Source organism: Lynx canadensis, chromosome B4 (genome assembly GCF_007474595.2).
Source record: "Lynx canadensis isolate LIC74 chromosome B4, mLynCan4.pri.v2, whole genome shotgun sequence".
Taxonomy (NCBI): domain Eukaryota; kingdom Metazoa; phylum Chordata; class Mammalia; order Carnivora; family Felidae; genus Lynx; species Lynx canadensis.
Genome location: NC_044309.1, coordinates 95,514,238 through 95,642,981, shown reverse-complemented (window position 1 = coordinate 95,642,981; position 128,744 = coordinate 95,514,238). Strand labels below are relative to the sequence as shown.

Genomic DNA, 128,744 nt, shown 5'->3' with positions numbered 1-128,744 from the left:
AACAGAATTGTCAAAACATTTTCCATTTTAAGCATCTAGTACTAGTAATTAACAATAGAAAGAGGGGCACCTGGCGGGCTCAGTTGGAAGAGCATGGAACTCTTGACCTCAGGGTCATGAGTTCAAGCCCCATGTTGGGTATAGAGATTACTTAAATAAATAAAACTTAAAAAACAAAAGGACAATAGAAAGAAAAATTGTTCTCTCCTGTGAACTTGCTATAGACTAAACCCATTTGTTCCTCCATTTGCTCATTCAACAATCTTTGCAGAGTGTCATGCAAGATGTCTCTGCCTTCATGGGGCTTGATCATATTTTAGTGTGGGAGGCAACACAGTTACAGTAATGTGTAGTGGCCATGTTTGATGCCAACCTGGCATCCATACCTCCTTCTGCTTTCAATCAGAATCTGGTCCTTGCTCAGGTATCTTCTCCTCTTGTGCAGCCCATATGCCCCTACCTTCTAGCTGGCTTTCTTCCCATTTTCCTGTGGTTCTTTCCAGCTTTAAGAGGCAACTATTCATGCATCTGAAGCAACAGTTCAGAGGCTTCGCAAAGGCAAACAAAACTGAGCTGTAATTGTAAGCAGCGGCCACAAAGGGGCACAAGCAGCTCAATGAAATTTACCAGGTTGGCTAGAGCACACCCAAGACTAACTCAGAAGTGCCTCAACATGAAAAAGAAAAAAACCATTGGGAGATTTTCTTCTGAGTTATAGAAAACGAGAATATTCTAAGAGACATGTAGTCTAGGAGAAGGGAGGAAGGGACAGTTTCCAAGGTATTTATCCCTAAGGTGACAATATTAATTAAAAGTGTCGCAAAAAAAAAGTATCTTGAGATATATATTTTTGTCAGAGAAGGAATTTAAGGGGCGCCTTGGTGGCTCAATCAGTTGAGCATCCAACTCTTGTTTTAGGCTCAGGTCATGATCCCAGGATGGTGATATTCATTCTCTCTCCCCACCCCCACCCCCTGCCCTGCCCCTCTCCCCCTTTTGTGTGCGGTCCCTCTCTCTAAAATAAAAATTAAAAAAAAAAAAAAAAAAGAGAACAAGAAGAAGAAGGAATCTAAGCCAAACTTTGAGATTCTTACAACTTACCAATTTCCACTAAAAACATACACTCTCAATAGTTAAAAAGGTAGGACAAGAAGCCACTTTGTTTACTTGTGATGTGTATTTTATTTTATTTAATGTTTATTTATTTGAGAGAGAGAGAGCAAGGGAAGGGCAGAAGGAGAGGGGGACAGAGGATCTGAAGCAGACTTTATGCTGACAGTGGGAAGCCCAATGTGGAACTCAAACTCACAAACAGAGAGATCATGACCTGAGCCGAAGTTGGATGATTAACTGACTGAGCCACCCAGGCTCCTTTGATGTTTATTTTATATTTACATTTATAAATTGTATTTTGAAATAACCAGAACGTGAAGTTGTATCAGATGAAAGTGTTTGTTTGTTGTGATTGGCAATAGAATTGTGTACCAGCAATTTCTAAATTACTGAAAAGGTTCAGTTCAGAATGTTAGAAGTCTTGTTGAGTCAGGCCAGTTTTCTTACTTCTTAAAACTAAATATCAGTAGTTATATAGAGCTGAAATTCTAAAGAGACTTGTCCACTTCAACTAGGCCTGAATGACTATACTTTTCCATTTTCTTGAGTAATAAATCAGTATAGTGATGGAAAAGTCTCTTACCAGAGAAATTGTTTTGCCCTGGTGAAATAATTTGAGTGCTCTTATGAGAGATTTGTGATTTTGGAGAGCTTTCCAATGGCCATGGATACTCTAATGGGAAGTTTGTAAGTATATATATACACTGAGGATTATAACATTCAGTCCCACTTGCTTGAGTGTTTTCTCCTATTGGCTACTCACTCCTGCTTGGTAAGTTCTCATTTAAAATCTTGCCATTCCTCTATGCCACTTTCTAAGTACTTCCTAGCATATATCATTAAATATTACAATTACCTATTTATTTATCAGTATTACAGCCATAAACCCTATGGTAGTAAAGATCTGTCTGCCTTGCTCACCATTCATTATACCCTGTGTCCAGAATAATGCCTAGAACATGGGAGATGTAAAATAAATGAACAACCCTCCACAAATACCAGCTCTCTTATGCCTTCGTTTTCAATAAATCTTTTTTTTTCTTTTGTACAAACCTCCAATTCTTTGAGCCTCCATCTGCTGCTGACTCCCCAACCCTATTTGCGTATGTGTCCCTCCCTTGAATCATTTAGACTAAATTCCAGGTTGTGTGTAAACCCCATGAGGCTGAACCAAGAACAGCTGCTGAGGAAAGAACATTTACAGAGGAGCTATAATGCAGAAAATTCACCCCCATCCCCAGTCCATCTATCAGCCCTCTCTTGGTCTCTCCATCCCCCCTACTTCTAACTCCCTCATACCCTTGCCTTTCCTCATCACCAGGCTTGGCCTCCATATTGAGCAACTAAACTCTTCTTTTACCAACATGCTTTATTGTCTTATATCCTTATATTTCTACTGCATCATCACGGAACACCACCTTTCAAGTAAACTGGAAAAATTCTCTGAGCCACCTGGATTTTGTGCATCAATACAAATTCATAGTCATTAACTTCATTCTCAGGGCTACCTATCAGTTCCTTTTCTTTTCTGGCTTCAGCTTCCTCCCATACCCTTTTATCACTATTAGGCTTTCCTCATTCTACTTCTGGTTCTAATTTGAGTTCTTCATAATATTTCCTTATTATTCTTTAGTGTCGGTACGTCTGTACTGATCTTCCTTTTATTCCTGATATTGCTTATTATGTATTCTTTTCTTTTCTTGGTTAGGCTCACTAGAGATTTATCAATTTTATTTATGTTTTTTCTAAGAATTGGCTTTGATTTCATTGATTTTTCTCAATTATTTTTCAGTTCTCAATTTCATTGATTTCTACTCTTTATTATTTCCTGCCTTCTGCTTGTTTGGATTTAATTTGACCTTCTTTCTCCAGTTCCTTAAGGTGGGAGCTTAGATTACTGAATTGAGATCTTTATTCTTTTTTATTACAAGTATTTATAATGGCTGTATCCACAAATTTTAGCACAATGTATTTTCATTACACACACACACACACATTTTACGTTTCCCTTGAAGCTTTCTCTTCTTTGAGCAAATGCGGTTGTTGTGGAAGGCAGAATAACATCCCTCTTCTCCTTCTCCCAGCCCTTAATTACTGGAACCTGTGAATATGTTAGGTTACACAACAAAGGGGCATTGCGGTTGCAGATGGCATTAATGTTGCTAATCATTTGACCTTTAAATAGTGAGATTATGTTGGATTATCCAGGCAGGCCCAGTGTAATCACAGGGATCCTTAAAAGTGGAAGCCAGAAGCAGAAAAGGAGATGTGACAACAAAAACAAGGTTAGAGTGATGATCCAGCATTGCTAGCTTTAAAGATATGGGAAGGGTATCATGAACTGAGTATGCAGATGGCACCTGGAAGCTGGAAAAGGCAAGTGGGGTCCCATGTTGTGTCTTACCTATAGAACTGTAAGATAATAAATTTATTTTACTTTAAGCCATTAAAATTGTGGCAATGTGTTATAGCAGCAATATAAAACTAATAGTTACTTATAAATGTGTCATTTAATTTCCAAATATTTGAGGATTTGCCATATCTTTCTGTTTTGGATTTATAATTTAATTGTCATCATTTGAGAATATCTTCGTATGTTTGTTTAAATTTGTTTTAAATTGTCTTATGGTCAAGAATCTGGTCTTAGTGAACATTCTATTTATTTGAAAGGAATGTGCATTCTGTTGATGTTGGGACAAGTTGTTTTTTTTTTTTATAAATGTCAATTAGGTCAAGTGAATTGATAGAATTATTCAGATCTTCTCTATCTTTATATTGATTTTCTAATACTTCTATGACAAAGTCTCCAACCCCAATTGTGGATTTGTCTATTTCTCTTTTCAGCTCTATCAGTTTTTGTTTCGTCTATTTTTGAAGCTCTGTTATTAGGTGCATATACATTTACTACTGTTAGATCTTCTTGGAGAATTGACCCTCTATTATTATGTAATACCCCTCATTATTCCTGATGTCAGTCCTTGTTTTGAAGTCTACTGTGTCTGATAGTAATATAACTATTGCAGGAGCACCTGGCTGGCTCGAGTGGAGTGTGTGACTCTTGATCTGGGGTTGTGAGTTTAAGCCCCACATTGCATGTAGAGATTACTTAAAAATAAAATCTAAAAAAAAATATCTATAGCTGTTGTAATTCTTTGTAAACGCTGTATTGATTATTGTTTGTATGGTATATCTTTTTCTGTCTTTCTAGTTTTAATTTATGTTTATGGGTTTCTTGTAAACAGTATACGGTTGAGTCTTGTTTTTGTTTTGTTTTGTTTAAATCTAGTCTGACAACCTCTGGTTTTTAATTGGTATTCCTGGTCTTAATTAAACCTACAACAGGTACTCTCAGTAAATAACTCTGCTGAGATCACTAAAACTAGGTCAACAGGTATATTCTTCCTCAACTTCCAACTCTCCTGCCTAATAATAAAAGCTACAATTATTCAGTATTTTCTATGTACCATACTTCTATTTACATGTATTTACTAATTTAATTCCATTAACAATGCTATGAGGTGGGTACTATTAGTTTCTTTCCCAGTTTACAGAGAAGGAAAACCAAGATACAGAAAGGTTACGTAACTTGACTAAGATCAGATTAAGAAACATTAGAGCCAAATTCCAAATGTAAACAGTATAGCTTTAGATAGTAATCTCACACTATATGGCCTCTCCATCTTTGAAGGAGTCTTCCACTTCAAACTCATTTTTAAATAAGATATCTTCATACATTATCTCCACTTTTTCAGTACTCAAACCACTCTATCTGTTTCCATAGCACTCCTCAGGTATAATTAAAAATGATCTCAATATTGCAAAATCCAGTAGACATGTCTTAGTTACCTGTTTGGCTCTCTCTACTGTATTTGACTTTATTAACCACTCCTATCTAAACTGGATTAGGAATCTCTTTTCACAATGCTCCCATAATGCCCTACCTATATTCTTATTTTTGCGATTATATAATATATCGAAATTAAATGTTCAGGAGCTTGTCTACTTACTATCTCATAAGGCCCCTGACATCAGAGACTGTTTCTTATTTTTGTATGCCCAGTGCACACAAAATGCATACAATGTGCCTGACACATTGTAGGCATTTAAAAATACTTAGTTAAATCAATGAATTAATGAAAACCATTTACTGATGAGTATATTATTTTTTGTCATTTCTATGCAAGCAAACAAAAAAACCTATCAAAGGCACAGATTTTGTGAGCTACATTATTTATTAAGATCGACTAGAAAGGAGATGAAGCTTGGCTGAAACACAACCATTCTTCTCTTCCCCAGTGGAATCCCTTAGGATGCTGGGGCGGGGGAGAGAAATTAACAAGATTTGTCTTCTTTATGTCCCTATAATGCCCCCCTAGTGTGGTTTTCATTAAAAAAACAACTTCCAGGGGCACCTGGGTGGCTCAGTCCATTGAGCTTCTGACTCTCGATTTCCTCAAGTCATGATCCCAGGGCCGGAGTGTCAAGCCCTGCATCGGGCTGTGCAAGAGCTCTGTGCTGACAGCTTGGGGCGGGCCTGCTTGAGATTCTCTTTCTCTCTCCCTTTGCTCCTCTCCACCACTCACACTCTCTCTTTTTCTCTAAAAAAAAAATTTTTTTTTTAAATTTCCGGGAAACTGGATGTGACAGCATTAATAACATCTTTACTGCTTCTACCCATTATATACCAAAAGTATTCAATAAAATACTAGTAGAATTAATAAGAGATTAGTAAAGTGGCTATGTATCAAAGCAATATACTAAATTCATTAGGTTTTTCAGTTTTCTGGCAACAAGCACCTAGAAATAATGAGAAAAATATTCCATGTTTTATTCATAATAGTGGAAATATATAAAATGCTTAGGAAAAATATTGATTAAATATATGAAATCTATAAAATTTTATTGGTAGGCATAATAAAAAAAAAGTTAGACCTGAAGATATGGGAAGACACACTACATTCTTGGATGCGAAGTTAGCATTAAAATAACATTTTCCCCAAATGTAATATAAATATCTTTAAGTAAGCTCTATACCCAACATGGACCCCGAGACTCCATGACCCCGAGATCAAGAGTTGTATGCTCTACCAACTGAGTCAGCCAGGAGTCCCAGTAATGTATTAATTAGTTGTTACCCCGATTGTGTTTATTATAGAATTGGATAAAATATGCCTAACATATGGGAAGTTAAATGCTATATTTTACACTTATTCTGGCTTCTTAAATTTTTTTTAATGTTTTTATTTATTTTTGAGAGAGAGAGAGAGACAGAGTATGAGCAGGGGAGGGGCAGAGAGAGAGAGGGAGACACAGAACTGAAGCAGGCTCCAGGCTCTGAGCTGTCAGCACAGAGCCTGATGCAGGGCTCGAACTCACGGAGTGTGAGATCATGACCTGAGCTGAAGTCAGACACTCAACCGACTGAGCCACCCAGGCACCCCATAAACTTATTCTGCCTTCTTAAAATAAATTAGGAATCATTCTAGTTTAAACAATAACTTTCTTTAAAAGGAACAGAATTACCTATTCTTTAGAAGTTGGGAATTCATCTGGTACTGGAGCCTTTTTCAAGTACTGAATTTTTTTTTAAAATCATCTTTACTATCTCTTTTATAAAGATTGTGATTTGTACACAGAGTGCACATATTTGGTAATTTATATTTTGCCAGAAAATTTTCCATTTCATCAAAGGCTTTCAGATTTGTTGTTATAGAATTGCTAGTCGTGTATTCTCATAATCCTTTTAATCTCTGCTGAATATGTTGTATGTCTTCTTTCTCATGTCCAATTGTGTCTATTTTTGCTCTCTCTCACTTAATCAGACCCATGAGCTTATTTGTTTTTTTCCTTAATATTTTTCTAGATGAGGCATGTGAATGATCTATTCTCTGAATTCCTGCACATTTCTTTCTTTCTTTTTTTTTAAAGTCTATTTATTTATTCTGAGAGAGAGAAAGAGCAGGGAAGGAGCAGAGAGAGAGGGAGATAGATTCCCAAGCAGGCTCCATGCTGTCAGTGCAGAGCCCCACACTGGGGCTCAATCTCATAAACCATGAGATCATGACCTGAGCCAAAATGAAAAGTAGGACACTTAACCAACTGAGCCACCCAGGCAGGCACCCCTGAATTACTGCACATTTTCCGAGATTGTTCTTTGGGGTGCCTGGGTGGTTCGGTTAAGCAACTGACTTCGGCTCAGGTCATGAACTAGGGTTTGTGAGTTCAAACCCTGCCTCCAGCTGTCTGCTACCAGAACAGAGCTTGTTTGAGATCCTTTGTTTCCTTCTCTCTCTGCCCCTCCCCTGCTCCCTCTCAAAAATAAATAAGCATTTAAAAAAAAGAAAAGGACTGTTCCTTCATTTGATGGGGCTAATTTAATTACATCATAGCTAAATTAAAAACCTTGCCTTTTCCCATTGTAAAGATCCTATTCTACTGCCTTGAAGCTTCTGGAGTTAACAGTAAGTTCAATGCAAATCTGGTTCTTTTTTTCCTTTTCAGCAATTTGTTCTATCTAAATGGTAGCAAATAATATTTTCTCTTTATTCATAGAGTTCAGGAATTTTTATCAGGTTGTGTATGTATATTTTCTTATCAATTCAGTCTACCCTGAATTCTGGGAGCCTTTTTAATTTACAAAATCAGATCTTTCAGCTCTCTTGAATGCTTCTTTTTGTCTGTCTAGAGTGCCTGTTGTTTATATGTTAGGTCTTTTGCCTTTCTGCTCTTAGTTGCTTGTTTGCCCTCTTGATTTCCATGTCTGCTTTTCCTTTGCACTTTGAGAGCATTCTTACACTTTACTTTCTAGGCCACTACAGTGACCAACCAATCTTTTTCAGTTTATCTACCAACATGTTTAAGTTGGAGATTTCTGTTTTATATGTTTCTAGTACTTTTTCTTTACTGCACTTGAATTTCATTAAGTAGTTTTAAAAAACAATGTGAGTTGTTCTCTTTGGAGAAATTATTTTCTGTTTATGACTCTTTTCCTGGTCTTACCTATATAGGGTGATTTTCTTCTCTTTTCTTTCTTTCTCTCTTTCTTTTTTTCTTTTTTCTTTTTTCTTTTTTTTTTTTTTTTTATAAGCTCTATGTGCAGTGTGGGGCTTGAACTCACAACCCAGAGATCAAGAGTCATATGCTCTACCAACTGAGCCAGCTAGGTACCCCCGGGGTGCTTTTGTTTTTCTTTCTCTTTTTCTTATTAGGGATCAGGTCTTGAAGGACTTGAAGTCTAATAAGTGGTTTTTTTGGAGGACTTGAAGTCCAATAAGTAGTTATTAGACTTGTACTGATAATGCAGAAAGCAGACAGGTTGTCACTTCTCTTCTGATTCCAAAAATGGAGACCTTATAACAGAGTAGATAAGAATGAAGACTTTGGAGCCAGATTGCCTTAGTTCAAATACAGCTCTGCTGTTTACTAATGATGTGGCCTTGGGCAAGTTACTCAAACTCTGAATTTCCTTGTTTATCCAGTGGGGAAAATAATCACAGCATTCTTGTGAGAATTATAAGGGTCTACTTTTGTGAAATACTGAGAACACTTCCGGACAAGCATATTGGCTGTTTTTAAAAATTCCTTCTGAAAATGGATGAATATGTGGTGGAACAAAAACTGTTAAAACTTTGAGCTTTCTAGCTTTCCCTCCCAATTGTTCTCCATTTGGACTCCACATTTGAATCACCAAGAAGCTTGAGAAATTTTCTTGCTGTACCCCAGACTAATTAGATGAAATTTCTCAAAAGGGGAAACAAGGCAGTGGGAGTTTTTAAAACTTCCCAGGGGATTCCACTCTGTAGCCAACAATGAGAACCATTGCCTTAAACCCTACACCAAAGGCAATCCAGTGTTTGCTTCTTGAGCTACTCTTGTATTAGTCATTGTAGATATGATTTCTTCAGACAGGTTCTTTTGCTCTGCAGAGTACAGATCTTAAAGAGAAAAAGATCTACAGAGTGAGGCTAAACGTCAGCTTCAAGGAACTTTGGAAGAACCTAGTTATTTTCCATTACACTAAGAGAGAACCCAAAGTCTGACAAGGCAAGGCTCTCTGGGGATCCAGTCCCTGTCTGCGCCTCTAGCCTCCTTACATCATTTCCCCTCTGCTCACTAGGCTCCAGCCTAGCCAGCCACCTTTGCATTTTTTTTTTTTTAATGTGTCAAGCTCTTCCTGTCTCAGGACTTTTCTTATACCTGGAATTGGCTATTCTTTTTTTTTTTTTTAATATTTTTTTTAATGTTTATTTTTTTTTTGAGACAGAGAGAGACAGAGCATGAAGGGGAAGGGGCAGAGAGAGAGGGAGACACAGAATCTGAAGCAGGCTCCAGGCTCCGAGCTGTCAGCAGAGAGCCTGATGTGGGGCTTGAACTCACGGACCATGAGATCATGACCCGAGCCAAAGTTAGACGCTTAACCGACTGAGCCACCCAGGCGCCCCTGGAATTGGCTATTCTTATACCAGGAATGCTCTCTACTCCCTACACTTTACCTGACCATTGCTTACTGTCACTTAGAAAAATATTTCGTGACCTTCCAATAAAATCAGTCCTTCTAGGGCCCACTATTCACCAACACTGAAGTTTCCTTCACAGAACCTACCACAATGTGTAATTATTTACTTGTGTGATTATTGGTGTAATGCCTGACTCCTAACTGGACTATAAGCTTTATGTTTATTTGGTTCTACTTCTTTATCTCAATACCTTATGGCTAATACTGTGCAATATACCCAAGAGCTCATACATAAATATTTAATAAATCAATAAATGAAAAGTGTTAGTTCTTGGGGCGCCTGGGTGGCTCAGTCGGTTGAGCAACTGACTTCAGCTCAGGTCATGATCTCACAGTTCATGAGTTCGAGCCCCACGTTGGGCTCTGTGCAGACAGCTCAGGGCCTGGAGACTGCTTTGAAATCTGTGTCTCCCTCTCCCTCTGCCCCTCCCACACTCACACCCTGTCTCTCTCTCTCTCTCTCTCTCTCTCTCTCTCAAAAATAAATAAATATTTAATAATGATAAAACAAAGTGTTAGTTCTTAATTTTGATCCATGATTAAAAGATTAAATTTTAGGGGTGCCTGGCTGGCTCAGTTGGAAGAATATGCAACTCTTGATCTTGGGGTCATGAGTTTGAGCCCCACTTGAATGTAGAGATTACTGGGGGGAAAAAAAAAGCTTGAAATTTAGTCCTGAAAGGGGTTTTTGATCATGTTTCAAATAGTTTGTGATTTGAATGAAGAAACTGAAGTATGTAAATGACTTGTCCAAGTATGTAAATGATTTGCCTAAAATCATTCAGGTAATTAGTGAGGGAATTAGGACTCGTTCTCATTTCTTCCGTTTCTAACTCTGATGAACTTGCTGGTACTAAGTGATTTGCTGCTGCAGATATAAAACAAGAAGCTCAAGAAAGTAATTTATATATATGGAATGAATGAAGATTTAATACACTCATCATTCAGAAAAATAATTTTTACTGAATGATAATATAAAATAAGTGTTAGAAGATGTTGAAAACTGAACTGAGTGTTAGTTTTCAAACGAAAGAAGTGAATAAATAAAGACTTAGTTAAATCATTGTGAAAGGTTGTTTGCAATCCTTAGTCCAGATTATATTACTATTTGGAACGTGTCCAGATTCTCAGAAAAGTGTGCCATCAACCAATAAAAAAGCAACCACTCATTAAACTCCTATACCTTGGCTAAGTGATTTGCATACACAAACCCCAAATAGCTACAACTTTGCAAAGTAGATATTGTTATTCACAGATGAGAAAATGAGACTCATTATCACATAGTTCACAAATGGTTAACACTGACACCACATTGGTCCCACCTGACATGTAAAGAGCTTGGAAGTCATCACTTCCAACCTCCCAACAAGAAAAAAGCTGAACAAATTGAAAATCAACAACTTTTCTCAGATCTAGCAGAGAACTGAAGTCACAGGGCAAACTGCTGCCCTGAAAACTGAGACAGACAAATGGATACAGAGAATCACAGTTTACAGGGAGCAGAAGCCCAGGAGCAAAAACCAGCAGCTAGAGCCAGGATCAGTGAGAAAACTTTAAACTACAACTAAAAAGATTGTTGGAAACTCATTGCCGACTCACTTGAGAGTTTAAAACACCTAAGAGGCCCAGGATTAGGAAGGCCCTTACACTTTCCTAAATTTTACCATGAAGAGCTATACCAAATTTTCGCTGTAAGGAGCAGAGAAAAATCCCTTGAGGGGGGAGGAGGATAGTAATCATTTTTAGAGTGCTAAAGAGCTCTCAGTTCTCCTTCACAAAGTGGTCCTTCAAGGAAAACTGTTTTACTGAAGCCTAACTGACTGGGGTTTTCCCAAAGCCTAACCCACCTGGGGGAAGGGAAATACCCAAGTCCAGCCTCCTCTAGCCTTTGACAAGGGGGAAGGAAAGGAAATAACCAACTCAAGCTCACCAGAAGACAGAGACTGAATTATAGGATTATATAACACTTCTCCCACACTTTGCCACCTCATCAAGAGGCCTTCTGAATAATAATAACTGGAGATTAAGGCTGAAAGAACTGCAAGACTCAGACTATTCTTAAATTCCTATTCTAGGAATACCCAAAGACAATAGGGGAGACAAAAACAAGGACCCTAGGGGAAATTTTAGTCTCTGACACCACAGCAAGCATTAAACATAGCCCAACTCCTAGCAGGTAAACATAAAAACTCACACCAAAGGCCCATACCTGGTATATCATGTGAGCTTTCAACAAAAAATTACAAGGCATGCTAACAGGTAAAAACCAACCTTAAGAGACAGCAAGCATCAGAACCAGATTCAGACATGGCAAAGATTTTGGAATTATGAGACAAGGAATTTATTTTTTATTTTTTAAGGTTTATTTATTTTTGAGAGAAAGAGAGAGAGAGTGAATGGAGGAGGAGTAGAGACGGAGAATCCCAAGCAGGCCCTGCACCGTCAGTGGGGATTCTGACTCAGGGTTTGTACTCAGGAACTGTGAGCTCACGACCTCAGCCAAAATCAAGAGTCAGACACTTAACTGACTGACCCAGTCAGGCTCCACAAGACAAGGAATTTAAAATCAACTGATTAATATACTAAGTGCTTTAAAGAAAAAAGTGGACAATGTGGAAAATGTTGATGAGTTATATAAGCAGAGGGATGGAAATCCTAATAAAGAGTCAAAAGGAAAGGCTAGAAATAAAAAACACATAACAGAAATGAAGAACGCTTTTGATGGGCTCATCAATAGACTGGAACCTGGGTGAGGGAAGAATTAGTAAGCTTGAAGATACGTGAGGCAAAAACTGATAGAATTGCAAGGAGAAATAGATACGTCCACTATTAGAGTTTGAGACTTCAGTAACTATCAGTAATTGACAGATGCAACAAGCAAAAAATCAGGAAGGATAGTGTAGAATTGAAGAGTGCTATCAATCAACTGGATGTAATTGACATTTATAGAATACTTCATCCATCAACAGCAAAATACACATTCTTCTTAAGTTCACATGAAACACGCACCAAGATAGACCATGTTCTGAGCCATAAAACACACCTTAACAAATTTAAAAGAATAGACATCATACAAAGTTTGCCCTTAGACCACAAGGTAATTAGAAATCAATAACAAAGATAGCTCGAAAATCCCAACATATTTGGAGATCAAACAATACACTTCTAAATAATACATGAGTCGATGAATAAGTCTCAAAAGGAATTAAAAAATATTTTAAGGAGTGCCTGGTTGGCTCAGTCAGTAGAGCATGCAAGTCTTGATCTCAGGGTCATCAGTTCAAGCCCCACGTTAGGTATAGAACTTACTTCATAATAATAAAAATAATTTTAAAAATGTTTTATAATAAGTACAAATTGAAATACAACCTGTCCAAAGTTGTGGGTTGCAGTGAAAGTAGTGTTTAGAGGGACATTTATAACATTGAAATGCATTTTTCTTTTTAAGTAGGCTTTACATCCAGTGGGGGGCCCAATGTGGGGCTTGAACTCAAGACCCTGAAACCAAGACCTGAGCTGAAATCAAGAGTCGGACATTTAACTGACTGAGCCACCCAGGAATCCCTGCAATGCATTTTAGGGGGAAAAAAAGGTCAATTGTCTGAGCTTTCAATTTAGGAAAGCTAGAAAAAGAAGAGCAAATTAAATCCAAAGCAAATTAAACCAGAAGAAAGGAAATACTAAAAATTAGAACAGAAATTAATGAATTTGAAAACAAAAACAACAGAGAAAATTAACAAAAAGTTGGTCCTTTGAAAGATCAATAAAACTGAAAAACCCCTAGTCAAGCTAACCAAGAAGAAAGGATAGAAATTAAAAAGAAAAAAAGAGGAGATACAAATTACCAATATCACAGAGGAAAGAGGTATCGTCACTACCAATCTCATGCACACTAAAAGAATAATAAAGGAATATTATAAACAACTATTCCCACAAAGTTGATAACTTAGATAAAGTCAACCAATTCCTTGAAAGACGCAATAAACTAAAACTCACGCGGAAAGAAATATCTGTCTAGGCCTATGTATTAAAGAAACTGAATTGGTAATTAATAACTTTCCAAGACAGAAAGCACCAAACCCAGATGGTTTCACTGGTGAATTTATCAACCAATTAAGGAAGAAATTTAAGGAACCAGTTCTCTACAATGATGTAAAAAGTAGAAGCAAAGGGAACACTTCCTAACTTACTCTATAAGGCCAACATTACTTAATACCAAATCAGAGACATTATCAAGAAAGGAAAACTATGGACTGACGTCTTTCATGAGCATAGTTTCTGTGGGTCAGGAATTCAGGAGCATCTTAGCTGGGTGGTTCTGGCTTAGAAACCCTCGTGAAGCAGCAGTCAAGAATTTGGCCAAGTAGAAGACTTGACAGGAGGATTTATATCACATGGTGCTGGTGGTTGACAGAAGGCCTCAGTTTCTCCCCATGTGGGCCTCTCCACTGGTTGCTTAACTGTTTTCCTGACATGGAGGCTGGCTTTCCCCAGAATGAATGATCCAAAAGAAAGCAAGGTAGAAGCTGTAATGTCTTTTATGACCTCACTTCAGAAGTCATATACGTCATTTCCTCAATATCCTATTGGTTGCACAGACTAGCTCTATTCAATATGGAAGGAGACTAAACCAAGAGCCATCTTAGAGGTTGTTTATGACAACATACAATGGAATCCTTTTAGCAATGAGAAGAAATCACTAACACATACAACCATTTAGATGAAGCTCAGATATTATAATGAAAAAAAATGCCAGACACTAAAGAGTATGTACTGTACTCTATTTATATGATGTTCTAGAACAGACACAAGTAATCTATAGTTATTACCTCTGGGAAGGGGAGTGATTGACAGGAAATAACCAAGGGAATTCCTAGGGTGATAGAAATGTTCTGTATCTTGATAGGGTGTGCCTCACATGGGCATATCATTTGTCAGAGTTGTACAATTAAAAATACTTGTGTATTTCAATGTAGAAACATTTACCTCAAAAAATAGTACCATAAAAAAATCAAGTGAGAATTGGGAATGAGTATACATGAATGTAGTATACATGGAACAAGAATGGCAGAATATTAATTATTGAAGCTGAGTGATAGATATATCAGGGCTCATTATATTATTCTGTCTACTTTGTATGTGTTTCACCGTTACAAAATAAGTTTAAAAACTAAAGCCAAACTGTTTTGTGTAAAAGTTTATATTTTCTTTTGTTCTAAAATGCTAATTAAAGGGGTGCCTGGGTAGCTCAGTTGGTTAGACATCTGACTTTGGCTCAGGTCATGATCTCATGGCTTGTGAGTTTGAGCCCCATGTTGGTCTCTGTGCTGACAGCTCAGAGCCTGGAGCCTGCTTCAGATTCTGTGTCTCCCTCTCTCTCTGCTCCTGCCCTGCCCATGCATGCACTCTCTCTCTCTCAAAAATGAATAAACATTAAAAAAAATTTTTTTTTAATAAAAATAAATAAAATGCTAATTATAAGAACATTTGTATCTTGTGAAGGCTGCATTTTGAATTGCATACCAACAAAGTCAGAGCACCTTAGTAACCCTGATTACGATTAGGTCACAAAAATCTGGTGGTGGAAGATGGGTAGTGAGAAAATCTTCCAGGAGCACATTTTTACCTGCTTTGTTAATTATGTAAAAATTGGTGAAACTCATTAAGCTCTTAGGGAAAGTAGGCCAGCAAACATGACATAAAGATAGCTAAGACCATGCTTCCTTTTCTCTTTTTTTAATTTTTAAAAAATGTTTATGTATTTTTGAGACAGAGAGACAGAGCATGAACGGGGGAGGGTCAGAAAGAGAGGGAGACACAGAATCTGAAGCAGGTTCCAGGCTTTGAGCTGTCAGTACAGAGCCTGACATGGGGCTCGAACTCATGGACCATGAGGTCATGACCTGAGCTGAAGTCAGATGCTTAACCGACTGAACCACCCAGGTGCCCCAAGACCATGCTTCGTTTTAAGCCAATTTTTTTCCCTTCTTCCACCCAAGGGAGGCTGAGCAGGGACAATGGTGATCTCAACATTTAGAGAGCACCTACTACTTGTAATATTTCCTGTTTCTTTCCTCAAAGGCTTTAAGTGTATTTGGCTGTGGGTATGGGGATATGAATTAAGTGGAAGAGTAAAGGAATTTGTCAAGTGGACACAGAGATCATTTTACCATACTCCTATCACTTGAGGATCTAATTTTTAACATGAAAGTACATACGTCTGCTTATAGATGCCAGTGAACTTCCGCCAGAACACTCAAGTATGGAATAATGTGGAGATATGGGAAAGCATAGGATATATTCTAGGACTAGGAATAGTCTAGATGGCCTAGATACATGAAGGTCATGTTTGTAGGGGAATAACTATTGATAAGGCCAAAGAGCCTAGGGATCCTTATGCCTAATAGTAGGCACCCATTCTTCTCACTAGGAGAAAAATGGTACCAAAAGCTTAAGAATGAGGTTTTGGTTAAAACAGGAAAGTGTGAAAAAGAATATCTTTCTTGGGGCACCTGGGTGGCTCAGTTGGTTAAGCATCTGACTCTTAATTTTGGCTCAGGTCATGATCTCACAGTTTGTGAGTTAGAGCCCTGAGTTGGGCTCCGCACTGCTTGGGATTCTCTCTCTCCCTCTCTCTGCACCCCTCCTCTGCACATGTACGTGTGCATGCTCTCTCTCTCAAAATAAATAAATAAACTTAAAAAAAATAGTATCTTTCTTATCTCTGGCGAAGTGAATTATATGGCACAGTTCATTTATATAATATTAGGAGTTGTCTTTTTCATAGAATAATAGCAATAATAATAAATATAAAAGAGCAGAACTACCTTGCAGTTGCATGGCACTATAAACATGTCACATAGTAATGATAACACTGACTGCTTAATATATACTAGAGACTGTGCTAAATATGTTAGATGACTTAACTTACTTGAGTCTCACAGCAATTTCATGCACTAGGTGCTGTTGATAGCCTCATTTTATGGATGAGGAACTTGAGATACAGAGGTCATGCAGCTACTGAGCAGAAGAACTAGGATTTGAATCCAGGGGACTGTTCTAGCTCCAGAGACTGTTGCTGCATTATTGCTGCATGTTCTATTAGTTTTCTGTGGCTGCTGAAACAAATTATCATAAACTTAATGGCTTAAAACAATACAAATTTATTGCCTCAGTGCTCTGTAGGACAGAAGTCCTAAAATTAAGGTGTCAGCAGGGTTGTGTTCCTTTCTGGAGGCTCTAGGAAAGAACATGTTTCCTTGCCTTTTCCAGCTTCTACAGGCTGCCCACATTCCTTGACTTATAGCCTCCTTCCTCAATCTTCAAAACCAGGATCTCTCTGACTCTTCTTCTGTTGTCACATCTCTCTTTGACCACAGCCAGGAAAGGGTCTCTACTTTTAAGGGTTCATGTGATTCAATTGGACCCATTTGGACAATCCAGGATAATCTCTCCATCTCAAGGTTCTTAATCTTGAGCACATCTGCAAGTCCTTTGTCATGTAAATAGGTTCTGAGGATGAGAACATGGACATCTTCTAGGGACTATTATTCTGCCTCCCCCATGTGTTCTCCAAAGGCTTTTCACATATATCACTCATGTGATATCAACAATATGGTGGAATAGAAAATATTCATATAAGGTCATGTGGGTAGCTCAGTTGGCTAGGTGTCTGACTTGATTTTGGCTCAGGTCATGGTCCCAGGGTCATGAAATTGAGCCCCACATCGGGCTCTGTGTTGAGTGTGGAGACTGCTTGAGATTCTCTCTCTGTCCCTCTACCTCTCTCCCCGGCTTGTGCTCTCTCTCTAGTGAAATAAGTAAATCAATAAATAATGTTTCTCTAAAACAAATAAATAAATAAGTAGATAGATAAATAAATGCATATCAATCTCATTTTTCCATATAGAGAGACGAATATTGGTTTTTTGTCCCAAGATCGTACAGCTAGTATTAGGGTACTTTATGAATGGGTCACAATCTACCTCTTTGGCTTCATAGCCTTCCACCTAATCTCTAGTCTCAGTGAACTTTTTTTTCCCCCCTCAAAAAGTCATACCCCTTCAAAACTCAGTCTTTAAATGTGTTGTTATACTCTCTGGGGGGAGCATCTTGATTTGCCAAGCCACCAAGACGACATGCAGCCGTCCATGGAGAACTTAACAACTTATTGCACATTTCCTGGGCTCCTCAGCCAGATCAGCGTTATAAAGTGAGGCCAGAGAGGAGAAAGCTTCAGCAAGTAATGAAGAGTTTCTTTTCTTTTTTTTTTTTTAAGTTTCTTTATTTTGAGAGAGAGAGCTTGTGAATGTATGTGACCAGGGGAGGGGCAGAGAGAGGGGGAGTGAGAGAATCCCAAGCAGGCTCCGAGCTGTCAGTGCAGAGCCCAATGTGGGGCTCGAACTCACGAAACTGTGAGATCATGACCTGAGCTGAAATCAAGAGTCAGACACTTAAACCGACTGAGCCACCCAGGCACCCCCAAAGAGTTTCTTTAAAGGGAGTGGTAGCTGGACTGTGAATCCCACTTGGGGAGAAGACTTAAAGCGTACCTTTGGTGAGTGTTTCCTTTAGTTGGCACAGAGAGGACTAGTGCCTGAGTCATGCCTAAGAAAGTTAAAGCTGTGGGCGCCTGGGTGGCTCAGTTGGTAAAGCCCCACATTGGGCTCCGTCAGTGCGGGGACTGCTTGGGATTCTCTCTCCCTGTCTCTCTGTGTCCCTCCCCTCCCTCACTCCTCAAAATAAATGAATAAACATTTTTTTTTAAAGGAAAGTTAAAGCCGACTATATCATCCTGGGGGCTGACTCTTGCCAGGGATTCCAAAAGGCAAGCAAATGCTTGACTGTCTTTGATGCTAAAGCCAGAGAGAGCCTGCTGCCCTGAAACTGGCCAGCAATTCCAGGCATGGTAAAAGCAAGACAGTTTTCCCAAGCAGCTTATGTAGGTCATCTGGTAAAACCCTATCATGAGGTTGTCTTGAATCCAGTCCAGTAGGGGTGCCTGACAAGTGGGAATATCTCAGCAGAAAGAGCATGATGGCCAGGAGCTGAGGAAGTAAGAGTGGTAGAGTGTTAGAATAATGGCCCCCAGGGCATCACACCTCTCTATCATCTTTCTCCTCTACAGTGTAACTAATCCTTCCATGGAGCTGTGGGGTACATTTCCCCACCCCTTGAATTGTACTGGCCTTTGGACTTTTTTGACTAATGACTAGCAGAAATGACATCATGAGACTTTTGAGGCCAGGCTTTAAGAGAACTTGCAGCTGCTACTTGTGCTTTCTTGGAACACTTGTGTCATCAGTGTAAAGAAACGCATACTGGAGGATGACAGACAGGTCACGTACAGAAGCCCAGCCAAGAGGCAAGTGCCATCCAGTGCCAGACATACAAATGAGGCCTTCCTGACTAGTACCTCAGCCTGTCAACTCTCTGCAAACCTGAGTGAGCCCAGCTGACATGTGGAACAGAATTTTCCAGCTGATCCTAACCCAAATTGCCAGCCACAAAACTAAATGCAAATAAATGGTTTTTGCTTTAACCCACTAGGTTTGGGATGGTTTGCATTAATAGATAACTGCTGCAGGCAGCCACTTGAACCAGAGATGCATCTGCTGCTTCAAGAACTGTCAAAAAGGGGCTCAGTAGGCAACCTCCAGATAGCCGACAAAAGCATCCCACAAGCTAGCACCAACCTTAATCTTCTATCTACCAAAACCATCCAATAACACCAGCTTAAGCCATCTGCCATGCCTAGACAACCAAACTATCTTTACACACATCTCTTCTTCCTGCCTCTATCTCCCTGTCTACTTCCACACCAGTGCCTTAATCCGTTCAGAGTCCTGTGAGAAAATAGCACTAGTCCCATTCATGAGCCTCCCCTCTCATGACCTAATCACTTCCCAAAGACTTCACCTCCTAATGCCATCACACTGGAGGTTAAGATTTCGATATGTGAATTTGGGGGACATACAAATATGCAGCCCATAACGAACAGTATCAGCAAACCTTCAATTTTATCATTAGTCTCAGTTCAGCATTTAAAATAGCCATACCTGGGGCGCCTGGGTGGCGCAGTCGGTTAAGCGTCCGACTTCAGCCAGGTCACGATCTCGCGGTCCGTGAGTTCGAGCCCCGCGTCGGGCTCTGGGCTGATGGCTCAGAGCCTGGAGCCTGTTTCCGATTCTGTGTCTCCCTCTCTCTCTGCCCCTCCCCCGTTCATGCTCTGTCTCTCTCTGTCCCAAAAATAAATAAACGTTGAAAAAAAAATTTTTTTTAAATAAAAAAAAAATAAATAAATAAAATAGCCATACCTGGCTTAAAAAACAAAAGCAAAAAAAAAAAAAAAATCTAATTTGACTTAGTCTTCTCAGCTTGGACCTGCTTCAAGCTAGAAGCCTGCTGTGGGAAAGGGGGACACAGTTCTCTATTCTCTCACAGCTCACCTACCTACTTCCCCACTAGTTTCTAAGAATAAGTGAAATGTCAAGGGTTTTCCAGAGTTTTTATAGAAGGTTATGGGAAGTTTTAAGGGGCACCAGAAGGCAAAAATAAAATCACTTAAAAAAAAAATCATAGTAGACACATTCTATTTGATATTTGTTCATGGTGGTTAGTTACACACATTTGTCTCCCCAACTCTTATTAGATGGGCACCCTTCTTGTCTTACTCTTCTTTGATTCATCAACTTCAAACACAGTTCCTAAAGCATAGAGGTACCAAATGAATGTTTGTTTGACTGGAAGCTAAAACCCAGGTTTCCCTACCTTGGGATTAAACCCTCTATCACTGCTCAGGTGAGACAGGACATGAAATAGTGAGAAATATAAAACAGAATGGTATGCCTGGGACCAGACCCCTCAACAATCATGGTTTCCTCTACACCAAGATACACTCACAAAAGGATTTAGGTATTTTCTTTCCTTCTTTTTAAAGCAATAATCATCAAATAGAACATTCCATTTACTGTGATATTATTTCATGTTTTTATTGAAATAATAAATGCATATAAATGTTTAGCTTCACACATTTCCACAAATGGATCACACTCACTCATATAGACAGAACCCAGATCAAGAAACATGTTTTAGCACCTCAGAAGCTCCTCTCTTGAAACTTCCATTCATTCTCTACCCTCCAGGTAACCACTATCCCTGACCTCCTATAGCACAAATGAGTTTTATCCATTTTTGTTCTTTATATAAATGAATTCCAAGTATGTATTTTTTTAAACTTACTTTAGAGAGAACGAGCAGTTGGGGTGAGGGGCAGAAGAGAGAGAGAGAGAGAGAGAGAGAGAGAGAGCGAGCAGGCTCCATGCTCAGTACAGAGCCTAACGTGGGGGTTGATCCCATGACCCTGGGATCAGGACCTGAGCTGAAATCAAGAGTCAGACACTCAACCAACTGAGCCAGCCAGGTGCCCCGAATCACAGTATACATTTTTTTTTTTTTTGTAAGTCTAATTTCTTTTGCTCAACTCATCTATACTCAGTGCAGGTGTAGCAGGTGTAGGCTGTTCATTTTCATTGTTTTTTTTTTCTTAATGTTTATTTTTTGAGAGAGAGAGAGAGAGAGAGAGCGCACACACAAGCAGGGGAGGGGCAGAGAGAGAGGGAGACACAGAATCCAAAGTAGGCTCTAGGTTCTGAGCTGCCCGCACAGAGCCCGACATGGGGCTTGAACTCACAAACCATGATGTCATGACCTGAGCTGAAGTCGGACGTTCGACTGACTGAGCCACCCAGGAGTCCCTTTTCATTCTCATTGTTATACAGCATTTCCATCCTGTGACCATTCCACAGTATATTAATCTGAGGTATGGCTGATGGGCATTTGGTAGTTTCGTTTGACCATTATGAAGAGAACTGGTATAAACATTTCTCTTGAGTATATGGCTAGGCATGGAATTAATGAGTCAAACTATGTATGTTCAACTTTAGTAGATGCTGCTGAATACTTACTTTCACAACATGGTTACACCAAATTTATATTCCCTCCAGCCCTAGAAGAGTTGCAGCTATACTACATCTCCTTTAACATTTATTTTCTGTCATTTTTCATTTCAGCCATTTTGAGAGGCTGAGTGCCAGTGTCGGCTGTTCATTCTCATTGTTATAAACCATTTGCATCCTGTGACCATTCCACACTATAGTTTTTTTCCCCTCCTCCCACCATCCAGTGTCGTTTTAATTTGCATTTTTCTGATGACCTAAAGAGGCACATTTGCATATGTCTATTGTCCATGTGGATACTCTCTTTTATGGAGATGCTGTTCAGGTCTTTTGCCTATACTTTATTTCTATACTTCATATTTCCATTTTCTATTTCCATTTTTCTTTTTAAAACTGATTTGCAGGTAATTGTTTTACATTCTAAATATGAACCTTTTGTTGGATACACATGGGCTGCTTTTCACTCTTAATAGTGTCTTGATGAACAGAAATAGTTAATTTTAATATAGTCCAACTTTCTTCGTGGTTAGCACTTTTGTGTCCTATTTGAGAAATCATGATCCATGCTCCAGGGTCACAAAGTTCTTCTGTTTTTCTCAACACCTTTATTTAATCTTTCTCAGTTAGATCCATAATACATCTGGAAGTGATTTTCTTTTTTTTTTTTAATTTTTTTAACATTTATTCATTTTTGAGACAGAGAGAGACAGAGCATGAATGGGGGAGGGTCAGAGAGAGAGGGAGGCACAGAATCTGAAACAGGCTCCAGGCTCTGAGCTGTCAGCACAGAGCCCGACGCAGGGCTCGAACTCACGGACCGTGAGATCATGACCTGAGCCGAAGTTGGCCGCCCAACCGACTGAGCCACCCAAGTGCCCCTGGAAGTGATTTTCTTTTTTTTTTTTTTTTCAATGTTTATTTATTTTTGGGACAGAGAGAGACAGAGCATGAACGGGGGAGGGGCAGAGAGAGAGGGAGACACAGAATCGGAAACAGGCTCCAGGCTCTGAGCCATCAGCCCAGAGCCTGACACGGAGCTCGAACTCACGGACCACGAGATCGTGACCTGGCTGAAGTCGGACGCTTAACCGACTGAGCCACCCAGGCGCCCCTGGAAGTGATTTTCTATATGATATGGAGAAGGGGTCAAGATACTTTGTTTTCTTCATATGGATATTAAATAACCCAGCACCATTTACTGAAAAACCATCATGTCCCCCTCTGTACTGTATTGTGATAAATCAGGTGGCCATTTGACTATTCCATCTCCCCCGTAATAAAAAATACTTTATTAGTTAATTACAAAAACAAGAATACTCATTGTAGAGGATTTAAAAAACATAGTTAAAATAAAGACAGTGTTAAAACTCTAATAATCCCACTTCCCAGGCATCATTAACAGTAAGGATGTATATACATCTTGACATTTTTTCGATGGCTATATAGCTATGGATATTTTTAAACCAAAATGAAACCATACTGCCAATTCTGGCTTTTAGACTACTTTTTACTTAATAGCCAATACAAACAACCCAAAACCCCCCAATAAGGAATTAGATATGGTGCTAAGCTGGAATATTTCCTGGCCATCAGAAACGTATTCATGTCATTTTTAATAGCAAGGCAGTGTTTACATTTTAGTGTTAAGTGATGATACCAGGCTGTGAAATTGTATAGTGTGATCACAATTATGTAAAAAAACCCAAAAAACAAACAATCACACTCAGATTAAAGATGGGAAGAGCGCATATACTAAAATATTGTGCTTGCCTCTGAGCAAGATGTGAAATAAATCTTTTTTCCTTTCTACACCTTTTTCCTATTTTCTAAATTTTATATAATGGATATATTGCTTTAAAATCAAGAAAAAGGTTATTTATTTTTTTTAAGTTTATTTATTTTGAGAGTGCATGCACATATGCATGGGAGGAGCAGAGAGAATGAGAATGAATCCCAAGCAGGTTTCGTACTGTCAGCATGGAGCTCCACGCAAGGCTTGATCTCACCTGAGATCATGACCTGAGCTGAAATCAAGAGTCAGATACTCAACTGGCTGAGCCACCGAGGCACCCCTATGCATGCTAGTTCTTAGCAATGAGAAGACTAGTAGTTTGAAGAAGGTTAAGTATTAATATAACGACTCAATAAATGTTTATTGTGTGATAACTGTTGTAGTTAAGTGTAGAATGTGTATGGGCATACCTAATTCAGCCTAGGAAGACTGTTAGAGGAAGTGCCACTAAGCCAGTTTTTGAAGGATCCATAAGGGAAGAGAGAGGGAAGAAATTCCAAGTAGAAAAGACAGTGTTAGAAAACACTACACTCACTCGTATGAGATGGTATACATATTTTTTAACTTCAAATCTGATCAATGGGCTAAGATTCCTTATGGTTCTTTGTTCTAGAATTCAACAACGTGTTGAGAATTTTGTCAAAGGTGTTTGCCATGTATAATTCCAAATGCAAGCAGCTAAGATCAGAAGAATGTAAAAAATTGGGAAAAAAATCACACTCAAAATATACACACAGGTACAGAGATATGTGATACTTGTATTAACGTTTGCAACAATCTAAAAGTGAAGGTGTTAAAGTACTGCTTTGAGTATCCACTGTTACTTTTCATTATGTTATACTAAACTCCCACTTTAGTCTTTCAATGGAGTACTAATAAGGTAGTTTATAAAGAAAAGGAAAGCCATTTAAAACAATGGTGGGGAGGGGTAGATGGAGAAGAGAGGTAATTTCTAGAGATTACTGTGTTTGAGTATCTTCTTGATTGGTAGAATAAATGCATTTGATTATAGATGTTTTAGAAATAACACATTGATATTTTGGTATACATCTTTTTCCCCCTTTTTTTCTCCTTAATAGATTTTTCTTGGATGAAAGCATCCAACTTGAAGCAGTAAAGTCATAGTATTAATTATAACAAGATCTCATTGATTAAAAATAATATATGTTAAAATAAACCCAACACAATTATTGTGTAGAAAAGATCTCAAATTTCTAGTGCTAGTTATTTTGGGAAAGGTAGGAGATGGCTAGGTCTGTTGAGGGGGTTGTGGAGGCAAAAGGATATTTTAGTTTTATCTCTAATATACTAATATTTTAAAAAATTCAGTGTATTTCATAATAATTAAATATTAACAACAAAAAAGAAAAACTATCTGGGACACATGGCTGGCTCAGTTAGTGGAGCGTGTGACTCTTGGTCTTGGAGTCATGAGTTCAAGCCCTACATTGGAGGTAGAGATTACTTAAAAAAATAAAAAATAAAATTAAAAAAGAAAGAAAAAAATTCCAAACATTAAAAAAAGGGTTGCCACATGTATAAAATAAATTTTGAAGGTGGTGACGAATGAGAGTTAACATGTCTAGTCCTGGCAGAGAAAACAATTTTAGGAGCCTTACCCTGATTATCATTTCCTGACTCATTAGTTTCAAAACCATTAATAGTGCGTCGCATGACTGATAGATGCTGGAATCATCACAGTCCTCAGAAATTCAGGTAGCCAAACTGGTTTTTTTTATTTTTTATTTTCCTCCAGAACAATGTTCCTGATTATCAGCTTTCAGTGACTCTTAAAGGAAACACTGATTAAAGTCAAACAACTTAATTTAACAAACATATACTGAACATCTATATACTTTTTAAAATATTCAGGACCAGGTGCACTGGGGTAGCTCAGTCGGTTAAGTGTCAGACTTCAGCTCAGAGCCTGGAGCCTGCTTCAGATTCTGTGTCTCCCTCTCTCTCTGACCCTCCCCTGCTCACACTCTGTCTCTCTCAAAAATAAACAAACATTAAAAAAATTTTTTTAATAAAATATTCAGGACCATTTGGAATTATAGCAACAGATACTCTATTAGGAGATTAAATAATTTAGCTGCATAACTGTGTTTTCATCTTTAAAATATGTACAATTCACCTGAGATCTGGGGGCTAAGACAGTTTTTTTCTCACTGTGATGGCATCAGGAACAGCAGATGAAACATCAAGGACATCAGATGATTGCACTCCAGTATATCTGCTGTGCATAACAGGTAGCAGCCATTACTACTATAGGCATGAGGCAGAGTTTATGATATCTCACCTTGCATGATTTTTCTCTCCACTAGGTCTTTAACTGGGATGGGTCTGGCATTTCTGAAGCTAGCATCCTACAAATACAGCAGTTAGAAACAAGAAAGAAATTTGTACACCTTGGTTGAGACACTCATAACCCAAGTAATGAGAAAAACTAAGAATGGAATGACCTGTTGTATCAATTCATTGTTCTCCTGGTAGCTCCATTTGATGAGTCTTCATATGCCACTCCTTGAAATCTTTAGGTCTCCTTCAAAAGCTTCAAAAGCCTTGAGCCACATAACCTTCCTCTCCTCTACTGTATAACAGTATGATAAAAATGATATGTATACCTTTAGGCTGCCCTAGGTAGGCAGTACGTATTGTTTTGTTATACTCTTACATGGAGTTCTTTCTATGAAAGTGTTTTTACTTTTTTCTATCAAAAAGGTTTTGTTTTTAATGTTTACTTCTGAGAGAGGGAGAGAGAGCGCAAGTTGGGGAGGGGCAAAGAGAGAGATGGGGACAGAGGATCTGAAGCCGGCTCTGCAATGACAGCAGAGAGTCCGATGCGGGGCTTGAACTCACGAATCATGAGATCATGACCTGAGCCGAAGCCGGACACTCAACCCGCTGAGCAACCCAGGTGCCCCAGAAAGTGTTTTTAAAATAAACTGTTCACTCAGTAAAGAGGAAGAATAGGTTGAACTAGTTAAATATCCAATTATGAAGGATGTTACAATAAAACACATCTAAGATTAAAGAAAACAAAAAGAGCCACAATTCCTTATCTATAATTCTCATATCCAAAAAAAGCTCTGAAAACAGAAAGTTCCTTCCTAAATTTGGTGACAAAACTGACCTGATCTGAGGCTCTCTTTATAGTGTTCAGTTATCACACTTGGTGGTACTATTCATACATTCACCATAGAAACATTAGTGTATTTGAGAATAGGTACCACCTGAGACTCTTTTTTGGGGGGAATTTAAGTTAAATATATGTACTTCATTAGTTTTCTAAAATCTGAAGATTTTGATTCCAAAACACAACTAGACCTAGGTTTTCAAATAAAGGCTTGTCAAGCAGTATTTCCCTACACCATTAATGATACGGTGATTCTACCAAACCCAAAGATGGTTGCAATAAATATTTATATTCCATTGTATGTCATGAGGATGAATCACCAGGAAAAGAGAAAAGGCATGTTGGAACAGATACAGGCTGTTCAAACAATAAACAGGCTGCATCAAAAACCGACACAGGAATGATTTGGTAAGTGATGTGGCCATAAGACACAGTATAATTACCAGAAGCTATTAATGCAAAAAGAGAGCATACAGCACTGCTACTAACAGCTGTCTGCATAAAAATGGAAAGTCCCATTCTTTTGAAGCTTCTTTTATATATGGTGCTTTAGGACATTCTTATTTAGTAGTTCTCAACCTGTCTAAACATTAGAATCTCCTAGAGAGTTTTCTAAAAATAACCTATGCATGAACCTCACCTTCAGATGCTCAGATTTACTTGTCTGGAGGGGTCTTGGCAAATATTTTTAAAAACACCCTATGCCTGGATGGCTCAGTTGGTACCGCATGGGACTCTTGATCCCGGGGTTGTAAATTCAAGCCCCACACTGGGTGTAGAGATTTAAGAAAAACAAAAAACACCCTGTGTGATTCTAATGTACAGCAAGAGCTCTAAAATGTCCTAACACCGAGGCTCTACCCCAGAACAGATGAATCAGAATCCTTGGAAGCAAAGCCCAGACACAAGGTTTTTTTTTTTTTTTTTAAAGATCCTCAGGTGATTACACTCTATACCCAAAGGTGAAAACCGATGCTTGAGACACACTGTGTTGCTTGGCTTAAGGATTAAGGATGTCAGCGTTGTTTTTTCTCTTTTCTCTTCTCTTCTCTTCTCTTCTCTTCTCTTCTCTTCTCTTCTCTTCTCTTCTCTTCTCTTCTCTTCTCTCTTCTCTTCTCCCCTCCTCTTCTTTCTCTCTCTCTCTCTTTTTTTCTTTCTTTCTTCCTGAGTCAACACAGTTCTCAATTATCACTGTAGTAGAGCCACCAGTATTCTTTTTTTTTTTTTTTTTTTTTTTTTTTTTACTGTTTATTTATTTTTGACAGAGAGAGAGCGAATGAGAGAGAGAGAGAGCATGAAAGGGAGAGGGCAAGAGGGAGACAGAGAATCTGAAACAAGCTCTGCATTGTTAGGGCAGAGCTTGACTTGGGGCTCGAACTCACAGTGAGATCATGACCTGAGCCAAAGTCAGTCATGAGCCAAAGTTGGTCACTTAACCAAATGAGCCACCCAGGCGCCCCACCAGTAAAGAATTCTAAGCTTTATCCACTCTAAAATAATAGTGGCTTAATTCATGGAATCTCTCTTCAATTTCAATGCAAAAGAAGGGGGAGGGATGTATGGAAATCACATGAGAAATATTTTAAAATACTTTCAGCAACGTGCTCACTTCAGCAGCACATATACTAAAACACTTTGAGCAAAATAATCCATACCATATTAAACTCCTTTGGTGCACAGTAAATCATAGTGAAGAACAAAACTGAAAAGTAGAATTCATTTGAGTCTATATTGTACAGAAGAGCATAACTTAAGTACAGAAGAGGAAATTATAGCATCTTCCAGTGAATCCTAGGTAGCAAATAAAAAAACAGTTACAATAGTTTCCCAGTGACTCTAATTGTTCAGGATGCCAAAGTAAAACAAATTCCTATACAAATTTCAAAGAAAACTAGAAAATACATTAAAAAATATTAAATACAAGATAACTTCTCAAAGATCAATTGAAATAGAAGGTGCACATATCTTAGATATAAATCTTTTTTGCTTTTACTTAAAAAAGTATGCTTTCTAATGGTCATATGAAAAAGACATTTACTTTTTTCCCATTACTAACCCTGAGAAAGGGAGAACAAATGTGGAGTAGGCCTCATAGCTCATTAAGAACCAAACCCCACACTTTTCCCAATTGTGTATGGCAAGTAATGGAGTCCAGAATTACACTTATTCAGGATTCCACATACACACATCAGTTTAAACCACCCCAAACTACAATTTGGGTAACTGTTACATGTGGCATTACACTTTTAGTCCCTATACTGGTTTAATGAGAACAAAATCTATTATTTACTCCATAGGAATTTTCAGTTCAGTATATAGCAACATATATGGATATCATAGCTTCATTGCTCAAGAAGCTCTACTCAGCAGAAGAAAAATATGAATAAGTTCTGTGTATACTTATCTTTCACTACAAACATGTTAGCTGTTACAAGGGAGTTAATGAAAGGAAAAGTGTGGAATTTCATCACAATGGAATATGGGAAGAGCTGATATTTCCTCTTTGCCATTGTAATTATTCTTTTTATGATGAAACTCAGAATTGCAAATTTAGCTGAATTTACCACAGTTTCAACCTTTGTAAATGAAATAAAGTTCACTCGCTGGGCCAAAAATGGCAAGCAGCAGTTGGGAGCAAGAGGGCAATAAGGACAGAAGAAAACAGATTCACTGCATTGTTATCAAGAATCGGTCTCCCTGCTATGTACTTCACCTCATTCACTGGGCTGTTGACCACCATGCCAGTGCTTTCATCTAAACCTGGAGTAGAAAAGAAGCAAGTGAGGTGGAAAATCCAAATGACTTGATTTAAAACAAATAAGCTCTTCCCTTCCAAAGAATATAATCTTTGAAAGATTCTCAGCCACTTAAAATTGATTTCAGTGGAGGCGCGCCTGGGTGGCTCAGTAGGTTAAGCATCCTACTTTGGCTCATATCATGATCTCACAGTTTGTGAGTTCGAGCCCTGCATTGGGCTCTGTGCTGACAGCTCAGAGCCTGGAGCCTGCTTTGAATGTTGTGTCTCCCTCTGTCTCTGCCCCTCCCCTGCTCATGCTCTGTGTCTCTCTCCCTCAGAAATAAGATAAACATTTAAAACAAATTTTTTAAAAATTGATTTCAGTGGATAATTAAATGGTGAGAGATATGGAACCCTCAATTACAATAGACTTTTTTGAAATGTGGCTTTCAGTACACCTTAATACTGTTCTCTCAACACTGCTGGAATTCCTTCACAGGTAGAAGGGAGAACATTAAAAGTAGAGATGTCATGAAACCAGAAGACTAGGCCTGCAAGACCAATAGGGATCATGTCTTTGGCCTCTGCACTGGAAACCCAGGACCCAGCACGGTGCCAGCACAAAGGAGGCACACAAAGAATTAATGAGTTAATCTGTCCCACAGTCCACATTTATTTTTTCAACCCACTCAATATGATTAGAAACTTCCCCAGTTAGAGCCCAGTTTAGAATAAAACCTAGGTTCTTAAAAAAAACAAGAACAAACAAAAAAAACGTAGGTATGGAGGAGGGAGGGAGGGAGAGAGAGACAGAGAGACGGTGAGTCTGTGTGTGTGTGTGTGTGTGTGTGTAATTACTGACCTTTACCCTGAACTAAAATCAGACTGCTTCCTCCTTAGTATCTAGATGAGACTAACAAATCTGAGAGAACAAACATTCTGATTGGTGGGGAGCAAAGCATAAGGGCAAGTAGATGATCTTGGCACATGAAAAGAAATAGAAGGACTGTACACAGAGAAACTTTCTCCAGACTCCCAGTTTCTTCACTGTATGAGTCAAAGGAGAACACATGGTTGGTCAGAGTGTGGAAGAAATACACACCTACCAGAATATGTCAGTATACTGACATGACAGGACAGCCTCAAAAGCAAAGCACAGAAAATTGTGGGGAAAACCAACTCTCCCATGTATCTTGAGTGGGGCTAAAAATTCAGTGGGGACAGAAAGCATTATGTCACAGTAGAAAAGTAGGTCATATGTGTAGAGTAGTACAATAATTCTTTCTCAAACAAACTTGTAAAACAAATAGAGGGTGGGCATTAAAATGATCTGATCTGAAATGTTCTGCTTTCCTGGGATTAGATAAAGTCCCATAAGCAAAAGTATCTGTTTCCTGCACTATCATATCCTCCCCACATAGCTTCTATTCATTGTTCTGTAGGACTAATTCTTTCAATTAATTTAACACACACAAAAATTAAAATCAAAATTGTGGAAAAGATTCTGTCCTATCATTCCTGGCCTCTCAATTTCCTCTTTGAGATTGTTTTCATGTTTTCTCCCCCCATATTTGTTCCATGTTTTCTCCCCCCATATTTTTTCCCATTTAATATACTAATAAGTTGCAATAATAAAGTGATGCTCTTACCAGTAAATTGCATTGTAGCTCCTAAGTATGAGTCTACAACTGATCCTAGTAATCCAGCCAGACCCCCAAATGCAATAATTGGCCACTGGGGAGCAGAAATGTCCAAATCATTAACAAAAACCAACTGTGTGAGGAAGTACGTGATGCCCACAAAGGTACCACCAAGGAGACTGGAGGCAAGGCCCACCACTGTGACCCCTCCATTGGTCCCTGAAGAAGAAACATAGATAAAAATAATCTGGTTAAAAATCAACAAACACATAAAATCAAGGAAAACAAAAAATTGTAGTACCTATCTTACTAAGACTAAAAGAAAGGGTTCTCTTTCATACAATCCAAAGCTCATAGCCTACTTAAAAAGAAGTCTTTTCTGCACATTGACTCCTGACATTATAAGCAGTGCGGGGGAATGGTTCAATGGAGCCAGACTGCCTGATTTCAATCTTCCTTCTGCCACTTCCAAGTTATGTGACTGTAGTGAAGTTACTTAACTTCTCTTAATTTCCTTGTTTGTTAGATGAAAATAATTAAAGAACCAATACACATGAATATTGAGAGTATTAAGGATGACAATAATGAGGAAGAGATAAAAAGGAGGAGGTGAGGAAGAAAAGGAAGAGGAGGAGAAAGTAGAGTAAAAGACGAGGAGAAGGAAGGGAAGAAGATGAAGGAGGAGGGCAGGTGATAACAGAGACAAAAATGTAGTAGTCGTAGTAGCAGTAGATGATGATGATAATGGTAAGAGAACTGAGATCTGTGGTAAAGCACTAACCACATAACAGGTCCTCAAGAAATACTCTACTATTCCTTTCCTTTTCCTCTCCTACTGATAGGTCTCTGCATTCCTGTATTATTTATCTAGGACTTGCTAACATTTCCTGCAAATATTATTATCACCAATTTAACAGCCTACAATAATTTTCCAATTAAGGGAATAACCAAAATCTTAAAAGCCTCCTAGGTAAGAAACACAATCAATCGGGTTTTTTTTGTTCACTTTGTTTTTTTGAAGAAATTTAAATATAGACTCACCAACTGGAACTTTTTCCCAGGTTGTTATTAGCCTTGGCGGGCTTTTACTCAGAACAGTGCCAACTTCTGAAGCCCACGTGTCTCCAGCAGAGCAGGCCAGTGCAGCCAAGAGAGACAAACACATCCAGGAAGCAGTGTACTGCTTGGAAAAATCTATTGGGATTTCCCCAGGGCCATTTTCTATCATATACAGCAGGGCCAGCTCTGTAGGCACAGCTCCATTACAGAATACCTGAATCCAATTCCTCTGCCCGCCTACAAACAAACAAGTACATAAAAAGGACAAGAAATGTTTTCTCCTCAGAAAGGCAATCATGCAGTTACAGGAATTTATTTTAATATTTAAGAAAAGAAAAATGACTACAATTTTAAAAATAACTAAAATTGGATAGTACCTCTTTCTATATTCTATATTATTTTAGAATAATTAATGATAGATTCTAATGCTTCTAAAATTCGCTCTTACTATTATGGTGAAGTAATGATAAACTAAATTAGGCTACTACTTAAAGTTATTCTCATCTAAAATTTATCTGTTTCAACAATCTAAACATGTTCTTACTGTAAGCTTATAGTATGTTAGGATGAAATAAAGGTTACTATTTTGAGTGATATCAAACATAATTCATTTTACCTTCTTTGTATTCTGAATCTAGACGCTTCTTTATTTCTCCCTTCCATTTAGTGAGTTTTGAAGAAGAAAGGAAAAACATCAGCAAAGAGGTAAAAAAGCTGTAATTTGCAATGGTTAGGATAAATCCAACCACAAGTCCTGAAAGAAACATATATATATACACAGAATTATATTTAGTCCATACATTAATGCTGTGAAAAAAAAAAGAATGGATTTTTTTCAGTTCTTTTTCACATTAAACCTGAAATGTACATTTCTAATACATCTTCACTTTTACCAGTTCAGATATTACCAAGTAGTAAACTAAATGTTGGTTTCATTAAATTGAGAGATTTTTTTAAACCATATTTTGACCTCCTTTCAAACTATGAATATATGAATGTATTACTGTAGACATTTTATTTTATAATCAAATTATAGAACACAATAGCAGTGATTCACTATTAAGCAATACATATTATATATGTTATATACAACATTTGGATAGACAGCTAGTTTGGAAAATTTCAAAGTTAACTGTGGATCTCTGCAGAGAAGTTAAACTGTGGCATCTTTCAGGCTTCTAATTTTTACATTTCCCCTTATAGTCTAGATCTTTTTTTTCTACTTAAAGGCTAGCTTTTTGGCTTTTCAAAAAAGTTCTACATGCTCTCTTCTTGAGTCTCATAAACTATGGGAGAAGATATAGATAGTGTTTCTTAGCTGTTTTCTTATGTAAATCTATGAAAACAGTCCTGGATTTTATGTGAAATTAAAAATGGAGTATTTTCTGTGAATGTGATTTTAGATTTTTCAACTTTTTCTTTGTTTCTTTTATTTGGGCAAAGAAGAAAGGGAACATCTTGCATTTTTCCATGAATGACCAATTTCAAGGAAGGCTTATCAGGAGAGCATAAAAGAGGGAAGCTTACATTAAATGAAACAGAAAAGAAAAAAAAAACAGAAAAAAGGAAAGAAGTACTCTTGATATTATGGCAATATGTAAAGAGGCCACTGAAATCAACTGCTAAATCAGTCAAACATGCTTGAGACTTAACTTGTTGTAGGTTACTAAACTGAGAAATTATAAAGCCTGTCTCTCAATAATTCTATAAAGAAAATGGACATCTGCTGGAATTAGCTTCTTAAATTACTCAGATAATCCTTAAAGGCCTTTGCTAGAAAATTTGAAAATAAATGTTCTTATGAGAGATGCCTGGGTGGCTTAGTCAGTTGAGTGACTAACTCTTGATTTTGGCTCAGGTCATGATCCCAGGGTTGTGGGATCAAGCCCTGCACTGGGCTCCATGCTGAGCATGGAGCCTGCTTAAGATTCTTTCTCTCCCTCCCTCTGCCCCTCTTCCCCATGTGTGTGTGCTCTATATAATAAAATAAAAATAAAAAAGAAATTGTTCTTAGTAGTAAAACTTGGTGGCTGAGATAGCAAAGTACCCTAGTTTCTATTACCACAATGGTTAGTAAATTCTACAAAAATGAATGAGACAGAGGATTCTGGAAAGATGGGAGGAGTAGGAAGCATTAAGAATCTGTCTTCCCACCTAGACAACAATTGTACAGGCAGAATCTGTCTGACAAAACTTTTTTGGAACTCTGGAGTCTACTGAAGGCTTGTAACTTTCAAAGGAAGGCTTGGAAGGGAAACTGCAGTAATTTTGGTCAGTTTCCCATCACCACTCCCAGCCCCATGGCAGGAAGTACAGGAATTGCAGGAGCAGTCTGCACACAAGTTATGAAAGCCAGGGTGGACAATAAGGACTTGTCTTTCTTTAAAATTTTTTTTAATGTTTATTTTTGAGAGAGAGAGAGAGAGAGAGAGAGAGAGAGAAAACGTGAGCAGGGGAGAGACAGAGAGAGAGGGAGATAGAATCTGAAGCAGGCTCCAGGCTCAGAGCTGTCAGCACAGAGCCTGATGCAGAGCTCTAACACTCCAACCATGAAATCATGACCTGAGCTGAAGTCAGACACCCAAGGGCCCCTGGACTTGTTTTTCAAATATGAGGATTTGTACTCTGATCAATGATTGCTGCTTCTGATAATGCAGATATAGACACAGAGGATGGCAGCCATTGTTGCACTCCACCCCTTACTGTTGCAAGCCCTTTCTTGCTAAAGGAACTTCCAAAGGATTTAAAGGGTTGATTCCAGCCTCCCTTCATTTCTGGTTTTCCTCATTTGGAGAGCCATACATTAAAGACTAGGACATTCGAAAGAAACTGAATTTACGGGGAAAATTAGAAAGTCACAGTGCATACCCAGAGAAAGGTATAGGCTCAGAAAAGACTGGGAAGACCTTAAGTTTACACCTTAGGGTGATCTCTGGCATAAGACAGCCTGCAACAATCAAAAACAAGACAAAACAAAAACAAAAAAGAGCAAGCCTTGGGGACAGGGGAAATTCTGATTTCCAGAGTTACTGTCTTACTAGATTTAAATGTCTAGTTTTCAAGAAAAATATCACAAGGCATACAAAGAAACAGGAAAGTATGGCCCATTCACAGGGGAAAAAAAAATCAATGGAGACTGTCATTGGAAGGGCGAGATGGTGGACCTACTAAGCAAAGACCTCAAAACAACAGTCTTAAGGATGCTCAAAGAATGAAAAGAAGACATGAAGAAAGTCAAGAAAACAATATGGGATATGGAAATGCTAATAAACAGGACAGAAATCTAGAGAAAAAACAAAAGGAAATATTGGAGCTGAAAACAATTCAGTAAAGATTCAAAGGCACATTTGAGCCGGCAGAATAAAGAAATCAATGAACTTGAAGGCAGGCAAAGGAAATTATCCAGTCTGAAGAACAGAAAAAAAAGACTGAAGAAAAGTGAACAAAGCCTAAGGGACAAGTGGAACAACACACACGTGGGAATCCCAGAAGAAGAAAAGAGGACAAGGGATAGAGAAATTCTTTGAAGAAATAACAGCTGAAACCTTCCCAAGTTTTGTTTTTTTATTAAATTTACCAAGTTTGATGAAAGACACACGTATAAACATGCAAGAAAGCAGCTTACCAAACTCCAAGTAGAATGAATTCAGAGAGCCACATTGAGACACATTATAATCAAACTGTTCAAAGACAAAGACAGTCTTGAAAGCAGAAAAAGGTAAGCAACTCATCACATACGAGTGATCCTCAGTAAGATTATCAACAGATTTCTTATCAGAAATTTTGGAGGCCAGAAGGCTAGAAGGCACAGGGCTGATATACTCAAAGTGTGAAAAGGAAAGAAAGAAAAAAAAAAACCTGTCAAACAAGAGGCTTAAATCTAGCCAAACTATTTTTCAAAAGCAAAGGAGAAATTAAAAGTTTGTAGGTTATTGATGTTATGCTGGCAAAAATTTAAATGAAAATGTTGTAACTCCAGGATGTTAAATGTAATTCTTGTGGTAACCATAAAGAAAATAGTTATAAAATATACACAAAAGGAAATGAGAAAGGAATTCAAACATTCCACTACAAAAAATTAAACACAAAAGAAGATAGTAATACAAAAAATGAGGAACAAAAAAACTGAAAGGTATATAGAAACAAATAGCAAAATGACAGAAATAAGTTTCTCCTTAATTACTTTAAATGTAAGGGGCTAGGGGCGCCTGGCTGGCTCAATTGGTAGAGCACTCTTGATCTCAGGGTTGTAAATTTGAGCCCCACACTGGGTGTAGAGATTACTTACAAAAAAAAAAAAATCTTCCAAAAAAAACCAAGTATGCGTAAGGGGATGAAACACTCTAATCAAAAGACGTAGACTGTCTATGTGAAATAAAAATACATAGTCCAATGCTGTCTACAAAGAATGCACTTTAAAGACACAAAGGGGTTGAAAGTAAAAGGACTGAAAAAAATATCCCATGCAAACAGTAACCAAAAGAGAGCAGGAGGGTGCTATACTAATAACAGACAAAATAGATAAGCTCATTACTACACCTGTGTGACATAACCCCATCTTTTTCTTTCTTTCTTTCTTTCTTTCTTCTTTCTTTCTTTCTTTCTTTCTTTCTTTCTTTCTTTTCTTTCTTTCTCTTCTTCTTCTTCTTCTTCTTCTTCTTCTTCTTCTTCTTTTTTTTTTTTTTTTTTTTAGTATTTCTTTTCTTTCTGGCATAACAAGATGCTCTAGGTTCTTCCCAAACCTAGTTTTCCCCAACCCTGGAACCAGTCATTTCTCTGAGGAGCTTTGGTTCATTTCAGTGGCCAATCTCACAGTGTGCTCATTGCTACTGGGGTATATTTACTTTTTTGTGGACAGGACAAATAAATACATGCATACACATGAACATACAAATATACACACATGCACATACATGTGCACATCTACACATACACACACATACATGTATTTTAGAAATCACAAGATCATACCAAGAGCTCCCATTACAATCCATCTCCACAGATTCTCTTGCTCCTCCTCCTTCCACATTTGTATGCCTCCTTCTTTGGTAAGAACCCCCCAGTTTAAAACAACAATGACAATTTCACTCATTTTCTCAATCCCCCATCACATCTAAAATTTGTAGAATTACTTCACTCTTACTACAACAAAAACAAACCACACCAAACATAGTTCAGGATTTGTTTGCAATTCTCTTCTTCCTTTAACCCAAGACTGAAGGAATATAGTTAAATACTATGTTAAGTTTCCTCTTTTTCCCTCCAGTGTGCTTATAGTATTAATTTAAAATACAATTGGGTTCATTTGTTTTAGTTTGCTTTCAGTTGTAGATTTCCCCTGTTCCATCCTTTCTAATTTTATTGCTTAAAATATGTAGAATACTAGCATGATTTCAAAAGTCAAACTTACACAAAAAAGTATATTCAGAGAAGGATCACTTCCTCCCAGGTCCCTTTGCCCCTCTGACTATATTTTGCTCTCCCTCCATTCTTTGTAGATAACAAACTTCATTATTTTCTAGCTTATCATTCCTGCATTTCTTTTTTGAAAGATATATATATATATATATATGTTCATGTTTTATTTTCCATTTTTTAAAAAATTTTTAAAGTTTATTTATTTCGAGAGAGACAGAGAGTGAGCAGGGGAGGGGCAGGGAGAGAGGGAAAGAGAGATCCCAAGCAAGCTTTACACTGGCGGAGCCCGATGTGGGGCTTGAACTCACGAACTACAAGATCATGACCTGAGCAGAAACCAAGAGTTAGTAGCTTACTGACTGAGCCACCCAGGTACCTCCCTTCTTCTTTATATAAAAGTAGCATTCTCTATTCTCTAAGTCCTTCTCAACTTAAAAGCACATTTTAAAAAAAGTTTTATTTATTAATCTCTGCACCCAATGTGGGGCTCAAACTCATGACCCCAAGATCAAGAGTTGCACGATGCTCTGACGAAGCCAGCCAGGTGCCCCTATAATCATATTTTTAATAATAATTTTTATTGGGTTTTTAAAAAATGTTTATTTTGGGGTAGGGGTGCAGAGAGAGAGGAAAAGAGAGAGTTCCAAGGAAGCTCCATGCTGTCAGTGCAGAGCCCAGTGGGGCTTGATCTCGCGAATTGTGAGATCATGACCTGAGCCAAATCAAGAGTGGATGCTTAATTAACTGAGCCACCCAGGCACCCCTTTTATAATAATTTTTATAGTTCTCCTTTCAGGGAGAGAGTGTCCTAATTCTGCCTTTGAACACTCGGGTCAGTGGCACCCAAAAAATTTACATTTATTGTTAATTAGTCTCTCACGAGCTTGGCTGCTTTAAGTCTAAGTTTCCAGTTTAGAGTCGGTGTGTGAAAAAAATCCACCTGCTGGCCCTGCAGGGTTGGAGACCAGTTTCCTAGAATGTGATCATCACACCAAGGCACTGTTATCTTGTGTGGCCCTGTCCAGACTGCTTGCTTGTATTTCTAAGTACAAATTCTTCCATCCCTGTCTAACTTTATTGTTAACAATTTCCATTCTCAGGGCATGTGGATGGCTCAGTCAGCATTAAGAGCATGTGACTCTTAGTTTCAGAGTCATGAGTTCAAGCCCCATGTTGAATGTGAGGCCTAGTTAAAATTTAAACAAACAAAAACCCCCCAAAAAACAATTTCCATTCTCTGTAACTTTTAAGATAAATATATTCAGTGTTGTCATATAAAGATTTTTGTTAACACATTAAACAAAACTATTAATAGAAAAGATATTAAGCAGGTGTTAATATTTATTTAATAAATGAGTATGAAATAGTATCTTCTTAAATAACAGAACAGGGGACTAGGTTTTTATTTTTGTAGAAACTCTGATTAGCTCAACATTCAGATACTGCAACTAGTGAGACATTTATTGATTGATCACTCCCGAGATACTCAAATATTGGCATTTTACTCAAGTTTATCAAGCTTAGTACTTTAAGTAGGCTCTACGACCCTGAGATGAAGACCTAAGATGATATCAAGAGTCAGATGCTTAACGGACTGAGTCACCCAGGCATTCCAACTTTAGTGCATTCTAATTTAAAGTGTAAGAAGTAGGGGGCGCCTCGGTGGCTCAGTCGGTTGAGTGTCTGACTCTTATTTTTGGCTCAGGTCATGAGCTCATGGTTCAGGGGTGTGAGCCCCAAGTTGGGCTGCCAGTGTGGAGCCTGCATGGGATTCTCTCTCCCTCTCTGCCCCTCCCCCACTTTCTTTCTCTCTTTCTCTCTCAAAATAAATAAACTTAAAAAAATAAAGTGCAAGAAGTAGGGTAATGCTGTATAAAGTACTAACAAAGTACTTTAGCTCTGGAGTTGAACAGTCTGGAGTTCAAACTTTGGCTCCTCCATTTACCTCTGAATAACTAAATGTTTCCCAACTGTAAGCCTCAACTTTTCATTGGTGAAATAATAACAGCAATTCCTACCTCATTGGCTTGCTGTGAAAAGTTAAATAATTTTTATAATATACTTATTATATTACCCAGATGTAGAAGGCCTTTAATAAATGTTAACTAATATCACTGGCAATAAAAGCAGCAGCAGTGGAAAAACCTATTCAACCTTGAATTTTTTTGCAATTGATTTTACAGTATTACAAAAGTAGTACATAACTATTGGAGGAGAAAGCCAAAAATATGGAAGTATACATAGTAAATGTGAAAATGTCTCTGTACACCCCCACACTCCCATCCCTTCTCTATAGATAGTCACTATTAACAATTTGTTCCACTGTTTGTAAACAAACTCAGAGTAGGAGGGCCCTAAAACAACCTATACTGAAATGCTACCAGTCATCTATATCTTTTTTACTTCAACCACCTTAAAATACCACAGGAAGTGATCAATGTTCATATGGATGACAGGTTCAGAATGAGGAAATAAATCAAAGGCAATGTACTTTGAAAGAATGATTTCTTTCATGTAGTCTAAAAATATCTTGGAATTTTTTGCAACTGCTAGCTATGTCTGAACTCTTAAATTAGTAACTGCAGTTTCCAGTTCTAGATTCCATCTCCTGGAACCACCTCTGGAATCTCTAATTGTCAGTAATAAAAACTGATATGAAAAACAAAAGGGTGCTCTCAAAGCACTTCAAGATTCAAGAATTATGGCTGCCTTCTGAGTTTTAAACAGGTAAATTCTGCACTTAACAGAGCCATAGGGGGAAGTAAAACAACACTGTCTACAAATGTCACTGATAGCAGGAGTAGAGTTACACCCCAAATTTCAACCATGGTGACCTGGGTATAATAACCCTGAGAGGCAGAAAAGGGAAAGGCAGGACTAGAATTTTATAATTTAATCAACTCAAATATAATCAATTCTATCATAGGTAATCTACTACAGAAAGACTGTGGGAATCAACAGAAGGCTCATTAGCCCAAAATAAAGAACACGAAGGCCAAAGAACCAGAAGTTGGCAGACTTGTTGAATTCCATACAAGGGATGGGACCCTTTGACTGGTGGATTTGCAATACTGGAGACAGGGAAACTGAAGGACTCCATAAAAATCTACTTTCTGTTCCTTTTCCTGCTTCTGTTCTTGCTAGGACCTGCACCCCCACTTTATACATGCCTCATAAAGCAAACAGTGTATATCCTCCTTGTAAGGGACAAGGAGTTAATGATTTCTTTAGAATAGATAACTTCTAAGGAAGGACCAGGTAAGAATGACCCGAGGAAGCCAGCATATGTGTATTCCAGACCACTGGTGCTAGACATCTTGACCAAGGCCCCCTGGCTCCAAGAAATAACACCTGGACCCTCTTCTTTGTTCTAACTGGTTCCTGGATGCCTAAAAAAACACATACACCAGACCACAATCCTCATTAAAACCCCACACGCCAAACAAAGATGGGACTCTCTCTCCTTTCCTTTCTGTGTCTCCCACTCTGTCTGTATTTGGACTCTCTCCATATCTTCCATAAACTTCACTTTCATTTCAAGCTGACTCACATTTGATTTCTACCCTGTGCACAGTCAGGGATTCTCTTGGTTGGTCCTGTGTGACCCCCCCTCTGGGTCTTTAGACTCGGCTTGCTGGCATCATATAGACTGTTTCTCAGACTTAGTACTCACCAAAGAAAAGTTCTGGTTATAATCTTACTTCTCAAGTGGCCTGACTACAAGAATTGGACATGCAGGGGCGCCTGGGTGGCGCAGTCGGTTAAGCGTCCGACGTCAGCCAGGTCACGATCTCGCGGTCCATGAGTTCGAGCCCCGCGTCAGGCTCTGGGCTGATGGCTCAGAGCCTGGAGCCTGTTTCCGATTCTGTGTCTCCCTCTCTCTCTGCCCCTCCCCCGTTCATGCTCTGTCTCTCTCTGTCCCAAATATAAAAAATAAAACGTTGAAAAAAAAAATGAAAAGAATTGGACATGCCTCAGCAGTGATGTTTTTATTCAGTCTGCAATCAACTAGTTCCATATATCTTTTTATTTTTTTTTTTTAATTTTTTTTTCAACGTTTTTTATTTATTTTTGGGACAGAGAGAGACAGAGCATGAACGGGGGAGGGGCAGAGAGAGAGGGAGACACAGAATCGGAAACAGGCTCCAGGCTCCGAGCCATCAGCCCAGAGCCTGACGCGGGGCTCGAACTCACGGACCGCGAGATCGTGACCTGGCTGAAGTCGGACGCTTAACCGACTGCGCCACCCAGGCGCCCCCCATATATCTTTTTAAAGACATACTTTATTATTATTATTTTTAAAGTAAGCTCCACACCCAATGTGGGACTTGAACTCATGACTCTGAGATCAAGAGTCACATGTTCTACTGACTGAGCCAGCCAGGCACCCTGACTGGTTCCATATTAATCAGATTAATAAAAGTGGTATACTGATTGCTAATACCAGTCCCTTGTGACAATGAACAACATAAACTGGTTTTCTTAGGTCTTATCAACTCTGGGTACCTGACAGAATGAGGCTTCTATTTCAGAAAGATCGATCACCAGATCCGAACCATGGTGACCCAAAAGAAGTAAGGCCACCCTTTGTAAGACCACATGGAATACAACCACTAGCCTTTCCAGACAATACTCCATTTGTGTGCATTTCCATTACATTTACAATATATATTTCTGGGGATTAAATGCCTCAAACCTGGGGTGCCTGGGTGGCTCAGTTGGTTAAGCGTCTGACTTCGGCTCAGGTCATGACCTCACCGTTTGTGAGTTTGAGCCCCACATCAGGTTCTGTGCTGACAGCTCAGAGCCTGGAGCCTGCTTTGGATTTTGTGTCTCCCTCAATCTCTGCCCCTCCCCTGTTCACTCTCTCTCTCTCTCTCTCTCAAAAATAAATAAAACATTAAAAAAATTTAATAGTAAATGCCTCAAGCCCATCTTATTTATCTCTGTTCCCTAAAACTGTAAGTTCTCTAACAGTGATATTTTTTTTAGGTTTTCATTTAAATTATAGTTAGTTGGAGTGCCTGGGGTCTTAGTTAAGCATCCAACTCTTGATTTCGGCTCAAATCATGATCTTGCAGTTCATAGGATTGAGCCCCGTGTCAGGCTCCATGCTGACAGCAAGGAGCCTGCTTGGGATTCTCTCTCTTCCTCTCTCTCTCAAAAGAAATAAAGAACCTTAAAAAAAAATAAATTCTAGTTATTTAACATATAGTATAATATTGGTTTCAGGAGTGACAGTGGGATTTTTATCCATTTTGTTTACTACTAAATCCTAAGTGTCCAGGACAGTGCCTGGCATACAGGGAACCCTAACTATATATTTGTTGAATGAATGAATGAATGAGAAAAAATAGTAAACCATTATGCCTAATATTCTTGGTAGGTGAAATCAAATTTAAAATTGTCAAGTCAAAAAACTGATGACGGATTGTCCATTCTGAGCTCAAGGGAATACAATGACTAGTAATACTTCCTTAGAGTAAATCATTTACACAGTGCTTCCCAGTGCTTTATAATCACTTTCCCATATATTCCCTCCTTATTGTGATCCTCCTTATTCTAGAAATAATCTCTCTCAAAGAGATCAGAGGCCTCCACTTCAGTGTTCACCTTAAGCACTGCCTCAACCCCTCCTCTCTTCCATCATCACCGAGGTATGTGTTCCAGTGTCATGGGGGGCTCTTAACACCCATATCCTGAGGAAGTTCTGAAACTCTTCTCGATCCCAAGCACACTAAAGGCATAATATGGACAACCTTAGTAAAATTCCTATGACTGTGAACAGTAGTGGAAGGAAGACAATAACAGTAACTAACATCTATAAAATACTTAATGTGTGTGCCAGGTACTGTGCTAACCTTTGTACATGGATGGCTTCTCACAGATCAATGCTGTAGATAATATAATTTCTTCTCACTTTACAGATAGGCAAATGACAACACTGATGGTTTAAGTAATTTATAGTCATACTCCAGGATGGTATTCCCAAGTCCTATATAATTTGAACTAGCATTACAATTCTTTTTTTGTTCTTAAGGGGAAAAAAAAAAGCTCCAAACAAAAGATACCAATATTCATGGAATGAAATGATTAGAAAAAAGAACAGAGGTTTTAAAATCAATGTACAGGGGTGACTGGGTGGCTTGGTCAGTTGAGCGTCCTCTTGATTTCAGCTCAGGTCATGATCTCACAGTTCCTGAGTTCAAGCTGCACATTGGGCTCTGTGCTGACACACACAGCTTGCTTGGGATTCTCCCAATCCCCTCCCTCTCCTTTCTCCCCTCCAATAAATAAAAAAAAAACAAAACATTAAAAAGAATCAATCATATATTTCCTAAGTACCTGTTATGCGTGTAACACTATTCAAAGAAGTACGGGACACAGAAGCATAAGATCCACTCCTGTCTTCTGGGAGTTTACAATACAATCGAAAGCACACAATAAATCACTAACAGTAAATGTTTATATAATGCTCTATAGCTTTTTAAAAATTTTTTTTAACTTTTTAATTTATTTTTGAGAGAGAGAGAGAGACAGAGCATGAATGGGGGAAGAGCAGAGAAAGAAGGAGATGCAGAATCCAAAGCAGGCTCCAGGCTCTGAGCTGTCAGCCCGGAGCCCAATGCAGGGCTTGAACCCACGAACTGTGAGATCATGACCTGAGCCGAAGTCAGACGCTTAACTGACTGAGCCACCCAGGCACCCCTAACGCTCTATAGCTTAAACAGACATATTGTTCCATACATTATCTTGTCTGAACCTCACCAATAAGCCCTAAGGAACTATTTCATAAGAGATGAAGAAACTGAGACTCCAAATTGTTAGGCAATGTGGTAAAATGTGGGGAAATAGGTTCTACTTACATAAATGGGTTAGAAAAAGCTTAGGGTGGAAAGCAGCTGCCACAGGGCAAAAATGCCCAATGTTAGCTAGCAAGATATTGTAATGGGATCACAAATACTTCCATCTGACGCCAATATACTATTGTACTTTGATCACAAACTCCACTTGCCCCCACACCCTTTGCTTCTTACACACACAACTTAACGATTACTGATTGTTTTCTCCACGTTCACATGCGTAAGATCTTGTTTTCTTCATGTTCACCTACATGGGTAATATCTTGTAAGCTCAATAAATGCGGAGACGAAACCCCTATTTGGGGCTTTTGTCTCTTCCTGGACACAAGCCTCTCTTGTATTCAATTCTGCATCCGTTCTCTTGCTGGACAAGAGAGAACTCCAGACTCATAGTATGTGACAGCAAACTTCACTGAGATAGCAAGTGGAAGTCTCAGAATTCAAATACGTATCTTCTAATTCTAAATCAAGCTAGGCAGGAGAGGAATAGAGGCCCAAGGACTAGAAGGCAGGAAAGCAAATGGTAGCAGGAAAGAAACAAAAGTAGAGATCGGAAAAGGAAAAGCAGGGCAATATACAACATGGAAACCAGGGAAGACAGAATTTCAGGAATGACTTGCCCTTTCTATATGTCAAGAATGATAATAATCAAGGCAAGACTACTTGAGAAAGGACATTTTTAACAAAGCATAACTCTGTGTTATATTCAAATGGAGACCAAATTATTCACTTTAAGTGAGTTAATACTTCCAAAGTGCTAACAGCAGTGCCTGGTACACAGTATACGCAACATAAGCATTTGCTAAACAGATAAAACATAACCATTCCTAATACTGATTATATGGCAAGACAAAATATATGTCAATATGGTCTGTTAACTGTAATTCTCAAATACCCTCATGGGAGGGAAAAAAGTCCTTGAACAATGTTTCTCAATCATAAAGGAAGAGACTTAGCATGATTCTGAAGAACTGCCTGAAAATAAGCAGCCAATAAATGCTGGCTATGTCTATGCACTGAGCTAGGAACTTTGTTGTGATTACCTGATTTAATTCTTACTGCAACCCATAAGAATGAAATCAGAGGTAGATCAAGGATTTATAGGGCCTGGTGCTTATAAATTAAAAAAAAAAAAAAAATATATATATATATATACACACACACACATATATACACACACATACACAAACATAGCTCTTACCTTTGTAAAATTTACAAAACCATAGGACCATGAGCATACACTGCTAGGGTTCTTCCCAAGGCCTTAGAAGGTACCACTGCAAGTGAAGATGCCATGAAGTTTAAGCTGTATTAACTTCATGGTAGTTCTTTAGGTTGGATATTAAAAATCCCATTTCACTGAAGAGAAAACTAAGGCATAGGGAGGTTAAGTGACTCTCCCAAAGCCATAACTAATATTCATTTATTTTTATTTTATTTTTTTAACTTAAAAAAATGTTTATTTTTGAAAGAGAGCAAACATGTGAGCAGGGAAGGGGCAGATAGAGAGGGAGACAGAGTATCCCAAGCAGGCTCCATGCTGTCAGTGCAGAGCTGGACAGGGGACCTGAACTCACGAACCATGAAATGACCTGAGCCGAAGTCAGATGCTTAACTGACTGAGCCACCCAGGCACCTGCTGTAACTATCATTCAAATCCATCCTGCCTGATTCTAGCACTTGTTCTTTTACCCATCATGTTATATTGCTTCCATGAAGGCCTGCTCAAGTTTATAAAACTTTGAGAAACATCTGCTCTATGTGAATACAGTGGCAGCAGAGTGTGTTTACAGTGCTAAGTTAGGCTAATGAGCAATATTTTGCAGGTTAGATAGGTGGCTTCAAGACCTGCCAGTTGAGGGGGATTCTCATGTCTTAGGATTTAAAACACTGCCAGGAATGAAAGTCTCGATGTCATATCAGACCATGTCACCCCACTGATCTGAGGCAGGTGAGGCTCCACCTAGTTTGAAATAAAATCTTTACTGTGTCCCACAAGCCCCCTTAATTACCTGGCCCTTGCCTATTTCTTCAATTTTATCTCTCACCATTTTCCTTTTTTCACTATTTTCCAGTCAAATGAACTTTATGCTCACACCAAATAAGCCAGGGTATACATTGGGGTCTTTTCCCATGTGATTCTGTCAGCCTGGAACCTGCTTCTCTCAGACTTTCTCATTGCTGGCTTCTTCAAGTCTCAGTTCACAACTACCTCCTTAGAGAAACGGGTTATGCCTGGCCCTATCTACAAAAGAATGCCTGCATCCCCCAACATACACTCTTTATTATCTCAGTTTTTCTCACAAACTTTATTATATAAAAAGTTTAATGTATTTTGTTTGTTATCGCTTCTAAAGAATAAAAGTTCCACAAGAACTTGAAACCTTGTCCTTGTTCACAGTTGCATCCTCAGTTTCTAGAAGAGTGGCATATAGTAAATGCTCAATAAATATGTGCTAAAAGAACAGATAAATGGCCTATCCCTAACTCAGTTCTGAAAAACAAATCTAGGATACTTAATTTGTACTGCTCTGCTTGAGGCTACTAATAGCGATTTCCAAGAACAATTCTTTCCACCAGTTCCTCTACTTTACACCTAGGAGTTCTCCAGCATTTCTGCCAGCAGATAATTTAATACAACTAAAGGAGCAGAATAATTAAGGAACTGAAAAAAAAAATCTATCCTATTAGTCTACTTGACATCAATTACAAAGATTGTAAATTTGATGTAAATTTGAACATTACACTGAGTATGCTAGTATCTGCAATTTTGACAGAATAGGAATGCTGAGCAATAAATCACTTTATCATTGTCTAAAATACATAACATTGTGACTGTCGTCTCATATATTTGGAATTTAGAAAACACGGTTTTAAATGATATTAGCAAGCACTTATTATATAGTTAACATTCAAAAGAAAAACATACCTCCTAAAGCCCCACTGTGGTCTAGACTTTTCTTCTTAAAGCCATTAGAGACAATCAAAACAGGAACGACAACGGAAAACAGCCAACGCCAAGGAGAAATAGGCTGTAAATTACCTAAAAATTATAAAGATAGAGCACAAATTGTGTGAAGCCTGCACATGTTAGTCCTGGCTGTAAACTCTGATTAACTGCATTCTGGATTAAAATACTGGCATAAGTAGGGAAACAGAGATGAAGTCACCAAAGTAAAATATGTTGAGACTTTTATATTTCCAGAGAGACAATCCTACTGGGGAATGACCAAATAAGTCCTGTCCAAGTTTTGACATTTCACACATATGTGGAGATTTGAAATGATTCTCTACAGTTCACCATTGTTTTGGAAAGGAGGCATGTATTAAATCTCAAGAACTGCATAAAGCAAACTATTAACAGGATCCAATTATTTCACTTTCTGCCTTGTAGAGAGGTTTTTTTTTTTGTTTGTGTGTGTGTGTGTTTTAAAGTAACATTCTCACAAGCTACACACCTCAATTCAACAATTAGCAACTGAGTTTTCCAAAGGTTGCATCCAGCTCACAGGTATTTTGTTTGGCTAACATAATGTTTTCAAACAATTGGAAGTTAATATTTAAGATTAGGACATTTCAGTGTAAAAATCCAGAACCTTGGCTTCTGTTGTAAAATGTGGAAGTTCAGGCTCACGTGGCAGAATTGACTGTAGTGGAGAGAGGCCTCCTCCCTTATACAGGCCATTGTTTTCCCCTTTAAAGTCCCCACCATTCCTGACAGACTCGTACACACAAGACTGAGTGATTACAGTAAGGAAAAATGTGAACTATTGCCTGAGCCCATGTTTCTATCAAAAATGGTAAAATGGAAGACAAAGAGGGCCAAATGTTCAACCAAAAAATTCTATTTCTGAAAATGAAAACTATTCCCATGTGTTTAAGATGCAATGATCATGTTCCTGGCCCCAGAGGGACACTTGGGTTTCCAGATCCTGGTTTATTCCATTGAGTTCAAGCAATAGTTAATACTAGCGCAAACCAGAATCTTCTCCCATACCTCTCCTCCCCAAACCCTCATCCCCTACTGTGAGTCATTATGAACCTTGAAGAATACCCATTCAATTATTCACATGTCTGCAGAAGGGTAAGTTCTGAGATGGCAATCGCTTTATCACTCTACTTTTCACTTTTCCTTTCAGCTGAACAATATTCCATTTTTATAGGGGTACCAAGGAATTTGTGTAAAGGCATACGTATGCTCCTAGGAGGCGTCAAAACTATCAAGATTTGAGTGCAGAGTACGCAATGTGGTTTCAGACTTTAAAAGGAATCTGTTCTTCTGAAGTGACTAAAACAGCAGACAAATCCTCCAACTCTCCAAATGTAAACATTATACCACCTTTCATTTTTACTGTGATTTTTTACAGGATACGAGAAACTGATAGTTACAAATATTCTTATTAAAAAATCACTGCAATTGTTTTACAAAACCATGTTTCATTTCACTTATTTCTCAAGATAGATGTAATAACTACATACAACATAAAAACATTTTGAAATAGGTTTAACTAGTATTATCCACAAGCTGTGTTTATTAAAGTTTCTAAAATGTTCAAGGCAGTGATTACATTTTAATGTTTGTAAATTCGGACCATGGGAGTTAAGTAAACACAACAGTTCATAACCACTCAGAGGACAGGAGTTTTGGATTTCATTAATGAGACTATTTTCAATTCCACCAATTAGATTATAGAAAAACAACTTAGAACATTCATACTTACCATAATAGGTGCTTGCAGTCATAGACATAATCCAGAAAGCTAAAGAAATGCAAATGATCAGGCTCAATATAACTATATTAGTGATCATCTTTATATATTTTTTGCATATATTGTCGTTAAGATCTGTCATGGAAAGTAAGGATATGAACGAGCCCCCGAGGGAGAAAATATACAGTGTTTCTAATAAAAAAAATCAGTCATTTAAGTTGCCATCAAAAAACTCATGTAGAGGCAACCATAAATGCGAACGTCTCCCACCGACCGAAAAAAAAAAAAAACCTGAAACTATTTCCGGAAACTTCGGCAGGTGGAGAGCTGAAACTCCCGTGGGCGAGGTTAACACTTCACTGGAAAAGCAAAGCCCACCCCCGCAGAGTGCCGGTTCCTAGTCGGCGGTCACTTCACACCACAACTCAGCAGGGTGGAAAGCGACGGGAAAGCGGAACCAGCCAATCGCTGGTCTTAGGACCGCGGGCTCCGCCTCCACCTCCCGCCCACGCGTCGACGCGGGCCGCAAAAAGACAAGGTCCGCAGCCAGATCCCGGGTGGGTCCCGGCGGTGAGCCCAGCGCAGTGGAGCGCGGTCACGTCCCGACCGCTGCGCGCGCCGCTTCAGAATCCTGGTCCAGCCCGCCTGGGCCGAGGTTCCCGGACCTCAGCCCCGCGGCGAGTCGCGTCTCCCTTTCCTGCGCGCATGCGCTGCGGCCGCCCGAGACGTCGCTTAGTCCACGTGAGCGGTTTAAGGGCGTCTCCCAGAGGTCGAGCGGGGCGGACCCATTCAGAGGCCACCTGCGACCGGGGCCTGGTGGGTTTGTAATGCTTCTCAGAATACTGATGTGTGGAACCTTAGGTACTTAGGTTTGAGAGCATAGGCAAACACGAATGCTGAAACCACTACCCGGGTAGTAATAGAAAAAAGGAATGCAAATAAATTTAGACCCCATAAGTCCGTTTCAAGCATAATCGAATACATTTTCATCTATAAAGAGTTTATGGCACATAATATGGATTTTTAGGGGAAGGGGCATATGTTGTGTTGTAAAAATTTTATGACAGAAAATTATTTAAGACGACACCATTTAGTATGTGGTGAACACTTGTAATTGCTAGAGATGTAAAGATAAAGTTGGACATAGTACCTGCTATTGAGCTCAAATAATGATTGTAATGACAGCATTTACATTGAGGAGATCTGTTCCTACACCAATCATACTTTAAGTGTGTGCATTAAGTCATTTAACTTAGAAAGCAGAACGTCTTATTAACATTAAAAGTCTGAATCTGGTGGCTTATTTCGTGGTTTATTTGACATTAACATTTGTATGCCTTGGTTAAAACTAATAATTACACTATATTTGAACTTTTTCAGTTAATTGCTGACAATGTAAGAAGAGGACGTAAATGAGTTTCAGATATAGTACACGGATGTGTTTTAACCCAGAAAACGTTTTCTTTGAATAGTTTTTTTAACTACTGAGTACTTTTTAAAAACACACAAGTCTAAATTTAAATAACATGTCAAAACAACATCCTTTCCTTTGGTAAGACATCGAATTAACTGATTAAGAACCAAATCTGTGAAGTAAGACTAAATAGTAGCGGCCTTCTTATTAGACTACTTGCATATATGGTCTTCATGCAGAAAATATGTGCCCACTTTATTTTTGTCTCACACTGTTCGGTACAGGTAAATAATTGGATACCTCAGCAAGCTGACTAGCCAATATCAATCACACCACACAATTGGATACAGTTATTAACAGTAAAACCTATTATTTTTGTGGTTTGCATAGTGACCTTGCTTTTGTCCCATAGAGAAGATTATGAACTGATCTTGCTTTTTCTTACCCCTCCTTTCATCAGTCACAAGGTTACAAGGGTAACCTTGTCCGATGTTGGTGTTTTACGAGATTTTTACGTTCATTAGAAAACCATTGATGACGCCTAGCTGTGTCAGGCATCTCCTAAAAACACTGAAGTCTCCATGTGTCAGGCTAGTTCCCGGATGCCAGGGATGATTTTCTCGTGACTGTGACTAAAATTGAATATTAAATAATAAATAATAGTGAGCCTAAAAATGAATATTTCTCTTTCATTTTTTCTCAGTGTCCAATTACTGCTGTCATTCTCCATCATGTTATTTTATTTATTTATTTAAAGTTATTTTAGCTTAAGGTTGAAACAATTTGGGGGAGTTACTGTAGTTAAGATACACTAATTCTTTAAAAAAAATTTTTTTTTAATGTTTATTTATTTTTGAGACAGCGTGAGTGGGGGAGGGGCTGTGAGAGGGAGACACCAAATCCAAAGCAGGCTCCAGGCTCCTAGCTGTCAGCACAGAGCCCGTTGTGTGGCTTGAACTTACAAACTGCGAGATCATGACCTGAGCCAAAGTTGGGTACTTAACTAACTGAGCCACCCAGGCACCCAAAGATACACTAATTATTTGAAAAAATACCATTATTTTACAGTCTGATAATTTTTATACAGTTTGATAATTTTCAAAATTCCCACAGTATTTTTCTATTTATATTAAAAGTCATTTTCGGGGCGCCTGGGTGGCCCATTCCATTCAGCATCTGACTCTTGATTTCGGCTCAGGTCCATGATCTCACAGGTTGTAAGTTTGAGCCCTGCATCAGCGCATTGCCTGCTTGGGGTTCTCTGTCTCTCCCTTTCTCTCTGCCTCTCCCCTGCTCTCCCTCACTGTCTCTGTCAATAAATAAATAAACATTAAAAAAAAAAAAAGTAATTTTCTAGCAACACAGAATTTTTGGTTAAGATTTCCTAAACTATATTCCTTATTAGTAGGTATGCTACTCTCTGCTCTGTTCCCCTTCCCCAAACCATACTTTTGATCGAATAAGGTTGAGAAATTTTGTGTCCTCAGAGGACTTTGAGAATGCATTATTTTAAAGGCTCTGAGAAGTTAGAAAACTTGAACACCTTTGTTTAAATCTTTCCAACAGTTAATTCTGTTTTATCAGATTTTTCCCCCCAGAAAACTCAACAGTTTGAGAATTTCTATAATAATCAGAACAATAGACTGAAAATTCTTTATTACACCAATAATCTTTAAATGTAACCATATAAACCTATTTTTAGTTGTTTTTTGATATAAACAAATTTGGATATTTTGGGGGATAGACATTTGGTACTTGACACCATTGTAAAAGTCATCCCAATGGCAAAAAGCACTTATCATTGCTAGGGAAATATCAGAGGATTCTATGTATATTCCTTTTGAATTTAAGCCAAAGGAGTGGTTTAGGTTTTCTGAAATGTGTTAACATTTGACTGCCTAATGTATACATGTCAGACTGAAAGCCCAAAAAGAAAAAAACACATACATACACATAGTGCCTTGAAGGAACATAGATGAAAATCAATGTGGAGACAATTATATTAATATGATGACTTCACCCAAGTTATGTGTAAAACAGGACTCAAGGACTTTTTTCTTTTTTTTTTTAGAAACTTGTTTTCTCCTCAGCACTTATCCCATCGATCATTCTAGAAATGTTTATTTGTTTTGAGAGAGAGTGAGCGAGCTGGGGAGGGGCAGAGAGAGGGAAGAGAGAGAATCCCAAGCAGGCTCCACACTGAGTGTGTCAGCTGACGCAGGGCTCGATCCCATGACCATGAGATCAGGACCTGGGCCGAAAATCAAGAGTCGGATGCTCAACTGACTGAGCCACCCAGGCACCCCACTGAACATTCTAGATTGTTCCCAGTCTCTCCCACCAGCTCACAAGGATGGGGATTTGTGCTTTTTTCTGCTGTGCTACAGACGAGGAAACTGAGGCCCAGAGAGGTGGGCAACTCCTACGAGCTGGTGAAGCCAGGAAGTGGTGGAGAGTCGGTGCCTGGGCACTTACTGTCACTTCCGCATGTTAAGGGAAGTGTGATAGAGGGATTGTGAGAGCTAAGATGTGAAAGATGGCAAGTTTAAGTGACCAAGCTAAGGGAAGGGCAATTTGTAAACGTTTGGTGGTTAGGGAGAGCATGAAAATAAGTTCAGGAGAATGGAGAAGAGTTAGAAATAAGCCTTGAAATATTATCTAAACAAACTAAAAGCTTTGTTCTCCTGAGAGATAGGCACATATCTGCTTTCTTGATGTTAAACTCAAAGGCTGTTTTATGTTTTCAACTTTTGGAGCGTAAATTTTAAAAGCCTAAGTAGCAATCTGAAGACTGATTTCTTGTATTAGATTCAACTCATTCTAAAGGACATTAGAAAGAGTAGGGAGCAGTGAGGGGAGAAATAAACAAATGGAGTCTTTACTTTCAGTAACTTTGAGGATAGGGACCTCGTCTATCTGGTTTGGTCAGTGTTTTTTAGTGAATGTTAAGATAGTATTTTTTTGGAGTAAAGTATCAAATGAAAAAATGAATTAAAAATCACATCTTATTTCCTTTTTTGTTATCGAACAAATGCTATTGTTATTGAAATAATGCTTTGATAATTGTTTCTACAAATATCCTCTGTGTGATCCTCTATTGTCAGGATAGACAGATAATTTTTATAGCCTTTTGTGTATCTGGTTTAGATTGCATAACCAGTATAAAACAGTGCAAATAAAGTATAATGTATTGTTAGATAGAATTTGAGCAACAAAAATAAAAAGGATAATTCCTCTTCTATGCTTTACATATCTTTATTTTGTTTATAGTTTGCTTCAATTTATGGGTAAGGACTTCTACAGAAGTATTTTAGGGCATCCATCTAGGGGAAAGACTTCCACAGAGATATTCATGTACATTTAAAAAAATAGGCATGATGGCTCAGAGCCTGGAGCCTGTTTCCGATTCTGTGTCTCCCTCTCTCTCTGCCCCTCCCCCGTTCATGCTCTGTCTCTCTCTGTCCCAAAAATAAATAAACGTTGAAAAAAAAATTAAAAAAAAAAAAAATAAAAAAATAGGCATGATGGTAATTTCCTTCTAAAAAAGTTTTTAATATTAATATACTCAGAATACAATATGCAATTGTCTAATATACATTATAAAATCATTAATTTTAGAAGACTTCCAACTACCTAAAGAATCCCATGTTCAGGCATTAAGATGAACTATTTTCTTTATTATACCAAAATTGAAATTTACCCGTGTTCTAACATTGAGAAATGAGATAAAATACCAATATTAGAAAGTCTACCTAGAAAAGATCAACAATGACTTCATAGACCATCTTTACTATATACATATAGGTAATTTATTTTTTGAGACACATGACTTATCCTATTTTAATAACATGATTCATTATGTTTGACAGAGGGTTATAATGTAGAGGGTAGAGCACAGGATTTGAAGGCTGACAACCATTGTTCAATCTAGGATTGAACTTCCTAGATTGCTGGCATTTCTATCCCTCGTGCTAGTGGCACATATTAAACGTCTAAAATAAGTAAGTAAATAAATAAATAAATAAGTAAATAAAATTAACAAAGATTCCATCTGTAAATTGGAGATAATACCACGTACCACAAAGAATATTTGTAAAGAACAAGAGATCTAATGGATGCCATAGTGTTTTGTTAACCTTAAGACTCTGAGCTGAATTATTTGTAAAAATGTGTTGGTAGGGTTTGTTATTTTGTAAAAATACCAAATGTCAAATAAACTTGAGGACTTGGCTTTGGTACAGTATTTTCTTTAGTTATGTTTTCCCGTTGACAAAGATATCATTAATAACCAATTTGTTCAGTGTTCATTTTCAAGGGGAAAAATGTCTTACAATTCATTAAAAAACACTGTACATTTCAGGTCAGCACTGATGTCCTTCTATCTCCTCTGATAAGTCATAAGAAATCTGTTGTGTTTCAAGGGAAAATTTTTTTTGGAAAAAGATCTAAAGTTTATATGCTTATTAAATTCTAAGTCAACAGCATTTACCAAAGCACTTCATGTATCCTTCTTTTATAGCATTTATTGTATTACAAATATTTTTTTTTCCTTGCAGGAGACTTTTGAGGAACTTAAGGGGAGATAATGGTATCATTTTTATATCATCATGTTACTAGCCTTTGGCTCGTTCTTTGTAGAGGTTAGTGCCTAACAGGTTAGAATGAATAACAGACATCGAATGAACAGAGGATATGTACTGGGTCCAGCAGAAGAAAAAGAGCTATTCTGATTTTTATTATTTTTATTGTAGATGGTCAAAGTGATGTTTATCAACATCTGAAAACAGGATTTAAAAAGATTTAGGTTTTTCTCTATGAGTAAGACTAGTTTTAAGGTAGATGTATGTTAATGAAAACGATTTGATGCAGGGAGTGTTTAGGGCATGTTATCAGGACAGGAATATGAAAATGACATGGAGGAAACACCAAAATAAATTTACTTTAAAATTATTGAGTGGTAGTTTATCCAGTGGTCTCAAATAATAATGAATAAAGACTAGTTAATTTTGCCAAAAGCTTGTATTTTATAATATTTTGTGATTTTTAATATATTAAGATATCAAGATACTATTGTAGATGGGAACCAGCCTGCATTAATTAGTATTTTGTTTTGTATTGGGGAGGGTGCTGAACCACATGAGAGTTTATACTTGGAAAACACAGTTAATGTTTAAAGTTTTATTTTTATTATGTTTATTTATTTTAAGAGAGAGATAGAGCATGAGCCGGGGAGGGGCAGAGAGAGACACACACAGAATCCAAAGCAGGCTCCACACTTTGAGCTATCAGTGCAGAGCCCGACGCAGGGCTCAAACCCATAAGCCCTGAGATCATGACCTAAGCCGAAGTTGGACACTTAACTGACTGAGCCACCCAGGCACCCCAACACAGTTATGTTTAAATGATTATTTGCTCAACTTATTTTGAGGCATAAGGTTATGGTCAGTAAGCAAAGAGATATTAGGAACCATATTAAAAAAACAAACAAACATGTAATGACAATTCCAAGGAGCTACATCCAATATTTAAGATAAAATGACTAACAAGGCTTCCAATATTCACAAAAAGATTTTCATAAATATTTAAATGCCTGATATAACTAAAACAGCCTTTTCTTACTTTTGCCTTTGCGAAATCCAGTTGCTTGGGAGGCATTCCCTATTAAAAGACAGGTTGCTAATACTGTAAAAAAGACTATTGCTAGGATCCAAGCAAATGTCACCAATAAAAAAAAAAAACACACCATCACAACAAAAACAACAAAAAAATTTCCCCCAATTTTTTTTTTTTTTACAAAATAGCCATTACTTTAAAGGAAAAAGGTATAGCAATTATGGTTAGGTATATGCTACTTTCATATGGTAGTGTCAGAAGCTTGAACTAGGATTGAATAACTTGATTACACATTAATAAACTTAATGTGATTTGCCCAAAGTTGTTTGAAGGAAAGCGTTCTTATTAAAATTACAATTTATCTGGTGAAATAATGTGAACTCTTTTAATTAGTCAAGAGGCAACTATAAGAATAGTTCTCAGATTGTTTTGTAAAATAGCATTTGCATAGCTTTATCAGACACATATATTTTTTAAAAAAGTTTATTTATTTTAGAGAGAGACCATGCACACGAGGAAGAGACAGACAGAATTCCAAGCAGGCTCCGATGTGGGGCTTGAACTCATGAACCATGAGACCATGACCTGAGACAAAATCAAGAATAGGTCATCTAACCCACAGAGCCACCTAGGTGCCCCTGGACACAGTATTTTTACAGAAAATACATTTCACTTCCCTTATGCAGTACAGTTGCTCTATTTGACTCACTAAAAAAGGAGATAAAAGCAAGCTGATATATACGATAAATTGATTCCATTTTAAGTTATAAGTTGTGAAGGTATATAGTAAGTACTTCTGTTATTAAATCCTATTGTGGGGTTATGGAGAAAAAAAAGCTTAAGAGTTTCGGTACCAACATACATGGGGGTAGAGAACATATTCCTAATATGGAACTTTGTATCATGTTGTCTAATGCATACATGTTGGAATCAAAAATGTAATATTTTTATTATGAGAAAAAGTTTGTTTAACTAAGGTAAAAGCTAGATCACAACATCTGCATTATTTCACAACATATAATCAGCTACCAGTTTTTACTAGTCTGAGGTACTTGAGGTCTTAACCTTGCTTGGATGACTCCAGAGTACTTCATATTAAAAATATTATTTTCGAAATATTTTACAATCTATTTTAAAAGCTAATATTTTTATGAGGGAGGCCATGATTAGCACACTTTTATTGGTAAGCAGATACAGAAAGTTTAAATAAAAGAACTTGCCTTGTATATCTTTTTTTCCTATAAAATTTCCAGATCACAGTGCCAATAATAATTAATACAAAACCCAGCAGTTTTAAAGTCATATTTAATGTTGGTTAACTCCCACTTAGCATCCTATTTAGAATGTAAATCCTAACATTGTTACAGGAAAAAAAAAACCTGTTTTTCTAGTATAAATTAAACACATTGTCATAGATAGTTCTTTAAAAGTAGCCTTAAAAGACAAAAACACAAAACATCTTGCAAACATACAATTCCCTAGCAAAATTTTTAAGTACATAATTCTCATGTAAGGCACTTTCATTCTTTTTCAAATAAAATTTTCATAAAAAGCTTCCATTTTTTTTGTAATCAAATCTTCAGGAATTATACAGTAATAATGTTAGATCAAGTAAAACTTTATTAAATACCCAATTTTGGCATGATTTTCTTAAATATCTTTACCTTTGAAGAGAATGAAGGATGGGCATCAAGTTTTATGTAGGCTAATCTTAAATGAAGGTATTCTTAGCCTGTTTTAGAGAATTGATAATGTTTTATCTTGTTGCTCTTGTTCAAGAATCTTGAAATCTTCCAAAGGAAGACTGCTTAAGGCAGTTGGTAAAATGTGTTCTGATGTACCCTTAGGTAATATGTTATTTGCTTCCAGATTCTTCACCAAGCACGTGGCTTTGATCCATCTCCGTGTTGCTCTGCGTTCTTTTTGTAAGCAAGTTTTCATTTTCTTTCTTAAGCTTGCTATTTCTTTTTCCAGTTTTATTATCCTCTTTTTGGCCTCCATAGGATTCCTAAAAGCATAACTGTGTTCAAGCAGTACTTGCTGACTACTAATGTTTGATTTTAAATTAGATGGTTCTGTTGGAGTACAAGTGTTGTTTTTCTTCAAAAGATTCCTTGACTTGAGTTTCTAAGCCAAATAAAATCAAAGGGTTGAACATAAATGATGGAATATCACAAATAAGTGAATTTTATCCTGTTTTGTATACACGTAATTAAACCTCTCTTTTAAAAACTGATTTTAAAAGTTTGATAGGCAACATCAACAGCCCATCTCGTATAATCATGGATTCAAGTTTCTCAACTTGTTGAATTAACCCCATTTACTTATTTATTTTTGTGTTTTCTCTTCAGACGGATGTGAATATTATTAGAAAATAGACAATGGACTTCCAAGTTATTTCAAGTTATTGAGTATGATTCTATGGAAACTCTAAAAGTCTTTTGCAATTTTCTCACTAAGGCCAATGTAATGTATTTAAACATTTGTTTTATCTGTGATAGTGATTGAAACTCTTTTTTAGGTACATCCTATTCTTTCAACTTGGTAATGTTTTAAATTAATTCCAAGTATCAAGCTCCTGAATAGATTTACTTATTAATTGTTCAGTTACATCTTCCATTCAAGGATTTAAAATCTGGCTAGGAACTTTTTACCCAAACCCAAGGACCCTGAGGACCTTTTTTCCCTTTATGTCTTTCATTTGATTGTTCATCAAGTCCCATTATTTCTACCTCCTAAATATCTCTATCATGAATCTTTCCCTCTCCATCATTCTTAATGCTACTGTCCACATCAGGTCCATACATCTGGCTTGAGGATATTAGAAACTTCTTTATTGATGCCTGCCTTATTCTGATCTTAATTCATATTCTGCCACCAGAATAATTTTTCTAACAGATTTGATGTTTCTGTAACTGGCTAAATTCCTCTTTGCCTAATTATATAAAGAAAAAACAAGGCAAACTTACTATTTAGGATCTCACTCCTGCCATTCACCGTCTTGATTTATACTCACAATACTAAACCACTTCCAGTTCCGAGGGTATGTCATAACCTCATAACTTTGTGTTTTTTATTGACTGAACAAACATTAAAACATATAGGGATTCATTTGTGGACAAATAAATTTTCCTCTCTGATCAGATTTTGCCTAGCTATATAAAACGTTGTTCTAATACATTCATCTTTCCTTTTACATATCACTTGCTAACATTTGATTATTTTCTACTTACCCTCAACCCATTGGCTTTTGTTCTCATCATGTTATCGTAATTGTTCTGTGCAAGGTCAAGAACCCTCTCTTAAGTTCCAAACTCCAAGCTAAAGCCAGCTTAAATGCCTGAGCTCTATGAATCTTTGTTATGCTTTCCTCTGAACTTATATTCTTTAGTGTAACTCTTGTATTCTTTGGGTGTGCTATTCTTAAAGTTCTTTGCACACATTTTAAATGTTACCTTAAAATCAGAGCAGAATGATGCTGGAGGTTTCATTACTCATGATTTCTCAGTTTTATCATTGGTTCAATTATTGATAATAACTGGAAATAATGTAAAATCCCAATATAGTAAAAACAGTTTGGAATGGGGAAAAAATATTGGAGTTAGGGAGACCTGGTCTCTAGCCTGCACCTTTACTGCAAAAGAGGAAGTTTTGCAACTTTCCTGAGGCAGATCATTATATATGAATTTCCATGTATTCTGAATGGTCCCACTTTATAAGCAAAAAAGAATGGGTACTAAAAATGGTAAAAATGGGTAAAAGAAAAGTAATGTTACCTACCATAGACTTTAAATGGTTACAAAAATCAAAAATGGTTGGAACAGCATCCATTTTAAGTCGTCGAGTTTGTCCTGTTAAGTCAAAACAGGAGGCTTCAAAGTGCTTTGAACAAAGAAAAGTGTGTTTTCCTGGCACAAAATTTTTGCGCCTAAGTAGGCGAACCCATTCTTTTCTTCTTTTAGGATCCAAAGGAAACCTTTAAAAAAAAAAAAAAAAGGGCAACTCAAATTCCAACTATTACACTTCTGGTTGCACCTAAATGGTTAAAAGAAATTTTAAAAGGTGCTGATTTAAAGTGTCTTCCATTTACATAAAACATTTTAATATCCAGACACTGAAACAGAAACCAATTCATGCTAATTTTTATAAGTTGGCAAAAAAATTACTCAAAAACTGACTTGAGTGGTTTTATTTTGATTTTTCAGGATTTTTAAGAGACCTTTCTTCCTCCCCCGCCCCCCCCCCCCACAGTCCTTAACATGGGCAGTAAAAATACAAGACTATATTGATTTAGATCGAGGTTATATAGAACCATTTTAAGCAGGAGTAATTCACAATGCTGTGATGTGCTGCTGATGCACACGGTCAAGACAAAATATCTGCAGATTAAATTTTATCAAGGAAAGCCTAGACAGATTCTGGTATTCCTTCCTCTGTGTTTGTTCATTGTGACAGTTAACACATTGTTTAGGAATTTTTCCATTTTAATAAATTTCCAGTGAAATAAAAGTAGGTTATAAGTTTCTTGAGGACAGGGATCATTATATCATCTATTTATCTTTGACACTTAGCACAGAGCCTTGCAAACACTAGGGGCCCAATAAATATTTGCTTAATTGTTATGAAACAGAATACATAAGTTAAAATTTACTATATTACTTCCATGTAGTTAAACTACACACATATATTTTTAAGCTTATTTATTAATCTGGGGGGAGGGGCAGAGGGAGAAAGAGAATCCCAAGTAGGCTCTGTGCTGTCAGTGCAGAGCCCTATGCAGGGCTCAAACTCACAAAACTGTGAGATCATGACCTGAGCTGAAATCGGGAGTTGGATGCTTAACTGACTAAGCTACCCAGGTGCCCCTAACTACACATATTAAAAAAAAAAAAAAAAAAAAAAAAAAAAAAAAAAAAAAAAAAAAATCTTAAGCTCTGTAGTAGAAAGCATAATTATTCCAAAAAGTAAAATGCTGCTGTCAAGCCCAGCAGGAATGTTTTCCCTTTCATATTTATTTTAAATATAAAATATACTGATATGTACCAGTGTATACCCGGTAGGAAGAGAAAATTGTAGGGGACTGCCCCAAAATTCTAGTGGCCATTGTACTGACTGACTTGAAAACATAAGAATCAACATTCACATAAGTTTGAATTGAGCTCTTCTTTAGTTTGATTAATCCTTTAAGTATTAATAATGAACTGACTAGTGTTTAAAAAGAACCATTAAAATCATGTTAAAAAATCACATGTTAGGGGCGCCTGGGTGGCTCAGTCGGTTAAGCGTCCGACTTCAGCTCAGGTCACGATTTCACAGTCTGTGAGTTTGAGCCCCGTGTCGGGCTCTGTGCTGACAGCTCAGAGCCTGGAGCCTGCTTCAGATTCTGTGTCTCCCTCTCTCTCTGCCCCTTCCCCGCTCATGCTCTGTCTCTCTCTGTCTCAAAAATAAATAAAAACATTAAAAAAAAAATCACATGTTAGAAGCTCCCAAGTGAAGCTTGATTAGGTAACAATAGCTCTAGCTAGATTAGATATTTAGGTTTGCTCAAATTGCCAGCACTAAGGGGCACAGAAGAAAACCCCGATTTACTGTAAGTACCCTTCCATCTCCTATCCCCCCACCCAAAAATACCCTAATCTGAAGGTAACATTTGTATGTCACTCTACAGTTCGCTTTCATGTATGTAAGTTTTTTCTGTTTCATTAGAAACCTCTGATGGAGAATTTATCTACTGTGTTCCAATATTTAGTGGTTTGGAAATGTTTCCTGGGGCCTAAGCTAAAAGTCAAGCTTTAGTTTACAAGCACATTTCTTGTTTGGGCCTCAATAAAGATACAGAACAAATTAAGTACTGTCATTGTATTATCATTGCTTTAAGACTCTTCAGATATATGAAGGCTATATTTCAAAATTATTTTTCAACCTTTTAATTTCTTTAGCTCTTTGTAGAAAGCTTTTTTTTTTTTTTTAAATAGGCTCCACACTCAATGTGGGGCTTGAACTCAAGACCCTGAGATCAAGTGTCGCATGCTCTACCAACTGAGCCAGCCAGATACCCTTTGCTCTTTTTAAAACTAGCTCCCTAATTATGAAACCAAAGCATAATTGAACCTTAACGAGTCAATTTTCCTTCCTTGAGATTCAATTTAGGAATCCCATCTTCCTAAGGAAATTGTTCATGGAATGAATAAGGTGTTCTTGTATCATACAAAATATCATTGTATTCTAATTGTTTACTTTTCTATTTCCACTCCTAGATCATAAGTTTCTCCTGGTTAGGAGCTGTTTTTCACTACTTTATCCTGTTAAGCAAGCACTCAATGAACTTTCTCAATGAATCAATGAATGAGCAAACTAATGGGGTTAGTTTTTATGTATATAGTAATGGGGAGGGTACATAATCAAATGACTTGATGCAATAAGAGTGGCTGAGAGTATAGTCTCTGGAGTCAAATCAAGGTGCCAATCCTGGTGCCTTCAATGTAATAGCTGGGTGACTTTAGGCAAGTTATTTAACCTTTTTAGGTCTCAGTTTTATCATCTATAATTGGAGTAATAATGATACTTAGTACATTTCTAGGGAATAAATTAGATAATATGAGTAAGTGCTTAGCCCAGTGCATTGTATACATTAAATACTAAATAGGGGCTATTTATGAATACAAAAATAATTACAGGTGTCATGTGTCATAAAAGGGTAAAAGCTAATCTAGTCAGGACACTTTGAGTTAGGAATTAGCCAGGGAATTTAGGGTGGGAATGGTGAAGAATTTTAGCTTGGGGACAGCGAAGAGTGTTATGACATGAAATGATGTTGGAGGGCCTTCTGGGCTAAAGAGTAATTTTGAACTCTATCCAAAATGGCACTGGTAAGCCTTTTAAAGGCCTAATTTATTATTTTTTTATTTTTATTTTTTAAAGGCCTACTTTAGAGAGCTGATTGTTAACGTCTTAACTAGCTGTTGAACACAGTCATTAAAAATTAGGTATATTTGCAATTAAATTAAGAACAAAGGTAATAAATACTGAAACCCATCATTTCTTAATTACTGTATCTATATTCTTGAAGTTATTTATGTCTGTTATATCTGTGTGGTATAATTGCTATAGAACAGTGTAGTACTGCACATTTATTCCCAACTCTATGATCACTCATGTCATATTGGTAACTTGAAACTAGTCATGGTAGGAGTATTTATATCATGGAAATTGGGCAAATACTATCAATCAGGGCTATCCTCTTTCCCTGGAGATCCTGTTGTTAAACCTTTAGCAACACAGCCACGATTATAGAGAGAGGTTAGGAGTGTATGAATAGAAGCAGTGAACCAGTTAAAAGGCTGTTGTAATAATCCAATCAAGAGGGAATGGTGAGAAGTCAAGGGAGGATGACCTACCACCTTCTGGGTGGATAGTGTTTTCATTTACTGAGAAAGGGGTTAAGGGAAGTGGTGTAGGTTTGGGGGAAGAGCAAGCTCATTAGTACAGTTTCCATATGTTGAACCCAAGGAACTGAAGAAAGACCAGGCAAATACTGAGACACTTGTCCTATGGGGTCTGGAACTCATTAGAAAGATTGGACTGGAGATATTGATTTGGGAGGCATCATGGATTAAGTGTTAACTGAGACCACAGAACAGTTGAAATCATTTTGAGAATAGTGGTAAGACCTAGGTCAGGGTGCAGAGAAAGGGGCTGGCAGAGAAAACAGATCAAAGACAAAAATCACAAAATTAGTGTCAAATAATTCAGAAGTAGAGAGTATTTCATGGAAGAAATGATCACATGCCATAAAAAAGAAACACAAAAATGACAACTCAGCAAGAGAAGTTCAGAAGATTATTGGGGAGACTTAGACTGCAGTGGGCTAAGAGATAAAAATGGAGACAGTAAGTTGAGGCAACATAAGTTGTACATGGGGATAAAGATGTCTACCAACATCCTAGAAGTTAGTCAGACATTGTATTTGTGAAATAGGAATGTAATTTATTATAATATTAAGGTCTAAATTTCTGAGGTTACACATGAAAATGCTAATTTCATAGGAAGAAAAATGGTCAAGTATGCATGTTACTGTATCACTGTGTATCTCTTAAACATTCAGTATTATTGGTGCCTTGCTTGACTCCTCTTTCCCTCATCTTCCACATCAAATTACCAAACACGGTAGTTTCTACTCAAAAATAAAAAAAATTTTTTTTTAATGTTATTTTTTTAATGTTTATTCGTTTTTGAGAGACAGAGCATAAGCAGGGGTGGGGCAGAGAGAGGGGGACACAGAATCTGAAGCAGGCTCCAGGCTCTGAGCTGTCAGCACAGAGCCCGATACAGGGCACGAACCCACAAACTGTGAGATAATGACCTGAGTCGAAGTCAGACGCTTAACCTGAGTGAGCCACCCAGGTGCCCCTAACTCGAATATTTCTTAAATCTGTCCACTTCTTTCCATCTCTGTCAGTACCACTCTAGTCTAGGCTACTGGTGGACTCTCTCTTGTTTTACTGCAAGTTTCTGTTTTTTTCTCTATAACTCTCACCTCTTCTAATTTACTGCTGGTTGTGCCAGCAATGAAGTATATTGCTTAGCTCAGTTGACATTATAGCAGAATTTCTCTGTGAAAGAAATAGTAGGTAAATTAACATTGTGTAATAAGCTCCTTTCTCATCAAATTCATCTCTTGATGATGCTTGACCAGCACTTTAAGTGTCAAATAATTCTCCACACTGCAGCCAGATGGCTTTTTAATATGCAAATCTAATCATGTCTTTCTTTTAAAAACCTTCACGTCTTCTCAAACACTTACTGGGTAAATGAGAAATCTGTGAAGTAGCACACAGGACTAAATCTCTGTCATCTTTTGGTATTATCTGAAATTTCACATCCTCTGAGAAGTGTTCTTTGACTTACTAAGGCTTAGTTAGGTATCCCCGAGTATCTCTACTGTGGCACTGACCCATAATTATGTCTTTCTTTCTCACTACAGGCTAAACTCAAGGTGTAAGAATTTTCTAGATCCCTAGCACTATGTCAGGCAAATGAGAACTCTGTACACATTTGATGAATGAATGAATGAATGAATGAAGTGCTACGTTTCCATCAAATAGCTGAAAATCAGAAACATCACAAGGACTTTTTTAAAGCAGCAGTTTTTAATAAGAGGGGCATTTAGTCATAATTAGGTAGGGAAAGGGTCAAGGATATAGTTTTCCACATTCTAAGATCGTATTAAGTTGTGAGATATATAAAATCAGAACTATTTGCACTTAACTTTCTTTTAATGCTTCTTCAGGCACATGGCAGGCACTTGCATATTACAAAGGTAAACATTTACAGAGTACCTATTATATCTCATGCAGTGTTCAAAACGTTTTCAAGAGTTCTGATGTGACAGAACTAAATAATTTTGATCGCTCTTCCAGCAATCGGAGGAAAAGCAAAATGTAAGTTCTTTTTATTACTGTTCCGTTAAGAATAGAAAGCTTATCTTTTGCACTTTCATTAACATCGCTTAATTCTTTAGCTATCAATGATGACTCAACTCCTCCGCAGTTAACTGTTATGTGACCGAAATCGAAATGCTTCCCATGCCAATTCAGCTCGTGACAATTTCCTAACTTTGATGAAAGCACACAGCAGGCTTTTAAGGTGACTGCGGACTTGAACAGGAAGGTTTCGCTTCCTTTTAAGGCATCATTCATGTCAAGGCCCAGTCTAATACATGAAAGAATAGAAAATTAAGATATTCTCCTCTCACTTTCTAAGGGGTAGCCACCACACAGAACTTGGATTTCTTGTACAAAGTGAGTAAACCTTCCCTGAAGTGACAGAAAAATTGGGCATATTTGAGAAACACACACAAAGGGCGGACAGAAATGATGCTCCCCTGCTACCAGCTAGGTAGTGAAGTCTTCAGAATTAGTAGAATCCTCTTGTTCCTTCCACACAAGCGACACCCAATCTAGGAGCTCCCGTTTCCGGCACCCCCACTCCCTGCCCAGGTTACCTGTGGAAGCTGATGTTAATGTGCTTGTTGTAGGTAGTGGCACAGCCCGCCGCGGCGCAATTGGTCGGCATTTCCCTTTCCCCCTCATTCGGCGCTGTCTTAAGCCTGTTCTGAGGCGCTGGCTGCTACGCTTCCTTCGCGCAAAGGCTAGGCAAGCGAGGCAGGGGAAGGGCCCACCGACAGGAGTCGTGGGAACGGGGTGGGAAAGACGGGTTGTGTGTATTTGGGGGGGTGGTGGTGTCAACCTTCTGTCTCTTTATTAATATGGCGGACTTCAGCCAGCAGAGCAGACAGTCCTGGACCTCCGATCTCCTTCGTCTACCTTCACCAACATGGCCGACAAAAGCCACCCCCTCCCGGCCCCCAAAAGGCAGTGGGACTACTGCGTCTCTTTGGCAGCCGACCTCAGAGCAGTTAGAAAGGTGTCTCTTGCCCTCCCCCCATCACTATGAAACTCTTGCGGCCAAGATTAAGAACGGGCCCGCCCACCCCGCCACGCACCCAGATATCCCAATCCCGAGCCCGCGGTGGGTGTGAGCTATGGGTTGTAAGGACAAACCCGAAGGGAGAGAGAAGAAAGACTACAAGTCCCACTGAGAATCGCGTTGTCCGGATTATTATCGCGTGAACTGGAAGCCTTGTTTCCTGCGTGCCGCAGGAAGCGACGTCACGGGCGAGCCACTTCCAGAGCCCCTTTCTCGCGAGGCGGAAGAGCCCCGAGCGCGGAGGAGCAAGGGGGCGCTAGGGAAGGGAACTGAATTGCGACGGTCCGGCGAGAAAGAGCTGGGGTGCGGGGAAGTTGGGGAGCAAAGCCCGCTAGGTGTCCGAGTAGGGTAAGGCCGCACCGACCGGGTCCGTTAGAAAAAAAGGGAACCGAGGAGGAAGGCAATTGTCGGGCGGATCCCCGGACGGAGGGCTAAGGTTGTGTGGAAGGCGCTGCTCCCGGGATGGCGACCGCAGATATTCCGGCCCCGGCCTCCAGTGGCCTCTCGCCCAAGGAAGAAGGGGAGCTAGAAGATGGGGAAATCAGCGACGACGATAACAACAGCCAGATACGGAGCCGGAGCAGCAGCAGCAGCAGTGGCGGCGGGCTGTTACCGTATCCACGGCGAAGGCCTCCTCACCCGGCCCGGGGCGGTGGATCTGGCGGAGGCGGTGGCTCCTCCTCGTCGTCGTCCTCTTCTCAGCAGCAGTTGAGGAATTTCTCACGCTCGCGGCACGCGTCGGAGCGGGGCCACCTCAGGGGACACAGCAGCTACCGACCCAAAGAGCCGTTCCGGTCTCACCCGCCCTCCGTGCGGATGCCTTCGAGCTCGCTGTCCGAAAGCAGCCCCCGACCGTCCTTTTGGGAACGGAGCCACATCGCCTTGGACCGTTTCCGCTTTCGAGGCAGGCCGTACCGGGGTGGAAGTCGCTGGAGTCGGGGGCGAGGAGGGGGTGAGCGAGGAGGCAAGTCGGGGGGCAGACCTCCTCTGGGAGGAGGAGCAGGATCCGGATTCAGCAGCAGTCAGGGCTGGCGAGAGCCCTCTCCACCTCGGAAGAGTTGTATCCTTAACGTGGCGGTCCGCCCTGGGTGTGTCACTTAACAAAGTTCCCTTTAGCGTCATTATTAGGTCTATGAGATGAGTAACTTTTCTGAACCATCAGAACCGCTTATTTGTCAGTGTCAGTATACTAAAAGTAAGTTTCTCTTTGGTGATCCCCATGTGTCACACTATAGAGTCTTGTTTCTTAAGATTGGTTTACTGGGTGTATTATTGCTTTTTAATGTAAACGTGTATGGGTTGGCACCAAGTTAGTGAAATACAAGAAAGTCTAAAATCACATTTGTAATAGTACATCAGAAGCCTAGGTTTCATTAGCATTTATTTGTATGTGAGGTTGATTTAGATTGTTAGAGGGAAAAAAAAAGAGTCAGTTTGGGGAATAGTGTTGCTTATACCATATTGAACTTTGGCATTGAAAATTGTAAAGTTCCATTCTGCGTAATTCTACAGTTTTTATTTGTGATTCTGCTTTACCATTCTTGACTGATTCTTACACATTGCTGCCTTTTAAAGTGGGGGACAGGGAAAAGACCCGTAGCTTTACCAAGTCTGTTAATTCAGAGGTTTCAAATTCGTAAACTTTTAGTAAAACTTTACCGCCTTCTCTATGTTCACTTTTTGGACATTTTGTAACTCAGTGCTGACAAATGTAGGTTAGAGGAAGACAAACAGCATTTTAATTTTAATATATTGGAAGCCATGGAGTATATGGGAGGGTGGAGATTATGGGGAGGTTGAGAAGGGAAATAGCAAAATACCTGGTTTTTGTCATCTCTAAGCCCATAATCTTTAACAGTCCTAAATTTCCTTAAGATTTATACTGGGGAATTAGTCATCTGAAGGTTTGCTAGTTTATGAGTTTGTAGAACTAGGTCTTATTTCATGATAACTGCATTAAAATAGTTTACTAAGTATAGTTATTACTGGTTGTAATTTCTATAGTGTAATGATTTTATAACATTAATTATATTTGGAACTTATGCGCAATGACATTTGTTTGGAAGACACGCAACATTATTTTTATAGAATATTTAGGACCAGATGGTTTTCCCCAGATTTTGGGATATAAAGGGGACAAGAAATGTAAGTTTAGGTAAGAAGTAGCAACTTCTGATGCTAGTGCCCAGAAAAAACTTAATTTTGCCACCAGAAGTTGGGTTAGGAGCATCCCAGGCTCATTTCAAAGAAAATCATGTAGATATTTAACTTTTAAAAAGAGGATGTTCTTTCAAAAAAAAAAGAAAAAAAGAAGAAGAAGAACTCTGCCTAAGATATTTTTTTAATGAAAGATTTGTTGTCGATTCTGAATCTAAAAAACAGGATGTTTAAGTACATATGTGTATATTTTTTAAGAATACAAGAGAGGAAGTTTGGAATTTGTGTTGGAGAGACAAACGTGAGTAAATAATTATAGTTTAATGTAAAGCAGTTTGTATTGAGGTATGTAAAAAGTACTGTGGGAGCAGAGTTTTTTCTTCATCTAATTGTATTAGAGAAGGTGGTGAGGAAGGGGGTTTGCCCAGCTCCTGCCTTTGCTTTTTTTTTGTCCATTCATTCAATACCAATTTGGCCTCTGTCACATATACCTTTATTCATTGCTAAGCTTATGTTTTTATTAGTAAACAGGCATATGATGTGAAAAAGCACAAGAATATATCCAATCTGATTTCTGTAGTAACTTACCAGAAATGAGCTGTCTTGCTGTTTTTCTTTTCACAGATGCTGCTCTTAAGAAAAGGATGCTTATTTTGATCCTCTGCTCATTGTTTTCCTCATGAAGTATCATTAATCCACCCTAGGGTTGATAGTCTTTGTAAGAATTTGTGAAGGAAAACGTAGTTTCCAACTACTTTTATATGATGTGAGCAAACAAATTTGTCATACAAATATTTATTAATTCAAATTTCTTAATACCAAGATTTTACTTAGGTTTATTCCTATATTTCACTGTGCAATTATAATAATGACATTTTAATTTTGCAGATATTACATTAAGAAAGAATAAGGGTTATGGGAAACCTGGCTGGCTCAGTCATTAGAGCATGTGACTCTTGATGTTGGCGTCATAGGTTTGAGCCCCATGTTGGGGGTAGAATTTACAAAAAAAAAAAAAAAAAGAAGAAGGGTTATACTGTGGTTCATTTGTGTAATTAATGTGGAAGTAAAGTAACATGAGTACAAGTTTTTTGCTTTTTTTGTTTTGTTTTGTTTTTTAACTCTTTTTCTGTAATGATTAAGGTATGCTGATTGCAGCTTTAAAAAGGTAGAATGAACCAGATTCTATTGTGGCACTTATTTTCATTCTCGTTCATTTAAAATTTTTCTTAGTGATAGACAGATGCTCAGTCAGTCTTAGCATGTTTCCTTTGGATGACTACTGTTTTACACTTTCTAATCTGATGAGAGCTAACATAATTAGGCCAGTGTCTCTCATCAGTAAAAGTCATTTCATTTTCACCTGCAGTTGTAAAGGTTGAATAGCAGTTCTTTTTTTAAACCAGATCTGAGGTAGAAATTGCATTTTAACTAGCTTAAAATTAAATCTTTTAAATGTTGGTTTCATCCTAGTTGTCCTATATTAGAAATAGATTTCATTTAGCCTTGACGGAGATTACTTAGTTACAGTTGTAACTGAATTACTTTTCCTCATTTTTCTTTTATTTTTTTGTCAATGTATTGAATCTTTTTCCTCTACAAATCTTTCCAAGGTCTTCAGTTTTATTTTTTTTTAATCACTGTGGTTGTGCCTTTAGATGGCTCTACTGAAAAGTGAGATGTAAATGCAGCTAATTAGTGAATTCATGTACAAAGAGTAATGTGGGTTAGGGGAGCAAATAATGCTCTAGCTTCACATAGGAGGTGACATTTCAATTTTGAATTGGGGTCAGTTTGAAGAACTGAAAAATCTTAATACAAAGCTGTGCATGATTGTGATTAACGGGGAAATTGTAAGATTGGAAAGGAAGTACAGGTCAAATCATGAGGCGTTATATGCCATTGTAAGGATTTTGGACTCTGTTCTTAATGAGATTTAAACAAGGGGAGAGATCTGATCAGATTTGTGTTCTAGAAAGATTATTAGTGCGGCAACAGAGTGGGAGGTGGCTTGTGGGAGATAAAACCCCAAATATCTATCATGAGGCAAGACTTCTCCCTTGTATTGTGTAAACGTATGGGAGTGCATTAGAATGCTCAAAAGGAAAAGTGAAAGAGACTTAAATAGAGCTTACTGAAGAGCACCATTATTGCGGAGTTAGAAAGGAGTCATGAAGACTTAAAGGAAAAAAGAAGGTAGGGAAACAGGAGGAAAGTGGGGTTAGGGAAGCCAAGAGAGAAGTGGTTTGCAGTGTCCAAAGCTGCAGAGAGGTCAGGTGAAATAAAGTTTGAAAACACGGTGGATAAACAAACTCAGCCAGCAGAATCTAGATTTCGTTTGAAGAGTAAGATAATGAGAAACTAGTATGCTTTCAAGAAACTTGGCTCTGCAGAGGTTAGATCAGAGGTCCAAAGATTTACTAAAACAGTTTTGCTGTAGAACTGTTAAGATGTTGAGATGTAAGTGGTAATGCTGGTTTAGTTTCTAAAATTATTGGTGAAAAAACAGTATTTGGTGGTGATTCCCATTCTTCTATTCATTATTAGGGAAATTGAACAATATCTGGAGGCTGATTGTCCTGTAAATTGTTAAACAGAGGAACCATCTTTAGGGAACTGTAATGTTATATCTATCCTAGCCAGTTTAAATGATCTATAAAGGACATATTGTATTAAAATCACATAAAGTACTTATCTTTAAATCTTGTTAATTTCTAGGCAGAAGTGAGGGATAGCAATTTTCACCTATGTTAATTATTTTGAATAAGAATAGTATTGGAATTTTGTAGCCATTTCCAAGGAAAAAGTTATGTTCTATGTATCACTTGTTAGAGAAGAACAAAAAATTTGGTAGTTATCCTTATCTTCAGGGACAAATTAGTTTACAAAATACATTTTGAATGCTATTGAAAGATTTTATTATTTTTTTTATAGTATAACTGCCTTCATTGTCTTAGTTGTGCATATGTTGGATATTAGTATATTTGTGGAGCTCTAAGATTGTTATGTACTAGGTATTTAAGAAAATGTTTGCTATTTATAAACTAGTTTTAGCTATTAGCTGTCAATGTTCATTTTTTATCTCTTTTTTAAAAATTTGAGACTTGAGAAGAAACTAAAAGAAGAAATGTTTCCTTCTGATTATCTGAAGGGTAAATTATTCACACCTGTGACATACCAGTTTCTCCTCTTCTTTCAGAAAGGAATTTTTAACATCCAGCATATTATGGCTTTTTCTGATAACCTCAGAAGGAAGGCTGCTGTAGACCTCTAAGTGGTTGGAATACCTGTAGTTACTGTGGGTAACAACTGACATTAGTGATTTTGTAAGTGGATTGTTTTATGTGGTTACTTATTCAATTTGAAATATGGGCACATAATGAAAGTGGGCATTAGCACATATGTTGAATGGACTTTAGTAATTTGAAACTACCAATTCATCTTTTTTGAAAAACAGATAAAAAAGGGAGGCAATTAATCTATAACTTAATGTGTTTTTGTTAAATTTACTGGAAAAATTTTGGAAATTGGTTTCCTTAATATGCTGTTCAGCCAAAAGTTTTGGAAGATCTCCATCAAGAAAACAAAATTATTCATCTAAAAGTGAAAACTGTGGGGAAGAAACTTTTGAAGACTTACTTTTGAAGTATAAGCAAATACAGTTGGAACTAGAGTGCATCAATAAGGATGAAAAACTAGCTTTGAGTAGCAAAGAAGAGAATGTGCAGGAAGATCCTAAAACATTGAACTTTGAGGACCAAACAAGCACTGATAATGTCAGTATTACAAAGGACCCAAGTAAAGAAGTAGCTCCTGAGGAGAAAACGCAGGTCAAAACTTTTCAGGCATTTGAATTAAAACCACTCAGGCAAAAATTGACTTTACCAGGGGATAAGAACCGGTTGAAAAAAGTTAAAGATGGAACAAAACAGCTTTCCCTGAAATCTGACACTACTGAACCTAGTCAAGGTAATGGAATAAAAAATTTCAATTAGTACTAAGATTCTTTCTTTATGGGGTAACTAGTCATTTTGATACTGTGTTTCATTGAAATTGTTTTGATACCTCATCTGTGAATTCTTCTTGCACTTTCTAGATAGACAGTCATTATTCAATAATGATAGGTTTAGATTCATTCTGATCTTTCTTTTTTGGCCTTACATGCTGGTCAAGACTTCTAATATATTTTTTAAAATAAGCAATAATGTGGACACCTTTGTTCCCTACCTTAAAGGAATGCTTTGGATATTTACTTTTCACATGATGTTAGGTTTTTTTAGAGATATCCTTTATTGAGTAAAAAGTTTTTTCCCCCTATTATTTGACATTTTCAGCATGAATGGATGTTGAAGTTTATCGTATCTTTTTTCTTCATTATTGAGAAGAACATGTATTTTTCTCCTTTAATTTATTAGTGTAATGGATTATATTTTTGTACTGTTAAACCACCTTTGTATTCTTGGGATAATTCCAGTTCGTGATATATCATTTCTGGGTTGGATTTGCTAATTTTTTCTTTTTCTCTTTTTTATGAAGGTATAAGTTATATGCAGTAAAATTTAGCCTTTTTAATGTATAGTTCTTTAAGTTTTGAGAAATACAGGCAGTTGGCTAACCATTGCCAGCTACCACAATTAAGATCTAGAACAGTTTTGTCACCTCTCACAGATTCCCCCATGACCCTTTGCAATCAATTCCTTCTTCCCCCAGCCCACCAGGTAACTACTGATGGGTTTTCTGTCCTTAATAGTTTTGCCTTTTCCAGAATGTCATATAAATGGAATTGTTCAATATATTGCCTTTTGATTCTGGATTCTTTCATTTAATAGTGTATTTCAGATTCATCCTTGTTATTGTATGTACCACTAGTGCATTCTTATTGCTAAATGTGCCATTGTATGGCTGTGCTACAGTTTGTTTATCCATTTCCCACTTGAGGGATATTTGGGTTAGAATTTTTCATCTGGGTTTATAGGCTAATTTTTTCCCTTCTTTTCCCATGCCAAATTCTAGTATAAGGTTATGATATGCTCAAAATGAGCTGGGGAGTGGTTTCCCCTATTTTCAAGAATAAGTTAAGATTAGAATTGTTGGGGCGCCTGGGTGGCGCAGTCGGTTAAGCGTCCGACTTCAGCCAGGTCACGATCTCGCGGTCCGTGAGTTCGAGCCCCGCGTCAGGCTCTGGGCTGACGGCTCAGAGCCTGGAGCCTGTTTCCGATTCTGTGTCTCCCTCTCTCTCTGCCCCTCCCTCGTTCATGCTCTGTCTGTCTCTGTCCCAAAAATAAATAAACGTTGAAAAAAAAAAAAAAATTTAAGATTAGAATTGTTCCTGGGATATTTGGTAGGCTTTGTTGGTAGAAGTGTCTGGGCCTGGGTAGAATTTTTTCTGGGAAGGTTTTAAACTGTTGACTGTTCATGCTTTCTATTTCTGGTTAAGGCAGTTTAGGTAAAACATATTTTTCTAGTAAAGTGTCCTTTTCCTGTAAGTTGTAGCATTTATAAAAAATTATTAATATTAAAAAAAATTTTTTTAATGTTTGTTTATTTTTGAGAGAGAGAAAGAGCATAAGCCAGGAAGGGGCAGAGAGAGAGGGAGACACAGAATCTGAAGCAGGTCCAGGCTCTGAGCTGTTAGCACAGAACACGATGTAGGGCTTGAACTCACAAACGGTGAGATCAGGACCTGAGCCAAAGTCAGATGCTAAACCGACTGAGCCATCCAGGTGCCTCTATAAAAAATTATTATTAAGAATCTCATTTTTCTATTACAGCGTTTATAAGTTGTTATCACCCCTGTTTTTAAATTTTCTTAGAAAGAAATCCATAGCTTTTTAAACTTACGGATTTTCAGCCTCTCTTCTATTAAGATCATTTTGAGTTATGAAATTTCTACTTCAGCTGTTTGTGATATGTAATTTTTTGCCATTTATTCTAAATATTTGCGAGTTTTGTTTTTCTTTGATCTGTAGGCTATTTGGAAGTATGTTTCTTAACTTCCAAGCATGGAGGTTCTTCAGCTGTATTTTTTGTTATTGATTTCTAAGTCAGTCATATTGTCAGAGAATGAGATATTAGAGAAAGATAGAATGAGAATTTACTGTCATTTATTTGTAGAGATTTGCTTTATTGTATGTGATTGATTTTTATAACTCTTCTGTGTGTGTTTGAAAGGAATAAATGGATCGTTAGATATGTTTTTTTATGTTCACATCTTCCTTCATTTTTTGATCTGCTTGATTAACTACTGAGAGGTTAAAGTCAGCCACTATGATGATGGATTTATGGTTTTCAGTTTTTGCTTTAACTACCCTGAGACTAAGGAATTGACTCATTATTCTCATTATTATGTAGTGGCCTTCTTTATCTCTAGCAATGTTTCTGCCTAAAAGACTTATGGTAACAGTCCACACCATCTTTCTTTTGGTAAGTATATATGCCTTGTATATCATTTTCCATTCTTTCAGTTTTTCCATATCCTCATGTCTCAAATGTCACTTGTACATAGTATAGAACTGGATTTCATTTGTAATTTAGTCTGACAATCTTTGTTCTTTAACTAGAATATATATTCCATTCACATTTTTCATGATTACTGATACTTGCATTTTTTTTTCTTGCCTCTTTTGTTTTTTGGGCTTTTTTTTCAAACATTTTTTTTTCTTTTACTAGTTTGAAGGTAGATATTAAGTTTCTTGTCTCATTAGTTCCTCTAGGAATTGTAACATGAATTCTTATCAGTGTTTGAAATTAATCAAGACCTTTATCCTGTCCTGGTATACAAAGGCCGGTACATGCCTAGCTTTGCTCATATAGTTAATGTTTTCTTGGCTCACTTTTCTATGTCTAGAATCATTTATGCTTAAAATAATTTTTTTAGGATTTTCTTTAGAATGTGTCTGCTTGATGGAAAACTTATTTCTGGTTGCCCTTTTAAAAAGTTTATTTATTTATTTTGAGAGAGAGCAAGAGAGGAAGGGGAAGAGAGAAGGAGAGAGAGAGAATCCCAAGCAAGCTCCATGCTGTCAGTGCAGGACCTGATGCAAGGCTCAAAGTCATGAACCATGAGATCATGACCTGAGCCGAAATCAAAAGTCAGACACTTAACTAAGCCACCCAGGCACCCCTTTGTTTGCCCTTTGTTAAAGATAGTTGTCTAGGTTTGAAATTCTATATTGGCTAGTTACATTCTCAAAATATTGAAGATATTTTCTGGCTTCCATTATTGATATTGAAAAGTTCACTATCAGTCTTAATAGTTTCTAATTTGAAGGTAGTTTATCTTTCTCTGCTTGCTTTAAAAATTCCATTTTTGTCTTTGATGTTCTGTAGTTTAACTATGATGTGTTGATTGCAGATTTCTTTTTATTTATCCAGCTTGGCATTTGTTGTGCTTTTTTTTTCATTGATTCTGAAAAATTGTCATTATTGCTTAAATATTTTCCCATTCTCTTTCTTTTGTGGAATTCTGTATATCTGTATATCAAATCATCTCACTTTATCTTCCATTTCTCCTAATTTCCTTTAAGTTTCTGTCTCTTTGGTTTTTGTTTTGTTTTGTTTTGTTTGTAAGGTTTTTTACTTTGAGAGAGAGGGAGAGCATGAGCAGGGGATGGACAGAGAGGCAGAAAGAGAATCCCAAGCAGGCTCTGACATGGAGCTTAATCTCATGAACTGTGAGATTGTGACCTGAGCTGAAATCAAGTGTTGGATGCCCAACTGACTGACTCCTAGTTTTCATCTCTATGTAAATCTGTGCTACATTCTGTGCAGTTTCTTCTCATATATCTTTCAGTTCACGGATTCTCTCTTTAGCTGTGCCTGATTTGCCTGAAGCTCACCTATTGAATTTTAAATTTCAGTTATAGTTTTTATTTTAGTATTTCATTTTTATTTTGTTTTTCAAATTACTTTGGTCATTCTTTTTAGATTTTTCTGCTTAGTTTTTCAAATTTATTTCTTTTTTCTAAATAGTATTTTTAAAATTTATTTATTTTATTTTAGAGAGCGAGTTGGAGAGAGGGGGAGAGAAAGAGAGAGAGATTTTTAAAATATATTTAAAAAAACATTTATTTATTTTGAGAGACATAGAGAGCAAGTGGGGGAGGGGCAGAGAGAGAGGGAGACAGAATCCCAAGCAGATTCTGGGCTGACAGCACAGAGCCTGATGGGCTAAAACTCCCAAACAGATCATGACCTGAGCTGAAATCAAGAGTCAGACCTTAACCAACTGAGCCACCCAGGCGCCCTGAGAGACTGAGAAAGAGATAGAGAGGACGAGAAACTTAAGCAGGCTTCATGCTCAGCAAGGAGCCTGATACAGGGCTCGATCCCACGACTCTGGGATCGTGACCTGATGTGAAATCGAGAGTCAGATGCTCAACCAACTGAGCCACCCAGGCACTCCTTTAAATTTAAAGAAAAAATTTATTTTTTAATTTTATTAGAAAGAGTGAGCAGATAGGGTAGAGGAGCAGAGGGAGACGAAGAGAATCTTCAAATTTATCTTTCTTTTTTTTTTAATTTTTTAAAGTTTATTTATTTTTGAGGCAAAGAAAGAACGTAGTGGGGCAGGCTCCAGGCTCTGAGCTGTCAGCACAGAGCCCGATGTGGGACTTGAACTCACAAACCATGATGTTTTGTTTTTTTCTTTTCCTTTGCTAATTTCCAGTATCTAAGGTTTTTATGGGTTTCATTTCTGTTTCCCATATTTTGGTGCCTTCTTTTCTTGAATGTTTAGTGATTAGTTTCTTTTTCTTTTTTTTTTCTTTTTTCCTTTAAAAAAAAATTTTTTTTTAATGTTTATTTATTTTTGAGAGAGAAAGAGCAAGTGGGGGAGGAGCAGAGAGAGACACACAGAATCTGAAGCAAGCTCCCGGCTCTGAGCCATCAGCACAGAGCCCGATGCGGGGCCTGAACTCACAAACTGTGAGATCATGATCCGAGCCAAAGTCAGACACCCAACCAACTAAGCCACCCAGGCACTCCTCCTTTTTTTTTTTTTTTTCTTTTTTTTTTAACAGGTGTTCATTTTTCTTTCAGTTTTTTCGGTGGGAATTTTTTGAGACCTGGGACAAAGATGGATTTCTAAGGGAGAGCTTGTTTTTGCCACTGTCAGGCACCTGTGTAGACTTTTGTTCTGGGAGTACTTTATATTCGAAGTTTTCAAGGCCACCCATGTAGTATAGATTGGGTTATAAACCTGAGTGGTGACTGATTTTGGTTACACTTACTCAGGGATGTGTTTTTTCCTCCTCAGTTTAGCACCATGATTCCAGGCAGTTTCAAAAAGAGTAACTCAGTGGGATAGAAAAGACACAAGTAACTATTAGTAAGAGTTACGTATGAAATAATGAGTTATGTATAAAAGTATACATGAGAGTATAATAAAAGTTATGTATGAAAGCCTGCAGTAATACAGGGGATGGATCAGCTATGTCCACCCCTGGGCTTGGAAAATTTTCATAGTGATGGAAATGTTTGATATGTGCCTCAAAAAAATGAGTTTTTTTGACTTGGGAAGTTAGAAGGAACCAAATGAGCAGATAAAGCACAGAATTTTTAAAGGATAATTGAGATTGATCTAGTACCGGCGCAGTTTGGGATATATGGTATATTTCTGGGAGGGGTAAAAGGGTAGATTGAGATCAGATTGCAGAGGGCCTTGAATGTCTTGGCTAAGGAATTTAGATTTTCTTAAACATCACGTATGCCACTGAATATTTTTAAACAGGAAAATGATATTATCAGGTATCTTTTTAGAAAAGTAACTGATAGCAGTGTAGGAGGAAAACCAAAGAGCTAAAATTTATATGAATCAATAAATTATTTGGTTAGTGTTTCTTCATATGCATCCTGCAGCTGCCACCATCCAGCCCTTCCAGCTCTTCAGTAAGACTCTGCCATCAAGCTTTTAAGTTGTTAGTGATCAGCTTCTTTTCCATTTCTCTCAACAACTCTTCTAAACCTTTATCATTTTTTTCAGGCCTTTCACTCAACTTCATTGATTAAAAATAATGTTGTCAGTCTATGAGTGTGCCTCTTATTTCCGGTTCTCTCACTCAACTTCCAACTTTTCACTTTCTGATTATAAACTTATATCCATATTGATTTTCACTTCAGTGTTTCCACACTGATGAAATGGAGACTTTCTTTTTGTTTATGGTCACTTGTTTTAACCTGTACTCCTGGCTCTACTTTCTACCATCTTTCGGACCTTGCGCTCCGTCTGTTGTTTATTTTGATTCATCTTTAACCACGTTCTCTTAAGGGGTTATTATAAACATTTGCGTTTTTTTCCTTCCCAAACTTAATCACTCTCTCCCCACTCTGTATTCTCCCATAACTTCTGTCTTTTCAGCCAGACTTCTGGAAACACTAACCTGTGCTGACTCTCTTCACTATACCTCTTATTCCCTCTTAATACAATGTAATCTGCTTTTTCTGCTCCTTACCTGAATACTGAAACTAGTCAGGGCTGGATTACTTGATGTCATTGCAAAATTAATTTTTCATTTTCCTACATTTTTTAATTTCATTCTTCCATTCACTCAAGCACTTGAATTCCAGACTTGTTGAAATATATCCGTGAACAAAGTAGCCAGTCATTTATGCCTTCATTGGCCTCCGTTTTAGAAAGGGGAAAGTAAATATGATTTGTAAATAACAGTTATGGAAAAAGTATAGCAGGGTAAGTAGGAGGGCGGTAGCAGGAATAGGTTGCAGTGTTAATGAGTGATCAGGAGAGGCCTGAATTTGGACAAAGATTTAAATGAAGCCTTTGAAGACAGTGAGGGAATAGCCAAATGGGTATCTGGGGAAGAGCTAGGCAAAGAATAAATAGAGCAGTGGTTTTCTAACCTTGTTCATTGGATCAGCCTTACCTGGGCACTTGATAGAAATGCAAATGATCATGCCTTATCTTAGATCTACTGAATTGGAAATTCTGGAAGTGGGGACTAACAATCTATATTTGGCAAGCATTCTTGTTGATTCTTTTTTTTTTTTTTTTTAAATTTTTTTTTAATGTTTATGTTTGAGAGATAGAGACAGAGCATGATCAGGGAAGGGCAGAAAGAGGGAGACACAGAATCCGAAGCAAGATCCAGGCTCTGAGCTGTCAGCACAGGGCTCGATATGGGGCTCAAACCCACGAACCATGAGATCATGACCTGAGCTGAAGTGGGACACTTAACCGACTGAGCCACCCAGGCACCCCCATTCTTGCTGATTCTAATACCTGTTAATAAAGTTTGAGAATCTGTGAACCAGGATAACTACTGTTAAGGGAGAAGGATATTGGCATATTTGGGGAATAACAGGGAGGCCTCTGCCACTAAAGAAAAAAGCATGGGAGTGCTGAATAGTGGGAAAGAAGAGGTCAGGGATGATGGGTTGGGTTAGATCATGTAGAGCCTTACAAGAATTTTGTGTTTTATACTGAGTGAAATGTGAGCTACTGTGGAGTCTTGAGCAAAGGACTGGCATAATTTGTTGTATATTCTCAAAGGACCATTCAGGTTACAATGTTGAGAATATTCTATAGGGAGTAGATGTATCTATTGTATTCAGTGATGTTTTTCTTGATAATCTTGAAAATTTGGGATTTTTGTAATACCATACACATCTGGAATTTCATATAACCTGATTTTCCTTTTTTAAAACTAATTAAAATAAAATTAGTTTTCATTTGTAATTTCTTACTGTTGATGTCCTTCCTCAGTGTTCCATTCTCCAGGAATGTTCTTAATTACTATAATTTTAACTACTACCTATATCCTGACGATTGTCTTTAACTCAGTTTAGAATTCTAGCTAATACTGCGTGACTGCACAAGACCAATTTTCATTTTGGAAGTATTGAGGCAAAATTGAAATAATTGTATTGTTAGAGACCTGTAACAATGGTAGGACAGTGCCTAAGTACATGTTTGGTGAATTAAACCATTACTTGCTTTTATAAACTTTGCGTAAAGTTATATTTATAGTTTGAAATTTATGGTTTGTACTTATTTTTAAGGTAGCATTGTGCTCATAAGGTACCTGCCAGCTTAATGTAAATTCTGTTATTCAAATAATTACTTTTATTTCAGAAGTCATTTTTTATCAAAGTACAGTTTTAACTTATTTGATATTTTTAATAATTTCGTCTTATAACTTTCAGAGATAAAGCTGATATGAGAAGTTTGGTCAGATTTTCATTCTAATAACATCCTTTCCTTTTCGTTCGAATATTGTGGAAATGAGAGACCTTTTAAAATAATAACTACTAAATATCATATAGCATTTCATTTTAAATTGATTGTAGCTATTTATTGAGTATTCAAAGTATGCTGTTTTATTTTAAAGGATTAGAAGATAAAGAACAAAATTTAACAAGAAGAATTAGTGCCTCTGACATTTTATCTGAAAAGGTAAGATACTGCTTTTTGGAATTCGGTGTCTCTGTAAAACTGATTGTTGCTCACTTTGCTCACTTCTTGTGAAAGAAGATTCTGTCTTGCTTTTTGCTCATTTTCTTTATCATTTTTTCATCATTACCTCCATTTGGACATAAGCCTTAAATATAAGAAAATCTGGAGAGATGTCCTGAAGTGTCTTTGCACTGGGTTCAATTGAATTGAAATTTTTTTTAATGTTTATTTTTGACAGAGAAAGCATGTGTGTGCACAAGTTGGGGAGGGGCAGACAGAAATGGAGACACAGAATTGACACAGGCTCCAGGCTCTGAGCCGTTAGCACAGGACCCGATATGAGGCTCGAACTCCCAAGCCATGAGATCATGACCTGAGCCAAAGTCCGACGATTTTCGTATATATATCCATAGATGATCTTTTTGCTTGTTAGTTTTTTGAAACTTTTAATTTTCACCCAGGGATTGTGTTTTCCTACTTTTGGGAGGTTATCCTGTATTGGAAATCTTTGGAGTTAGACCTTGACCAGCTTTTCAGTTCTAGCCCCTCCTCTTACTAGCTGAGTGATCTTGCGTAAGCTCTTTAGCCTTTACTTGTCTCTATTTTCTTTTCTACAAAATGAATTTAATGTCGTCTGTTTTCTGGATTGTGGTGAGGTTCAGCAGGATAAAGTACAGAAGCACCAAGTAGTGTGTTTGATACATAATAGCTTTCAATAGCCCAAGCCTTTTTTTTTTTTTTTTAATTTTTTTTTTTTTTAATTTTCAAGAGTGAGAGAGACAGCACAAGCAAGGGAGGGACAGAGAGACAGGGAGACACAGACTCCAAAGCAGGCTCCAGGCTCTGAGCTGTCAGCACAGAGCCCAACGTGGGGCTCAAACTCTTGAACCTGGAGATCATGACCTGAGCCAAAGTCAGCCACTCAACTGACTGAGCCACCCAGGCACCCCAGCCCAAGCCTTTTCTTTATTTAATTAGAAATATGAAATACCTTCAGTTCCTTCTTTTAAGATTTCACTTTTTTTTTTTTTTTTTAATGTTTATTTTTGAGAGAGAGACAGAGTTTAACGGGGGAGGCGCAGAGAGAGAGGAAGACACAGAATCTGAAGCAAGCTCCAGACTCTGAGCTGTCAGGACAGAGCCCGATGCAGGGCTTGAATGCACGAACGGTGAGATCATGACCCTAGCCGAAGTCACACGCTTAACTGACTGAGCCATCCAGGCACCCCTTATTTCACTTAGTTTTTATGAGTAAATCAAAATGATGCAGAGAGCCTAGGAGCTTTAGGAAAGAGGTGGACCTGAATTTAAGATTGATAATATAACAGGTACATATATTTATATGTATGCACATACATATACACTTGTATATGTTTTGAATGTTCTCACAATAATCTGCTAAATTAAGTTGATATTTTCCGGTTTACAGATGAGGTAAGATTCATATGGGTAGATTAAGTGACTTGCCTAAAGTTATGTAGGACTTAAGTGTCAGAGCAAGGAGTTGAATGAGGTTCAGTGCTCTTGCTAATGAGGTAGCTGCTTTAAGTAGCATATAGTTGTGTGACAGAATCAGTAACTTTTTTATTCCAAAAGAATAAAAAGTAATCAAAGACTTTTAAGTCCCAATGAAATGGTGATGATAGCTTTATTTTAAATTCTCTAGATCAGCAGTATCCAATAGAATTTTCTGCAGTAATGGAAATGTCCTTTATCTGCAGTCTCCAATATGGTAGCTATAAACCACATGTGGCTTTTAAGCACTTGAAGTGTGATTAGTATGGCAGAGGAACTAAATTTCCTACTCAATTTTAGTTAATTTAAATTTAAATAACCACATGAGGGCTCATTGCCACCATACTGGATAGCACAGCTGTAGAATGTCCATACAAAGCAGTAGAATTTGGTATTTTTTTTTATATTTTTATTTATTTATTTTTTTAACACCTACTCATTTTTGAGAGAGAGAGAGATCATGAGTAGGGGAGGGGCAGAGCGAGAGGGATACACAGAATCTGAAGCAGGCTCTAGGCTCTGAGCTGTCAGCACAGAGCCTGACGCAGGGCTCAAACTCATGAACTCTGAGGTTTTGACCTGAGCCAAAGTCCAAAGCTCAACAGACTGAGCCACCCACTCTCCCCATAAAGATAATTTTTCAGTTCATTTGTTACATATATTTCCCAGCAATGCAAAGAGTAACTATATCCTGGTTTGGATAAACTAAAGTACTGACATATGTGATGGTAATTCAGTTAGGCACTTAAAATAGTTCATAGTAAATTGAAGCCCGTAGGAAGGATCCATAAAGAAAGGTTTCTTTATTCTTAGATGTTAAATAATTTAATTGGATATTAGGAAAAAAGTGATTACAATTTACCTATAAGTAAAAGTCATTAGATAAGTGGGCCTTAACCGTTGTTGTGAGTCATAGTTTGTTTTGATTCCCTGCTTTATAAATACACATAAAGGGGGGCGCCTGGGTGGCTCAGTTGGTTGAGCGTCTGACTTCGGCTCAGGTCATGATCTCACAGCTTGTGAGTTCGAGCCCCACGTTGGGCTCTGTGCTGACAGCTCAGAGCCTGAAGCCTGCTTCTGCTTCTGTGTCTCCCTCTCTCTCTGCCCCTAACCCCCTTGCATTCTGTCTCTGTCAAAAATAAAATAAAACATTAATAAATAAATAAATACACATAAAGGAAAAACAGTTTTGCATTTAACCTCAAAGGGTGGAGAGGACAGAGGACTCCCAAAATCTCTCTTCCCACCAAATCCATGTACTCAATTTAGAACCTCCGTTTTGTTTGCCTGACATTACATTTTAGCTAAAATGTGGAGAATAGATTAATTTTTTAAATTATCTCAAAAAAGGTAGAGTGAAAAATGTAAGAAGGTATTTCAGTTGGAAAAAAAATTTCAAACATTTGCTTGTAACCTGTTTTCCTATTTCAGCTTCCCTGAAGAAAAGTCTTGGGTGTTCAAAATATTTTAAATGTTCAGATACATATCCGTAGTTTTAGGACATGTAATGTTCAAATATAAGTAAATCTGATTTAAAGAATAATAAAATACGTATTTAAAAAAATATTTTTTAAGTTTATTTTTTTTTATTTTTATTTTTTTCAATGTTTATTTATTTTTGGGACAGCGAGAGACAGAGCACGAACGGGGGAGGGGCAGAGAGAGGGAGACACAGAATCGGAAACAGGCTCCAGGCTCTGAGCCATCAGCCCAGAGCCCGACGCGGGGCTTGAACTCACGGATCGCGAGATCGTGACCTGGCTGAAGTCGGACGCTTAACCGACTGCGCCACCCAGGCGCCCCAAAGTTTGTTTATTTTTAAGAGAGAGAGCAAGCAGGGGAGGGGAAGCGATAGAGGGAGAGAGAGAATCCCAAGCAGGCTCTGCACTGTCAGCACAGAGCCCAATATAGGACTTGAACTCACAAACCCGGGAGATCATGACCAGAGCCGAAACCAAGATTTGGACACTTAACCGACTGAGCCACCCACGCACCCCAAAATACATATTTTTTTTAAAGTTTGCAAATTTCAACCTTGACATTCAGTGTACTTGTTCTCTGTATTCCTTGTAACACTAGTAAATCACATGATTACAGAACCACTTCATTCTTTATTCTTTTTAAAAAAAATTTTTTTAATGTTTAATTTTGAGAGAGAGAGAGAGACAGAGGGCAAGTGGGGAAGGAACAGAAAGCGTGGAGACATAGAATCCGAAGCAGGTTCCAGGCTATGAGCTGTCAGCACCGAGCCGGAGGGGGAGCTCGAACCAGGAACTGAGATCGTGAATGATTAGAGTCATGACGCTTGAGACGCTTGAGAGTCGGATGCTTAACCGACTGAGTCACCCAGGTTAAAAAAATTTAAAATTTTTTTTTTTAAATGTTTAGTTATTTTTGAGAGAGAGAGACAGAGGGTAAGTCGGGGAGGAACAGAGACATTCTTCATTCGTTAAGCCACCTCTGGGTTGATTTCTTCTTGCATTTGTTGTCATCAGATTTTTACTTGTTTGGGAAGTTCAGTTAAATGCTGATCTCTGACCTTTAACTTTCCTTTTTTTTTTCTTTTTGCATCATCCTGTTCCATCATTTATATCCACCTCTTCTAACCCTTCAACTTACATATACACACACACAGTCTACAGATTGATCTTCTATATCATAGGGACTGAATTAGGATGTAGGGCTGTGCGGAAAGTAGTTTAGTTTCCTTATTTCAGTTACATTGCTATTTAAATATTTGCCTTACAGCTAACTTTAAATTCTGATCTTAGGAAAGATTTGACTTGGTAAAATGTTTAAGGTTAAATAAGAGAACTAAAAAATTGCAACTGTTTATTTTTTTAAAGAAACTTGGTGAAGATGAAGAGGAACTGTCTGAACTACAACTTCGACTTTTGGCTCTTCAGTCAGCCAGTAAAAAATGGCAACAAAAAGAACAGCAGGTGATGAAAGAAAGCAAAGAAAAGTTGACTAAGACGAAAACTGTACAACAAAAAGTTAAAACCAGTACAAAAACACATTCAGCCAAAAAAGTTAGCACTACAGGTGATTGATCATTTCTGTTAAATTCTTTAAAAAAATTCTTTTTAATGTTTTTTTATTTTTGAGAGAGGGAGAGAGAGACAGAGTGCGAGCGGGGGGAGGGGCAGAGAGAGAGGGAGACACAGAATCTGAAGCAGGCTCCAGGCTCCAGGCTCCGAGCTGTCAGCACAGAGCCCGACGCAGGGCTCGAACTCACAAACCGCGAAATCATGACCTGAGCCAAAGTTGGACGCTTAACCGACTTAGCCACCCAGGTGCCCCTGTTAAATTCTTTTAATTGATTTCATACATCAGTATAGTTTCAAGATTAAAAAAAAAATTTTTTTTAATTTTAGAGAAAAAACGCAAGCGGGGGGAGGGGAGCGGTGGGGAGAGAGAGAGACCATCTCAAGCAAGCTCCACACTTGGCACGGAGCGTAATATGGGATTCAGTCCTATGACTCTGGGTTTGTGACCTGAGCCGAAATCAAGAGTCAGACACTCAACCGACTGAGCCACCTAGGTGCCCCTAATTTCAAGATTTTAACTCACAAAGTTTTGAGTTTGCAGATTTACAGGGCCCTGAATGGGGGACAATCCTGTATAAACAGAACTTGGAGGAACAGCTGTATATTTGACTTAACAATAATGAAAATAAATTATAAAGCTCTTGTTTTCTTTTATGTAGGAAATTCTAACTCTAGTAGGTACTGATGTTTCTGTATTTTCTATTTAAAGCTAAACAGGCATTAAGGAAGCAGCAAACAAAGGCTTGGAAGAAACTACAACAACAAAAAGAACAGGAAAGACAGAAAGAAGAGGATCAGCGGAAACAAGCTGAAGAAGAAGAGAGAAGGAAAAGAGAAGAAGAAATCAGAAAAATTCGAGATCTCTCAAATCAGGAAGAGCAGTACAATCGATTCATGAAATTGGTTGGTGGAAAGAGGAGATCAAGAAGTAAGGTAAAGAGTGCTAAAATATAAAATCAAAATGTTATTCAAATTTAAGTGTCTTTGTTGTCTTTTATCATAAGGTCAGTCAATTAAGAAAAAGCGTAGATCTCTTGTATTTGATAGAATTTGATAAAACTTTTTTGGAGAGATGAGAAGGTTGGTTATAATTGAGAATGAGTCTTATATAGTTATAGATAATAGAAATAGAAGAAATGAAAGACTAAAATATGGTTAGCAAAGTCTGCTTTTGGCTTTTTCATCCTTCTGTATTTAGAAGAAAGTGAGATTACTAAATTGTAGTATAGACCTATCCAAAAAAAAAAAAAAGTGGCCATACCTTAAGTTATAAGGGCAGAATTTCATTAGTTGTTTTTTTGGTTTTTGTTTTTTAACATTTGTTTAGTATTGTAGAATTAGAAGTGTGTCATGACCAGTTGGTATGGAATGTTTTAAAGAAAGTTAAATCATCATAGTCTGACTGCTTGTGGCTACTTTAGTTATTAAGCATTTAGTTTAAGCATTAAGAATTTATTATGTAAAGTCATTAATAATTAAGTCATTGGTTTTTATGGATGGTGTTAGGCAGTAAATTGGAGATTTAATATCAGTCTCTAGTGGTATAAGTGACAAATATTAGAATTTTGCGATTTGAGACTAGTGAATGGACTGTTGAAGAGAGGGATGTTAAAAAGTAAAAGCACTTTGTAGGGAGTCAGGAGTTAGGTTTGTTTAAGCAAGGAATTTATCAATATACTTTGAACTTCTAAAAAGTACTTTGATAGAATCTCTTTTAGAGAAAAGTGTTGCACTTTTACATGACTCTTTATCCATCAGGATTGGTTTTGTTAGATTTTGGTTTGTTAAGAACTGTCTCTGAGTGAAACGTGTAAGAAATAAAAAAAGAAAACTACACATAAACATGTCAACTAAGAATTTCTAGTTTTCAGCTATCATTAATGTATCCATAACTAAGATGTTACTGGATTTTTTGGAAATACTCCAAAATATAGTCTCAGTGACCTAAAACTTGAGTTTATTCATCTGGTTTTTTAGAGAGGCCATAAGTATTCAAGAACTTGAACATCTTAATTTTACAGATGAATATGATTTTTGATAGTGTTCCCTAGAAATAACTGTCAATTGTTTCGTAGTTTCTAGTGTAAGAATAGACTGAGACAGAAAATGCTTTGAAACTAAAAAAAATCTTGTTATTAGTCTTCAGATCCTGACCTAAGACGATCCTTAGATAAGCAACCTACTGATAGTGGAGGAGGCATTTATCAATATGATAACTATGAAGAAGTTGCTATGGATACAGATAGTGAAACCAATTCTCCAGGTATGAACCAAAACTTAAAACATTATCATATTCACAAATTTTCATAAATAGAAAATGATCATAAAGTTACCCAAACCTTGGAAGAAATGTGTCATGAAAAGTGATATTTGCTGGTGAATTGTGTAACTGTAGACATTTAATGGTGTAAATACTCTGAGAGCAAACCTCAAATATGTAATATGAACCTTTATTTCTAGGTGTTTGTTTCTAGATAGGATTTAAATAAAAAGGCAGTATTTAAACTCCTATTAACTGTTGGATCTAAAAAGTGAAGATAGTTGGAAAGATGGAACACTGTTTTTAAATAAAACACAATAAACTTTTGATCTCTAAAGTTAACTTTATGTTAAAGATACTTTCTAGTTTAGTAAAAAAAAAAATCTTGTTTGAGGCTTCCTTTCTCCTTCCAGCGATGTTACTTCTAAGGAATTTGCAGATGGAAAGTAGTACTAGTAGCATCTCAAGAGAGGCTGGTTAGAACTGATGAGGGTAGTACCTCAGTTCGATCGCATACATTAGGATGTGACTATTCTTGAGAGCTAGAGACTTGCTTAGGTGATATTCAAGAGTGATTTTGTGAGAGGCCTATTTTCTTACTAATTAAAACACAAGACTGGGGTGCCTGTGTGTCGGTTAGGTGTCTGACTCTTGATTACTGCTCAGGTCATGATTTCACAGTTTGTGAATTCTAGCCCCGCATTGGGCTCTGTGTTCACAGCATGGAGCCTCCCCGGGATTTTCTCACACTCTCTCTCTGCCCCTCCCCAGCTTATGCTCATGTGCTCTGACTCTCTCAAAAATAAATAAATAAACATTAAAAAAAAGTAACCACACGTAAGACTAAGGCAGATAACTGAATGCAGTTGACATTCTAGGAGCTGGAATACTTGAACAATCGTATGATCAGTGTATTTCTTCCTGTGGTCATGTTGTCAGAGCAAACCAAATCCTGTGGTCATGTTGCCAGCTAGAATCATGCTGGGTGTGTCTAGACAGAGACAAAGAAAAACATATGATTTGACTAATGTTTACCCAAAGTGCTCATTTTAGGTTAATTGTTTTAAGGCTGATGTTTGATAATTTCACATCATACATTTATTTTGAGAGTGAGAGAGCCCAAGCGCAAGCAAGGGAGGGGCAGAGAGAGAGAGAGAGAGAGAGAGAGAGAATCCCAAGCAGCCGAGCCTAACTTGGGGCTCGATCTCACTACTGTGAGGTCATGACCTAAGCCGAAATCAAGAGTTGGAAGCTTAATTGAGCCACCCAGGCACCCCTGTTTTTATTTCAACATTTAACTCTTTGGTCAGTATTAAGTTTTCTTATTCGTAGATTCTTTGAGATAATTCATTGCATTCCCAATATTGATAATATTATTAATACTTTCTCTTTCTATAAAATAACTTTATGAACTATGCTTTCAAAAGAATTTTGTAAAATGGGGCACCTGGCTGGCTCAGTCAGTGGAGCATGCAACTCTTGTCATTGGGGTTGTGAGTTCAAGCCCCGTGTTGGGTGTAGGGCCCACTTTAAATAAATAGGTAAACTTTAAAAAATTAATAGAGAATGCAGTCTTTACTCAACTTTATCAAATTTTAACTTTTTGCTGTATTCACTACAGGTACTGATATTTAAGAAGTATAATGTTCTAAAGGCCAATGTATATTCAAATGCTATCATTATATGGTACAAGTTAACCATATAATAGGTGGGTAATAGCCATATTGATTTGTGAGACACCTGGGATAAAGAAGAAGCATTAGTTTTTCCCTGAAGTTTGTCTGTAGTTACTGGGTAGCAAGAGTCGTCTTTGAATCTGCCATATTTCACCTAGTCTTAAGAAACTACTGAAGTTGAAATGCATAATTATTTTTATCTGCTACCATGGAAGAAAAAATGCTAACAATTTAACAGAGATGCATTGATTTTACTTCAGAATTATTAAAATGTGACTTAGTGTACATTTAATTGATTAAATATAAGTAGTTCTTTTCATTCCTAGTCCTATTTGCTTTCTTTTTTTTTTTTTTTATGTTTATTTATTTTTGAGACACAGAGCATGAATGGGGGAGGGTCAGAGAGAGAGGGAGACACAGAATCTGAAACAGGCTCCAGGCTCTGAGCTGTCAGCACAGAGCCCGACACGGGGCTGGAACTCACAGACCGTAAGATCATGACCTGAGCCGAAGTCGGAAGCTCAACCGACTGAGCCACCCAGGCGCCCCGCTATTTGCTTTCTATACAGCTTAATAGTTCATTTCTTTGCTCCACATGAAGAATGAAATTACATCACTGGTTTTGTTTTGTTTTATTGGTTAGGGCACTTTAGCAGATTCAAGGGAATTTTTTGTTTTACTATTCCTTTAAAAAATATGTTTGTAAAAAAAAAAAAGTATGTAAAAAAAAGAGCCTTTCCTGCTCTATTCCTTCCTTGTTACCATCATTAGGTGAAAAGTGGAACAAACTAGAGAGGTTTTTGGATTTTTTTGTTTTTTTCAAACTAGAGAGGTTTAAGGCACTAATTGTCAGCTTAAGTTGGAAGGCTGATGTTATGATAATTTTAAATAGGTGGAAAGGATTCATGGAGGTTAAAGAATTTGTTAGAGATTAATTTGCACTCTACTTTGATGTATTTTTATTTCTTCAAACATATCATAATCTTAATTTATTCCTGTTGAAGAATATTCGTCTGTAAATTCTTAATGAAAAAATTTTTTACAGCCCCTTCACCGGTGCAACCACCATTCTTCTCTGAATGTTCACTGGGGTATTTTTCTCCAGCACCATCTATTTCTTTGCCTCCACCACCTCAGGTTTCTGTAAGTGAGAACTGATGTGATTTCTAAGAGAATTATTTTGTTGTTTTGTGTCTTTTCTAATTTGTTCTGAAAAACTGGCAGGTAATTAAAAGCAGTTAATGTTTGAAGAGAGCTTCAATTAGAATTGTTTACCAAAATGAATAGCTATGAAACCTATAGAATAAATAGTTATTTATGTATTGGCGGGGTTGTCCATATGGTAGATTTTTTTTCATAGCTATTTTTTAATCTCATGTGTACTTTTGTTCAATACTTACCATGTTTCCTTTTTCCTTCTCAGCTAGTAGCTACTCCAAAACTTTATTCCAAAGAAGAATGAGATTATCTTGTGTTTTGTATTTTTTGGCAGTTGGGATTTAGATGCATGAACGATACTTCTAGAAATAAATTCTTTCCTTTTTCTTTTGGTGAATTATGGTTATTTTTTATTTGAAATTTCAGCAAAAAAAGATCATTTTATGTAGAAGTTAATTTCTTTTTCCCCATCTTCCTTTTAAAAGAACTGCCAGTCCCCCATTTTTAAAAAAAAGGGAAAAAAGGAAGTGAGGGAATCATTAAGTAAAAGTTCTGAAGTTCTCAGTGAGTTAGCGGGAACATTACCATTTCACAGTTGCTAGGTGGACATCTGGTGTCCTAGCTTAAGGTGAGGGGAATATTAGAGCACAGAGTGAAGGAAAAGGTTTTTTTTTTTTCCCCCTTGAAATGTTTTCTTTTGGGAAATGGAGAATGGATGAGCTAAGTGCCAAGGGAAATACTAGAAGGTCTTTGAAACAAAACTTTCCAAACTCAAGGATTTGTATACAATTAGTTTTCTTTATAATTTCTAAGAAGCCATTTCACAAGGAATTAAGAGATTGTTCTTGACAGTTCTTGAGATACTCTGGACTAGTCTCAGAATCTCTTTGGTGCCTAATTTTGTTTTTTACTTAAATATCACCTTTGTTTTCAGTAATTCCACTTGTTTTCAGGTAGTCATCTAAAGGGAAAAACCCTGTAAAATTTGATTTCTGTCTTTTAGAATGCTAAATGAAAATAAGAAAGATAATGGAAGAGTTTGTATAATTGCCCTGAAGTTCATAAATTAAATGTTTCAAATATCGTTGATTTTTTTTATTGTAAAAATTATACTTTTTTCATGGTTGAATATTGAATTTGGGTTAGTTTTAAGATTTACAGGATGCTTAGTTCACTTCTGTTTACAATTGAAGTAATAATCTAAAGTTTACCTTTTTAAATTTAATGTAGCTCCATAGATAAACATTTTGAATTGGTAGTATTTGCATTGTAATTATTATTTCTTCTCTTCTAAAAATAACTAGTCTATGCCACCTTTGAGCCAGCCTTATGTGGAAGGCTTATGTGTTTCTCTTGAACCTCTACCTCCTCTACCACCTTTACCACCTCTTCCACCTGAAGATCCAGAACAGCCTCCAAAACCACCTTTTGCAGATGAGGAAGAGGAGGAAGAAATGCTGCTTCGAGAAGAGCTACTTAAATCTCTTGCAAATAAAAGAGCTTTTAAGCCAGAGGTAATTTAGGTGCCTGAACCTCTAGGTGGTGCTCTTGAGCTTAGTTTTAGGTAGTTCTGCTTTTCTGTTTGGGATTCATTGGGCTTTTCAGTAAAGTAGCACTAGTCTAAAAAATGACAGAAGTGTCTTTTTATTTAAAAATGTTTCATATTTCTCTTTTCCTTATTTAGGAAACATCTAGTAATAGTGACCCACCTTCACCTCCAGTACTGAACAGTTCACAGCCTGTGCCAAGAAGCAATCTATCAATAGTCAGTATTAATACAGTATCTCAGCCTAGGATTCAGAATCCAAAGTTTCATAGAGGACCTCGTCTTCCACGAACTGTGATTTCGGTAAAAACAAGCAGAATATTTAATCCTACTGCTACATAGCTTGTGAGAAATTTTTATGAAATTTTACTGTCTTATTCCCTGCCTCCCAGTTTATTTATATGTGTCAAAAAAGTTTGTCATTAATTGTGTAATTTTTAAATTGTATAATTTGTCATTAATTATTTTTTTGTTTGGTTGTAAAAGAATTAATTTAGGTGGCATTATGGTTCTTTATAGAAAGTTGGAGAATATAAAACTTAATGAGAAAGGTGGTCACAGTATCTAGAAAGACTGACAATATAGAATATTTTATTTTGTGGGCAAATAACCAGTATTGGTGAAGTGGAACAAAGTTAGGCAACATAACCATAAAAAACTATAAACTATCTACTTGGATTCATTATTTTTAGGAATTGAAATTAAAAGAGGTGAAGTGACTTGTCCAAGGTTACATATCTAATTGTGGTAGGGCCCAGAAAAGAATTGATAACTTCTGTCATCAAGAGTAACAGATATATTGTCTTTGCAGCTTCCAAAGCATAAATCAGTGGTTGTAACACTGAATGATTCAGATGACAGTGAATCTGATGGAGAGGCTTCCAAGGCAACAAATAGTGTTTTTGGTGGATTGGAGTCCATGATTAAGGAAGCAAGGCGAACTGCTGAAGTAAGTGCAATAATGAAAGATGAAAAGATGATTTATTGATCATGGTTAAAGTTTTTTTCCCTGAAAATTAGACCTTAGAGGTGTAAGTTTTTAATATATTGAATTGTGGGGATATTTTAAGTACTGTGTTGTTTAGGACTTTATGTAATGAAGCATGTATAAATTTAATTAGACTTAACTATTAAAGTCCACTTTATTTTTATTCAAATTGGCTAGTACCTTTTTCAAAATAGTTAAATTGAGTAGATAATTGTCCTCTGTACCAAGGAAATGTATTGCTTTGGAATTGTATCATATTACCAGAAAATAGTTTTTATAATCTCAGTACAACTTAAAAAAAATTTTTTTTTAGTGTTTATTTATTTGAAAGAGAGACAGAGAGAGACAGAGCATGAGTGGGGGAGGAGCAGAAAGAGAGGGAGACATAGAATCCAAAGCAGGCTTCTGGCTCTGAGCTGTCAGCCCAGAGCACGATGTGGGGCTTGAACTTCCGAACCACAAGATCATGACCTGAGCTGAAGTCAGACACTTAACTGACTGTGCCACCCAGGTGCCCCAGTACAACTTATACCCCTATTCTTACTGTGCATACGTTGGTTACATATGATTTAGTTCGATTATTTTAAAACTGTAGGTCTTAGTGGATTGTACAGTTAAGTTGTGGCTAACAGGCTGTGTTGTTTTAAGAAAAGAAATATAAAGTAATGATGAAGATACTCTGTTATTTCTAAATAGCTAAATGTGCACTGGGTTGCAATATAATAATATAATATACTTAGCTAAATATATATTAGCTAAATATAATAAACTTAGCTAAAGTTTAGCATGGGATTATTGAAAGCTGTTGATCTGGTTGACTTCAACTGTTTTCTAGCAAGCTTCAAAACCGAAAGTACCTCCAAAATCTGAAAAAGAAAATGATCCCTTGCGAACACCTGAAGCTTTGCCAGAAGAAAAGAAGATTGAATATAGATTGTTAAAGGAAGAGATTGCCAAGTAAGTAGCATTTTATGTAATTAGCTTTAAAGATACGTGCTCTTTTAATACTTAACTTTAGTCTTTATATACCGTATTGGTATTAGGCAATGAGTGATGCTGGTTTTTATCCAAGCTGCAGAGTTAATATTTTTATAATTCACAGGAGGGGGAGCCAGATGATCGATCATTTATAGGCTTGAATACAGTGGTGCACTGAGATAAAAACAGCTTAGAAAAGGATTAAAGCTGCTATAAAGGAGAACTACACTTTTTTATACTTTATATAATTTTATTTGTCAATTATACCTTAGTAAAGTTGAAAAAATAGTAGAATCAGTAGTAGATTCCTGTTGTAGTTTTAGTAATTGTTGGGAGGATGTTACATTAGTCTCAGGTGTATAACATTGTGATTTGACATTTCTCTACCTAGGCTATTGTATATTGTCAACTTTGAATGCCAGCTTGGTTATTATTAGTCAATATGATTAATATTTTTACTTTATTTTATGAAATAGAACACATCTTTATCAAAGATAAGTAATTTTAGTTTATTTTTTGGTGTAATTCATCTACTTCTATTGATTATTTTAGTCGAGAGAAGCAGCGTTTAATTAAATCAGATCATCTGAAGACAAGTTCATCATCCCCAGCAAACTCTGATGTAGAAATTGATGGGATTGGCAGAATAGCAATGGTTACTAAGCAGGTTACAGATGCAGAAGCGAAACTTAAAAAACATAGGTGAGCCTCTTTATCTGATTAAGTACTGGCATATATTTAAATGTTCCTATATTTGAATGATATATTTTTACAGTTAATGTCAATAATAACTATGTTGTATAATTACAGATTCTTTTATACTTGGCAAAACCATAGAAAGCTATCATTTTGTTGAATAATACATTTACATAAAGTAATAGTATTAATGTTTAAATAAAAATATCAAGATTTCAGAGGAGATTTTTTTCCCTTTAGATAAATACATGGCTTATTCATTGCTAAAAACATTTGTGAAACTCCTTGTTTTGGAATTTTCCTTAAAACTTTGACATCTTTTTGAAATAACTTCATTAGAACCATATTGTTGAAGGTGGGCTCAGTTGGAAATAATCATTACCAAGTCTGTTCAGTAAGACACATAGTCAAATACGGTGTTACTATAAATGTGTGTGAATATTAAGTTACAATCCTAAACTTACGTGTTTTGTGAAATTACTATGTTCGAGTAGTGTTGCAAAATTTTGAAAATGCGTAACTTCATAAGATGGACATGAGTCATAGAATTCATTTTAATTCATTAGCATATTTGGGGAAGTTATTTTATTGAGGTATAATTGACATATAATATTATATTAGTTTCAGGTGTATATCATGAAATGATCACCACATTAAGTTTAGTTAACATCTGTCCCCATATATAGTTGCAGATTTTTGTAATAGTCTTTGATGAGGACCATTAGCGTGTATTTGATAGAAATATTATGGCTATATATCTTTTTTGCTCCATATACCTTGAAATCAGTTGATGAAGAGCAAAATGGCTTTAGTTAACATCAACACTTGTGAGTTTTGTTCTGCTAGTCCTCCTGTAGGTTTACACATGTAAGGGGAGGTTCTGTGCAAAGATGGTTAGACTTTCCCTATTCTGTTTTTAATAACTGACTGACTAACCGATTCTTAAACTTCAAAGATTAATAGTAAAAAATGATTACAGGGATGGATTAATTCTTAATGTTAAAAGTCATTAACGGTGTATAAATAATGGTTTTTAAAACAAGCTTCAGAAGTTAATCCACTCATAGTTAATTAGTGAAGGGGAAAAGGTAGAATTTACAACCACCTTGGTACTCTTTATTTTTTTAAATCATAAAAAAGAATGTAATTTGGAGTGTTTTGACAAGGCACCACACACAAATCCCTCAAGGAGAGGTATTAAGGCAATAGGGACTATGTAAATTTTTATAAGTAAACGAAAGTATGTTCTGTTCCTTATTTCTTTTATTACTTATTTTAAAGTTTATTTCGTGAGAGAGAGAGAGTGTGCGCACACATGAGAGCACACATGGGGAAGGGGCAGGGAGAGAGAATCCCAAGCAGGCTCCATGCTGTCAGGCTGTCAGCGCAGAACCAGATGCGGGGCTCAATGTCAGGACCATGAGCTCACGACCTAAGCTGAAACCAAGAGTTGACGCTTAACTGACTGAGCCACCCAGCTAGCTGCCCCTGTTCTTTATTTTTGAATAAGACATTGGAGATTAAGTATTTTGAATATTTGTCTTTGTGCTAACTACCATATTTTAATTACAATTAAAATATGCCATTATTTTGTGCACTAAGAAAGAAAACCTGCTGCTAGCCAAACTATGATATATAATAATGTTAAGACACACCCTGATATTAGAGATATGAAAAGTATTCTTCATAAATGAAATGCTGCGGTGACTGTAAATCTCCAAAATTATCAATGAGAAATGGTATTGTGTATGTTTTAAAAAAGATTAAAATAAATTTCATTTAGATTCTATTTGTTAACTTCGATAAAAAGTGAAAAGGTTTTAATATTTATTTATTTAAAGTTTATTAGAGAGAGAGCAGGGGAGGGACAGAGAGAGAGGGAGAGAGAATCTCTAGTAGGCTTCACACTGTCAGCATGGAGTCCGCTGTGGGGCTTGATCCCATGAACCATGAGATCATCACCGAGCTGAAATCAAGAGTTGGGTGCTTAGCCAACTGAGCTACCTAGGTGCCCCAGAAAGTGAAAAGGTTTTAAAAAATTCTTTTATTTCTACTCCCCATTCTATCACATAGTCTCTGCCTCTGTGATTCATTTTAGATGACAATTGTTGTGACTGTTGAAATATATCTCCTGGGGGGGCGCCTGGGTGGCTCAGTTGGTTGAGCGGCCAGCTTCGGCTCAGGTCACGATCTCACGGTCCGTGAGTTCGAGCCCCGCGTCGGGCTCTGTGCTGACAGCTCGGAGCCTGGAGCCTGTTTCCGATTCTGTGTCTCCCTCTCTCTGACCCTCCCCTGTTCATGCTGTCTCTGTCTCAAAAATAAATAAAGGTTAAAAAAAAATTAAAAAAAAAAATAAAAAAGAAATATATCTCCTGGGCAAGGTCTTTCATTTTTTTAATTTTATGGTCTACCATAATATTCAGTAGTTGAGAAAATTAAAATCTGTATTTATTTGTTTATTAATTTATTTGTTTTGTTTTTATTCACAGTTCCAATCTTTACATCTGTATATTGTTTAAAAATTTAGACTTCCTGTCCCCTTGCTTGCCTAGCTTTAAATAAAATAGGTTAGAGATTTGTAAGTGTGCTTGATTATATTAGATGTTTATTTGTGTATATATTAAGAGCATTATAAATGAAGCCAAACATAGCAATTTTCTGTCTTAAGTTCTCATTTTTCAGGAATCCTATAGGGTCAGATTCAGTCACATTTACTAGTAATAGTTTTTCAGCTGTAATTCACTTTACTCAAACTTAGTGATATTGACCTGTAGTTGCTTTCATTAAATGTAATCGTGTTTATTTGAATATGTGTGTGAATATGAAAACATTAATCCTTTTAAATTTTCATCTGTATTGATATATTTTTTAAAATGAGCTACTGCTTTGGAAATATTTTATTCTGATGGTATTCATCCACTAGTTGAGAAAAAAATTTTATTTCCCAATTAGGATTCTCTTGATGAAAGATGAGTCTGTTTTAAAGAATCTAGTACAACAAGAAGCTAAGAAGAAAGAATCTGTTCGAAATGCTGAAACAAAGATTACAAAACTTACAGAACAGCTTCAGGCAACAGAGAAAATTCTCAGTGTCAACAGAATGTTTTTGAAGAAGCTTCAGGAACAAGTAATGTTCTTTTTTTAAATGAAGATATTGTAGTCTCACATTCCTACTCATTTTTATGGGCTAAGTTTTTTTATAAAACAAAACCATAAACCAAAGCCATCAAAATGTGTAACCAATATATTATCTTCCATTGAGACATAATTTTGGAATATTTTTATTTTCAGTTGAATATTCTAAAACTGCTGTATTTAAGGAGAAGGTATGTCCTCTTTTAAGATTTACATTTACATTTTCAGAATTATCCTATATTTTCAGATTCACAAAGTTCAACAACGTGTTACAATTAAGAAAGCTTTGACTCTAAAGTACGGAGAGGAGCTTGCTCGGGCAAAGGCAGTGGCTAGTAAAGAAATAGGAAAACGTAAACTGGAACAAGATCGCCTTGGAGTAAGTTTATAGGAATATTTTATTTTTGGAAAGGAGAAAGTTTTATGATACTTTTAAGGGTAAGAGATATATAAAATAACACGTTTTTTCCTGCATATTCTGAAAGATTAAAGCTTTGTTTTTAAATGACATCCATATTTTTGGAAACTTAATTTTTTAGTTATTTCATCTTTTTGTTTTATTTTTCATAGATTATTGATTAACTGGCATAACTGTTGGGGACTTCTATAAAACTGTTTTATTCTCATCAGTGATTTAGTTTTATATTGTTGGCATTGTATTGTAGGATAACACCAACCAAAAATTGTTTATGAAATCATAGTGATGTAAAATATGTATACTATGTTTCCCCCCAGCCAAACAAAATGATGAGACTGGACAATTCTCCAATATCAAGTCCAAGAAAGCATTCAGCAGAACTAATTGCTATGGAAAAAAGACGATTACAAAAACTAGAATATGAGTATGCCCTGAAAATTCAGAAACTAAAAGAAGCCCGGGCCCTTAAAGCAAAGGAACAACAAAATATTGCTCCAGTTGTGGAGGAGGAACCTGAATTTTCTTTACCCCAACCATCACTTCATGATCTGACTCAAGATAAATTAAGTCTGGACACTGAGGAAAATGATGTTGATGATGAGATTTTGTCTGGTTCAAACAGAGAACGAAGAAGATCGTTCTTAGAGTCTAATTCTTTTACTAAACCTAACCTTAAGCACACTGATACACCTAACAAAGAATGCATAAACAAACCTGCTAAGAATACGGTAGAAAAACCAGAACTTTTTCTAGGGTTAAAAATTGGTGAATTACAAAAATTATATTCAAAAGCTGACAGCTTAAAACAACTGATTTTAAAAACCACCACAGGCATTGCAGAAAAGACCTTGCATGGTCAGGTAACTGAACATTTCATATTCCGTATAAAATCTGGGATTCACCCTAGGCTTATTTACTTTATGTAATTATTGTTTTCTTTTGTAGGAGATTTCTGTGGATGTGGATTTTGTGACAGCACAGAGTAAAACAACAGAAGTGAAGCCATGTCCTTTTAGACCCTATCATAGTCCTCTTCTAGTTTTTAAGTCGTACAGGTATAAAAGAAAGATTCAATAAACTTGAATTTCAGGACTGTTCCTTGATCTTAATGATAGTATAACCTTGGATGTTTAACAATAATGAAAAAATAATTGCATTTTGGTGACTGAAAAATGAACTTGTCCTTTTAGGGAAAATAAAATTGTCTTGTTGTCAGATGTGAACCATATTAGGAAGTAAAGTTTAGCTCATAGTGGGTTTATTCTTACCAAATCCTTATTTCTGGCTATTGGGGAATTGTGGAGAATTCTGGATTACTGTCTATTAGGGATTTTAGGAAAAATAACTGGAATCGAATGAGAATTAAAAAAAAAATTTTAATGTTTATTTTGAGAGAGAGAGCATGAATGAGCGAGCAGGAGAGGGGCAGAGAGGGAGAAGAGAATCCCAAGCAGGTTACCTGTGTCAGCACAGAGCCCAACGCAAGGCTCGATCTCATGAACCATGAGATCATGACCTGAGCTGAAATCAAGAACCTGACGCTTAACTAAGTCTCCCAGGCGCCACAAGAATTTTTTAATTTTAAGAAGAATTTTATCATTACTCTAAGGAATGTACTGGCTAGTGTTTATAAAATTGATTTAGACATTCTCAGGTGATTAGCTTTGTGGATGTCTTTTTTAAAGCCTTCTGGACTTTGTGAGACTAAATGGGTAGGATTTAATTATAAAATCGTAAAGCACCTATTGGGTAGTACAGACACTAGTTATAACCCTGGTTATTTTGTTGGCTGCACAAGAAATGCCAATTGTACAAGAAATGCCCATATGATATACTGTTTTATTATATGATAAGATACTAGGTTTAAATACAAGGATTTTTGTTGTTTTCTATTTCAGATCTTTTGTGTTTTAGGTATAAAAGTAGTTGTCTCTGTTAGTTGATACTCTGGTTTTTTCGAGTTCATTTTGGTATTAAGTTATTAGATAAATAGTAAGCTCAAAGCATAGAAATTTTAATGGAGAAAAATGAAAAATTTCTTAATTTTATAGGGATTGTTTGTGGAGTATAATGTGCCTGTCTACCTTTCTCCTCCTTAGATTTAGTCCATACTATCGAACCAAGGAAAAACTTCCCTTAAGCTCAGTATCATACAGTAATATGATTGAACCCGATCAGTGTTTCTGCCGTTTTGATTTAACAGGAACATGTAATGATGATGATTGTCAGTGGTGAGTAGTTTTTATTTGTGAATATTTTATAATTTAAAAGGGTCTTGGTTATTTAGCTTTGATATGTACATAATTCTCTTTTCTGTGTTGTTATTTTATTTTAGGCAGCATACACAAGACTATACGCTTAGCCGAAAACAGCTATTCCAGGACATTCTGTCATATAATCTGTCTTTGATTGGTTGTTCAGAGACAAGCACTGATGAAGAAATTGCTGCTGCAGCAGGTACTTAAAGACCTCTTGTTGTGAAAACTTGAATTTAGGCAATTAAAAATTGTATGTTTACTTATTGGCATCTTTAAGTAGTTGTAATAATTCAGTACATTCATCTGTGGCATTTTATCCAGATTTGCTTTTATATAGTAGTCCCTAGCCACATGTTGCTATTCAAATATAAGTTAATTAAAATTTCTTCCTTAGTTGCACTAGCCACATTTCAAGTGCTTCATAGTTGCTTTTGATCTCAGCCGTAAGTGCTTACCAATAGGATAGTGTAGATACAAGACATTTCCATTGTTGTGGAAAGTTCTTTGGAAAGAGCTCATCTAAATAAATAGTTCAGTTTATTTAGAAGAATATATTAACATACTCGTTTAGCAGTTTTATTAATGATTTTAAAAGACTCCTATTTTTATTATTCTAAAAAATAGAGAAGGGATGGAAATTAAGATGAATGTGGTTTCATATTTTACAAAGAAATAAAAAGGACTTTATACACTCTGATACTATAGAAAGTGTAGATTACTGTCACACATTGTGAGTAAATACTGTTAAGATTTTCTCCAGATTTATTGCCAAATTTTAAACCTTAAAGTACAAGTTTTCTGGAAATAAAGGAATTGGTGTTTATTAAATTTAGTATTAATCACAACCCAGAGTGATTGTAAAGTCACTGAATCTGTGTGATCATTCTCAATTTGGCACTTTAATTTTTACTTGTTTAGTTTGTTTCAGGAAATACTTTTTTTTTTTTTTTAAGTCCAAATTGGGTGCATGATGTGGTAGGATTTGCCATAGTAATTAAGGTAGTGGAGTCCTTGTCCTCTGGGAGGCATATATGTTTTTGACTAATAACATATACTTTCTTTTAATTTTTAGATTACTCTTCACTTTATACTCTTTAATTAGCCTTGTCTCTGTAATCCATGGTTTTATGCTTTTTATGAAGACAGCATTCTTCTAATTTCAGAAAAATACGTTGAAAAACTTTTTGGAGTAAATAAAGATCGAATGTCCATGGACCAGATGGCTGTGCTCCTTGTTAGCAATATCAATGAAAGTAAAGGCCATAGTGAGTATCTCTCTCTCTGTCTCACACACACATACCCACAAAAGGACCTTAGAGTTTCTTTATGATAGCAAATTTTTTGGCACTATGTTCTAAAAAAATACACATATATTTATATATATATATATATATATATATATATATATATATATATATATGACATGCTTACAGAGTAGAATAAATGTTTCTTCCTATTGGGCAGAAAATATATATATGTGTGTGTCATTTCTGACTAACAGAATAAATTTAGCTTTTTTTGAGTATTGTGTGGATAGCTTTAAAAACTAAGAAATCTGTCTACTTTAGCACCTCCATTTACAACCTACAAAGATAAAAGAAAATGGAAGCCAAAATTTTGGAGAAAACCTATTTCAGAGAATAGCTTCAGTAGTGATGAGGAACAGTCTACAGGACCAATTAAGTATGGTAAGAAGTAATTTAAGATCCTGAATCATTAAATTGTGGTGTTCATCTTTGTCTAACGCTTTACTAATTTTTTGGTGTAGCTACGGGCTTAGTTTTTTGTTTTTTGTTTTTTGTTTTTTTTCTATTTTTTTAAAACAGTGATACCATTTGGCCTTTAATGCATGTAGTTCTTCATTGTGTAGGATTGCCCCTTGTATTCATGACCCCTGCCCAGTAAATACAGGGATCACTCTTTAGTAAATGTGATGGTTTCAACCTACTTGAGCAAGGGAGAGGCGAGCAGTGCTGCTCCCACTTGAGAACTACTGCCTGGGTGTCCTTGAGGGTAAGGGTAGTATTTTTTTTGTCTTTGAGTCTGCTTGTTGACATGCAGTAGGCTTCCAGAACAAATAAACGAACAAACAAGGTAAATATGAATGAGTAGTGTATTGTCAGGTATATCTTATGTTATCTTAACTCTGCTTTATTTACTAATTTTTTTAAAGTTTGTAATTTGGGGCGCCTGGGTGGCTCAGTCAGTTGAGCATCCGACCTCGGCTCAGGTCATGATCTCACAGTTTGTGGGTTCGAGCCCCGCATCAGGCTCTGTGCTGACAGCTTGCTCAGAGCCTGCAGCCTGCTTCAGATTCTGTGTCTCCTTCTCCTCTCTCTGCCCCTCTTATGTTCATGTTCTGTCTCTTTCTTTCTCTCAAAAATAAATAAAAGTTAAAAAAATAAATAAAAATAAAGTTTGCATAATCTGTTTACTATTTTTGGATTAGCAGATATCTAATGGATATATGCTTTCATGTGCTTATTTACATTAATACTTTTTCTCTAAATGTAGTGGGATAATTTTATCTTCATAAATTATAACTTTTTTTTTCTTTTCTAATTTAGTAAATGTGAATTATCAGGTGATGCCACTTACCCTTCAAGTAGGGAGACCATACTTCTGGTTTGTCCAGCAGAATCCTAGTTTATACCTGTTATTCTGGTATAGTTTTTAATAACATCCCTTTCACTTTTAGAAGGGTCCTAGTATATGACCATTCTATCTTAAAGCTATGAGCTACTGCATATATTTCGAATATTTAGATTTTTAGATTATTTTAAAGTTGAGGCCAATTGTTTTCTCTTCGTCTGTGGATAAAAGAAAGTGTGAAGCTAATGATACTTTTCTTTCCAGCCTTCCAGCCAGAGAACCGAATAAATGTTCCAGCTTTGGATACAGTTGTCACTCCAGATGATGTCAGATACTTTACAAATGAGACTGATGACATTGCTAATTTAGAAGCAAGTGTGCTTGAAAATCCATCTCATGTACAGCTTTGGCTCAAGCTTGCATACAAGTATTTGAATCAGAATGAGGGGTAGGTCCACTTCTGATCTTTGTGTCAACTGTTGCACATTTATATTTTTATGTTTGAAGTGTATTTTATCTGTGGTAATCACATTTACATCATGGAATCAATGAGGTCTTTGTTTTTTGACAAAACCAGAAGCAGTGTATTGTTTAAAAGCTGTTAGAAAAAGTTTAAGGTTAGATCTTGAGTTGTGTGTGTGGCTTAGTGTGTGGGTAATAAATTAGCCACAGTTTTTAACTCCAGTAGGCTCTTATTTCAAAGCAGGATTAGTTAAAACAGTATATTCTGAGTGGTGCAAGGATTATTGTTTTGTTTTGTTTTAAAGTTAGGCACGTAGTGATAGTCTCTTAAAATTATGGTAAAATCACAATGGAACAAATTAAGTTTTATGTTAGTTTTTAATTTAGAGATTTAAAGCTTGTCTAGGAATATCTAAATTCTGATGAATTGGCTTTTTTTCTGTGGGTGGTGTTACATGTATTCAAATAAGGTAAATAGTAATTTTTCTCATAAACCTGTTGCGTTTTCTAACTCCAACTTTTTGATACTATTAATAGGAGTAATCTTTTATTATCAGGAATAGTCTTTTATTACTATACTTGAAAATTTATAATTCAGTTTTTGAAAGCTATTTTGAATGTCAGAAAACTTGGTATAAAAGCTTTGTTAGTAAGGCAGCACTGAGGGATGCTAATATATCACACATACCTGAATATGGTGCTTGTTTAACTTGCCTTGTGTGTCATTTCCATGTTACTGGGGTAAGTTACAGTGTTTTCTTTTCTGACTCATTTACTGAGTGAAGGCCAAAAGAACTGTACATTATTTTATGAATAGGATCATGAGACAGTTATCTTCTTCAAGAGATAGCAAGCCCTTGACCGTTGAAAAGAACTGTTACATTGAAAGCTTTGATATTTTGTGCTGGCAGTAGCTGGCCTTGAGGGGGAATTGTTTAACTTTTCCCATTCCCAGACCAGAGTAACTCATAAAAGGTATTGCTAAATATAGACATAAAGTACATTTGAAGTTGATAATCTAAGGGTTTTATAACAGTGGGGTTTTTTGTTTGTTTGGTTTTTTTTTTTTTTTTTTTTTTTGGTAAATGCTCATTGAACATCCACTTAAAAAGGAATTGTTAGGTTTGTGGGAAATCAGGACCTTTTTTTTTTGACTGAGGTGATTTAAAATCCTAATCTACCTCCCTTTGTCATAGGTCTTTCTAGCTTCTTGGTAGGTTCCAATAGAAAATGGAACTTTAGGGGCACCTGGGTGGCTCCGTTGGTTAAGTATCCGACTTAGGTCAAGTCATGATCTCATAGTTTGTGGGTTTGAGCCCCGCATTGGGCTCTGTGCTGACAGTGTGGAGTTTGGAGCCTGCTTCGGATTCTGTGTCTTCCTTTCTCTCTGCCCCTCCCCTGCTCGTGCTGCCTCACTCTCTCTCAAAAATAAATAGACATTAAAAAAAATTTTTCTTTTTAAATGAAACTTTAAAGTTGACTCATTAGATCAGCCTGATTTAAGAGTATCTTGAAGTATTTTTTAAAAAAGATGTTCCTGGTTTTTTTCTTTTATGTAGGCTATGTTCAGAGTCCTTGGATTCTGCTTTAAATGTTCTGGCTCGAGCTTTGGAAAACAACAAAGACAATCCAGAAATTTGGTGCCATTACCTCAGATTGTTCTCAAAAAGAGGAACCAAGGAAGAAGTGCAGGAAATGTGTGAAACAGCTGTTGAATATGCTCCTGACTATCAAAGTTTTTGGACTGTGAGTAGAATAGATAGCATAGTGTATGTGTAGGTGTTATTATAATTCTTTGGATCATTTTAAATATTGATGCATAGCTTAATAAAGTCATATGCTTTATCTGCAGGTAGATATAATGACTTTTCAGTGTCCTATAACTTCAAAACCACTCATGGGTCAGGACTAAATTTAAAATAAGAAGATAATATGTAGTGAAGGGGTAAATTTTCTTGTTAACTTTATTGGTAAGGAAAAAACATAAACGGTTTAAAACATTTTACACTTACCTATTCATTGGCAGTTTTGGTTTGGGCAACGTGAATTTTTTTGTAAAGCACCTGAAAAAATATTTTTTTAATTTACTGTGTTCATGTAACATTTTTATGAATGTCAGGAAACATTTTGGTCTTTTTATTATCTATCCTCATTACTTAAGGAAATAATCTTAATCTGTAAATTCATACTAATACTGAACTTTACCATGATACAGAGATTTGGTGAAAAAATGAGTCCTTTATTCTCTGAGACAATGGGATGTTTCCTACCCATGCTTAAACTTAAAATTATAATTAATCCACTTGTAGAATGAATATTTATTAATATCTGAACTTTTATCAGCTGAACTCAGCAACCATAAGTTTTAGCTAAACTTTTAGATAAATCTATTACCGTGAGATCTGTCATTTATTTGCTAACTGAAATTCAGAACAGAGAGATTTGGATAACATGCTATCCCTTAATGAATGAACTTGCCACTCTCTCCTAACTCAGGTACCAGATAGGTTTGGACAGTGAAAGATGCTTGATTTTTGACCTGGAGCTTGTGCCAAAGTTAATGCTATTGATCGCCATAAGATTTTATAGGGTGTGAAGTTTTTTCCTTAAAGTTGTTTGGTCTTTAAGGGGTCTTTTAATTTCTTAGGGCTTTTTAATTATTTTGCTACATATATCTAATATGAATGCTGTTCTCAGAATTTGTGTACAATATTTATGTACAAAATTTGTGCTCATACCTGAGCAATGTAAATAGTACTTGACCAGCAACCTGAAATTTCGTAAATTTGTCATGGTCTTGCTGCCATTACTTTGTTGATTCAAGGAAGGGAAAGATGAATTTGCTTCAGTGGTAATTCTAAGTACATCTGTATTATTTTAGTTTTCATTTGGTTCTACACTCCAACTTGTAGAATGGGAAATCTAGGATATGGTACTGGAAGATGGTTTTGTTTTTGTTTTTGTTTTTGTTTTTGTTTTTAAGTAAGCTCTGTGCCTAACATGGGGCTTGAATTCAAAACCCCGAGATCACCCGTTGCCTGCTGTACTGACTGAGCCAGACAGGTGCCCCAGGAAGATGGGTTTACACGTATTTATAATTATCCTTTTTGCAGAAATTGAAGATTTAATATGACATTTAATGAACTGTGGAAAATCTGTAGCTTTACAGTTTATTTTTATGAAGCAGGATTAATTATATGAAACCCCTTTGGGCAGTTTCTGCACCTAGAAAGCACCTTTGAAGAAAAGGATTATGTATGTGAAAGAATGGTGGAGTTTCTGATGGGAGCAGCCAAGCGGGAAGCATCAGATATTCTGTCCTTTCAGCTCTTAGAGGCTCTCTTGTTTAGAGTTCAGCTGCACATATTTACTGGAAGGTGCCAGAGTGCACTTGCAGTTTTACAGGTAAACATTTATCATAGCATTTAATTACATTTTATAGAGAATTTTTTAAAGGTCTGAAACATTACAGATTAGCTGTTTAATAAGCACACAGGCTTTAGATTTGAATCCTTGTTTTGCCACTTATTATCAGTAAGTTGTATAGAGTTGGGTCAGTTTATGACTGTTTCCTCATTTGCTTAGTGGGGATAATGCCTTTTTAAGATTATTCATGAGGTTTAAATGAAGACGTATGTTAAGTACCCACCAGAATAAACTTCAGTATTCAGACAATAAGGAAAAAAAATTAGTCCATAGTGAAAATCTCCTATATGGGTATGGTGGGTCTTTTTGTTTGTTGTTTTACTGTTTTTGTCTTACTAGATTTTGAATGTCGAGACACTAAAAATGTACAGATAAATTGAATTTTTTTCAGTAATTAGCTTATAAATCTTAGCAGAGGAAAAATTATATTAATCTGTATTGACATTTCTAAAGAGTTTTTTCATTAAAAAAAAATCGGCAGCTGTCAAATTTTGACTTAGATATTTAAGAACCACTCCAAAGAAATACGACCCTTGTATTCTTCTTTGCCCTTACATTTGAATCTTACTAAGAATAGGAGTCATTATTTCTAAAAACACAGGCTATTTTTTCATTTTACCTAGAATGCACTGAAATCAGCTAATGGTGGAATAGTAGCTGAATACCTTAAAACAAGTGATCGATGCTTGGCATGGCTGGCCTACATACATCTTATTGAATTCAACGTTCTCCCTTCAAAATTTTACGATCCATCTAATGCCAATCCTTCAAGAATTGTCAACACAGAATCATTTGTAATGCCATGGCAAACAGTTCAAGATGTAAAGACTAATCCTGACATGTTGCTAGCAGTTTTCGAAGGTAAGTGCAAATGTTCATAAGTTATTTAGAACATCAACTTACCCCTTATTATGATTCTTCATAATTAATTGGAACAAATTTGTATCTACATATTTCAAGCTGTAGTTTAACACTTTAGTATATCAATGCTTAAAAGATTAAGGGTTGAGTCACATAAGATGGACATTTGGCATCTATGAAAGCCAGGAACTATATTACCTTAAATATTTTTTTTGATTGTGGCTAAATATGTAGATAAAACATATTATGTAGGTTTAATGAGTTGATTGAATAAGAGAACCAGGTAATTTTTTTAAAACAATCCATCAAGGTGATAGTTAAAAGGTTATATCGTCTCTTTTCAAGTAACTAATGTTTTCTTCATTAGTCAGTGAGTTTGGGTATTACCATATGCTAAATGGTATATCAGCTATGGAAAACAGTTAAGGACAAAGCTTATTCCCTTCTAATAGGAAGTATGTAGCCTAGTCACAAGATAAAATTTATCCATTTGATACAGTTATTAAATGTATGAGACCATGTAACTGTATTGGTATATAGTCTAAATTCTGTGCTTCAGAAGAGACAGAGATTTGTGATTTATAGAATTATATTGTGCAGGTCATAACCCCAAAGGAGAGAGCTTATTGTAGGTTGGCATGATGAAAGAAGTCTTTGCAGAAGAATTAAGACTTGGAGCTGGACTGTGAAGGTGATTCTGTTGTGACATAGTTGGCTTCCACAAAGATGGGACCCTGGTCTTATTTGTTCTGTATTTCCCAAGGACCTATAATGTCTGCAGCATACTAAGTGCTTAGTAAATATTTAGTGAATAAACCAAAGAAAAGGAAGGAAAAGCAGGACATTCCTGTTAAGGGAGGTAAGTTAATAAAAAGCAACAAGTAGATAGAAATTGGTGCAGTGGATTTGAAGGGAGATTAGAAGAAGGGAGAGTTCTTATCAAAGCAAGAGTTTTATGCTAGAGAACAGTAGAAATTAAGTTCGGTAAGTGGAATGATACCAGATTTTCGTGAACTTTGTAAGTGGTAGACTTGATGACAGTCAAGGTTCTTGAAGAAAGGAAGAATGTGCTGAAGAGGAATGATTTGAAAGGTATGAAGACCAGAAGCTGATGGCCATAAGTGAAGCACAAAAAACAGAACCTGGGAAAGAGGGAATGTTTATTGGAGACATTTGAAGTTCTCACATGCAGAAGTGAGGGAAATAGAGAAGAAATAGTCAAAGATGATTTCAGGGTTTTGAGGCTGGGGGAAAAAGTGTATTAATAGAAAACAAGTAAATTTGGGAAGACTGATTTTGGTAGTAGGAGTAGTATTTGTGAATGGTAATTGGCCATTCAAGTGGAAATGCTTACTGGCAGAAGGAAATAAGGAAGTGGACCTTAAGTGGATGATTATGGATAGAAAAATGATTTGGAAGTTATTAATGTAGGAGCTACTATATTATAAAGTGCTTCACAGTTTTTAATGTGCTCTTGTGGTAAATTTTTTAGTAGTTGAAGCTATGAAATATTTTCTCTGAGAAAATGGAAACTTAAGACTATAGCAGCGGGGTGAAGGAGAAGAGTCAATGAATGAGACCAAGAGGACATGTAAATAAACTCTTGATAGCATAGGGAAGAAAAAATTGAGAAGAAGAGGAAGAACATTATCAAATGAGAATGAAGCAAGTGTAGTATTGGCCTTTAGGTTTGTTTAGATGATTTTTGTAAGTGAACGTCAGAAGTGCAGTTTCAGAATGACACTCTATCTGGGAAATCATACTACCACTGAGCAAAGGAGGAAATGGTAACAGCTGTGCAAAGTAAAACAGTGAACCATTCTCTAAGACCCAGCAGGATCAAGTAAAGGACTCTTTACAAGGGAAACGTGTTTTGAAGGAATAAGGAAAGGATCTAGTTTAGGGGAAGACAATTAAATGGCTGTATAACAGAGAGCAAGGCCTCTTATACTCCTTTAGGGAGTTTGGAGATACCTAAAAATACCTCTGGAGTAAAGATGAATAAGATTATGGTCAAGCAAAAGGGTAGGCCACCATGTTGTATTAGTCTCCCAGAATTTAAATAACATAGTCAGATAATTCATTTTATGTTTGATTTCTGTTATTGTGATGTTTTTGGATAGATGCGGTGAAAGCTTGCACAGATGAGAGCCATACTGTTGAGGAAAGAGTAGAAGTCTGTGTTCCACTTTACACAAACATGATTGCTCTGCACCAGCTTCTAGAGAGGTAAAACTTAATCGACAAGCAGTTAACTGTGCGTTAAAAGTTGACTTTTTTTCTCATGTGTTTAGACATGTTTTTTTGTTATTAAAGGTATGAGGCTGCAGTGGAGCTTTGTAAATGTTTATTGGAAACGTGTCCCATGAACTGCCAGTTGTTGGAAGCCCTTGTTGCTTTATATTTGCAAACAAATCAGCACGACAAAGCCAGAGCAGTGTGGCTTACTGCATTTGAAAAAAATCCTCAGAATGCAGAGATTTTTTATCATATGTGCAAATTCTTCATCCTACAGGTAAAAAAAAAAAGCCTCAAAATTCTTAAATATGTTTTTGTGTTTCACATTTTCTTATTCATCCTTTAACATGTTTCAGGCATCAGCCTCTCCAAGGAGCTTTTCCTGGTCCTTTTTCCCTTTGCAGACTGTGTTATATATTCCTTCTGTCTTTGCTATAAATATTCTGTGTATACTTCTGCCATTGCCCTTATTATAGTGCTTTGTAATTTTGTTGATAACTGCTTTATATACTCTACTCTTTGAGGGCAAGAATCATGTCTTAACCAGATTTAGAGCCTCCAACACACCTCACACAGTGCTAAACATGTAATAGAAGCTTATTAGACAATTGGTGGATATGGTATACCGGGTGTTAAGCTGTTTAATGGTTAGTTGACTTTAATTGGAGATCAAAATATAGAAGTTCTCTCTACCTCCACCTATTCAAGAAACTTAATCTGATCAGTGTTTTTTTTTTTTTTTTTTTTTTTTTTTTTTTTAAGGGCTTTTTCCTCCCTTGAAAAGAATTTTTTAAATGTTTATATGTTTATTTTTGAGAGACAAAGGCAGGGTGGGGGGTGGGCTGTGCAGAGAGAGAGAAAAGGAGACAGAGAATCCCAAGCAGGCTCCATGCCGACTTGGGGCTCGAACTCAAAAATCATGAGATCATGACCTGAGCCTAAATCAGGAGTCAGACGCTTGACCAACTGAGCCATCCCGGTGCCCTCCTCCTTTGAATGATATAATTAAACACTGTAAGTCTAATGTATATCCTTCCTCTCTTTTTAAAAAATAGAATCAAGGAGATAATCTTCTTCCATCTTTGCGGAAATTTATTGCATCCTTCTTTAAACCTGGGTTTGAGAAATATAGTAACTTGGATCTGTTTCGGTAAGTTTGTAGAACTCTTGACTTATAGAAGAAAGAGAGTATAGTTTAGTGGAAAACTACATTTTTTTGTGTGGGTTGATTATATTTTAGACTGATGTAAAAAAATACTTGAACATTCTTATAGAACTATTATGAGGGCAGTAGAACTTAATAAAAATGGAGAAAAGAGGTAATACACATTCCTTGGAGTAGAGACACTAACAAAGGAAGGCTTATATTAACATCATGGTGACTCATCCTGCTTTTAATTTATTATTGTTCATTTTAGTACTTAATACTATAGCAGTGAATTATTGGAGACAATCTCAGTGATTTCTGAAAAAATGAATTTTAATTTATTTGGTGAGCTCAAGTAGATGTAAATAATATGCCTTTTACTTTTTTTTTTAAATCTAAAGAGAATTGCTCTAGCCTCTGAAATATTGAGTGGGAAGCTTTCAGGCAATCTTTTTCAACCACTTTCTCAGTAATTTCCAGAGAGCTCTATATTTACTGCCTTTGCTTGCTTAGTTGTGAATTCTTACTCTAACAATAATAGGAGGCCACAGCCAATCCTGAGGAATTACTTCTGGGTGGACTTCTCTTCCCTTCCTCCCCATCCCTCTAGGGGTCAGCAAAGTTGTTGTTTTTTTTATAAATATTTATTTTGAGAGAGAGGGAGTGAGAGAGAGCACGCACAGATGGGGGAGGGTCAGAGAGAGATGGAGAGAGAGAATCCCAGGCAGGCTCCACACTCAGCTCGGAGCCCTCAGCGTAGAGCCCAATACAGGGCTTGACCCACAACCTTGAGATCATGACCTGAGCCTTTGGCCCAAGAGTTGTATGCTCAGGTGTTCCACCAAACTTTTTTCTTTTCTTTTCTTTCTTTCTTTCTTTTTTTTTTTTTTTTTTTTTTTTAATGTTTATTTTGGAGAGAGAGAAAGAGAGACAGAGCTTGAGCAGAGGAGGGGCAGAGAGAGAGGGAGACACAGAATCCGAAGCAGGCTCCAGGCTCTGAGCTGTCAGCACAGAGCCTGATACGGGGCTTGAACTCATGAACCACAAGATCATGACCTGAGCCAAAGTCAGATGCTTAACTGATTGAGCCATCCACCTGCCTCGCAAACTTTTTTTCATAAGGGCTAGATAGTAAATATTTTAGGCTTGCAAGCTGTGTGGTCTATCACTTCTTGTTACCTATGCTGTTTAGGAAGAAAGTAGCCATAGACAATATATAAATGAATGAGCATGGCTGTATTCTAATAAAACTTTATTTACAAAAATAAGTTTGCTGATCCCAAATCAAACAGCATCAAAAAGATTATTTTATCATAACATACTCTATCATTTTATGTTAGGAAGAACTGAGAGAAGGAAGACCTAAGTTGAATATCTCCTAAAAATTTTTGTTGTAGAAAATAGTGCAGATAAAATTTTGGTTTTAAATATGTAAGTCAAAAGCTTGCAAATATTTTTCTTTTCTTAGGTGCTTACTCTGCTTATCCCACAGTGTAGCAGTATTATATGAAAACATTTTCTAAAAGTAACCCACATTTTGTTAATTCAGTGGTCCATCTACCCTAGAATATCAGTTTTACTTGAGATTTGGCAAAAGTTGGGGTTACTATTCTTTTCCTAGACTTGAGTCTTTATGTCTATCCTCTTATGGTAACCAGTTTATTGACATAGTGACTTTAGTACTGTTTCTGAAATTCTTTCTGCTCTATTACATCTAGATTAATATCTTACAGTTAATTACGAAAGAATAATTTAAAATACAAAATAATGGAGAATAAGTAAACTATCTGTAAGAAACTTAGAGATTGTTCAGCTTCCTCATGCTGACTTTGTCAAGTTAGATTGCTTTAATGTCTCAAACTTAGGCACAGGACAGATCTAAAGCTAAACTTTTTACAGACTTGCTGGTTCTGATCTTCCCTTGGGCATGGAGGTAATTGGTTTAGCTTAAAAGAAGATGCTGCCAGTTTCTGCTGTGGTAACTAATCAAAGATCTTCAGATCTTCTTGATGTCAGCTTAATGAAGGAGACTGAATAACTGTCAATAAAAATTTGGAAAGGGGCTGCCTCCTAATAATCTTCTGTTGTTTACTAAGTCACCTTGCCTTATGAAATGTTTCATGGTAATAGTCCTAATTCATAATACACCAAGAGTTACAAGGAAAAGGTATCTTGTGCTTAGTTTAGACAATACTGAAGACCTTATTTACACAGTGTGCATTTTTTGTTCATTTAGGAAATCTTTTTTGAGTCAGTTATTAGGAGAATGGCAGTAGGTGAGATAGTTGTTAGCATTGTCATACTTCTTATTGATGTTGATAAAAAAAATTTTAATTTATAAATAGAGTCAAGATTTATTTCATACGGTAAGTCGATGCTCTTAATAGGTTCAAAATATTTTTTATTTCATGAGTAGAAATTGTGAAACAATACTAAGAATTTTGTATGTGTTGTAATATTTACATGGAGTTGGGCTCTATCATTTCCCTTTCTATGTAACTTTTAATAAAAAGACAGAACTAGATAAGGTAATTTTAATGTGTTTCAAATCAATTTGGAGATTAGTAGATAGCCACAGAAGTTAACCAGGGGATTTTATTCAGTGTACTGAAGTTAGCTTAGGGATGGAGTCTTAAATAGATTAGATTTGAAGTCGTCTCTTCTTAACCTCAGTTTTCAGTTGACAAAACTAGTATCCTTAGAAGTCAAGTGATTAAATGACAGTAATACAGCTAGTTAAGGCCAAGTCATCAGCAGGATAATAACCTGACTCCTAAATGTCCTGTTTTTTTTCTCTTGCTTATGGTTCCTCCTGCCCTCTGCCTCCATACAGTTTCTCTAATCCATTAAAACTGAGTTCCTTGAAATAATTTTTTTTTCTTGAAATAATTTTTAAATCCAAGATTAAATAGTTACACTAGATTGTCATTGTTGAGGTTAATGTATTTCCTTTAAAAACATTGTCCCTACAGATGTTGGTAAATGTACACAAAAATTCAGATATATTGGGGAGAGACCTAAATTAGTGAGAGTCAAATAGATTTCTTTACTGATTGACTTCATAGAATCTTTAATATGCTATTAAACACTCTGTTGTGGCTTTTTATAAGAGTGCGCTATAATTTTCAGTATTTCCCAGTTTTACTTGATTATGGACCTCTTTTGACAAGTACCTTATGGACCGATATGTTACCGAATACACTTTGATATATCTAAAAGGCTATGTGTGTATATGTGAGGAAGAGATTATTTTCAGATATCAACTTTTATAACTCTTAAATATTTTTTTTTTTTTACAAAAATGTATAGATTTTGTGGAGAAATTTTAGATACATAGTAATCTCATTTGTTCTCTGTTTTTAATTAGATGATTATGGTGGTTTATTTAATTTGGGGCTGGGGCATAGAATGAATTCATTTTTGAAGAGTTACTCGTGTAGGTATAAAATAATAGACTGTGTGATGCTAGAGATGGGACCAAAGCAGTATGGTATACATGTGAAAATAAAGTATACTTCAAGGACATTTAAGTTGAAACAGAGGTCTTTTTTGTTTTGTTTTGTTTTGTTTCTGTTTTTCTTAAGTATTAGTAATCCATGTGTGCATAGGCATAATTTCCAACAGTGTTTTTTTGTTCGTTTTTTTCCAGGTATCTTTTAAATATCCCAGGACCACTTGACATTCCAGCCCGTTTATGTAAAGGGACTTTTGATGATGAGTTGTTTAACCACCAGGTTCCTTATTTGTGGCTGATTTACTGGTGAGACATTATCTAACATGGAGAGAAATGTTGCATATTAGGCTTGCATTTGTTATTTATTACCAAATTGTGTTAAAGTTAACTTGATGCTAAAGTCATTGAAGCAAAATTGAAGGGACATACTTTATACATTATTAAAGGTTTATACATTATTAAAGAAGAAACATCAAAAGAAGAATTCCATTCTAATATCTGTGATGTTTAAATATATATTGTCATTCCTTTACTAATCGAAGTGAGCTGTAGACATACATTGTTTTCCTTCATTTTTAAAACAGCCTTTGTCATCCTCTTCAATCAAGTATTAAAGAGACAGTGGAGGCATATGAGGCAGCATTAGGGGTGGCCATGAGATCTGATATAGTGCAGAAGATTTGGATGGAGTAAGTTTAGTTCCTCTTAATAAGAATGGGATTTCGAATAAGGGGATATGGTGGGGGGAAAGGGGTGATCAGTTTTCTGAGTGAGAGACTCGCTGCCTTAATTATTCTAAATTATAATATTTTTCTTTTGGCAGTTATCTTGTCTTTGCCAATAATAGAGCTGCTGGATCCAGAAACAAAGTCCAAGAATTCAAATTTTTTACTGATTTAGTGAATAGATGTTTGGTTACAGTCCCTGCCCGATACCCCATTCCTTTTAGCAGTGCTGATTACTGGTCCAACTATGAATTTCATAATAGGGTAAGAACTTAAAACTTTTTTCTTTAGATACTTGTACAAAAGAAGGGGACTTGGAAAAATGACAGTAAAACTCCTGTTTTTTATCGAGAGCTTTGTAGGACCACTTTCCTAGCATTTAATGTTATTCTTGACCGTGTTTCCTGCTTATCTCTTAAATCTAGGAACAGAGCCCTTTAAGGTTCAGTTAAGATAAATGTGTATTTTGATTCTTATATTTAAGAAAAATTAACATTGAAGCAAAATTGAAGAAATGTTAAGGTTTAATACATATTAAAGAAGAAAGATAAAAAATGTAATTATAATAATATCTAATGTTTTGCTTGATTAGTTGGAAATTCACTGAATGAAAAATTCCATAATGTATAGTGGAGCTACTTTTTTTTGGTTAATACTGTGTTAAGTGAATATAACTATACATAGGGCATAAGAAAGCTGAAATTAGATGTTGTTTAGAATTTTAATAGTAGAATAGAACTAATGATCTATTTATAAGGTTATTTCCGTATAAGAAAGGAAGCAAAGGTTTGTTTTAGTTTCTTTTCAGAGACCCCTTTTATTCAGTGCAGTGTAGGCTAAAATTTCCTATTAAAGCTCCATGTAGACTAAAACATATATGTATTCTATTTTTTGGTGGGATGGTTTGTTGCTAATCGGGATAACCAATTATTATGCTTTGTACTTCTATGCCATTCTTTATCCCAGGATCTCAAACCACTTTATGGACATTAAGTCATTTACACACGGGCATTCCATGAGCAAGATGTGGCAGGTATTATTAGTCCTATGACTTGCCCAGCTATACAGCAAGTAAAGGTAGACTCAGGAATGAAAACCCGGACTCCTGGCTTCTTGTCAGTGTTCTCAGTCCATGGCTATCATCACTAGATCATATTTCCTAATTCATATTTGGAAAGTCACTAATATAATTAATGGTAGGAACTGTAACTCACAGCATCATACATTATTATAATTTATACATTCATGTCTTAAAGACCATTTTGGTTTTCTCATTAAAACATTTAAGTAATTGGATTTCACATTTTGTTGCATTTATTTTCCCCCCGTCAACCTTTCCAGGTTATTTTCTTTTATTTGAGCTGTGTTCCAAAGACTCAGCATTCCAAAACCTTGGAACGGTTTTGCTCAATTATGCCAACTAATTCTGGACTTGCACTGAGGTAAGAAAAAATAAAATTCTTTTCAATCTCAGCTCAGTATTATATAGCTCTTCATATAAAATTATTCTTAAAAACGTGACTAAAAGTAGTCTGTCCTTTACTATTTTCTCGCTGATATATACTACTTTAATTTCAGAGTTAAGCAATATACAGCTTCATATAAAAGTCAGTATAAAAATCTGATAACTTCAGAAAACTGCAGGTTTTAAGGGGCATATAATTCAAGTAAAGTTCAGTTGTGTCCCTAAGCACATACCATCTGTCCTTAGCACATGCATAATAAGCAATAATCATGTTTTACATAGCAAAGAAATATTACTTAAGAGGTTTGTAAAGTGTTATTACAAAGATAGCAGCCAACTGTATATATTTTGGTTATTATGACTTGTTTTCATATATGTCAGTTGCTCTCAAGTATTTTTTTTTTTTTTTTTTAAAGATGACAGAGAACAAATTTTATTAGTTTTAAAATTCCCAAGAAGGCTTGGCAACTGGGCAGGAACAAAGGTTGGGAAGGGGCACTAAGCTTGCATTCTACCAACTATTTGCTCTAGCTTGGTGAATTCAGGCTTAGAAAAGTTAAGTGATGAATTTCCCTTAACATCACAAAGTAGTTAAAGCTAAAACAAGACAGCAATTTCACTTGTGGTCTCGTGCTCTTTCCAGTATTTTCTCCAAACCAGACTCCATTGATCTTCACTTGCCTCTTCTGGAAAACAAAGTGGTCTGACTTAGACTGTTAGACATTGAAAAGACCTTCAAGGATGATTACTATTCTCTTAGCAACCTGTTAAATGTTTCAGTTCTCAAACATCCCTTGTTTTGTATTCTGCCTCTGATCTTTTTTTTTTTTTTTTTTTTATATATATGAAATTTATTGACAAATTGGTTTCCATACAACACCCAGTGCTCATCCCAAAAGGTGCCCTCCTCAATACCCATCACCCACCCTCCCCTCCCTCCCACCCCCCATCAACCCTCAGTTTGTTCTCAGTTTTTAACAGTCTCTTAGGCTTTGGCTCTCTCCCACTCTAACCTCTTTTTTTTTTTTTTTTCCCCTTCCCCTCCCCCATGGGTTCCTGTTAAGTTGCTCTCAAGTATTAACATGCATCAGAATCTCCTGGGATGTTTGTGTAAAATACAGATCCCTGGGGGTGCCTGGCTGGCTCAGTTGGTAGAGTCTGTGACTCTTGATCTCAGGGTCATGAGCTCAAGCCCCACATTGGGTGTGGAGCATTCTTAAAAATACAGATTCCTGAGCTTGAGCCCTCAAATCCCATTTGAGAAACACTTATGTACGGATTTCATATATTGAACTGGAGATTTCTGAGCATCTCTTTGTAGTTTCTCTATTCCGACAGAGTAAACTTATTTTCACTGTCAAGAATTGTGCTTTTTAATTCACAATGGTACCCTACATGCTAATGCCTTGGCTTGTACTTGTGCAGTCATTCCCACTGCATTGTGTTGTGTCTTATGTTTCTAAGTTTGTTTTGTGGATCATAAGGTACCTAAATTTATCAAATATTTCCTTATGTGTTAAAATATTTACACTCCACTTAGCCTGTGTGTGGGAAAATGGTATGAGGTTGAAAAAAAATTTGAAGGTCTGAGGCTGCAACAAAAGTAGTGTTTCATAATAAAAATTCTTAGTAAACATTCTAGTCTTTGGAAGCTAATACAGAAATTTCTATTATAAGGCATCATCTTTGGTAAAACATTTGAAAAATATAAAATGTAGTATTTTGACTAGTTTCTGTTATGATAGAATTATAGGCATTATAGGAAAGGTAGTTTAATTGTTGGTTTTGTTGGTAATGCTCCACTTCTGTATTTTGATAGTTACTTCCTTGTGATCATTCTTGTCTTTTTTTTTTCAGAATAGAGAACTTAATAATTAGTCACTGTACTTACATTTTAGCCCAAGAAACATTCATATTTACGTCTACTCTGTTTAATAAAGAAAGAAAAATACAAGGAAATTGCATTAATATATCTAGTCATTATAAAAATTTTGGGGGAGGGGGTGCTTGGAGGGAATGCTTTAGTGTAGGAGTACATGGACCTTATTCTACTTTATTGAACATGGCATGGGTCTTGACTGGGTATCTTGCTAGCTTGCTTATTCCTGTCCCGGGGTGATTTTTATAAGAGGTATTCTAGAATCACGTGCTGAATAGCCTTGAGGGAATTTAACTGATCAAAAATTGTACCTCATCAAACATTCTGCTCATAGAGCACATTGGGGGTTCCCTACACTTACAGTGCCTTGTTCATTTTCCTGAATGTACTTTGCAGGCTACTTCAACATGAATGGGAAGAAAGCAATGTTCAGATTCTGAAACTTCAAGCCAAGATGTTTACATATAATATTCCAACATGCCTGGCCACCTGGAAAATGTAATGCAGCAATCATGTACATGTTTTTATAGCTATTGCTTTTATTTGTAAGGTTTGCTCCAGACAGGTAAATCTGAAATGACATCTATGTTTTTTTTTCCTGGACAGATCTCTACTCTAATTTAGATTTGTTTTTGTCACTTGCTGAGGTTTTCTACCAAGAGTAAGGGAGTGCTCGTTAACAATTGCTTTTAAAAGCAAAAATGGGTAGAATTTGAATTTTTTTTTTTTTGCGGCAGAACATTTAGGTAACAGTAGTGTTATCAAACAAATCTGTTATACACATTTTAAGACCATCTTTTTTTTAAATGTGTGGGTTTCCCTCCCCCCTTTTATAGTCTGATGTCTTTTTTTTTTTAAGCTATTAAGAGTGCCAGGTGTTTTTACTAGTAATTAGGAGTATTTTTCATGAACGTTATTTATGTTCAAAACACTGGTCTGCTTAATTCTTGTAAAGTTGATAAAAATTGTTGAATTTTTCTTTTCACTATAGGTTACCCTCCTTGGAAGTTTAGCCTGTTACTTTCAGGAAGTTTTGTACTCAGATTCCCACAGTCAGTATTCTGCCAGTGGTAGTATCTCATTTCGTTCAAAGATATATAAATTTTTCTTTTCCCTTTTCTATATTCCTTTGTTTTTTCTTAGAGCCATTGCTGCTGAGATTGTTCTAAAGGGACAAAGAGAGGTAAGCTATGATTATCAGATGGGTCACTTTGTTTTTAAGCTGTTCTGCCCCTTTTGTTGACTTCTCAGTTTAAAAGGATTAATGCATAGATGTTACCATGCTAAGAACTCTAAATGTTTGGAAACTTGAAAACCCAGTGTAACCGTTTTGTATTTTGTGAGGTCCCAGTCAAATAATTAGGGTTATAAAGGTGTTTTTCATCATGTTTCCTGATGGAATTGTGTGTATATCTATCTTATAGGTCCACCGTTTATATCAGAGAGCCTTACAGAAGTTACCTCTTTGTGCATCACTGTGGAAAGATGTAATGCTTTTTACCTTTTATTTCATCTTGAAGTTTTCCTATAAATTTTCTGCATGTGCCATATCCATTGATGTGGTGATGCTCAAAATCTAGCTAAGTCTTACTTCTGTGCTTCCCTGTCTTTTACAGCAACTCTTGTTTGAAGCATCAGAAGGAGGTAAAACTGATAACCTGAGAAAACTAGTTTCCAAGTGCCAAGAGATTGGAGTCAGCCTAAATGAGCTCTTAAATTTAAACAGTTACAAAACAGAAAGCAAGAATCACTGAACACTGGGTGCAGTCAGTTCTAAGTCCTTATAATAATTGCCAAAATTATTTGAATGATCCTTCAAGATTAGGCTGATCCCTGGCTAAGGTCTGCGTAAGGCAGACAAGCATTTTACTGATCATTTCAAGTCCCCTACAATATCCTATCCTCAAAACCGGAAGCAATGAACATGACCCTCTTCGGTTGGATAAATGAACTTCCTGTTTGGCCTACTTCTAGGCCCTGCCAGATTCTCATAACATCATGTACGTAAGTATAGTTCCTCAAAGTGACTGACATTTATTTTAATTTTGCTTTGTTTTTGTTTTTATTTTTTACTTTCCCCCTTTTCTTTACGTTGTGCTATTCCTGATTCACTTGACACACTCTGATGCCTGAGAGATTCTTGTTGGGATTTAATTTCCAGGGCTGTGTTTACAGTAAAAACCAGGCAGTCCCTTTTAGTTCTTCTTCTTTTAAACCTTTGAGATTCTTCATTTCAGGATTTAAAACTTAAGCAGTCCATCTTAAGGAAAGTGTAACTGCCATGGCCACAAGTCTGCTAGTTGCACTTGAATGCTCTAACAGGGTTGTTTATTGCCCTTTCTACGTTCTGGACTCCTTGCCGAGACTGTTTAACTTGAAGATTAAAGAAACTATTGCAAATGCCAGTGCATCAGAACCTAAGAGTGGTCAAATATTATGTGCAATTTTTTTGTAAAGAAATTTTAATTTATAATAAAGTTTAACAGTTTAAAGAACAGTTAATATTTGAACTGCTTTGTATTGAAATACTACTTTGTAGTATTAAAATTGTTTATAAACAAAATATTTTTAATATAAGTTAACTTTTTAAAAAACGTTGCTGTCTTTATTCACTTTTCACACACACATGGTGGGAAAGGGTTCCAATACGAGATACGGATTTTCACTGTAATTATATCCTAGCCTGCTTTCCCATAAACATTCCAATGACTTCTTGATTTATGAGAAGATAGGTTCTGTTCTGTTTTGAGGACAGTAGCAGGTTTGCATTACCTTTAAATTCCTCGTTCTCCGAACCCAGTGTTTAGAAAGTATCTCTCAACTGTAGTTTGAATGAGTTGCTTAGTGACATGCTCTCTTATGTTGAATATCATTATGACCAAATATAGAGGAGACTTTGGAGGTCTTTTTCCTAGTCTATAGTCGGTTGTTTGCACCTGGTAGAAAATTGGTTAATGATACACACACACACACTTTCACAAATCGGGTTTTATAGCTACAATTCAATCTGATTACTGGAGACAGAGCAGCAGCCCCATGAAATAGTAGGCAAATTTGTACACATGTGTATTTGTATAATGCTTAGTAAAAATAAAATCATGTTTTGAGGCCCAACTGTGTGCCTACCAGACGGTGCATATTTGGTAGTAAGTGCTCTTGGGTGAGGTCAGGAATGAAACCCACTTATCTAGTGTCTTTCATTAAATCAAAAGAGGCTAATTGATTTTTCTCTAAAAGCAAAGAAATTTGGATGGAAGACAGTAATCACAGAGGGGTGTGTTCCTCCATTGTATGCATTTAACTGTTTAACCCTGAAAGCTTTTCCTGCTCTATTTGGAAACCATTGTTAGGTGCTTAGAAAAAAATTTCCAGTCTGTCCCCTCGTGGTGTAACAGTTTTGATGTTAATTAACTGAAATGTCTCAGTTTTTTGCAGACAGTGATAAGTCTTGAACTTTTGTATATTCTTAAACTTACCATTTGTTGCATTAACAATTCATCAGCAGTAACTTTTATCTCTTTTTAAAAAAAGAATACTTTGCATTGGTGCATCAGCTCCATGGTCCTGCCATGCAGGCTATCCGCAGTGACAACTCCAGGAGTCGCTGTTACACTGTGCATAGTCATGCGGAAGACCTAGCATTTGTTAAGCAGCTGTTTCCTTTTTGATCAGTTGTCATACTGCTGTTTAAAATCAAGAAGCTTGGGGTACCTGACTGGCTCAGTCAGTAGAGTATGCGACTCTTGATCTTGGGGTTCTGAATTCGAGCCCCACGTTGGGGGTGGAGTTTACTTCAAAAAATAAAAAATGGGCACCTGGTGTCTCAGTCGGTTAAGTGTCCAACTTCCGCTCAGATCATGATCTTGCAGTTTGTGGGTTCGAGCCCCACCTCGGGCTCTGTGCTGACAGTTCGGAGCCTGGAGCTTGCTTTGGATTCTGTGTCTCCCTCTCTCTCTGCCCCTCCCCTGCTCTTGCTCTGTGTCTCTCTCTCTCTCTCTCTCTCTCTCTCTCTCTCAAAAATAAACATTTAAAAAAATTTTAATAAAAAAACGTTTTTAAAAAGTAAAATCAAGAAGCTATTGTATAAAAATTATATTGCTTTTAAGATACCTCTTATGTCACCCTTTCTTCCTGTCATTTTACAAACTCCCTTTAATCTCCCCTCCCCCCAAAAGCAAGTACTGCTTACAAGTGAGGTATATGTTTTGGTCATCCTTCTGTATTTGTTTTTATCAGTTTTAAAATTAAGTACTTTCAACATATAATAATTTGAATATTAAAACTCAATAAACTTGATAAAGGTTTTAATAACCTGATATTAATAACTTGACAAAGTTACTGTGGTAGCATGAATATACTACTTAACATACCGTATGACAAAGTCTTTGGGCAGAGAAATGGCCTACTGTCAGGAAAGGTTAGTCATTGAGAACTGCAGTTCTTTGCACTCCCTTAGTCCTACCGGTGGGGGGGGAACACAAAAGAGGCATTTTAGGCTTTGGGGCTTTATCTCTGATAAAGGAAGTGGTGTGGCAGATTGCGGTGTATTTTTATGTGTTTTTCTTCATTTTAGAGAACAGCCTAATATTTCTATTTGCCTTTTAACGGAAAGTGGACCTTGTAACATTGTTGTCACTGGATTATCTAAGGCGGTTTGCTTTCAATTAAAGGGCATATAAACCTACATCATAAAGCAAGCAAGAATCTCCAGGTGCAACATCTAAGAGCTAAAGGCACTAAGCAGACAAGCAGAAGGTGATTAAGACTGACAACAAATGTAGAGAGACTTTATTGAAGATTGTAGTTCAAATATTTATTTTTCAAGGTGGTTGAAAAAGTAGGAACATATGGCTGTAATACAAAACAGGGCCAATATTCTTGCTTAAAGCTGTCATGTGTTCACAGATAAGTCATAATTTCCTTAGTCTGCTTTCATATCTGCACGTTAACATTAGTTCGACTGAAGAACCGGGAAATAAAATTTTAGTAACCTTTTAGGTTTGGATATTATGTCTGAAAATGTATCATTGCCCCTCCGTGAGAAATAATAGTAATTATACAGAACATTTTGGAATAAGAACTGATCAAGAGAAGGCAGACTTCTCAAGAACATTTTTGAAATTGTTGCTTTTTTGTCCAACCTCAAATTTCACAGTTCAGTCTATCTTTCCAAGCTGTTTCTTTTATTTTTTTAGGGCTGTTTTCATTTACTTCCAGAAAGTCCCCTCACTTTCTGCAGGTGTTCTTCAGTTGTGCGTTTCTTATTTTGGGGCCAGTGGACAGCTGCCTAAGGAAATGCTGCCCCACCCTGCTGTTGTTACCATGGCCCGCGGCCACTCACATGGCCTCCTCAGTAATGGCTATGCTGTATTTTGTCAGTACTACTTGATTGAGGTATCTGCAATAAATGTGAAGAGGTTTTTTTTTTTTTTTTTTGACATCTTTGAGGTAGATAATAGCTGTGTCTTTTGTAGTAAAATGGATGTAGAATTTTCTCCGCTTTTCATTTCATTGATCTTCACAAGAGAGACCCCACAACAAGTTTTCAGAGACTCCACAGTGCAGAATCACATTTTTTTTTTGTTTGTTTCAGAATCAATTTGAGCTTTGTGCTAGACATTGCAGATACAAAGATGAAAAAGGCTCTTGAGTCTAACAGAACAGAAGAGTATATGCCAAGGAAGCATTTTCAAAGGAGCTCCAAGTTTGGGCTGAGAAAGGTTGGGAAAGTCTTCCTGGCTAAGTGAATTATTGGCTAAGTCATAAAATAGGAAAAATTAAGGCCTGTAATATTTCCAAAAATTACGTGCTACTTGCACCTGAGTGTTATGGAAAGGTTTACATGTTTAGAAACCTATGCATTTGTTAAAACTTCCTAAAAAGCTGCTTTGACTTTGTACTAATTCATTCACAACTGACTTTATTAAACATGATGACAGGTATGGCATGTAAAACTCCATAGCAGCCACATCCGTCCAGAAGAAAGAACTCTTCGGGCACATTGTACTTCAAAATCCACATGAACATGCTGAATAGAAGTCAGTTTTATCAGGCCCAATTTAAACAGCCTTGATGTGGAGAGTCATTGGAATTCTAACTGCTGCAACTAGTTTTCTTTTTTTCTTTTTTTTTTCCCCTAACTCCTTGGATAATCCATGAATGAAAGGCTGCTCTCAACATTTACTAGCATCTGCAAATGCTATGGAGCCCTGTTTTAATCCCAGTCAAGGCTACAAAGTTCTGTTCCAAGACTCTTAAGACTCAGTTAATTTTTTATCTATATAGAAGAACTACCTGGAGAGAGCCCAGTGTTCAATGCTTTAAACTGGTTTTTCCAAACGACACATTTCAGCCCAACACAAATGTTTTAATGTAGAATTCAGTAATGCTGGGAATTTGAAATATTTCAGTTGGGAAGCAAAAAATTTCACATGAATTTAGAAGGAACATATGCTTCCTGCTTTCATCAATAAAGCAGAAGATCCACACAGGCCAATTTGATTGGTCTTACATGATGTGACTTTGCTGTGAGTGCTGGTGGGCCTGAATTTTTTCCTCTAGTAAGGTACAACTACTGCATAGAAGACCACGAATAGAATATCAAGAGTGTCTTGAGTCCATTGTATCACAAGCACTATGGAATAACGAATATTTTCCCTTTGTGGAAGAGGTTAATCAATTTGGGGGCCACCCAAAATATAAATGAGTGTGACTCTTCAAAGGGCTATCTTCTATGAATTAAAAGCCTAATCCAAACAAGAAAACTATTTGCACAGCTGTCCTAGAAGAGAATACTGCACTTACCCTTAAATTGGTCATTTAAAAGCTTTTTTTTTTCAACGTTTTATTTATTTTTGGGACAGAGAGAGACAGAGCACGAATGGGGGAGGGGCAGAGAGAGAGGGAGACACAGAATCGGAAACAGGCTCCAGGCTCTGAGCCATCAGCCCAGAGCCTGGCGGGGCTCGAACTCACGGACCGCGAGATCGTGACCTGGCTAAAGTCGGACGCTTAACCGACTGCGCCACCCAGGCGCCCCGGTCATTTAAAAGCTTCAAGATTTGATCAACTTCAGCCAAAATCAAAGGTAGATTTACAATATTGTTTGGTCAATCAAGCAAATTAAATCTTGCAAATGTTCTTACCTAGTGATGTAAACATTGTGAAAGAAGAATAGCCAACAGCCTAAGGGAGCTGAACCAATTAGGAAGATAGAGGACTGATGAGCTGTTTGCATTAATGGAGATAATCGGGATATCTGCTGCCAAGGCCAAAACAAACACTCAGCTTAGCACATCATACAGTCAAAATTATGAAACTGCCTGTGGATAGATTTGGCATTTCATGCTGGTTGAAATGGAGCTACAAAGAAATCATTTCAGGAAATAGAGGAGTATGGACCAATGTGAGTAATGAGAAAAGCACGTTATCTAAAAGATCTGGATGTTAGATTTTGTTCCACCACTAGCTGTGTAATCGTGACAGGTCATTTCATCGCTTCTTGTTTCCACATATATAAAATATGGAAATATATGCATTTACCTCAGTGGTGTTGAGAGATAGTATAGTAGAAATTATCTTTTAAGACTAAGGGTAGTATTTTGAGTTGGGGATCATTTTCCAAAACTTGAGGGCAAAGAGATGCTACAAAATAAGTCATTGTTTTGTTTTGGATGTACTTTCGTTACTGTCAGTTGGAGCATATGTCCGTACCCAATACTCAAGCATGAGTTAGTTGCTATCTCTCGGTAAGAGACACAACAGAAAGCACTACCATCTAAATTCAGTGGTGTTACTGCCCAAAATAACAGGTAAAACTATCCACTAGCAGATGGTCTTAACATCAGGTTAAATAAAACGGGATCAATATGAAGATCCTCTGTTATCAATTCCGAGGTTTCTCAGCATGCTAGCTGGGCTTTTTTGTGTGTGGTGTAAGGAGGATAAAAACTACTTAATTCAGGACCCAGTTTTCACTTCTTGATGGGTCTAGAAAGAATTAATGGCTGATATAAGTGTAGAGAGTAGCCAATAATTCTAGTCACTTTCCACACTTTTTATTGGAGTTGCCTATGAAGGGCATGGCACCATTGGCCAATTTAAACTTATTCTTGCAGGCCAGAAGTAACAAATGATTTAATCAGGCAAGAGTTTGCATGATCCCCAAGCTGGAAAACCATCCTTCCAGGACATTCTTTAAAGAGAAGGGAATTGTCTTTTTTTCCTTTTTAACCATAATTTTACTTTTTACTGTAATGAGACCAATCCTGGTGGAAGCTCTGCTTCCATTGGTGGAAAGAGGAAAAAAAATCACAGGATGAACAGAGCATAATTGGTAGCATTCACTTTTGGTTATTGGTTAATGTGGCACTAAATAAAAGCAATGTGATCTACTGGGGAGAATAAAAAGGATGAGTCAAAATAGCCAAGAGTAAAATCCAGGGCTTCCATTATGTTGCAAATGAGCCTTCTATGGTAGGACTGAGAAAAACGAAAACGTCAGTGGCTTAAACTAGGTGGAAGTTTCTCTCTGAGGTAAAAATCCAAGTATGGAGACGGGCTGAGTGGCGTGGCACTCCATGGTGATAGAGTCCTAGGCACCTTCTGTCTTGTTGCTCTGTCCTGCGTGACCTCCGTTCTCAAGAGGGCTGCCACATGTGGTTCTGCTGGTCATTTCCTGCACATGGCCAAAAGCCTGAAATAACAGGGGTTGAAATAAGCCCACAATCACAAGCATCCTAGGCCACTGGCAGAGTTGGCCTGGGGAAAGGAGGGCCTTTTTTTAATTCACACAGAGGGATCACCTGGACCCCAAGTTTTATGGGAAGGTGGGCCTTTCTCTAAATTGCGTAACAGCCCTCTGGTTGGTGGTCCTGATGATTCAAGACAGCTTTTCCAGCCCCAGCCCTTTTGTTCACATTCTGTTTAGCAGGAAAGAAGAACAAGGAGAACAAACTTCCTCTCTTAAGAGTACTTCCCAGAAGCTGAACATAACCACATCTGCTTTGTCTCATTGTTTAGAACATAGACACTTGGCCACTTCAAGGGAGGCTGGGATATTCAAGGATGAAGAACAGAATACATAATTTGGGGACAGCTAAGCATCTCTGCCACACCACCATCAAAGAGTAAACAGACTATAGGATGAGGTTAGTGACTTGAACCTAGCTTGATCTCTAAACAACTTTCTAATGGCAAACCACTAAAATCCCTTCCAGTTCTATAGTCCTACTCTATGAATCTTTAGTTTGGTATAGAAAAGCAGAAAGTGCATTTCCCAGACTTAGCCGGTTAATGTAGGTTCGGGGGTGGGCATTTAATAAGAGCTAACAATTGAGGCCTTACTGCCAAGTGCTTGAGGTTTTTATTAACTTAATTAAATTCTCACAACAACCCTATGAAATATTGTTATAATCCCCATTTTACAGGTGGCAAATAGAGTCCAGAGAAGTTAACTAAGTCACCAACATAGTAAATGACCAACCCAGGAAGTTAACTGCTGAGTGCATGCCCTTAACTGGCAACCTGAAGTATAAAGTGAGTTGAGTTGGTCCACTGAGAAGCAATCTTGGGGTCTTTGAGGGAATTATTGAGAAACGATCTTTCTTTTTTCTAAGCTAGTAGAATGTAAGCCTGGAGCTGTGATAGCTGCCTCACCACAGCTCTGTGAATGCTGGGAGTCAGGCCCAAGAGGGAAGCCCAGCTGAAGGTGGAAAGAGACCTATTCATGGTGGCAGCAGGATTCACTGTGGCCGAAACCACATACCCCTGGATTTTCCAGGCATTTAAAAATT

The 128,744-nt window shown here is 36.8% G+C and overlaps 3 protein-coding genes across 4 annotated transcripts; 1 reads left to right on the top strand and 2 right to left on the bottom strand.

The window, feature by feature from the left end:
* Window positions 1–25,088: 25,088 nt before the first annotated feature.
* Window positions 25,089–49,669, bottom strand: TMEM19 (transmembrane protein 19). Of its 2 annotated transcripts, XM_030323239.1 has the most exons (7): window positions 49,234–49,633; window positions 48,955–48,993; window positions 47,163–47,276; window positions 32,569–32,706; window positions 31,935–32,189; window positions 30,903–31,112; window positions 28,227–29,276 (listed from the first exon to the last, which is right to left on the bottom strand). In XM_030323239.1, the coding sequence occupies exons 2-7, from the start codon at window positions 48,980–48,982 to the stop codon at window positions 29,113–29,115; spliced, it is 909 nt and encodes a 302-aa protein (XP_030179099.1). In that variant the 5' UTR covers window positions 48,983–48,993; window positions 49,234–49,633; the 3' UTR covers window positions 28,227–29,112. The 2 variants fall into 2 exon arrangements, with proteins under 2 accessions (XP_030179098.1, XP_030179099.1); XM_030323238.2 differs by having other exon boundaries at window positions 25,089–29,276; window positions 48,955–49,669.
* Window positions 49,670–55,684: 6,015 nt separating this feature from the next.
* THAP2 (THAP domain containing 2) lies at window positions 55,685–66,655 on the bottom strand. Its single transcript, XM_030323240.2, has 3 exons — window positions 65,973–66,655; window positions 59,750–59,945; window positions 55,685–58,096 (listed from the first exon to the last, which is right to left on the bottom strand). Exons 1-3 carry the CDS (start codon window positions 66,041–66,043, stop codon window positions 57,707–57,709), a joined length of 657 nt encoding a protein of 218 aa, XP_030179100.1. The 5' UTR covers window positions 66,044–66,655; the 3' UTR covers window positions 55,685–57,706.
* On the top strand, window positions 66,287–121,447 carry ZFC3H1 (zinc finger C3H1-type containing). Its single transcript, XM_030323236.2, has 35 exons — window positions 66,287–67,517; window positions 72,167–72,583; window positions 80,959–81,023; window positions 85,385–85,583; window positions 86,298–86,521; window positions 87,728–87,851; window positions 90,570–90,667; window positions 91,987–92,196; window positions 92,367–92,531; window positions 93,040–93,177; window positions 94,052–94,173; window positions 94,747–94,896; window positions 97,843–98,017; window positions 98,273–98,404; window positions 98,761–99,303; window positions 99,389–99,498; window positions 100,543–100,674; window positions 100,779–100,900; window positions 101,865–101,966; window positions 102,270–102,389; window positions 103,558–103,741; window positions 105,315–105,501; window positions 106,972–107,160; window positions 107,805–108,042; window positions 110,166–110,271; window positions 110,359–110,557; window positions 111,336–111,430; window positions 115,077–115,187; window positions 115,466–115,570; window positions 115,705–115,870; window positions 116,948–117,048; window positions 119,347–119,448; window positions 120,094–120,133; window positions 120,375–120,437; window positions 120,567–121,447. The coding sequence occupies exons 1-35, from the start codon at window positions 66,920–66,922 to the stop codon at window positions 120,702–120,704; spliced, it is 5,970 nt and encodes a 1,989-aa protein (XP_030179096.1). The 5' UTR covers window positions 66,287–66,919; the 3' UTR covers window positions 120,705–121,447.
* Window positions 121,448–128,744: the final 7,297 nt, after the last annotated feature.

What these genes read in the sequence shown, in the direction of transcription:
- TMEM19 (XM_030323238.2), bottom strand. Translation starts at nt 49,084, where the DNA reads ATGACAGATCTTAACGACAATATATGCAAAAAATATATAAAGATGATC. An exon ending in CCACAGTGGGGCTTTAGGAG is followed by an intron (nt 32,707 to 47,162) that starts GTATGTTTTTCT and finishes TGTTTCTTTCAG; the next exon opens with GACTTGTGGTTGGATTTATC. An exon ending in AGATTCAGAATACAAAGAAG is followed by an intron (nt 32,190 to 32,568) that starts GTAAAATGAATT and finishes GTTTGTTTGTAG; the next exon opens with GCGGGCAGAGGAATTGGATT.
- THAP2 (XM_030323240.2), bottom strand. Translation starts at nt 66,043, where the DNA reads ATGCCGACCAATTGCGCCGCGGCGGGCTGTGCCACTACCTACAACAAG. An exon ending in ATTAACATCAGCTTCCACAG is followed by an intron (nt 59,946 to 65,972) that starts GTAACCTGGGCA and finishes TTTTTTTTAAAG; the next exon opens with GTTTCCTTTGGATCCTAAAA. An exon ending in GTAACCATTTAAAGTCTATG is followed by an intron (nt 58,097 to 59,749) that starts GTAGGTAACATT and finishes TATTTGGCTTAG; the next exon opens with AAACTCAAGTCAAGGAATCT.
- ZFC3H1 (XM_030323236.2), top strand. Translation starts at nt 66,920, where the DNA reads ATGGCGACCGCAGATATTCCGGCCCCGGCCTCCAGTGGCCTCTCGCCC. An exon ending in GCGAAACTTAAAAAACATAG is followed by an intron (nt 94,897 to 97,842) that starts GTGAGCCTCTTT and finishes TTTCCCAATTAG; the next exon opens with GATTCTCTTGATGAAAGATG. An exon ending in CAATGAAAGTAAAGGCCATA is followed by an intron (nt 101,967 to 102,269) that starts GTGAGTATCTCT and finishes TGTCTACTTTAG; the next exon opens with CACCTCCATTTACAACCTAC.